This window comes from Orbicella franksi, chromosome 10 (genome assembly GCF_964199315.1).
Source record: "Orbicella franksi chromosome 10, jaOrbFran1.1, whole genome shotgun sequence".
In the NCBI taxonomy this organism is placed as follows: domain Eukaryota; kingdom Metazoa; phylum Cnidaria; class Anthozoa; order Scleractinia; family Merulinidae; genus Orbicella; species Orbicella franksi.
In genome coordinates this window covers 11,085,527-11,229,705 of record NC_138154.1, presented here as the reverse complement: position 1 = coordinate 11,229,705, position 144,179 = coordinate 11,085,527, and the positions used below count along the sequence as shown (strand labels likewise).

At 38.9% G+C, this 144,179-nt stretch overlaps 5 protein-coding genes and 1 pseudogene across 9 annotated transcripts in view; 4 read left to right on the top strand and 2 right to left on the bottom strand.

Annotated features, from left to right (window-relative positions):
* LOC145500463 (sodium-dependent glucose transporter 1A-like) overlaps positions 1 to 1,752 on the top strand; it is an 11,764-nt gene extending 10,012 nt beyond the window's left edge. Inside the window, exon 3 of the mRNA XM_081479976.1 lies at positions 38 to 1,752. Within this exon, the coding sequence (XP_081336102.1) occupies positions 38 to 1,191 (1,154 nt within the window). The 3' untranslated portion in view covers positions 1,192 to 1,752. The remainder of the gene's footprint in view (positions 1 to 37) is intronic.
* Positions 1,753 to 1,897: 145 nt separating this feature from the next.
* LOC145500459 (kinesin-II 95 kDa subunit-like) lies at positions 1,898 to 32,055 on the bottom strand. The gene is made up of 26 exons (XM_081479973.1): positions 31,815 to 32,055; positions 30,049 to 30,134; positions 29,086 to 29,190; positions 28,159 to 28,229; positions 26,498 to 26,551; positions 25,108 to 25,232; positions 24,472 to 24,555; positions 22,978 to 23,057; positions 22,455 to 22,524; positions 21,295 to 21,386; positions 20,983 to 21,055; positions 20,391 to 20,451; positions 20,153 to 20,196; positions 18,410 to 18,453; positions 15,990 to 16,085; positions 14,230 to 14,315; positions 12,001 to 12,137; positions 10,816 to 10,908; positions 10,543 to 10,647; positions 9,439 to 9,558; positions 8,955 to 9,073; positions 8,168 to 8,284; positions 7,367 to 7,472; positions 5,113 to 5,252; positions 4,831 to 4,905; positions 1,898 to 4,589 (listed from the first exon to the last, which is right to left on the bottom strand). The coding sequence occupies exons 1-26, from the start codon at positions 31,815 to 31,817 to the stop codon at positions 4,478 to 4,480; spliced, it is 2,298 nt and encodes a 765-aa protein (XP_081336099.1). The 5' UTR covers positions 31,818 to 32,055; the 3' UTR covers positions 1,898 to 4,477.
* Positions 32,056 to 40,221: 8,166 nt separating this feature from the next.
* Positions 40,222 to 79,409, top strand: LOC145500475 (uncharacterized). Of its 4 annotated transcripts, none has more exons than XM_081480003.1 (9): positions 40,222 to 40,605; positions 42,595 to 42,957; positions 44,103 to 44,251; positions 57,046 to 57,217; positions 57,700 to 57,788; positions 69,176 to 69,413; positions 71,742 to 71,856; positions 73,516 to 73,579; positions 76,237 to 79,408. In XM_081480003.1, exons 1-9 carry the CDS (start codon positions 40,518 to 40,520, stop codon positions 76,318 to 76,320), a joined length of 1,362 nt encoding a protein of 453 aa, XP_081336129.1. In that variant the 5' UTR covers positions 40,222 to 40,517; the 3' UTR covers positions 76,321 to 79,408. The 4 variants fall into 4 exon arrangements, with proteins under 4 accessions (XP_081336129.1, XP_081336128.1, XP_081336127.1 ...); XM_081480002.1 differs by lacking the exon at positions 40,222 to 40,605 and adding an exon at positions 41,947 to 42,319 and having other exon boundaries at positions 76,237 to 79,409; XM_081480001.1 differs by lacking the exon at positions 40,222 to 40,605 and adding an exon at positions 41,947 to 42,361.
* A 5,849-nt stretch (positions 79,410 to 85,258) lies between these two features.
* Positions 85,259 to 104,595, top strand: LOC145500487 (uncharacterized). Of its 2 annotated transcripts, XM_081480019.1 has the most exons (8): positions 85,259 to 86,108; positions 87,172 to 87,219; positions 88,122 to 88,204; positions 89,456 to 89,506; positions 90,898 to 90,992; positions 91,713 to 92,081; positions 95,907 to 96,140; positions 102,874 to 104,595. In XM_081480019.1, the coding sequence occupies exons 5-8, from the start codon at positions 90,932 to 90,934 to the stop codon at positions 103,002 to 103,004; spliced, it is 795 nt and encodes a 264-aa protein (XP_081336145.1). In that variant the 5' UTR covers positions 85,259 to 86,108; positions 87,172 to 87,219; positions 88,122 to 88,204; positions 89,456 to 89,506; positions 90,898 to 90,931; the 3' UTR covers positions 103,005 to 104,595. The 2 variants fall into 2 exon arrangements, 1 of the variants encoding a protein (XP_081336145.1); XR_014051075.1 differs by lacking the exons at positions 90,898 to 90,992; positions 91,713 to 92,081; positions 95,907 to 96,140; positions 102,874 to 104,595 and having other exon boundaries at positions 89,456 to 89,802.
* Positions 104,596 to 117,659: 13,064 nt separating this feature from the next.
* On the bottom strand, positions 117,660 to 122,175 carry LOC145500090 (uncharacterized; annotated as a pseudogene).
* Positions 122,176 to 143,159: 20,984 nt separating this feature from the next.
* LOC145500089 (uncharacterized) overlaps positions 143,160 to 144,179 on the top strand; it is a 9,659-nt gene continuing 8,639 nt past the window's right edge. The window contains exon 1 of the mRNA XM_081479579.1: positions 143,160 to 144,179. This exon is cut by the window's right edge and continues 1,273 nt beyond it. The gene's annotated coding sequence lies outside the window, so the exon portion shown is untranslated.

The following is a 144,179-nucleotide window of genomic DNA, read 5'->3' as shown; positions in this document are numbered from 1 at the left end:
ATTTTGGCTAATGAACAATATTCATCTTGTGTTTCAGGTGGGAATGTCCTTCTGCTGAACACCTGGGGTAAGAAATCAAGACCTTACATGCAGGCTCTTCACTTTGTGTTCGCCTTCGGCGCGTTTGTGGCCCCTCTTATAGTACAGCCCTTTCTTCAAGATATGGGCCCACTCAGGATAAATGTCTCAGACGCAACCACAAACGAAACAGAGTTCATAAACACAACAACTTACCACGTAGTGAATATTACTAATTGCAGTATTTATAATGCCAGTGAGAGTACGATGCCTGTCACGTGGGCGTATTGGATCAGCTCTCTCCCCCTGGCCATTACTGCTGTTGGATTCATTGCGTTCGTGTTAATAAAAGCTTGCAGTCTACAGGACGCTCAGAGTCAGCAGGAAGATGCTGCTAAAAGCAACCAAGGCAGCCTGGTATACAGGCTGGTGATTCTTTCGCTGTTTTCTATATTCCTTTTGCTCTATGTGGGTCTAGAGATTGCATATGGAGGATACATCTTTACATTCGGTGTGAAGAGCATTCCATCGATGAGCGAGGATGATGCAGCATTTCTCACTTCTGCCTTCTGGGGCAGCTTCGCCTTGGCGCGACTGGCATCTGTACCGTTGTCAAGGTATCTGAGACCTTCCAAGATGCTCTGGCTTGACATGGCTGGGTGCATGTTGGGATCAGCCATACTAGTGTCGCAAATTTCTAACTTAGAATGCAACAAATCCGACCATACCAAACTGTGGGCGGGCACCGTCATTTTGGGGATTTCAATGGCGTCCGTGTTCCCATCTGCCATCAACTTTGCGGAGTATTTTGTAACAGTGTCAGGAAAGACGGCATCTGTTCTTTTAGTGGCGGCAAGTTTTGGCGAGATGCTCATTCCCCTTGCTGTGGGAAACACGATTGTTGATACATCGGTGGGGCCGTGCTCGCTGATGGCTTGTGCGTTTGTCATCAGCATCTTAACGCTTCTGACTTACTTGTTGATCGTGGGAGTTAGTCGCTACTTTAAGCGGAGCACCGGCTTTGCTGGGATGTTGTACCAGCGGAATCAAGAAAAACATGAAGACGGGAGAAGTAAACGCCAGCCTGATGAGGTTCTACAGCTCTTGGAGCAGAATAACGAGGAATTCTTCAATGGCGATCAAGACCGGGCAGTGTATAGTCAAGTGGCTTAGATTTTTTTTTTTGGTAGTCTAGAAGAATGAAGTGTATTTAAAAAGAGAGTCAATCCCCAATGAGAGCCTGTAATATTTCCAAGGTCATATCTCAATTTAATTTGAGACATGGTAACCATTTCTTCACCGAGTCATTTTATTACGAGCGTTGCGTGGAAGTTTTCGTCGAAGATGCAAATGCGCGTTAATCCGCTTGGGCTGTTCACGTGACCAAAATCCGCGTCACTGGATTGGCTATTTCTGGGATTCCGGGATTTCTGACCCCAGGGAAGGATTACTACGGAATAAAGTCTATATGGGAAGTTAACCCTATCACCCTTCACCTTCTCTTGTTTTTGGCAATGCAAACCATGCATGAAAAAGTACAGAACGACAATGAAGATTCGTGGGACTGTCACTTGACCATGCATACAAAGTATCAAATGCTTCTGTTTGCCAAATTTCAGTCTTTTTTTTTTTTAAGAAAACGCGACCCTTTGATTGCACTGCGTGAACTACCCTTCCCTTCCCCCCTCACGTGGCATTCCGTCTAAATTTGTGTGTGTTTAAAAACAAACAAACGAGATAGTCAATTTTAAATTAGGTATTGAAATAAGAAAAAGGTGAAGTTCTTAGACCGACCGACACGGAGATACGAACTCTTGAACCCCTAGACAACGGTGAGCGAGCGTTTTGTCCACTGAGCTGGGGAGAGACTTTAAAAAAAAAAACAATTTTTGCAACAAATTTGGTGAAAATATAACTTCCTTTACGGACCTGGGGTCCGTTTCTGGATTAGGAAGGTCCCGAAAAGTTTTCGCACCCGGAAAGCCGTAGCAAAATCTCAAACCTTATGATTACAGAGCTGTTTTATTCACATATTCTTAATATAAACAGAGGTTCCATTCCGTACAAGAGGTTTCAGGCGTATACACCTCTCTGTCTTTAAATACCGATTAACTGAAAATGGCTTTTCGGGCCCCGAGATGTTTCCGGGGCTTTCGAGAAACGGACCCCTGGCCACTGGAGTTAATCCAAAACATGGCTGATTTTTGGTGAGTTCGCGATAGAAGACCGGTGATTAAAAGGTTTAGGTTCAGTTTTTTTTTTTTTTTTTTTTTTGCCACAGTATCTCTGATACACATATTTCACAGTAACAATTTTCTCAGTATATTTTATAATAACTAGTTAGAACATTTCATTACTGGTATTTGCAATACAATATTTTAAGTAATGATCCAGCTTAAAGAATTAAATTTACTTAAATTCAATGACAAATGCAGGGCTTTCACAGTTTGGTTCACTGACTGTTCAGTGTAGAAAAGCCGACGCTTTTCGGCAATCCTCCAATTTTTTTGTCCAATCAGGAAACAGTCTGAGCTCGTCCCGAGCAGTAAGAATATTCCCTCGTAAAACTGTCGCCACAAGCGCTACAGTGACGAAATTTGAGGGTTAGACTACTTCATGCAGACGGGAAAACACGTAATGAATTGCTTCCCACATGACTAACAGTGAAACATTTTACATACCCTTTATATAAATTTAACGGAGCTATGAGACAGAAGAAGCAAGGAAATGACAGTCACCATTTCATGAACTGTGTCTACGGCTCGTTTACACCAGAGGAAAGAAAAAAAACAACAAATTTTGGGAAGGGCACTGAAAGACGTTGCCTGTGAACTTCAGTCCGAGGTGTTTGCATTACATTTTGTGGACAACAAATCCAGAAAATAATCAGCCTGACTAAGATCGAGTCCGTACTGCTTTTTAAGAAGTTCTTTCTGTGGTATAAACTCGCCACTGTCCAACCCCCCCGGCCCCCCGGGGGGACTCCCATATAAAAAGGACGGGGGTTGCTCGTCGGAAATTTTGAAAAGAACCGCTAAGAGATACCAAGATCCTGTTTTGTGGACGTGGCTTGAAATTGTTTCCAGCCCTGAGAGACACTAATTCTAAAACAAAACATCTGTCATATTTACTGGGCTCAATACCCTAAAAGGTACCACAAAAGCTCCCGCTGAGGACCTTCTCAGACTGAACACCCTAACAGCTACCAAATCTGCTTTTTTAACCCGTGAAAGGTACGACAAACACCCCGTCCTTTGTATATGGAAGTCCCCCCCCCCCCCGGGTATCCAGCATCTATCATCGCCCAACAAAGTCAGTGAAAACGTCTTCAATAGTTTTTTTAGTCATAATCTCGTATTAACAAGGTTTTCTAGGGACTATCGGGACGATATCGGTCTTCCACTGCGCTACACTCGATCCGTATTGTGTTATGAAATGTGTGGCAATCCCAACCCAGCGAGACAGACATTTCCCTTTTCTGCACTGTCTCTGAAATATTTCACGGCATAACACGTAAACTGAAACATGAAGTAATGATCTCTAAACTAAAAACAAGTATATTATGATGATGTTAATGATATTCTTTTTACACCAAGAGAAGATTAAGATAAATACCTTGGTCTCCTCTTGTAGCACGTTAATGCGCCCGTCATTTTGCTACACAAAACGTTTCTCTCAAACAGACGGAAAATCTAAACAGAATAAGCTAGTAATCTAGAGGAAACAAAACAAAAAAAAATACTTGGAACTGAAAAGGACATAACAAACCAGCTAACTAGCCTCGTACACAGACCCTCGTGGCTAGTGACGTAATCTAGGACGTCTGCGTAGGAGGTTAGCTAGAAACTACAGTAGAGACGTTAAGTCCCGGCCAAACCATCGCAACATTGTTGGCCCAGTACTTGCAAGCCCCGGCCAAACCATCGCAACATTTGAACGCAAAATTGTTGGCCCAGTATTTGCAAGCCCCGGCCAAACCGTCGCAACATTTCAACGCAAAATTGTTGGCCCAGTATTTGCAAGCCCCGGCCAAACCATCGCAACATTGCAACGCAACATATCGCAACATCGTTGGCCCAGTATTTGCAAGCCCCGGCCAAACGATCGCAACATATCAACACAACATATCGCAACGTTGTTGGGCGCAACATGTTGGGTGCGTTTGGCCACCCTGTTGCGACGTGTTGCGACATGTTGGGTATTGAATATCGAACTAGTGCGCATGGCCGGGTGCAACATTGTTGCACGAACCTGGCCAAACGACCACAACATCAAAGAGCTATATTTAGCTCTTTGTTTTCTTTTCAGTGAAATATTTCTTGGTATCTTGCGAATTCAACTTGCACTCATTTTTGGAAAAAACCATACAAGCGCATTACCGTGCTACCCCCCCCCCCCCGTCCCCCCTTAAATACAGCGTACATCGACTAAAGCAATAATTTAATATCCACTGTTGTTACTATGGTAACACTCTCTTCTGTTGAGCTAACAAGCCTCTTGCAGTTGGATATTGCGCAGACTCCGATGAACCCTGCTGCTGACCTGATGGCTGTGGGCCTCGACTCCTCCGTCTGAGGAAATAAGGTTACAGAATTACGACACGCGATTCGTGCATTTTTCGATGTTGTAGAGCAAACTAGTAAATTTCACGCAGTGAAAAGCGCTGTGTTTTATATGGTTTATTAAACTCATTGTGAAGCGGTCCGTGCAAACCACGTGGAAATCAACCAATCAGAGACCGCGTTGAAGGGATCGGTAAGGTTTCAAATTCAAATCAGTGCAACGGAAAAGTAATTTTGATTTTCAGCTTACCCTGTTTTCGGTCGTTCACTGCGATCAGGCTTGTCTCTTCTTTTTGATTTCACTTTAGTTTTACTGAGAAGAACACTAAAAAAGAAAGAAATATACAACAAAGGTCAATACATCACTACTAACATGCACACAAAAAGCACTAATACAGATCGTTGGCTACTAGCTATATATTATTTTATTAACCTACAGTTGAGGTAAACCATAGCTCGAATCAAAATGTTTTGGTGTCTCTGAGCATTGACATCCCTTGATAGTAAAACAACCAAGTGTTCCGTAGCTTACTCGGCATCAAGGGTGAGGTCCTCTTCATCTTGAAGAGCAGCATCAAGAGCCGCTTGAACCTTGGGTGCCACAGCAGGACCTTCATAATCCCTGGTAGTCCTGTTAGGCATGTCTAGTTCGATCATGATGATATTCTCAGCCTTGGAAGGAACAAACAACAGGCATCGTTACCAAAACAACCACGACAACAACAGAAAACAACAACAATAGTTTATTTCTACCTCATCTAAAATATAGTATCTTTTTATATAGTATATTTCACGAAAAAAAAAAAAGGTAACAAGGTACCTGACTAACTATAAGAAACCAAACTAGTTAGGTGCCCATGTATTGCTAATATTGCTAAATATAAATATGTAACATCATTCACTGCTAATATCGTTTGAACGTGACTAAAAGAACAACAACAAACACAAACAACAACAGGAGTGAAGGGTCTTAAGCTGTCTTCACACGGCAATCTTAAGTTGGCTAACTCGTGTTGGCGAACTTCCAAAATTTAGCAAACTCGTTCCTTCACACGTCAAACTCGCGTCAAATCACAACACACGGTAATTTTCAACATGGCCGACTTAGTGCAGTGGCACTCACGTAGAACAATGGAACAGAAGAAGAGAAGAGAAGACACAGAAAGCGAGAAAGGTTAGGACGAAACTCAGTTTGTCTGCTAGCTCCTCCATTTTCTTTCGTTTGTTTTTACTATCTTTGTAGACTACAGATAAAACGTCCCAAACAGCCGGACAATTGTGAACCTCTTCCATAAATTTTGAAGTGGCCCCAAGTTCATCTTGACTTGCGTCCGCCATTTTGTGAAGTGTCACGCAAATGAATCACGTGAATAGAGCGCGTGTTTTGATTGGTTGACAGTTGTTTGCCAATCGTTCACACGTCAAATACGAGTTTACCAACACGAAAAAGTTAGTGAAATAGTTGGCGAGAATAGAGACAAGTTCTATTTGCCGCCAACAGTTTACAAACGTGTTTGGAGACTGTTTTAGAGCCGTTCACACACACCAACTTGAGTTTGCCAACACGAGTTTGCCAACCTTTGTTTGCGTGTGAAGGCCGCTTAACGTCATTCCCCAGTGTTGCATTGCGCATCCCTACTGCGCATAATTTCACGCGTGATTAGCGCGCGCGAATTAAAAAATGGCGGCTTTTTCTTTACAGCTGGACCTCGCCATAGAGGTAAATCGTCATTTTCTCGCAAACGAGTATGGTGACCTATCATTTTTTTCTGTAGTTTTGAATTGAGTAATAAATTTCTCTGTGTAAAATAAATATGGAACAATTCTCAGTGTAGAACAAAAAGCAATTGTCAGAAACGTGAATTTAGCAAGCAATCTTGAATACAATCATGGTGCTACTATTAGGATTTATATGGGTATAAACAAGGTGCTGTTGCTCCTAAACGAACATGGGGACCCCTCATTTTTATTTCAAAATTTAAGTTCCTATAATATAAACAATCAATAGGCAAAGTTTCACAAAAATCTCATTGCAGGTTAATCATAAATTCCCATCAACAGGATTTGAACGTGCTTCATAAGCTCTAGCCACATTGACATATTCTATGTTGTTATACCTCCCCACTCAAATACGTTTTCCAATTGGATGAGAATGTGTCACGTACCGTGGTCAAAACTAACTAACTCCCTAGGGAAAGAACAACTTGAACTTTCGACTCGCATGTGATCAGGTCGTGCTCCTTGAAACTGCGGCAAATTTGTGTGCCAGCCGGCCTCAAACAAATGATTTTTCACAGTTTTTTTTCCTCATTATTATTATTTTTGAGTTGGGAGGTATTACAAAACACTAAATGACTGGCTACCCGGGAAACAGTTAGTTTTGTTTCCCCAAGACCCTTAATGTTTCGCCTCTTTCGCCCCTCTATCGCTCGGTCAACACGGCAAGGTCTCGGTTGGAGATTTTCCCGTAAAGACCTCACTCTCGGTTAATAAGTAGTTATCAATCAGTTATGTTAAATATTGCCATCTTGTGATATTGAAGACTGAAGGCATTGAGCTGATGACTCACGTAACGTTTCTACGACTTTATTCACAGCGAAGACGTGCAAGATTAGAGAACAATCTTTTGCATTTCACAACGGTGTCCAATATGTGTTTGAGTTACTGAGTAACATTCCTGGATATAACCTCGCAATGAAGTCACGTTAAAGGGAATTAAGTTACATCACGAGGGTAATTTTTAACAAGACGAAATGACGGGCTGTTTGGCTGATAGGTGTAGGTACCTTGTATCTCATGTGTCCGCCCATAGCCGCCGCCATTTTGGCGTACTCGGTGATGGGTCGCCTGTTCCCAACAGCTGATACTGGTCTTTTGGCCATAGCTTGCTGGCTGCTCAATACAACGTGCAACATTAGAACTAGTCAACATAACAAGCCACAACAAAAAGCAATCAGTAGAACGTGAATCAAAAGGATAATATTGAACCGGGTAAACTTTATGTGATTTTTTAAAAAGGGGAAAGTCACAGGGGCATTAGAGTGCGAGCAGTCTCTCTGTTGCTTGAAAATCCGTGGGGAAGACCGCAACGAAGAACGCAACGCAGTCACGCTCGCACGTTCACTCGATTTGCGTTCTTCCCCACGGATTTTCGAGCAAAAGAGAGACTACTTGCAGTGTACAGGGACATTGGCCAAAGCGGCTGTTAACAAGAAACGACAAGGAGTACCGCTATTCACTCTTAAAGGACCCTAGTCAGCCACACCTTTGTTTTTGTTAACAAGCGAGAGTTTGGCTATTATATTTTATTCGGAGCAAGTCGAAACATAACCACTAAAGATGATTAAACGTACTTTTAGGAACACAAGTTACAGGAAAGCAATACGATTTCGCTTCACCATGTAATATCAATAATTTCGATGGCATCGAGACTGACTAAGGTTCTTTAAATGAAAATACAAAGCAATCAAAACAAAACCTTTCCCAGTATCACTCTACAACGTACTTTATTAAAAAAAAAAAAAAAAAAAAAAAAAAAAAAAAAAAGGAATAGGAATTTGTGTACGAGTCAACAAAGTGTCCATCACCTGCCATTCTGAGAAGAAGGTTTTAACTTCCACTCTTCGTTCTCTTCATCGTAACTCGCTCTGTTTGTTAATTTGACTTTCTCGTCTGGAGGAATGAAGTTCTCTATTATTAACGTTCTACAAAAGAAAGAAAGGAAATAATCACGTCAAATAGCTTGTGAAACAAGGATTCCATAAAAATTATCTTGGGAAGAATTGACAGGCTACTTTAACAAATATGTTTACCACAGACATCAGTTTTCAAAATTCCCTGATTTTCACCTGAATATAAATATCAAATTGTCCCTCATTAGGGAAAAACTTCAGTAACATCACAGTAACCCGAAATGTTTCTTCCAGCCTATAATGGAATTGAATCAGCCATGCTAAACTATTTCAGATTTTACTGACTTACCTTCAAAATGTAATTTTTTTCGTAACTCAAGATAAAACCCTTGACTTTTCCCCGACATTAAAGGTTTTTTTCCCCTGAACAATTCCTGACCTGTGGCAACTCTAAACAAAACCTCAGCTCATTTATTCTCAAGACCTGGAATCGGTTTCTTGAAAGCCCCGGAAATTTTTCGGGCCCGGAAAGCCATTTTAAAAATTAATCTGTATCTAAAAACTTCTTGTATGAACGGAATCTGTTCATATTAAGAATATGTGAATAAAACAGCTCTGTAATCATAAGGTTTAAGATTTTGCTATGGCTTTCCGAGTGCGAAGTCTTTTCGCGACCTTCAAGAAACGGACCCCTGGACTAACTAGACGTGTTATAAAACTGAAGCTTTAGTTTGTAACTCACTTTAGTTTCAGTTCCCTTGTCAGATCTTCCAGTGCTTGCTCTAACTCTTGCCTTTCTTGAATATGCGCTTCTTGCTGGTCAGAGATCTCTGACCGAATGGTTTGTAACTTTACAAACAACTGCAAGACAGATTTCAGACTAACAAGTTAGCTTTCTACGCTACTTTACTAGATTTTCCTTTCCTACGTATTCAACGCTCTTGAAATGCTCCCCTGTGCTCTTGCGCTGTCGAAGTGACTGCTACACAGACATTTTTCTCAGTGTGGTTTGCGATTTTCTGCTTGTTTTATTATTTTCCTCTAGTCCGCTGAGTACAAAATGTAATTCAAAGTCTTGCATCACCAGTGGATTCTTCGATGATAGTCATTGCATTCACTGACCGTCCCTATAGCTAATATCAAATGTATTGTGTGATATCTGAATCTTTGAAGCGATGGCCACTCGAGAAAGAGAGACTGTATTTTATTAACCTTTTTTTTTTCACCTTTTTCAGCTTCTTAGTTTTGCTATCCACTTCTTGTTGAAGCGATGTGAACGTTTCTTTTATTTCCAGGGTGTTTTCGTCCTTCTCCTCAAGCTTTTGTTGCATTTCTCTTTCACGGCGCTAAAAATGAAATAGAATTTAGAGACAAAGAGAGAATTTTGACAAATGTGAAAGGAATCTTAAGAGAATAGTTTGGTATCGCGGTAAACAAACGAGCAACATCGATACAACATTGAAACAATAAGAATCGTGGAAATATTAACCCTTTAACACCCAAATTTCACAAAAAATGCCGTTAACCCTTTGACTGCCAAGCACGCATATACACAGTCCTGAGTGGTCGTGCTCTTTGTATCACCTGAATTGAAATGTCACCAGATATTCTTGATAAGCAGATAGTGGAGCTAGGATAGATCTATCCGCACAACGGTCGACTTTGGATATCGACGGCATTTGACGTAGCAAATTGAAAAACAACGTTAACAGTTTTGGTGCAAAATGGTGGTAAAATGACCAAAAGTCCAAAATTCTGGCTTATGAGCATGCACCAAGTTACAATATTGTACACTTTTGTACCTAATCTTCGGGAAATCTACCTTTTTGGTTAAAAAAAAAAGCAGTTTTCAGCAAAACTAAGGCCCATTTAGCGTCATGGCAGCCACAATAACTGATTTCACGGTCAAAAACGGCATTTTTCGAGAAAATTTGGGCGTTGAAGGGTTAAAGAAAAGCACAACCTAATCCTCTGTATTTTTGGCAAAAATGCATAAGATCGTTTATCGGCCCAAAGTTTGCTCGTTATAGAGACTTAAATAGGTAAATTGGACAGAATTATAAAGAAAAAAGAAAGTTCTGGAAAAAATTGTACTTTTCTCTAAGGAAAACAGGGTTGGGTATTATTGGAGCGAAATAACTTAAAGCTCGAATTTGAGCCCCTTTTTGCTGGGGTTGATCGGGATTACAATTGATTCTTCTATTCAAAAGAAGGTTCTAATTTTAATAAAGCCATGCGTGATAATTATATAATTATGTAGAGGCATTTCAGTGTTATCCTGAAAGAGGAAAGCGAGATTAGCGAGCTCGGTAGCTAGTACATGTCATTACCTGTTGTTCAGCGATCTGTTTTCTTCGTTCCTCTAGCGCCCGTTCTTGTTCAGACGTTTTGTCGATAATGCTCTTCCCTCCAACCAGTAATTTGCTTTCCATCATCTTTTAAGAAAAAAAGACACAGAAACAAGTCTTTAACAAGATGCCTTAACCCTCGTGTACAGGCCTTATCTTGTAAGTTTAGTATATAATTAATATGACATTAACCAAAAGCTCAGAAGAAAACGATCCCATTCCACTTTTAGTTACCGTTGTTATAAATCAACTTACCTTGATTTTTGATTTTAAAGCAGATTGTGCTTCTTGTTGCTTTTTCAACAGCTGCGCCCTCTTCTGAATTTCACCCATGAGTTTCTCTTTTTCCTTAAAAAAAGAAAAGTAGAGAATAAGTAATAGTCAAAAGTGGTATCAACTGAAAAATTCTTGTGTTAAATAAACAATAGCCTCCATTTGGCGCGAAAATATGCTCCAAAATTTGTCCGCGGACATTATCTGTTTCGAGAAAGAAACAGTTTTCCGAGAACGTAGCTCGGGGAAAACTGAGCATATTTTCGCGCCAAATAGAGGCTATTGTGTTTATTATCCTTTGATTAATTTTTGCAAGACGCACAGTTTTAAAAAATGGGAAATATCACTCAGATATTCCTCAGTTTTAGCTGGGGATTATAGATAGAAATCGAGAGCGAAAATCTAATTGTTTTAGTATAAATCTACCCTTCGTTCAAAACTTTATCTCAATCCTCTTCACAGACACTTCGAAAACGCCAAGAAGCGGCCGTTATTTTGTTTACAAGGGCACACTGCTACGTTACTCACTATCTATTTAAACAATAGAGTGTTTCTGTTGAGGAACTATCGGCTGATAGTTGCCCCGCGGAAATTTGATGTTCTTAAAATAAATATACTAGTTTTAAGAACATCAAATTTCCAAGGGGCAACTCTCAGACCGATAGTTCCGAGACATAAACACTCTATTGTCTTTATTGTTTACCACTAAATTTTCTTCCGCGCGCCAGTTCAAAAATCATATTGAATCATTTTCAACTTTTTTAGATGCCAGCCGTGAAAGCCAAATATAAATTTGAAAAAGAAAGCAGTCAGAAATCCACTGAATACAATTTGAATTGTTTATTTTCTATTAGCGCGCTTATTTACAGAAACATTTTCACGGACGAGCACTATCCATCCGGGTATTTTCCTCGGACGGGCACTATGGGCTGATGGTGTCTCTCCGCGGATGAGCACTATCGCGTCACGTGATTAATTAAACCAATAAGAATCGGAGAAAATTTAGTGGTGAACTATAACACAGAATAGATAGAGAGTAGCGTAGCCAATCAGAGAACGGCATTGGTGATAGAACCGGCGAGAGTAGATTTATACTAAAACTCGATAGAAACACAGTGCATGTTCACAGGTGAACGAGAAATAAATCAGCGCGTGGTGGATGCACACCTCGGCCATCATTGTGTGGTTATCCTGCAGAGATTTCTTGTCTTCTTCAAGCTTGGCTTGTTCAAGCTTGATTTTATCTTCTGTACTCTTCGATTCTCCTTCCTCGCCTTCTTCGTCTTCTTCTTCGACGATAGAGCCTTAAAAGGCAAACAAAACAAAACAAGACAAGAATATAGAACCAAACAATAAAACACCTTCAATACAACACCCTTTTCAGGTTTTCAGATTCTCAGATACTGTAGTTGGTAAAAACGGTACAAAGCTTCCAGCAGCAGCAGCAGTAACAATAACAATAACAGAAACAAACGAACAAACACACAAACTACAAACGCGTTTCTGCTGCAGTTTTTTTTTTTTTTTTTTAAATGTGCGTTGAAAAAGCGCACGCTGTTATCGTTTCTCTGTACTGCACCGCGTGTACTGTAGTGAATGAATCTCGTATTTCTCATCACCTTTTGCATAACAATATATTACCATGGACAGCAAAATTAGATGCTGATCACATTTGGATTAAAAGACCAATGAGGGGATATTTTCAATCATTTCTCTGCCGCACAAAATTACTTCCTAATGGCAAATATCAATATTCCCTGTATTTGACTGGGACTAGCTTGCAACTAAGGCTGTAACATAGCGCGGACTAGTCCCACCTAATTTCTATTGAGCCATCATGAACGAAATCTCTTTATAACATAGCGCGCGGGCTAGTCCTACCTAATTCCTATTGAGCCATCATGAACGAAATCTCTATGTACGCACGGCCGTGCGTATATAACATGACGTGTGCATTTTCAATATAGCTGCAAAATTTCCGTCCAGTTTAGTGCAAGTTCCTTTCGTTTAAGTTTCGGCAATGTGAAAATAATATTATTTTGAACAATCCAAACTCTACTTCGTGCCTTTGACTTTTGCCAAGCTAAGAGGTTTACTTAAACTTGAGTATTTTGACTTTGTTTGTCTACATTTTCAACAAGTATTTTTGACTTTGTTTGCATACATTTTCATTATAATTAAATCGAAGCGAATTTTTCATTGACAATTTTAGAAACCAGGTTAAGCGTTTTCATTCCACTGACTGTGGCGTGTTAGGATCCTAATGACCATTGTTTTCCTTCACCGTGCATTGTGAGAACTTTGTAGTCAATCACAAATAAAACATGTTTTAGCGCCCAATATGTTGTCGCCATGTTTTAAAAGAATTGATTCATGCTTTTAGCTGTGCGTATATCGAGTTATGGATGCACTAATTGGGAAGTTGGGAGCGCACTCAAGAAGCTAGAGTTGATCTCGGTTATCGCCTCGAGCAACTCTTACGCTTCTTTCGTGCTCTCATAACTTCCCACGTGCATCCATAACTCGATATACGCACACTAAGCATGAACCAATTCTTTACTAATGCGGGGAGTCTTTTGAAGAAAGATATTCTCCCGCATGAGCCTCAATTGCAAGCTAGTTCCAGTCCAATACCGAAAATATGCTCCATTACAGGTAGGATCAAGATAATAGTTTTCTAAGGACCGATTTACACGGTACGACTTTGACGCATGCGACAAGCTTACGACAGGCCTACGACATGACTTAGGACCATTTACACGCGCACAACATTTTCACTTACAAAATTATATATGTGAAAATTTGCACCGGGATTCACGGAGCGAAAGTTCTAACAAATGGTAAACAAATATTTTAGCTGTCCTGCGCTTTGAAAAAACTCTCTAACGAGATGTTTTTCGCTTTAATCCGTTCAATACTTTTCGAGAAACGAATTCATGTGAATCAGTCAACAACAACTTCGTCCGCCATTTTGACGCAAAAAAAACGTCTCCTTCCTCCCCTACTCAGTAGCAATTTGTCACAAAATACGTCATTTTCTATCCATTTCGGCTACGATTCTCGCAGCGTTTTAAAACATGTTTTAAAATCCTACGACAATTTTTTTGACGTGCACAACAGTCGTAAGCGAGTTGTAGGTTTGATTTACACGAAACAATTCATGTCGTGGCCTGTCGTAAACTTGCCACATGCGACAAAGTCGTATCGTGTAAATCGGCCCTAAGGAGCAACGACACAAGAGGAGAAATAATTAAATCGAAACTGATAGACAAGGGCGTGAAGGACTGAGCAAGATGATTATGACCAATAACAAAATAGAAATTTTTCAAAATTTTGTCGCCGTGACGTTACTCCTTAAGTAGTACATCTTTCTCAAGATGCTCCTGCAATCCTCACCATTTTCCCTTTGTCTTCTTTTCTTTGCCTTCTTTGATCCTTCTCCTCCTCCACCGCCACCGCGCCTTTCCAGCTCTCTCTTTAACCTGTAAATAAAGTAATTGAGTCAGACCAGTTCAGTATCATATAGCAGTCAACCAATTAAAACTTGAAGCTAAGTGTGCGGGAGGCGCACCCCGGTCAAACGACGCTTGGGACAACGTCAAACTGTGGCTTCCAACCATTTTGCATGGATTTCTTAAGCCCCGTGCACACTGCACCGGAGAAATTTAAAAACGCAGCTTTATTGCCACGGTCAGGCCTACCGTCCACACTAATCCGTCACGAAAACGAAGTTTTTATTAAACCGGTGGAATTTGAAAACACCAGCTTTATGGAAGACACTTTGAAATGAGGCACCTTTTAAACATAATAGGGCACTTAATATTTGAGTACGAGAACAACTTTTCAATTCTAGTTTGCAGGCTTCACATCATAGCGTCACATAGGCATGTCATCCCATGAGCTGCCTTTGTATTAGGAACTTGTTTTGAGTTTAGGAACATTGTTTCTGTTGCAGTTTTCGCCGCGAAGAGCCCGCGCTGCGTGCGGTTTTCATATTGTTACCCATTAATCCCCGCGGGGGGAGTTTTGCCATGTGCTATCAAAAACGGCGCCGCCATGTTGTTGTTTCGGTGGTTAGCCGTAAACTGAGTCAAGTTTTAGCGTTCAGGACGGTATTAAGGACGTTCGCGGGAAAATTTTCCAACGTTGATTTTTTTCTGAGACTTTTACCATTATAAGACGATGAGTTAGCTATGCCAGAAATGTGAAAAAAAAAAAAAAAAAAATGGGGCGTCACCGACTTCGTTTTGGAGAGAACATGCCCGGAAGAACACGCTAAATCGCAAAAAATCGGGCTTCGTTAGCGAATAAGGCCACAATGTCTGTAAGCCCCAAAATATTCCAATTAGATCTTTGAAGTGAAATGTTCTCCGCCAAATAGTGTTTAAGTGGACCTATTAAGTGAACTTAGTCAACTGGTGAGGTTCCTTAAAGAACAAATTCGCATTTAGCGTCCACAGTTTCACGAGCCTTGCAGCCGCAAGATGGCAGGATTCGATGTCCCGTGGACAGAAATCTTGAAATTTTTTTAACTTCCCACATTGATTTTTCGTTCATTTTTGGACAATGTAGAGATAAATGTAAATAAAACTGTTTCTGGAAAGTAAAGTAGGGGTCACCTAACGTCCAACATCGTTAAATCCAGGCAAAGTTATAGCAATGGCCATCTGAACTATCATAATTGTTCATTTTATTACTTAGCGAGCGCTCTCATGCATGACGTGGCGTGTGAATTTGCGTGCGCAGTAAGGATACGCAGAACATGACAATTAGCGCGTACGTCCTTAATTTGGCAGTACGCATCAACAACGTTTTACCTACTGATTTATCTATCAATTTACCGATTGTCGATAAATCTGAGTTGGAACGACGTGTATGTTTGGAATTGATCCCGTCATAGCCTTCTCTTCCTAAAACCAACATGAAGAGAGAGAACTCTGGAAACGTCACTGGTTTGAAATTTGAAAATCGTATTCGCAGTCAATCTTGTACTCGTAGTACAATCTAAAGGTCCCGAATGTTCATTCTAATCTCTCGATCCGTAAATTGTCTCTTCAAGTAAAGCACTTACTCACTGACTCAGTGATGTCACTTGAAAATGCTATCAGATTTTAATCCAGATTTTAGTTGTGTATTACTGGGAACTTTTCTCTTACTTTGCAATCTCCTCTTGAAACTCTCTCAACAAGGCATCCTTAGGATCTTCGTTAATCTTGGGCTTGTTTTTGATGTTCTTGGCGCGGTTTGCATATCTGTATCAACAAAGAAAAACGGCTTGATTAATTAAGTTCAATCAATATAAATGACAATCATGAAAACTGCAGAAAGTACACAGTATTGCTCGCGAGTAACGGGACACTACAGCGCATAACCGTATCTAAGACAAAATTCTTGATCGTAATTGGTTCTCTGCGTGCCTATTTCTAATGGTGATAGGACCGAGAGGAGTCCAATTCGGACTGTAATTATACGAGTGATTAACAAACTCGGACGACCGTGAAGCGAGAGTCTGATTTGCTAATCCAGATTGAATTGGATGACGTGATGTTGTGTTACCAATATTAATAGGGACTTTAAGCAGCGGGAACGCGGACGGCAACGGGGACGCCGAAACCTGTGAGAAGGCTGGGGAGAGAAGGCCGTTGTGGCAGGAATTCACAAACATTAAGCAGCACCGTCCGAAACCGCGGTTTCCGCACTGTCAAGCTTATTGACATTATTCGTCCTCTGTTTATCAGGATGAACTAGGATGACTTCATTGAAAGAAGTTCGCAATCAACTCTTGATAATCACGATGAAGGTGTGTTAAACGATGACGAACTTCTACTCTTGTACGATTTAAACCGGTCGAATGATCTCGACCAACCTTATGATTGCCGGTCCGAATTTCGCTTCCACAAACGCAACTTGCCCCTTCTCGCTGAGCTGTACAATGAAGTAAATGAACTTATTATCAGCAGATGTTTAATCAGACTGGCGCGACAGATCAGTGTGCCGACTGATAAAGATCTAGGTAAACCACTGATCTTACGACTGAAAATGGAAACAGCTACGCAAGTTTTAATGGTGTCTACCCTTTTAAATGTGTTAGAATTTCACCATAATGAGCCATTTGACATTTGAGTACTTCTGGAAAGGAAAAATTTCGATTGAAATTCGTGTAAGTTGTCTTTATTTACATAAGCTTTCAAAAAGATATTTCACGGTACTCACATGTTCGCCGACCGGCTTGAGTTGAATTCAGATTTCGCAACGTTTCTTTAAAATGAAATATGTCACATAACAAGAGAAGACAAGCATTAAAGTTCCTCGAAATTAGTAACACGGGTTATTTAGCGTTGACACAGCAGAGGAAACGAAAGCGAAAACTCACGTTTTCAGACAACGCGAAATGTGCTTCACTCACGTCGGGCCCGAACGCAGAACGTCAACTTGTTTCCCGCCAGTCATGCGCAGTGGACCTTTTGGCTTTTCCCTGATCTCATGGCGTTCCCGTCGCCGTCCGCGTTGTCTTTGCTTAAAGTCCCTACTGATGGTAATAGGACTGAGTGGAGTCCAATTCGGTCTGTAATCATGCGACTGAAAATTATTAAAAGTCCGATTGTTAATCACAAGTATGATTACAGACAGAATTGGACGACACGATGTCCTGTTACCAATCAATCAAAACTATTACAGTTTCCCACAAAAGTGAAAGTTTCATTTGAAAAAGAGCTTTTAATAGTCGTTTTAAATATTGTAATAAAAATATGGAGAATAGCTTTCAAAATGGCAGTTTAGTTCCTTTCAAAACAGTCACCACTGGAGACTTCACCTGCACAATTTTACAAAGTCAGTTTCTTGAAATGGTTACTATAATAGTTGTAATCAATGTTGTGATAGGCGAATTTAGTGGAGAGGACTCAAAATGATTGGCTCATGTAACTGTCTGATTTACAGGTGTCCGATTACAACTTTGCAGATTAATTAGAGCAAAATACAGCCGTTTATGCACCAATCACATTTGAGGAAATTGTAATTGTTAATCATAAAAATCCCAATTTTCTCGATTGTGATTGGTTTAAAAAACTCCTATTTTCCACTAATTCACTTGCCAAGTTGTTATTGGACAGTTTGTTATTGGACAGTTCTATAAGCCAATCACATTCAAAGTTGTAGTTTAAATCAACCAATCACATTCAAAGTTATAGCTAAATTTCAGAGTGACATTCAGCAATTTACGCCTAATTTGTCAGTCTTTCAATGCAAATTTTCCCTTTCTTTCATAACTTGGCTATTCTTCTTTTCTCGGAAATTGTAATTTTTATGATTAATTGGTAATAACACTTCGTGTCGTCCAATTCGGTCTGTAATCATATACTCGTGATAAACAATATCGGACTCCCGCTGCGCGGTCGTCCGATTTTGTGATTCCAGACCGAATTGGACTTCACTCAGTCCTATTACCACTACGAAATGTACTCCACTCGGTCCAGTTACTCATGATTACTGATCGAGCTCGAGCTCGTTCGATTTTAAAATTAAAAGGTTTGAATTGAACTCCAATTTTTGCGTCCTTTTTATAAAGTACATGTACCTTAATGTCGTTATTGTCTCCTCAAAATTATAACTTGCCGGACCCTGCAAGAACAACATAAAAATAAACTTATCGACTGTCACGGAAAACACAGTTTTGCCGAATTCAGGAAACTAACACAGAAGATACCGCTCTTAAAGCTCAACCTCAGTGCTGAGCTGAAGTCTCAACTATCTATTGCCGGTTGTCATTCGCCTTTATCGCACAGCAGCCATCTTGGATGGACGTCATGTACTTTTCACACCAATGCGAGGCCACGCGTGTAAAGTCAACTTCCGGCGATCGAGGAGACAAGGCGATCATCTGCAATCATGCCCAACGGAGATCACTGTTGCGTGCCGCAATGTAAAAATAATCGCGCTAAAAATATTCCAAATCATACCTTTCACCAATTTCCCAGTGATGAAGCCATTCGAAAGCAGTGGGTTGTCAAAATACGGCGAGACGTGGGCAAAAGTGTCCAGGTAAGTTGGTTAGGTTATCGATGTCATTGTCGCGCACATGTATTTACATTAATTATTATGATCTGGTCCATCTACAGATAACAAACAGCACAAGAGTATGTTCTGTACACTTTAAGGAAGTGGATTTTCAGACAACTTTAACGGGGAAGCGTGTTCTGGAGAAGCATGCAGTTCCGAGTATTTTTTGCTGGTCAAGATCACCCAGGAAAAGAAAATCTCCGACAAAGCGAGAACCACCGCGTGCACGAGTACGATTGTTTGATGTAAGCGTGCCATCGTCCCCTGTCACTGTGACAGGTAAATATTGTTGTCGGTATCTCTTTAAACATTCCTTGGTTAAAATCGTAAAATAATCAGAAGTATTTTTATGTTTTTCATTTTAATCCATAGCATCAACTTTCGGCCAAGCTTCTGGTGAGGAAAGTTCTGTGGAGGTCCAACCGGAACTGTCATCCTCTCCTGCTGTTGTAGACTTCCCCGAGCCAATATACACTGTCACTGTCACAGGTAAATATTGTTGTCGGTATGTCCACCAAATTGCAGTACCAAAACTCTGAAGAAATCAAAGTACTCGCTGACTCAGCCATGATGTTTCGACACGCGTGGCCTCGCTTTCATGCGAAAAATGGTGACGTTGAATCCAACATGGCGGACTGTGATTAAGGCGAATGTGACGTCATCATTTTCCAAAATAAGAAATTACCAATCCTTGTGTAGTTTTCGTTTCATCAGATGTAGGACCCTCTAATAACTTGACGTTTTGCCACGTTTAAGTCCGACAGGGTTCCTCAGTATGTAATAGAGCACGTCTGAATTTCCAAGTTTATGCGTTGCGTGACATTAAAATGGCGGCCCGAGAAGACTCTTGACTAGGTCAAAAGATGAGTTATTGGTCAAGTTTTCAGTAACTAAACAGTTCTTGCTCTATAAGAAGTGTTAATTTCAATGTGTCAGAGCTCTAGAGTAATAACGTTTCATTTCATTGGCAAAACCCAAGGACCGATGTTTCTGTTACTTTACGGCCGCCATGTTTGTGTCTCTCCGAGGGGCACAAACATGGCGATTCCATATAAAGCTCCATAAACTTGAGTGAAACACTTTTCCGTATAACGCGCGAATGAAAAACTGCACGAACCTAAATCTTGGCGAGGTTGTTTATAAATCAGTCATCTATCATATCCCAGTTTCTTGACTTCATTTATTGAATGGTTACGATTTTTATCTTTGACGGAGTGACACTGCAAACCAGCCATTATGAGAAAAAGAACAGAACACTTACTATGTTGGCCACCATAACCGTCCTTGCGTTACCTCCCAGAGAATCTGCTCACAACAGAGAAAGACCAAATTTCGTCGGCAAAGAAAAAACAAACAAAACAATACGAAACAAAAACAAAACAAATATACACTATTGCCGCGACTGATAATACTTGTATATTTAGCAAACATCCCCGAATTTGGCAATTCTTGTTAATGACTTCTTTCATCGTTAAGAATGCATTTATCATTCAATTCACCTTGTAGCAATCTTGTTAGCTTGGAATCTCTGTAAGGAATATGAGTACTCTTGCCATCCACCTAAACAAGAAAGCAGTAAATTAAGTGATCGCTTAAGATAGACCATTTACTTTAAGCGTAGGGACAGACAATTTCAAAACAATATCTAACAGGCCTACTCCGACCAATCGTACAGAACCGAACATCCCTGACCATTCCCCAAAATATATTCAAAATACTAATTCATAATTCTTTCTCTCTTGTGCGTTTAAAAGTGGTGATCAAAACAGTAAGGACCGCTTATTTAAATGCTTTGCATAAAATTAACTTTTGACAGGATAAATAAAATTAACGGTTAACTGTCGCTTTCTAATAGAGACAACGTTCATCTATTACACTGAAGTTCACTCCATATTGAAAGCAGGTCCATTTTGTTTTGCTTGTTTGTTGTTTGTTAGTTTGGTTTGTTTGTCTTGATGCTGTTGCTGCTGTTATTATTATTGGTTTAAGTTTCTTCATGTTTGTTTGTTTGTTTGTTTTCTTTGACATCTGGAACTGACTCATATCCTTTACTTCAATCTACAAACAGAATTCACGCGGCGGTTTAATTACCAACGCAGATATCACGTTACCGAGTGCAGAAAGTGATAGGTTGATTTTAGTAGCTTCCTTGAGTCTCTCTCCCTACCATGAAAAGACAAGAAAACGCCAGCTACACAATAACAGCACAGAAGGAACTTAACACACTAACAGCAGTTGGTAGTAGAAAGATTTCATGCCTATGCCGTTGTTTTCTTAGCGTCGGGGAACAGTGGGATTCAACCATAACAGCACTTTTCTATTCGTTGACGAAACGTCGCCCAAAATGAAAATAAAAATGTTATAGTTTTGATGAATTAATTTATCACACCGTTGTAAGTAGGAGCAGCACCAGTCTTGGCCTGCCTTTCACTCCCAGCTAAGTCCACCATGTTCAGTTTACCAACCCGAATGTGACTCTCACCATCTGCACCAGGCTGCAACAGAATTCCGTAATATTCAACAGTTAACAGTCTCTGTTTTCCCTTTTATCACCTGTTCGGACATATCAAGCCATTTGCTCCCATTTTGTAATTATTGGTAGTGCGGTCGTCACTTATGATGAAAACACTTCTTACAGTTTACTTGGATCTCGTCCGCACTACTCTGGAAAAATCTGAAAATGGCATTTTCACTCTGAAAACCCATCAAATGTTTGCCGTCCACACTAGAAAACAGATAAAATGTTTTCTGTCTACACTTCGACGGAGAAATTTGAAAACACAACAATATCACCGGCGGCAGAAACGTTCAATTCAGTGCAACTTTGAGCACACGCTAATATGGGTCTAACTGGACCCACGTGGCCACCCACTTGTTGTTCCCGCCATTTCAGCCACAATTTTGGATTTGTGTTTGAGGAAGACTCGGGCAGAAAAATCACATGTATTGATTACCGTGACATCGTCGTTTCAAAAAGTTCCGTTTTCAATTAATTTTGTTTCAAACTTTTAGCTCTAAAAGTGGTCGCAGTCACTTACGAAAGGTGGTTGCTAACAAGAGGTTCCGAATATGGTGATTTGACTTGGAAACTTTTGGTATTTTGGAAGACTGGTTGCCGGGGAGAGGTGGTCGCAACCAGAGGTTCGACTGTAGTTGTAATGTTATATTTACGAAATAGAAAACATGTACCGTGTTTCTATCGAGTTTTAGTATAAATCTACTAGCGTTCTATCACGAATTCCGTTCTCTGATTGGCTACGCTACTCACTATCAATTCTGTGATAGATAGTCAGTAGCGTAGCAGTGTGCCCTTGCTAACAAAATAACGGCCGCTTCATGGCGTTTTCAAAGTGTCTGTCAAGAGGACTTAGATAAAGTTTTGAACGACTAATAGATTTATACTAAAACAATTAGATTACTCGCTCTCGATTTGTGTGCGTGATAGTTGACTCGAGTTCATTATCAAATAATTGTTTAATAGAAACACGATTTTTAATCAATCAGCGCGCGTGTTTTCTTAGCACTGTTTTCTAAAAGTTAATGTAGATGGAATTTTGAGTTACCTGACTGCATTCGATAGTGATGATGAAGATTGCATGGGACCTTGACGAGTGTTCGTTCATATTGGTTGCCCTTATGGGAAAAAAAAACCCGTTGTTGTATTCATACACAAACAACACAATCATAGACAAACAATACGTGCAAAAGAGTCGTAGTCATCTCCATTTCATACAATGTAGCACATTGCATGGATACACAAATCCTTTCACATGTATCATCAATAATGCTACATGTACTTTACCCAGTACATGACTTGATTCTAAAATCCTAGCCAACACTGTCTGGGGCACTGCCCCATTTCACACCTTTCACATGTGGAAATTGCAAGTAACTAATAACTTACACTCATAGGATCAGCCTACACAAAGGTTGAAATGCAGTCCTTAAACTGTAGAGGATTTATGAGACATTTTTGATCCCTGACACTCAACATTGTCCGGGGGGTGGGGGTGAAGGAGAAGAGAGTAGTAGGGCAGGATTGGTCAGAATTGTAAGCTGAGTTATAACATGTGTAACAACACTTACCCCACTGCTCGGTTCTGATTGCCAACATTCATGACATGTTCAATCTCTTTTACACTTTTACAAACAAAGGACTGAAGATCCTACAAGAAGCACAACACAAATAATAACATTTTTAAGTGTTTGTTCATTTATTTATTTATTTGTTTATTTATTTCTAAATTTTGCATCCATTTATAAAAAGTAAGAAATAAACTTGTCTATTTGTTGTCCTCTTGATAAAGTGGAATGGAGTTTGCTTTGAGATGCATTCTGCACTGTGATTCAATGTATTATTTTGTTCCCACATTCCTCAAGTCACTTCACTAGGACATTACAGAACTTTACAACATTGTTACATCACTGTCATGCTTCACCTATGTCTACAGTTAAACCTGTATTAAGCGGACACCCATGGGACTCTCACTAGTGTCTGCTTAATACAGGGTGTCTGCTCTAAGCAGGTTCTTATATATTGTGCAATAATAGTGAATTATTAACCCATTTGTAACTCAGTGTAACACAGTGTAAGATCAAAGACTGCTCATAGCACAATGTCCAGTCAGTCAATGTATCAATCTGGAATAATCACTTAGATCTAAAACGACATTGCTAAACAATGTTAAAGGAGTCTCAGCTAAACGTTCAGAGGTAAAATGCCCTCGAAGTGTGCGCTTATTACAGGTTTTGTGCAACAAAATGACTTAATATTGGTGTCCGCATCCGCTTAACAGGGGTGTCCCCTGAATGCAGGTTTATTTTACTATAAATGTGGGAAGAAAATTTTGGGACTCAAGCTGGTGTCTGCTTAATAGAGGGTGTCTGCTTAATATGGGGTCTGCTTAATACAGGTTTCACTGTATTCCAAATGCTGTCATACACATGGTGTTAACTGAACGTCTCAGGTTTAAATTGATTCCTTACTTGTTAATGTTACTCAATTAGGTCAGTTAAAAAGTTGATTAAAAGTATGCTTACAGTATATATTCAAACCCTGTAGTCAATCTGTGTGGCCCTTACCACTGGTTTCCGTAGCACAACAGTGAGTATTTCTGCTCCCAACCAGATCAGGGCTGTCATTAAGATTTGAGTCACCTGTCACCTTGATCTTCACACCCATAACAAACTTGTTGCTTTGTGGGTGAATTGCATCAATAGAAGTCAATTTCACCCGTAACATCAAGGGCCTATCAAACAAACTCAGTCGTAACCAGTGTTACAGGTTATGGCCCATAATGACAACCCGTGGTTGAGATGCTAGTCTATTACGTACACCCCCCACCCCCCACCCGTCTCCTTCCAACATGACACTCTGTTGTTACCATTTGCATGCATATATACACCTGGGTGGCGAGAGGCACTGTGAGAGTAATTCTAATGCCAAAGAACACAACACACTGTCCCCGGCCAGGGCTGACAAACCCGAGCCTTTTAATCAAGAGGCCATCAGATCTATTGAGGGAAGAACAGTAACATTTATTTAGCTAATAGCATTAACAACAATTATTTATTAATTACCTTGACATAAACACCAGTGTCTGGTCTTTCCTTAAGTTCCAGTCTTTTACTCTGATCTTTTGACAGTAAGTCTCTGATATCCTCCTGAAAATGCCAAAAATCATTGTACATCATTTATTGCCATGTACATGTTCACTTTGTTACTATGTAGTTTATTATAAGGAAAGTGAAAGAAGAAGAAGAAACTTACATGTATTAGATATAAAATGCATGTATTGTTTTCAAAAGTAGGGTAAAGGAAAGGTGCCAAGCGTAGTTGAAACCCGAAAGGATCTGGTAGGAGGTGTAGGGCTGTATTAAGCTATAAATTATGATGTTTAGTTCTTGGATTGTGCAGGATCTTAGACAGGACCCTACGGATAAAAAGAGGATCTTGCATAGGATCTTACATGGGATTGCACAGGAGGATCTCAACATACATGTACTAGTTATCTTATCAGGATCATGGGAAAAAAAGTTCCTTCTGGGGAGACATTTCAAAAGGATCAACAAGGCACATGTAATATAAGTTAGTTAGTCATACAATTAATTTGCAGTATCAGTTAGCATGTCAGCTGGTCAGGTTTTTTACCTTACACACACTTCTCTTTTACAATGTATTTGGAACAGCTACAAGATAGCTGTAGTACAGTGTACCTGATAAATTTCAAGATAAGAAGCTCTGACTAAATATTGCTGATTCTCTGTCCTAGCTATGTGTGTAAAGATATGTTCAAAGGAATTGGGTATCACTCCTCTTAAAACAGGGTCTGTCCGTACACCTGTGAAGCAACAAGAATAAAGAAACTAAAATTGTAAATTTTAATCATTAATAAGTTACCAGCTGTCAATTTTGTTTTTAAGGCAGAGTGTTTGACAACAAATTAGTGGAACTGGCTTTATATGTATAATTGTGAATCACACACAACTGCCTAGTGCTTTGTGCTTGCTTAGATTGTGGTCCTATGATAGTAACCCAAAAATGTGCAGTTATAAAATTGTGTAAAATAAGTACAGTGTAAGTCACACAGATGCACAATACATGTACATTTACCGACTTTTACTCTGACCTTGAAAGTGTTTTTGTTTGTTCTTTTTTTCAGGGTTAATCTTCTACTTGACATACCAGTAATTGAAGGTTCAACTGTGTTTCCCTTATCAAGATTTTATTTGCTTTTTCACATGGCAGAGAATGACCATTCAAATCTAGTAAAATATCCGCAACCTAGAGGGAAGACTTGTGTATCTTGCTTGTTTACAATGGCTTACCGCGCCTTTCAATTAACATGCGGACTTTAAAATTCAAAGCTCAATCGACAAATGCATTTTTCGCTACTGTCAATCAAATGTTCGGCAGCCCCTCCAGCTTACAACTACCACCGAGCGCGTGGTAATCAAATCCTTGAGCACAGTTCAGACAAATTATGAAACAGTGCTCAGCAGTAGTTGGAAGCAGGGAGGAGCCACTGAACATTTGAAAGGTGCAGTAAGCCAACCAAAAACAGGTGTTATTATTTAGTTGTAAGTGGTTTAACATGAAACGAGGCAAAAAGGTGAATTCTGCTCAAGACCTTGTTTGTTTGCCTTTTTAGACAAAACAATATTTGACCACAGACTTGACTGTAATTACAGCTATTGTTATACCTCCCAACTCAAATATGTTTTCTGATTTGAGGAGAATTTGTGTCACGTGTTGTGGGCCAAAACTCACCAACTCCCTAGGGAAACAACAACTTGAATGTTGGACTCACATATGATCAGGTCATGCTCCTTGAAACTGCAACAAACTTGTGAGCCAGCCAGCCTCAAGCAAACATCTTTCTTTACAGTTTTTTCAATTTTTGAGTTGGGAGGTATAACAAAACACTTAATGACTGGTCCCGCAGGAAACCTCAAAGCTCACTGAAGGGTCTCAGGGAAACAAAACTCACTGTTTCCCTTGGGGCCAGTCATTAAGTGCCTTTTGTACACATTTATTTTAACAAATGATGCTTTATATAATTATTGACAATACACTGTATGTAGAAATCATTCTAACTGACATTACCTTCCATGGTAAATGTTTTCCCTGTTCCTGTTTGTCCATAGGCAAATATTGTACCTAGCAAAGAATACACTGTACATTTAAATTCACAAAGTACCTTAAAACAGTCAAGTCTTGTTCCATATAATATTTATCACATACCATTCACATATGTACTAGGTCCAAGAAAAATTAAAGGTCTGTACCTTTTTATACACTTAGTCCACTCTCATAAGGGGACAGTCCCTCCAGAATTGGAAAAAGTGTCTGTTTATCAAGAGCCATCCGCTTACAAGAACAAGAAGGAATTTGGACCATGACAAACATGGCCACAATGTGACACTAAAAAAATTTCACCTCAGACTCTTGTTTTACTAAAGAGGTTAAGCATGACGTTTACGGCAAACGGCAAACACGAAACTTTTGCCGTCTGTATTTAGATATCTGTACAGTAGAGTGAAAATATTTGTATTTGTGGTGAATAGTAGAAGACATTTTTCTATTTTTGTGTGATTTATTTAGGGATCAGAAGAAAAGAATAAAAATCAGAGGTCATCTTTGCCATTTGTCGTCTGCCGTAAACGTCATGCTTAAACTCTCTAATGTCAATTGAACGAACAGCTTGCTTTGCCGCCAACAAATGAAGATTTGACATAACCGATCCCCACTACTGCTCTGTTGAGCACTGTCAAAGGTCATACTTAAGTTGATCTATTGTGAATTAGAGACAAATTTCATTGCCTTGAGAGTCACATATTCATGGGTTGTCTGCTTACAAGATGGCGTTACACTAAAGAAAAATCCAATTTACATTTTCAAAAATTGTTCACATCCGCTTACAAGAATGCGTAAATTACAGAGTTTGACTAGGAGGTAAAACAGGCAATTGATAAAATTGATAAAAGAAGTATCTGAAGGTAGAGCTGTCAGCTTACAAGAGTGGCCGCTAGTGGAGAGTTTCAAGACTGTAGATGTAATTTAACATTGAATTAAACAATAGAAAGAAAACCAAACAATGCTCACCTGGAAAAAGTATGACCAAGCCACTCAAAGAATTAATTGTTACTGATAAAAGTATGTGTGATTTTTTTTTTCTTTTTTAACGAATTAATTTATTAAAAAAAAAAAAATGGTCCTGTAACCAGGTGGTTGATTCATGATTGAAAAACATTACTCTGGTTTAAAACAAATGTAAAAATGTTAGTAAAAATTTTATCTGTAAAAGTCCCAATGTTTCGGCTAAAACTTCAGCCTTCATCAGGGGAAAGTGACAAGGAATTTGTAAAATGGCACGTTCTTATACTATGCAAATCGGCAAATTGAAGCTAATTATGTTCTGTCCCTTAGGGCTAAATTTAAAAATTTGTGCGGCAAATGCATGCCATCATCACGGTTCAGCAGATTCCTGTAAGTGTTAATTTCCCATGCTTCTAAAATACGTCTGTTGCACCAATTTGTGCTTGTACGTAGACTCTTTGAAGATTCCCAGGAGATGGTGTGGCCAGAGTGTAAACAATGTTCTGCCAAAGCTGACTTGCGCGAGTGTTTGTTTACAACCGCTTTTTGATGTTCTTTGAGCCAGGTGGAAAATTTTCGTTTCGTTTCACCGATGTAGCTTTTGTCACAACCTTGACAGGGTATTGAATAAATTGTGCCACAATCAAAATAAAGGAAAAAAAACCTACCATTATACCCTTCAAGAACAGAATCCACCAACTGTCTAAATGTCTCATCATAGAGATCAATCTGTTTTGAACTAAATAAATATCAGAAGCACAGCAACGTTAAAATGCAGATGACAGCAGGTAAATTATAGCAGGTTTTAGCAAACTTTTAAAATAACCTATTCAATGGAGAATTTCACCTAAACCATTCATGTATACAGAATTAAGACAAAATCATAACATTTTTAACCTACAGAAAAGTTACCTTCACTGTTAATGTTAATAATTATGGTAGGGTAATTTATGGTGACACTCAATACATTTCTTCTTATCTGAGTGCACACATTTGACAGTTTACATGGCATGACATGGCAATAAATTAAAGTTATTTGTTCAGTGAGGATGGGCAGCAACAATTAAGGATCAAATTCCTTTGTTAAGGAGTTATTTTCATTGGTATTGGGCTGCTGGAGGGCTGGGCTTTGTAGTGCAGAACCAATAAGTTATTTCAGGAATCGTATTTGAACAATGTATGCACAAAAATTAAATATGCCTGTCCGGCAATGAGACCACATCCTTTCATTGTCAGAGTACATGTGCTTAGTATCAAGCTATTAAACCTTGTGCTAAATGACATCAACTTAGGGTAGACTTCTCCCATCATCTCCTCTCAACCCTTAATCATACATGGACCTAGTGCCCTTAGAAGTCGGATCGTGGTCGTGTAGTCCTTGCTGCCTTAAATTGGGTTATATGTATGAATGAGATGATTGATTGATTGTTTACATATTGTATTTACCCATGTTCAAAAATCATTAACCGTATGAATTGTGACAAAAATAGGATAACTATTCTGGACGGAAACTGAAGAAACCCTCATGGGCTTTTACACGTACAAGGCTATCCACCTATTTCCAACACATAACTTTTAATTAATGACTAACTCACTTCCAGTCGTAAACTGAATCATAAGTGAACATGCGTGGCACTTCTTCTTTCTTAGCTGGGTTGCTGATTTCTATTGTCCCCTTTTTAACATTCATCTCAATTATCCTTAAAGCATAAAAAGAATAACATCACAATTTAGACATGTCAGAATCAATAAGTTAGTCGAATATGTATAGCTGTAGCAGTCTGAAAACATCACAATGTGTAGTTACAGTGTAACTGCAGGAATTTGTAAGTTAATATAAATGTAAATACAATTTTGAGACAACACTACCCCATTCTCTATGTATTGGCAGCTAGTTGAGAGAAAATATATGAATTCATATATTGGTCGGAGTGGCGTAGCGACAGAACCTACATGTAGCACCTAGCACCCATTATAATGCAGTAATTCCCTTTCAAAATCACATTTAGTTTGTATCACTATTTAACCATTCTTTGAGAATCCTAAATGAAAACAATTATAAAGTCCTACCAAGCAAAAAGAATTGCCATGGATACTGGCATACAGTGATGTTTTCCATTTGTAAGTGAGTTATTTGAAAATGCATTTCAACTTTTAAGCCGTAAATTCCATTCAGAAACTAAAGAAATTCATTCAGAAAATTAAATCCTGAATCTCTTCCCTCTTTTCCTGCAAAATCCTGAATCCCGGCCTTCAAATAAGCCAGATCCCAGATTCCGAAAACCTATTGGGACCCTCTAATTTATTTTACATTGCTGGCTTGTTCACAGTCTTCAGCAACATAGAAATTTAAGGACCTGCCTATCTCAATTTACTAGATTGAAACTAGTAAATTGAGACAGGTTTCCAAGTTTATATGTTGCTGGAGACTGTGAACAAGCCGGAAACGCAAAATAAATTAGAGGGTCCCAATATAGGTTTCTCAGAATCAGGGTTCTGGCTTATTGGAAGGCCTCTTAAATTACCTGCAAATTTATCACAGCTTAGAGCAGCCCTACCTTTGATGCCCTTGGGCTATTTCCTTTTCATTCATTGGACGGCATCTTACAACCACCTTCACAGACTCGCCTGGTTTTTTGCTAGACTGAAGTCAACATGACAAACGTCAACCAGTTTCAGTTGCGTAGTTAACTGAGCATAAACTTAATATGTATATGTCTTGCTTTTGAATTCTGCAGAAGTTTTTAATTCTCAGACCAAGAGTAATTACAGTAACAACAAATTTTAGAAGGGTGTTACATTTATAAATACCTGAAAAATCAACTTAAGACTAAAGCTAAATGAAGAATAATTGCCAAGAACACTAAAAGAATTGAAGGATTTCGTGCAAAAAGGGCGTATAAAAATTATTGCTTTTTGGGGGTGATTTTCATTTTTTTGCAGGATCGAGCCAATTTTTGGCAGACTGACTTGTTTTGACATGAAAAGCATCATTGCATAATTGTTTTTGTTGATCTGTGCTTCATTTTTGAGAAATAACGTAATACTATGCAGAAAAACTCAGTTTTCCAAGCGGCATCTTTTGGAGCGAATCCTTTTAGCAGCTTCAACAGCACAGGTTTTTTTTTTTAAATACAATGTTTTGATTTTTGAAAGAAGTAGAGAAATAGACCGGGGAAAAAAAATTGACCAACCTCGTATTGAGCCGGTGTCACGACAAAACAAACTCGAATCTGGCCCATTCAGTACCTTATTTGCTTGCGCTAACAAGGCGACAGCAAGAGATTAGCGTAATTATACGAATAATAAAACTTGTATCGCTTTGAACAACTAGCGACAAATGCCACATTTTGGTGACTTCATCATTTAGCGAAACAAAACGTTTCTTTTGTTTTTTGTTCAACAAAAGATCTCCAAAAGATGCCCTCAGAAAACTGAGTTTTTTTACCATACTTAAAATTACAAATAGTTATTTGAGAATGCTGGAAATAGCTGGAAATTTTCTGCTGGAAATTTTCTGAAGGTGCATGTCCCCAGACCCCCCTAGCGGCTTGCGTCTTCGGCACTCAATTCTGTGCCCTTAATTACCCACGCTGATTAATGGCTTCCTTCGTGATGTTTCCTGCAGTTTTCAAAATTTATGAAAAGCGCTACAGACATTTTCGCTCAAAAGAAGTTCTCAAAAGACATTATTAGTTCCTAAATTTGTTATAGATACGATTAATTAGTAATTGGACCTTGTGTTGTACAATTCAGGGAGTAATCGTGCTTGTGATTTCAAATCAGCCTCGCACTTCACTTGCGCGATTACTCCCTGAATTGCACTCCATTCGGTCCAATTATTATTACTTATCAACGTACCATAGCAACATAACACACGTAACCTTAAGCTTTACAGGTATATGTACATGTACGTTCAATGAGCCTAAGCCTGTACATAAAAAACTTTAAATGAAAAATAGATCACATTGACGTTGAAAGTAGAAAAAGGCTTTGTTAGAGTTAGTTTTTCTGATATCAAATTTATCATGCGTTTCGGTATTAATTATAGAAAATAATGATAATAACGTTAGACAAGTAGTTGAGATTATTAGCACTAGACTAAGTACTAAAAAAACAGCATATTTGAATTTCAACTGTCACTGACACAAAATGAAGGGTCATCTTTGAAAGATCTCACTCCATTTCAGCAGAAAAAAAAAGTACAAAGCAGCAAAACGAATCAAGAAAATGATAAAATGCCAATCAGCTCAACTTAAAATTTATAGACAAATACATATGTATGTCAGACTCCATTATCAACAGTTTCCGTTTGGTAACTCACCATGGCGACTAAACTCAAGCCCTCAGCACCGCCTTGTTCTCAAAACGTAGAGTCTAAACGTCAAGTTTACCGTCAAGGAGATGAATTTTTTCGCTTTTGAACATATCAATGTTAACACTGGGGTAGGAAGAATCGTCTTGTCTATTCCGTTTAGACATCCATTTAACGAACCAAGCCGGCCGCCATTTTTTCCCTTATATAGTTTCTAGTCCTTCTCATCCTAAACAATAACTATACCCAGTCTTCCACGGATAATAGCGCGCAAACGGAGTTCCAATGTTGCAAAATTCAACAACTTGGACCTTCATATTCAACAACTTATATTTATGTTCAACAACATATTTTTATATTCAACATTTTATATTTATATTCAACGATACGCATTTTCTTTCAACTTCAACCCAAATTATTTTCATTCAACAAAAATATTTGTTCAACTTCAACCAAAAATAATTTCATTCAACAAAAATATTTGTTCAACTTCAACCGAAAATAATTTCATTCAACAACAATATTTGTTCAACTTCAACCCAAATTGTTTTCATTCAACAAAAATATTTGTTCAACTTCAACCAAAAATAATTTCATTCAACAACAATATTTGTTCAACTTCAACCCAAATTGTTTTCATTCAACAAAAATATTTGTTCAACTTCAACCAAAAATAATTTCATTCAACAACAATATTTGTTCAACTTCAACCCAAATTGTTTTCATTCAACAAAAATATTTGTTCAACTTCAACCAAAAATAATTTCATTCAACAACAATATTTGTTCAACTTCAACCCAAATTGTTTTCATTCAACAAAAATATTTGTTCAACTTCAACCAAAAATAATTTCATTCAACAACAATATTTGTTCAACTTCAACCACAATTATTTTTATTCAACAATAAAGTTCCCGGACATTCAAAATATCGTCATTCAACAAAATTCCCCGTCCCTCCCCCCGAACTACCCCGAACGCTGTCACAAATCCCTAGTGTTTTGGGTACCCAAAACACTGAAAGCGTAAAACTGATGCAAGTGAAATCATCCACAATTCTGCTCAAAACCCATTTATCTTCTTACGACGCTTTGTCTCAATAAATTAAAGCGTTCATTAGCTTGATATAAACACAATACGTCACTGAAAATAGTCGCAATTCATAACAGACTGTCTGATCCGAGTCCGCAGTTATAACGACATATAAAACCGAATTCACGCGCCAAAGATCCTTGTATGAACATGCGCTTGGTGCCTATCGATAACCCTTGAAATGCACGTTATTTAAAACGAGAAAGCCGCTTTCTAAATCTCCGATAGTGTGGCGATTAAAATCAACGGACGAACGGCCGTCACGCAATATGCAGGTCTCAAGCTGTGACCGACCTCTGTATGTGTTGCCTGTCGGAAATAAACTCTGGCTTAGACTTGTTTGTCGCTCTTTCCTTGACCATCCCTCCTAGTATACGTAGATTTTGCCGGAATATATAAGATGAAGATATAAAAGATTTGCTTTGCCTTTTAATCCTCGGTCGATTTGGCTACCCTGAATTAAAGAAACGATAACAAACAAGTATATTGGAAAGGGATACCCATATATCACCAGGGATTTGGGTATCCCACTTTCCCAGTGTTCAAAAGGACTTAGCCTTGTCTACTTTATTTGCATTTTTTATAGAAATGTCTCCGAAGAAAAAAACTGCTTTAATGGCAAAATCTAATAGGAGGGATGGTTAAGGAAAGAGCGAGAAATAAACAAGTCTAAGACTTTCCCTGTATCCAAAGATTAGCCTTGTCAATATTTTATTTATATTTATTTTGGTTTTGTCTCCGAAACAAAAACTTATTTAATGGCACAGAGAACTGTTCGCCGGCAAAATCTACGTATACTAGGAGGGATGGTCAAGGAAAGAGCGACAAACAAGTCACATATTGCGTGACGGCTGTTCGTTCGTATATTGATTTTAATCGCCGCACTATCGGAGGTTTAGAAAGCGGCTTTCTCGTTTTAAATAACGTGCATTTCAAGGGTTATCGATAGGCACCAAGCGCATGTTCATACAATGATCTTTAGCGCGCGAATTCGGTTTTATATGTCGTTATAACTGCGGACTCGGATCAGACAGTCTGTTATGAATTGCGACTATTTTCAGTGACGTATTGTGTTTATATCAAGCTAATGAACGCTTTAATTTATTGAGACAAAGCGTCGTAAGAAGATAAATGGGTTTTGAGCAGAATTGTGGATGATTTCACTTGCATCAGTTTTACGCTTTCAGTGTTTTGGGTACCCAAAACACTAGGGATTTGTGACAGCGTTCGGGGTAGTTCGGGGGGAGGGACGGGGAATTTTGTTGAATGACGATATTTTGAATGTCCGGGAACTTTATTGTTGAATAAAAATAATTGTGGTTGAAGTTGAACAAATATTGTTGTTGAATGAAATTATTTTTGGTTGAAGTTGAACAAATATTTTTGTTGAATGAAAACAATTTGGGTTGAAGTTGAACAAATATTGTTGCTGAATGAAATTATTTTTGGTTGAAGTTGAACAAATATTTTTGTTGAATGAAAACAATTTGGGTTGAAGTTGAACAAATATTGTTGTTGAATGAAATTATTTTCGGTTGAAGTTGAACAAATATTTTTGTTGAATGAAAACAATTTGGGTTGAAGTTGAACGAATATTGTTGTTGAATGAAATTATTTTCGGTTGAAGTTGAACAAATATTTTTGTTGAATGAAATTATTTTTGGTTGAAGTTGAACAAATATTTTTGTTGAATGAAAATAATTTGGGTTGAAGTTGAAAGAAAATGCGTATCGTTGAATATAAATATAAAATGTTGAATATAAAAATATGTTGTTGAACATAAATATAAGTTGTTGAATATGAAGGTCCAAGTTGTTGAATTTTGCAACATTTGGCTAACCATATTCCATGGCAGTTATGTCTTCTATCAGGAGCCCATCACCGATGGGCTCCTGATCTTGTAAGTTTCTGTTTCGTTCTGTGCGATGAACTTAAGTTTTGACAGTTTGTTCTTGTTTTCAGTGCTTTTTACAGGTTTCCTCTGGAAATAAACTTATTTTGCAACAAACACAGTGGACAAATTATCTAGCGTCACTTGGCAGATGTTAAAATGTTCCGATTTTTGGCTGATTGCAATAATCACCAGTCAGTTTGGATTTGCATGTGTTTGAGTAAAACAAGGCCATGGAAATCACATGATTAGCGCCACGCCATCGTTTTCGAAAAGCTCCTTTTTCACATGTTTTCTGTTCACACGGAAACAAAAAGCCGGCGTGTTCAAATTCCTCCGGTTTCAAGAGCGATTTCAAAAAGCTCCGTTTGTGTGATGAATTAGTGTGGACGGTAGGCCTAACCGTAGAAATAAAGCTGCATTTTCAAATTTCTCCGGCGTATTGTGGACTGGGCCCAACTGAAAAAGCCACCATGTCCAGTGAAGGACCGAACAAAATAAACAAATGGGCGCTGAATTCGCCTCAGTCAAGGAGCTACAAAATCATTCACTATTTATATACAGTGAGTCCTATTTAAAATAGCAGTATATTATAACGGAAGATTTTTCTTTTGTAAACGAGCTAGAACTAGTGAACTCTGACTCTCAACGAGATAATTTCCGAGGGAAGGGACCCCATGTAAAGAACGGGGGGCTGCTCGTCGTACCTTTCAGGGGTTAAAAAACAGTTTTGGTGCCTCTTAAAGTGTTCAGCCTCAAGAGGTCCTCAGCACCATTAAGGTTTTGCGCCGAAAAAAGTCAGTGTCAGTTAAATTGTTGTTTTAGTTTTGTTACCTTTTAGGGGCAGAAAATATTTTAGCCAAGCCCACAAAACAGGATCGTGGAACCTCTTAGGGGTTCTTTTCAAACTTTCCGACGAGCATCCTGGTCCTTTTTATGTAGGAACCTGTCCTTTTCCTGGGAAATAGAGAGTTTTAGCAATGACGACGGCGATGGGGACGACGCCTTGTAAAAAATGAATTTATATTTTACCTTCGAATGTCACAACTCTGTATATCGGTTCAGTACGCCTATCGGCCTAAAAACTTGCTCAGGCTAAACATGCACCGACAGTGTTCAGTTCAAAAGAAAATACCCAAAATTAGCCGATGCGGTTCGCGTTCTCCAAAATACATAGAACTTAGTCATTTCACATTGTTGTTTTGCAGAAGACAGCAAAGAAATGTACCAAGGCGGATTCAAAACGCACGTGCAAAGCCATTGTTCTGCTCATTAAACCTTTTGTTTGGTGTCGCTCTCGTCGCCGTCGCCGTCGTGGTTTGCTAAAACTTCCTAATAACTACGACGAGGGAGCTTAAGCAAATCACCACGGCAACGGCAACGAGAAGTCCACCAAACAAAAGGGTATAATGAGCAAAACAATGGCTGTGCACGTGCGTTATAAATCTTTGTACATTTCTTTGCCGTCCTCTGCAAAACAACAGCGTGAAATGACTAACTTCTGCGTATTTTGGAGAACGCGCACGATGGCGGCTAATTTTTTGCATTTTCATTTGGAATTGAACGCTGGCGTTACATATTTAGCTTGAGCAAGTTCTGAGACCAATAGGCGCACTGAACAGATCTAGACAGTTGCGAAATTCGAAGGTAAACTATAAATTCATTTTTTTACTATGCGTTGTCCTCGGGGTCGCCGTCCTCATTGCTTAAGCTCCTAATAAGACACAAATCGGGGCACTCGCTTGTAAGGAAGAGCCGTTACACTCTTGGGTACTGGGATCTAGTACCGAACTTGACAACCAATTAACAGCAATAACTCCGACTGCTTGGTTCCAACAGCAGTGTTTGTTTTCTCGAAAAAGTGGATAAAATTTAATCGAAATGTTATCGAAAGAGCTTTGCAACTGCGATCGCTTATGTATGACTTTTACCAGCGTCTATTGCTCAACGATGTGAAGAGCAGATTGCAACGAAATACAAAGTCCAATAAGGATAGTGCAACTAATATACCAGTCAAATCGAAGTTTCAACATCCCCCCGGGCATACCCCGGGCATTTGACGCCTTTTCCTGCCCGTGGGGGGAGGGAATTTGATCATCTTAGTCTTCCCGGGGGCCGGGCATTTGATCACCACTCATAACGGGTGGGGAATTTGATCCTTAGCCTCGATATCATGTCACGTGTCCCGCTGAATCCATATGGGTTGATAAATCATGGCGGAGACAAACTTTGATGAATTCAAAGGAAAAGATTGCGAATTCGTGGCGGATTGGTTTAAAACCAAAGGCCTACACAAGCTTTGTTCCGTATTATAATTATTAAAGAGGCCTTAAAGACGGGGATTGATGCGGAAGACGGCCTTATCACATTGGCTAAAAAGTGTTGCCTTTCCTTCAATGAAGTGAAGATTTGGGTCAGCCATCTTCAGAAAAAGAAGGAAAACCGTGCAAAGCCAGTGCAGAAGGCAAAAGAAACAAGAGCAAGGAAGAAACAAAAATGATTTCGACAGAAACAAATATATTTTACACTCATATATTTTTTAAAAACTTTAAGTTCATTTTAGAAACTACGCAAATTTGAAAGTTCGCATTGACTGGCACTGACATTGCAGTAGTAGCATATAAATTAATAGTTATGTTCTACATCGACTGCGTGCTAATATGGTTACTTCAATTATACTAATAAAAGTTTATATAATTAAAGGTTTAATAATTTGACATCAAAATTTGGCAACTTTGTAATTGTTTCTCTTTTACTGATGTATCCAATATTTAACAAAATTGGCTTCAATCAAAACAGAGGTATTAAATCTACTTATTTTAAATTGAAATATTCTCTACGTCACGGTGTTTCTTTACGAGTAGAAAATTGGTCTAGTGTAATACTTACATGCAGTTGATCCACATCGACAAAACGCTACTTTTATATTAGGGGTTTATTGATAATAATTCGACTTAAAAATTTGTCAGCTTTGTTATTGGTTCTCTTTGGTTATTACCTGTTATCTGTCCTCCTCGTGCCTCGTGGCATGTCGGGCCTTGGTTCTCATTGGTGTTGTCTATTAAACCATGTTTACATTCACATCATCATAAGCATAATAGAAGCTACTGAAAAGTTAAGTCCAAATGCCCGGGGGGTTCCCGTTAAGGGATGTTGAAGCTTCGATTTGACTGGTACATAATAGAAAAATTCTAGTTTCAACTTAAGAACTTATTGTTACCAGCGTATGTTACTTGGACGGGAAAGTTCGAACTAAATTACTCTCAATTGAAAACGATCTAACGAAATCAAAAGTAATGAGTGGCTAATGATTTGTATGGCGTTAAGGAGCGGCTTCGTTCCACAAGTTCTCACTTAAAACAAAATATTTAAATATTAATAGCATTATCTAGACGAGACAGTTAAAGTATACATAACAACAAGTGTTGGAACTTTCAATGACTGAGATAAATTAGCAAATAACAGGTGGTTATATTAAATAAAGTCCTATTGGACAGAACGGACATCACAAACTCAGGCGGTCAGAACATGAACTTATTGGCAAAATAATCCACAAGTTTAATTAGAAACTGGCAAAATGTAATAACAGAGGAAATATCTTGTAATTAAACTCTGGCAAATAAAGCGAGTGCTGTTAGCTTTTGAAAATGCAGTGTTTAACAATTATGACAAGTAAACACAAATTTAAATATTGATGACAATTACTGCGGAAATTAAAAATTGTATTGAGGCAAAGACAAAGGCTAAATACGAATAGCCGGCAAGCAAATATTAAAAACGGATTCAAACGATTACCACGCTATTTTCCAAAGCTAAATACATATAACTATAATAAAAACTTGAACTTGAATGGCGATTATGAGCAAATAAAGCAAATTATCGAAAAGCTGAATATGCCTCTGATACACAAATTTAAGTAAATGCAGCGAGGTATTAAACTGAGCAGTCTACAAATTGCTTCTGACTGTACATTGCCTTTATTCTTAATGATACAATTTCTAGAACGTTACGTCACTAATTGCCGTCACTTTTAAAGCTTCTGTTTTATTTTCTTATTTCATATATATAAATACCGTAATAGGTGCAAAACACAGAAACTCAAGAATACAGTTATTTAGTTTAAATTACGATCAGACAGAAATCGAAGTCCAGTTTATGAGTTCGTTCATGTTTGTCCACTGACTAAGCCATCGTTCTTCCAGTTACAGCCAAGTGTCCTCGACATCCCTTGGCTGCTCACAATATAATATGCTTCCCTTCCTCTGGAGATGGGTTAACTTCTTGTTCTGTGAGTCCATGGGTAAACCGCCCTCCCTCATGAACATCAACGGTCAAGCTCTCCTGGCATATCAAGTATTCTTCGTTTTCCTCCCTGAGAGTAGCAGACATTTCATCAGGCTTCGCTGCCTTTGGAGTTTGGGTCAGCTGCTTGTTCTGTGAGGCCATGGGTAACCCGTCCTCCGTCATAAACATCAACGGTCAAGCTCTTCTGGCAAATCAATTTTTCTTCGTTTTCCTCCCTGAAAATAGCAACCACTCCATCAGGCTTCCCTGCCTTTGAAGTTGGGTCAGCTGCTTGTTCTTTTTAGCTTTGAGATCAAAGGTAACCCGGCCGCCATCATGAGGGCGGAAGGTTGCAAGAGTCAAGGAAGACAATATTCAGTTTTTACAAGATTTTGTATTATTGTCGAGAAATAAATCTAAAACGTAAATGGTAACACAGTCTCCTACACAAAATGTGATTTTGTGGGATTAGGCAACCGAAACTGTCATGTTTTGTAGGAGGTGGGTCATGTGACTTTCAATCTACATTTAGGGGTGGGTCAGTCAGTTTTGTGCCAAATGGGATGGGTGGGTCATGTGTTTTCTAACCAGCACTTTACCCCGCTTTGTAAATGTGACGTTCTGATTACATGTGGGAATCTCTTCCTCGACGAATTAACGACGATAATGGAAATTTTAGAAGTAATCGGAGCGTCACATTTATAAAGCAGCAGACTGAGATAGCTTGAGATAATATCCGAAATGTAAACTTCTTCGATTCTATTCAAAGCCCTTTTAAACGACTCAAAAAGATACAGAAACACTGGTAGATAACACTGCATTTATTTATTTATTTTTTATTTTTAATGCAGTGTTCGGGTCCCCTGTGGTCAGACAAGTCATTTAACGTTGTACCAGAACTGTCTCAAAGAGGAGCTTATATGATATGCTCCTGTCCCACAGTATTGTTTTAACCCCTCCCTCACCTACCCCCCCCCAAAAAAAAACAAACAAACAAACAAACAAACAAAAATACAAAAACAAACACAAAACAAAACAAAAACAAAAATCAAACAAACTAAAAACAAACGAAATAACCAAAGTGTGCAATGCTGAAGTTTTGTCGATCAGGAGTCGATGGAAGGCCGGGGGTAGTTCCCAGTCCTCCCCATGAAGTGGTTCAGGACAGTAGAATAATGCATACTTGACCCTTGTTCTAAGTAACCATGATCACGAGATTGAGGAAATAACTATGGTGGAACTAAATCAACTTTATAATCTTTTTTATTTAGTTGAGGCGGAAAAAAAAAAGAAAAATAGTCCAACATGTGACGAACCGGTGAAGATTTTTCTCAATCGAAGTGAAGAACATCTGCATTCATGGGTCTTCGTAAAAGACAGCGAAAGATTAAAAATTTATGCGTTCAGGCATGTAAATGTACTGTGCTGATTGTGCGTGCCGAATCAGATGATGAGGAAATCGTGTTTTCCTGTAGTTGTCCTGTTGGTAGTGTTTTCATCTCTTTTGGTTACTGTTGACGGATCGTTATTAAGTGGTAAGTTTCAATGTGAAGCTTTATTTAAGATTTTTGTTTCTATTTGACTGACCGCTTCAGTGATGGTTGTAACTCGAGTTTAACTTAAAAACTTAATCTTCATATCTTTTAACTACGTATGTCGTAAAATTCAGCTTACTAACAGGCTAGAATGTGCTGCGTCCACGTTTGAATGTTACGGAACTGAGCTTCCTTTTTTGTCTTAGTTTCCTAATAAGTTTTAGGAACTTGTGCTTCTCAAGTGAAACACAATATATAACACACAATACATAAGCTTTAGTTAATGATTTATTAACTACAGCTTATATATGTTTTGCCACCAAATTAACAGACCTTGTATTCAAACCCTCTCAAGCTCAGTGTAGTGCAAGTCTGGGATTAAATTGTCATTCCAGGATAAAATTAATAATAATTTTTTTTTGATACTGTGGTGGTAAAAAAACACACCATATAATCAGATAGGCAGAAGAGTGTCCCAGTTAACACTCCATTTGGCTTAGAGTTGCTATTAGGCTTGCAAAGAAAAATGTTAGTCTCACCTTCTCACCAAGTCTCGCATTTACCATTCACCTCCCCTCCCTATGCCCTCTCTTGTGTAAGGGTTTTTTTGGTTGTGTGGACTGCAGACAAAGAGATAAAGATTTAATAAATACAACTAGGCTAGAAAGGAAACATGGTCAGATAAGAAGTAAATAGATGATTGATATTCTGCATGAAAGACATTTTAGTCATTGCGAGGCCTGATTTTGATGTCAGGCAAGATCAGAATTACTTTAATGAAACATAATGAGTTATCTTTTTTTCATATGCTTGGACATACCCGAGAATGTGTTTTGACTCTTCAAAGAAAAAAAATGGTATGAGAAAACGTTTTGTGAGAATATCTTAAGCTGGTAATAGTGAGATGTTAAAAGCTCTCTTACCAGAGATTTTCAACTTCCTGTCAAGGCACAAGTAATATGAGAGGAGGGGGGGTGGGGGGAACACTCACATGAGTCCTTAATTGTTCCAGTCATGGCTTAGGGGAATTGTAAGATTTGTAACATTCAATATGTACAGTAAATGGCTACTTTCCCTATGACTGAGGACTGAGTCCTAAGGTGTGCTTCCAGAAAATATCCAATAACCCACTCCGAATAGGGTTTGTGGAAATTTCACAGGGGAGGGGGAGGTCTTAAAGGCCAAAGTTTCTAAAGGAATTCAAAGTAAACCAAAACTAGAATTTCCAGAGGCATTGGCTGTGGGCCAGGGGGGGGGGGGGGGTTAAACCATAAAGCTTTCTGTGGGAGGGGTGTGGATATTCAAACCCTCCAGAGAATGGGGTAGAGATATTTTCTGGAACAGTACAAGGTAAATATTATAAATAATGCTAAATACAATAAGTGCATTTGAAATATTCACAATTAAAGCGTAAGTAATAAATTATTATTTGATACCAAAAGAAGATTCTTTTCACTTTTAATTTTACTTTTGGATTTTAAACTTCAACCAGAAAGGCCTAACAATTTGTACTATTCATTGAGGGACTCTACATTTGTTTTAAACTGCACTGTTTCAGTGGGAAATTATATGCAGGCATTGAATTTAACATGGCAACATAACAAGAAATGGTTATTTGGTGAAGTACAGCATATTGATACTGCCACAATACAACTGACATTATCAAGTACAAGCAGCAAAAACAATGGAATTTACTGGTGTGCTCCGAAACTTGGTAATATGTCACAAGGAGTTAACATATCTCTTATAGTGGCAGGTAACTGAATTAAGAGTTACGATTTCAATTAAGTTTGGACCCTCCTGTGTGAAAAGCCTTAAGTACATTTACTTTCAAAAAATACCAGATGATTTAATTTAAACTGTGTGAAATATTTAAGCATTCAAAATATTTACTGTGCATCAATAAGACTTTTAGAGTAGCTTCAAATTAAAGCTCTTAGTTTCCTTTATGAAGCAAATCCTGGTAAATGTTTCCTTTTTTCTCTTCAGATTCACCCAGTCCTCCACGTAATTTAAGATACAGTGTTGTGGGTGCCATTAAGAGAGAGTATCGTGTGTTTTGGTCAGCATCAAGTGTTACTGGAGGTTTGCCTGTTAATTACTCTGTCAAGCTGTGTTTGAATGACTCCTTCGCTACAAATAATGGTGTCTGTAATTGGAGCAGTAACCCAGATTGCCGACCTACAAATGTTCTGAGTATAGATAAAGATTTCTTCTGTGTGCTACAGTATAGTGGAGATTTTGTTTCCCCATGTGAGACAAGCTGTAACTATACAGTGTCTGTGGTTGCTGAAAATGCTGTTGGAAGTGCGACAAGCTGGCGATATATGCCACTCATTCCACTGTATTCAGGTAATGCATCATGTGTTGGGTGTGGCACATGTACATATTGCCATTAGTGGTAATAATCAAGTTCTGAAAGTTATGATCCTTGATATTTTAGGACTGAATTCCTATCAGTACTTTTGAAGTGTCTTGACTTTCCAATTGTCTAAATGTAGTCATGCACAACATGCAGTACACACTGGGTCAATTCATCTTTAGTTAACAAAACAAAAATGTCCCCAATACATGGATCGTACATGTAGGGTGAAAGTGAGGGACATATCTTGTTGAAAAGGATTTATTTATTGCCTTAAATATATTGATTTCAGCACTAACCATGAAAATCATAGTCATGGTAAAATACATTCATTTGTATGTTTGTTGAAGGTATGAAACAATTAGTTGAAGGATTTGAGCTTGCATCTACTGATCATATCTTTGATTTGAAAAGTCTGCTTCTTAAATGGTCACTGAGGGCTGTTTACTTACAAGGGAAATTCAGTAAAGATAGAGTTTTTATTGACATGTACAAATTTCAAATGGATATTTGTGTTTTTTTTTTTCAATATAGCCTTTCTCTCCCAAGATGTTTCCTTTACGTCCCTTCCCATGTGCTCCTGTCCCACCCCTCCCTGTCGTCACCCATAGTTAAGGTAGAATTGACCACAAAAGGTTGCATGGTACATTTGTAGCTGACCAGCTTTAAATCCATTTGGTCTAATGGTAGTAATGCACCCTACCCTCCATTCTGCAGTGCATGTCCCCTCTCATCACCCCTCCCCCATGCTCAACACTTTGGTTGCTTTGTTGACTGTACGGGCCACTGGGTGAGGAAAACCCTTATGGATCCACAAATTTAGAACTACACGGCCTGTATACTCACTGCAGGCTGCTGCTTGAAAATGTGCCTGTCCAATTAAATGTATTCATGAACACTTGGATTACAAGTTGGATTACAAATAATAAATCTCAGACCGTGTAAAACACTAATAATTGTGACACAGCTTGCACTTTGTGTTGTTTCATGTGTTGCACTAATCTGTATTATGCTCTGTGCTCTCCTGGCTAATATTTCCCTGTCTGCCGGCTACATGTATTATAAAATTCATATTTTGTTGTTTTTGAATTAATTCAATCTAACGTTTTTGTTTTTGACTTTTTCTAACTTTAAGCTACCCCTTTGCCTCCTTTGAGTTTCAATGTTGTCACAACTGATAAGCAGAATGAATTAAGAGTCAGCTGGACTGCAAGGGCTGCATGGAGATACACAAAGATGGAATACAAAATACTGTACCATGCAAGAAATGAAATGGAAAACAAGGTTTGTTGGTATTGCATAGTGTAACTCTACTGCTGTTGTTTTTGTTTTAGTCGATTAGAAGTGAGACACTGAGTTCTAAGTTTTTAATAAAACTGAAAAACTATTCTTGGTTTACTGTGAAACTGATAAAACCATGAAGAGTTTAGTTTGATTTTGACAGGTCAGTTGTGTACTGACAAGTCACAGTAAAGTTCAATACATGTGAACAAACCTCAAACCAATAATTATTACTGTTGCTATTTCAGTTAGATGGGCGCAGTTAGCATTTCTCGAGGCTACATCAAGAACTTAAAGCCTAACGTTAATGAGGGGATCAAGGCCTTTAGAGAGTTACTAGATCTTTGATCTGTTTGATTACTGTTATGACCAGCCACGAGTGAATGCAAACATACACTAATTTATTCAGTAAAAAGCGAGTACATCACGTGATCATGGAGAAATGCCAGTCACAACATACCTCTCCTCTAGAATTACCGGTTATTCGTTCATAAACTCCTCATGTAAATTGGAACAACTAAATCACAAACTATTTGTCCTCTATGTCAACCACAGTCCCCGTGATAAAGTCACGATTCACACAGGTAGTCTTTCAAATACCCAGGTCTGGCCCTTTTCCACACAGGGCGTGTCCCCAGAGAACTTGCTTTAAAGGGTGTCTGGGTAGGTGCTGCCGGTGGAGACTTAGGAACCTCAAGATGGTCGCTAACACCAGGGGTGGGTGGTGCTGCATCACGTTCAGGCAAGACCACTGATATCATGCTGGGTGTCACACTTGTAACTGGCTCCCCCAGCCACATCATTCTCACGGCTTTGAACATGGTCTTGGTGCCGCCGGATGACTGTCTTGTTGTCCAGCTGAACTTGAATTGATAGTGGACCAGTTATCTCAACGACAGTCCCTGGCATCCAGGCCTTCTTGTTTCGGAAATCCTTAGCATAAACAGCCTGTCCCTCTAGAATGTCCCTCTCCTTAGCATGGTAATCATGTGCTGCCTTCTGCTGAAACTGTTTATTCCTAACGCGATTTGCTACGCTTGGAACAAGCTGATTCAGCTGTGTGTGCAATCTCCGTTTCATGAGTAATTCTGCTGGTGGAACTCCGGTCGTACCATGAGGGGTGGTGCGGTAACTAAGGAGGAATTGTGACAACTTTGTTTGGACACTTCCATCCTCTATCTTCTCATAGCCTTCTTTAAAGATTCGCACAGCCCTCCCTGCCAAGCCATTTGAGGCAGGGTGATAAGGTGCCACTTTGATGTGCTCGATTCCATTCCTTTTCATGAACTCCTGGAATTCCGAGCTGGTAAAATTGCTACCATTGTCGCTGGGAGGCCATGTGTAGCAAACATCTCTCTCAGCTTTTCAATTGTGGCAGTCGATGTGATAGACTTCATGCGATGCACTTCCAACCGCTTCGAGTACGAATCCATGACTACAAGGAACATTTCTCCTTTGTAAGGGCCCCTGCGTAGTCAAGGTGAATTCTTGACCAAGGGAGTCCCGGTCACTCCCAGGGGTGTAATGGTGCTTCTGCGGGTGCACTCTGGTTTGACTGACATTTGTCGCAGCCCTTCACGTTCTTCACAATCTCTTGATCCATGCCTGGCCTCCATACATAGCTTCGTGCCAACGCTTTCATGCGAGATTCTCCCGGGTGGGCTTCATGCAGCTCAGTGAGTATTTTTGATCTTCCTTGTTGGGGTACAGCCACGCTGGCACTCCAAAGTACACAGCCATCTTTTACGCTTAATTCACTCCGCTCGGTGAAGTAAGGGTTTACCTCTACAGAGTTGTTTTGGTTGGCTATCCTTCTAAGATGAAGCGCAGCACCTGTGAGAGGATTGGATCCCTCTTGGTCCACTCTTTGATGTGCCCACTATGTACAGGTGTGCCTTCCAAATGCTCCATTAACAAGATTGTTTCACCTGGAACTGGGTCTGACCAGCCTTGTACGATATCTTGTACTCGTAAGCAGACAAGGTCAGGGCCCATCGCTGGATTTGCGGTGCAGCAAGCGCTGGAATCCCTTTCTTCTCAGTCAATCAACCTCAAAAGGTTTATGATCTGTCTTGATAGTGAATAACTGTCCATAAAGAAATTGATGGAACTTTTTAACTCCGAAGATCATGGCTACCTCCTCCTTATCTAAGGTCGAGTAATTTCTTTCAGCCTCGTTTAGAGATCTGGACATGTATCCTATTGGACGTTCAGTTCCTCCTTCCATTTTGTGGGATAACACCGCTCCCACACCATAATCGGAAGCATCAGTGGCAAGTACAAGTTCCTTGGCTGGGTGAAAATGTACTAGTAGCTCAGCTCACTGCAACAGTTCCTTAGATTTCGCAAAGGCCTCCTGTTGTTCCTTTCGCCACTGCCATGTTGATCCTTTCCTTAAGAGCTGGTGTAAAGACTCCAGGATGGTTGCTACATCAGGTAAGAATCTATCGTAATAGTTTAGCGTGCCCAGTAAAGCTCATAACTGACTGACATCCTTTGGTTCCGGCGCATTCTTGATTGCATCCACTTTCGCCACCACAGGTTGAATGCCATCGCCACTGATTACCTACCCACAGTACGTGACTTCAGGTTGCATGAACAGACATTTTGCCAAACGTAGCTTTAATCCTGCTGTGAAGAGCTGGCTAAGCACTGCTTCTAGGTTGACTAGATGATCTGGGTCATCCTTGCAGCTGACTAAGATGTCATCAACTTTTAAGACAACATGGGGGATGCCTTGCAATAAATTCTCCATTGTATGTTGGAAACTTCCAGGTGCTGACGAAACCCCAAAGGGCAGTCTGTTATATTGATAGAGTCCCTTGTGAGTGTTGATTGTAGTGAATATTTTCGATTCCTCATCCAATAATAACTGTTAGTATGCCTGTGACATGTCCAGCTTGGTGAATTTAGTTCCTTTTCCTAGTGTGGCAAGCAAGTCCTCAGTCTTGGGGATTGGATAATTATCCAACTTTGAGACTTGGTTAACGGTGCACTTATAGTCGCCACAAATACCCACTGATCCGTCTTGTTTCACCACTGGATTATAGGTGCGGCCCACTCTATGAACACTACCGGAGATATTATGCCTTCACTCTGCAATCGATCCAGTTCCTTTTCGACTTTTGCTTTAAGTGCATACGTTACAGGAGGACCCTTCATGAACTTGGGTGGAGCACTTGGGTCGACATAGATTTTGGCTTCTGTGCCCATCAGTGCACCCAGTCCTTCGCCAAAAATGTTCTTGTGTGCATCTAGGATCTTCTGCAGCTGAGGGTACCCTCCTGGATGTTGAAAATACTGTTCCAGTTAAGCTTAATATTTGAAGTCAGTCCCTTCCAAGTAAATTGGGTCCAGAACTCTTCACCACCATGGCTGGTAAATTATGCTGTTGATTCTGGTACTTGACAGGAATCAGTACCACCTTAACACCTTCTTCCCTGGAAACTTCGTCCACTAAATGTGAAGGCTGCTTCTTCTTCCCCTTTGCTGGCTTGCTGTCTCGTGAACCGGTATGTTTACCTTCCCGCGTTCTGGAATCGGTTCCTTTGCCCGTCTTTTTCTTCTGCCTTTTCTCGCCACGACACTCTTTGGCTATGTACCCTCGTCGTCCGCATTTAAAACACTGAGCGTCTCTAAATCGACAGGCTGAAGCTTCATGTTTCTCCCATAACGGTAACACTCTGAATCTGGACGACTATCTTTAGTTCCGTTCATGTCTCGAGCGTCGACCTGATTAACGCTGCTGGGGGTCGTGTTGGACTGAATATCAGCCACATGCTTCGCTGCTAACTCTTCTCCCAACGCAATCTCCTCGGCCTTCTTGAGTGTCAACTCTCGTTCCGCCAGTAATTGCCGCTGGATTTTTTTAATTATTTATACCAAAGACCAACCGATCTCGTAGCATTTCTGGTAACGTGTCGCCAAAATTACAATGTTCGGTTAGCTTACGCAATTCTGCCACGTATGCCGCAACTCCTTCGTCTTCGTTTCGATTTCCGCTATGAAATTTATAACGCTCCACTATCTCACTTGGCTCCGGTGAAAAGTGCTTCTCAAGTGTGTCGACAATCTTCTTAAAAGTTGTTTCCACTGGCTTCGCTGGTTGAAGTAAATCCCTCGCAAGTGCGTACATTTTACTCCCGCAAACACTGAGTAGAATTGCTCGACATTTCGCCACACCTTCCACCTTTTTCGCTAGGAAATACTGTTCCAACCGCACCACATACTGGGTCCATGATTCTTCTGATTCTTTGAATTCGCATATTTTTCCGTAGGTCGCCATTCCTGTACGAATCTAGAATGAAATGCCTCGTCGCCAAATGCAATGACCAGCCACGAGTGAATCCAAACATACACTAATTTATTGAGTAAAGAGCGAATACATCACGTAATCATGGAGAAATGCCAATCACAACAATTACATCGTGTATTGTCATTGCTTCTGTATACATGCCTTATTAGCCTTGATAGCGGAGCTCCGGCGGCCCGAAGGGCCGCCAAGCGGAGCCCCATACCCATATAGGGAAGAAAAGGAAACCCATGAATTGATTTTCTCATGGTATCATGGCTAGCGGTATTGCTCGTGGGCGCGTACGCACGACGGCGACGACGACGACGACGGAGTCGCGCAAGATGGCGGCCATACTCCAGCTAATAGGTTGACAGAGACATGCACCCTCGGTTTGTAGCGGGAGAATGCCATTTTTCTTGGCGGGATTTTTAAAGAAAAACGATAGCGGAGGTTGATCTAATATTTTTAAGACAGGGTTGCACTGAAGCAAAAAACAGAAAGCAAGAATTAACAGGCAAAGAAGTAGCGAAGAAGATTGCGAAAAAGACTGAGCTGGCCAGCGCTGGGGAAGGAGGCGAGACAGTACTGAACAATGCCGTGAATTATAGTTAGTCAAGGGTTAGAGAAAGGAGGTGAAATAATACCGAACAATGTCGTGAACCAAAGCTAACGAGGGCTATAGAAAGGAGGCGAAAGTACCCGACAAATTGATTCAGAAGACTGCAGAACTCCCCATGGCCAAGTTCAAAATTCGCGCGAACGTGATGCTGTGCAGCCGTGCAAGAAAATTCAAAAGTCACCTGATTTGGTCAGGTGATGAACAAGAGAAATCAAACGTGCCCGAGTGTTTTAGGGAAATTACAAAACAGTAAAAGTAGCGGAAAGAAGTGGTTGGTTCGTTGATTTATCGAAAATATAACTTCAGTTCAGTCTTCACAACTTTTGCTGCAAGTTTCTGCCCGGAAGATTTACACTGGCCGAACTGAATTGCCAACTTGCGGTAAGTGACTTTTGTTGTTGCGTTTGCTATGAAAATTAACAAGTTGCCTCGGCGATATAAGCTTATTTTCAATTGGAATCCATTAAAAGTCTTCCTTATTTGAAGCCATGCTGTAAGAGATTTTAAAAATTGCATCGTTTTAATTTCGCTCGTCTCTAAACAATAACACGTGGGTCGCTTTGGAGGTTGCTGTAAGTTGTAAACAAATTAAGTTTTCTGTCGATTTTCGTCGTCAACTTAAGCTTATAACCTCACGTCTAAAAATAAGCTTAACCAAAACCGTACTTGTAAACACGGCCGGGCGAGTTTTGAAGTTTTCTCTGAGTTAGTTAGCACTGCCGCTTCGTAGACTGCTAAAATTTCTTCTTCTCTTGTTGAAAACCAAGGAAGGTCTACAAACCATTTTAAGCCGAAGCGAACAGGATTTGCTAAATTTAATTTTGTTCCTATGTGAATATTTGCATATTGTGATTACAAAGTATGGAGAGTTCCTCGTTTTGTTAGTTCAATTTATTCGGTTTGGCGAAATGCTTTTGTGAATTCCGAGTTTAATTTGGTTGAAGACTGGTAAAGCTACTGCCAATAAAATGACTGCAAAGCTAAATTAAGCCGTCGGCAAAAATACAGACTCTCAGTAATATTCGAATTTAAGCGTGAATAATTTTTAAACTTTAACACCGCAAGCTTAAACGAATTTTCTTTATCCTCTCTTTTATTCGGTCACCTTTCATTGAGAAGGGATTTGCTGTTGATACTCGAGCTCAGATGTAGTGATATGCATCTTGTGTTTATAATGTAGATTTCCTCGTTTTATTTTGTTGTCTGTCCAATTAGTTCGGTTTGGTGAAATGCTTATATGGTCCAAAATGTCGAGTAGACGATTATGCATGGAAATCCTGTCTGCAAATAAAGCTCTGCTTTGATTTTGATTGGCTATTTCATTTTATTTGTGCCATTGCTTTTGGTTGGGGGTACATGGACCCTATTTTCTTAATAAGAGGTTATTCCCCAATGCGGTATTTACACTTAATATGGAAATGTTCCTAAAAAGTGAGATTGTACTAATTAACTCGGTAAATTGAACAGTGTAATAGAAGTTCTTGCCCTGACCATTTCTCGGTAATAAGAAGAACTTTTACATACATATATACACAATTTAGTTGGAGAGAACATTGATCTCCTATCTCCACTCTCTCTCTCTCTCTGCTCTCTTCTTCACACTAATTTTTTATTAACTAACTTATTAAATGAATGTCACTGACTGTTTTCTTTGTTGTGCATGCATACTTTTTTGCTCGTCGAAGAAAGTTTCAGTTTCTTCCTGGCTGTACAGTTTCCTTTCTCCTGTCCTGTACCAATTCGATTGTGATATAACTTTGTGAATTCTCTATTCTCCTTAAATTTTATCTCATCAGGTTGATAGAATGCACTCTCAGAATGTTCCATCATTGTCTTCAGTCGCTACAATTTTCCGGAAAAAAGCAATAGTTTTCTTAATTTCCTTTTACTTTGTGTTAGGACTTTTTAGCATGCCTGTAATTGGCCCATGGGCATTACGGGAGAATAATTTTCAAGTAAAGAATTACATTCGTTTTAGTGTTGAGTATTTTAAATTGTTATGAATTAGGCATTTCTTTTTATTTTTCATTTTTTATATTTTTTATTTTAGTCACACGCAATGTTTTATGATTTTACTGAGGTATACCATGTAAATGTATCAATAATGCACTGGAATTGGCCAATCAGAGTGTGCATTATATCAGCTTTAAACACAAACCATATATAATAAATGACTTGTATGTAAATTATATTTTTATTACAGAGAACTGGACAGGGCAAGAATTTCTTTTGTGAATTTATAGATTGATTCCTCTCAGTGCTGTCAAAATGTCTCAGGAACCTTCATTTCTGATAATCTATTATTTTCCACCATACCTACAGCACAGAAGCTCACCAAATCCTAACTGATAACTAACATGTGTGTATCTCTAGCCTTTGCTGTGTGCTACATGTATGTTCTGTTATTCTGCCTTAACTGCTAGAAACAATTTTGACAGAGCTGTTGCAACAGTTTCACTTAAATTGAATTCCAGCAACAGCGCTACATGTAGCAGTGTTATTGAGTTTGAACTTTATGGAGGATTTTAAATTTTTATTTTTTTATGATTACAGACGACAACAAAATATACACGTGTATACATAACCTGATGTTGGTGTTGGTTACAAACCGTAGTTCATAATGGTCATCCTATTACAGGGAAGGGAGAAAAGTTCAGAGAGTTTAGAACATTTCTTCCCCCAGCACACCTTCTGTTTATAGGTGCAATAATTGAGAGGTTATATATATATACGAAGAGTAATGTAAAGTTACTGTATAAACTTAGCATTAAAATCTGACATTTGAACGCCTCCTTTGCTAAAATTAGTCACGATTTAATTATTATCACTCCCTGTGAATTCATAGAGATTCCAGAGGCAAATTATCACCTAATGTGGAAGTCCTGTCTTCAAGTGAGGGAAAATGACACAAAAGAGTTACAATGAGAGTAAAAAGAATTGTGAATGTTGATATGGTGTACATTATACATCATGTAAAGGTATTTGGTGAGTGCCAAAGGCATAACATTTCATGTATTGCTTTTTCAGGACAAAATATATAACGTTTTAAAAGGTGTGATCAGAAAAATAATGAGTACATTGTCCAGGCAGCACCAGTTTATGGACGGCATATGCAGACAGTGAGAGGAACTGTAAACACTATCATGTAAGTTAGTTTTATGCTTATGACTTCTTGTTCTTGGATTTTGTGTCATTTCATCACAAGAATAGGTAATGAAAGATGCAATAGTTGTTGCAATATATTTTTGAAGGAAAACTTATAAGTTTGCCTACGCTGGATAACAGCCATGTGTAAACTGAATGTGAAGCAAACACTCTGTTAAAGACGGGGCAACCCTAAAACCCAGAAACTGGAATCCGGAATCTGGAACCAAAAACCGGAATCCAGAAACTGGAACCGGAATCCGCAAATCAAAGAAAATAAGTTCTTCAAATACACGAAAATTGTTTCGCTTAGCTTTTCGACTGTAAAAAGTAAGCTGCCAAGTGAAAAGAACCTCAAACTTAACCATTTTTGAAACAAAAATTCCCCGTCAGTTGAAATCGTGCAACCGTTATTTTTAGTGAGGGCTATGATTATGAGAATCTCAGTAAAGTGCGTCTTAATTTTATTCCAAGCACCTCGAGAGTGTCTAAAATAAGCTTGCTGGTAATTGCCATTTTGTGTAATAAGTGATCTTCAATTTACCGGGAGTATAAGTTTATCCTTTATGTCTAGTAGATACTGAACAAGATAGAAAATGTCATAGAGAACAGGATATCCATCAGTGGCAGCCCCCTGTACATTGATGGTCACGCCCCCCACTTTCGAAGTCCAAGGGCTAACCCATCTGGTCTAAATATGAAATTTGATTTTTCCAACAGATGCGAGACCAATTCCAGATTAACACAATTTCCACACTGATACTGTGACAAATCAGCATTTCATATTCTTGGCGGCCATCATATTAAAACAATTTGTAAAAATGTTGCACACTTACTTCCGTCTGCTTCTCACTTGCTAACAGATCAGACCACATGTTGTTAAAAGATGCTAAAAGACTGCCAGAAACTCACTGCAATAGCCTATAATAGCTTGTTGTTAATGTGCTGCTCACCAGTCTTCTCAGAGCAATTTGATCTAGACAAGAAGCAGGCTCTCACCAGGGCCAGCTTGAACAAAAGATGTGTAACTTAGCCTATGAGCAGGCTGTTATGTTTGGGCTGGGGGCGTGAGTGGCAAAGCCGCATGAAGGCTCTTGGTGACATGCCAATGCAGAAAAACACTAGACACCTATTTAGCCTGCTCAGACACTAGAGACAGATACTAGAGCCTGCTCGCAGGCTATGAGTAACTCTATCCACCCAAAAAATCAGTAACCCTGACTGGATAGTGATGTACCCAATGGATAGCTTTATGCAGCTTTTGAACAACCGGGCCAGATATATAGCTAAGGGTTGTTCAGAACTAGTCAATAATTTTTTTAGCAATTAAAGTCTGTGGCTGAAGTAAAGCCAAGAAAATAAATAACAACAAAATAATTTTTGCTCACATTTATTTATTAGACATGCTGTTTTTAGTTGACCAGTGCTACTACATAGTAATGTGAAGTTGAAGGGCACAAATTTAAAAACACGCCCAGTGTCAACTTGTCAAATATATGAACTGGCCAGACAGTGTAGATTAAAAATTCTCTGAAAGGTAAGATGTTTCTTAAACATTATTTTGTAATTAATGATTTCTCAGACATTGTTTTCTTCAAGAAAAGATTCATACCCCACATGGAGGTTTTTTCTCTATTAGAGCTCTTGATTCCTGATACTTTAATTTGGAATTTCTAAAGACTGGCCATGAATGGGTGTTGGGTGTGAATATCTTCTGGAACTGCACATTCATTCATTGAGTAAGCAAGAACATCAGTATTTATCCTGACAAACTCTGATTTTCTTCTGGAAGCTGAACTCATATACAGTTGTGCAGTTATATGTACAACCAAACAGCCTGGATGACCCTGTGATTGGGACTGTGCACATTGTTGTAACCCTCAATGTTCCAGCTTCTTGTTTGAAGCAAATTGCATTTGCTCTTGAAAGCAAGTGGCGAAGTTCATAACAGTTATGTAAGTTTGCTTTGTATTTCAGGGCAGAGCCTGCCACAGTGAAAGTTGGAGTACCGACCCCTAGCATTTGATTCACTACTAACACTCAGTAAACAACTAACAATGAAGTACACTGTATATCAAAGAAAGGAATTACATGCCTGTTCCTGACAGTCAATATATGAACAGTTTACAGATGGGGAGCCTGTATTAAAACATCAAAGATTTTCAAAGCAACCATGTCCTGGTGAGATATTTCTGAGGAAATATAAATTTAAGGTCCTTAATGATTGCTTATAGGCAAGGATTTTTATTGTAAACAATATCTTACTGAGTGTATTTTTCTTGTGTACTAATTGTTGTAGAACACAGACATCACTGTTATGACAGAGATATTAATTTGTGAAAAGTTCTATAAACAAATGCATCTGGGAGCAAATTAATTTATCATGGATGCAGCTTCTGAGAGATCCCCAATATTAATGGAACATACACTGTTCATACATGTAAAAGAGTTCAGTAATTCATTACTTATGATTGTAATGCTTTGTTTGGTTTCTCTGTATTTACAGACAACTTGATGGGATTATAGATTCTGCACCAAGTTCATTGAATAAACTGACTTGGAGGTTCAGTTCTGCAACCCATCCTGTTTGTAGTAATATCATAGCTGCAACATTGTGACAGATACACTGCATTACAGTATTAAGAAACACATATTAACTAATTATTTTTAAGTTCCTTTTAAATTAATCAGTTTTTCTTAGAGATAATTTACTCATGGTTGAAATAATTGGCTTTTTGGCTTTAAAATGATATTTACTGAGCTTTTAAATCAATTTTGTGATGATCTGCATTGGATATGGCATAAATTGATATTTTGCCAACACGAAATGGAGAACTGGGTCTTAAGCAAAGTTGCAGGATTAGCATTTTTATAGAAAGAAAGGGTTGAGAAATTTGTGACATTCTACAGACAGCCTTGCCATTCGCAATGTCCGATAAGGTTAATTTGTTCCATTCTGTTGTAAAAATAGTGTTCTCTAATTTATAAATTATTTCAATCTGTTGTTTAAATGATTGCCTTATAACCCCATGTCTGGCTTGGTGCATGTAGGATATTGATGTATTTTTTAGCCATTTTGCTGTAAATTATCTTAATTGATGTGTCAATCAAAACATATCTTGGAAATGCTGGGCTCTTCTGACAAATGTACCTATGCCTGATAACCTTGGAGTGCATTTGGTTGTGTAGTGCAGACAAAATACATGTACATAATAACTTCCTCTTAGCTTACTGATAATTCTTGGTATAATTTAATCATAGCAAAATTAATTAATGGAACCCAATAACAGCTCTTGTAGTCCACAATGCCAGTCGAGAAAAAGAACAAATCACATTGAAATTGAATAATAAAATTATAATTAGAAGCCTATGCAAGTATTCATGATCAGCAAAAAAAAATATCGTAAGTACCATTCATGCGAGGGTGATTTTGCTTATTGCAAACCCTTCCAGCAGGAGGAGACTCCATACAATAGTGAAGATGGCTAAATGTATCTTTGGGGACAAGTTAGAAAACAAAACTTTCCAACTTTTCACCTATGTATACTGTTTTGGTATTTTTGTGAGATTTCATTTGGTAGAGATTCAGGGACTGAGTATATTGTAACCACTGCATTTCAATCAGTCCCCACAACAAAAAAATGTGTAAACTTCTTTTGTGTGGGAGTCCCCATGTTAACTAAGGAAGAATATAATGATTAATAACAATGCCTTGTCTTTCTGAATAAGGTAGGAAAGAACAAGAAATGCCACCAAAAAGCAGAGAGGACAGTTCTGTTCTGTGATCAAGATTTTTGGTGGCTTCCAAGAAATCCTTGAAATCATGGCTCTATATTTCATAATCACACCATCTTACACCTTGATCTGCTGATGTAATACTAGTTCCGGCTGAAACTATTAAATCATTCGCAATTTACCTCATACATGTTGGATTATTTTCATTAGAAACAACATTCCGAAAAACAACTGAGGAGCTCCGCTTTTAGGCTGGCCTAAATCTATATATTATAGCTGTTGACTCGTTTTGATCTAGCTACATAACTATGACCCTGAAGTTTAAGAGCTGAATTATTGTAAAAACCTTTCTGCAAATTTGTAATAGTAAAACTTGGTCTTCAATGACGTTAACAATCCTCAGACTCGTCTTGTTTAATATGCTATTTCTGGACTGTTCACGGTTTCCTGAGTTTCACAGTAATAGTTAAATACTCATAGAAAAATTATTCCGTTGATACTGATTCGCTAACATCAGTGCAGTTCTTGAAAGTGTTAGCTCAAGAGCAAGAAGTGTAACAAGGGACAGTGCAAATTAAGGGGGTAATACCCTGGCAAAAGGTGTATAATATTCACCGGCGCAAATTGTTTTCACAAGATGCTCAGAAGATAATTTACCGAAGTTAGTAGAAAGGCACTGAAAGTCTGCCAACTGTCATCCTTGGTGCATTGTTTATTGAAGGTGGCTGAAGCTCACCCTAAGTCTTCTGAGCAACCTTTCTGAAAAATTTACAGCGTGACTCAAAAAACCGTGAAAACTTTAGTTTGATTCTGACATGTCGTGTACTGACCAATCACAAAAAAGTTCAGGAAATTCGAGCAAACCTCTCAACCGCAAAATAATTACAGTTGCTGTTTGCAAATAATTTTATTTGGTTTCCTTGCGTCTAATTGGCTTTTTCATTGCTACACAATAAGATATTTCCATAAATATTTCTGTTCTTCTTCTGTTCTTTTCCCTTGTAGACCAAGGTTATATCTATTAAAAACAGCTCGACAGAGGTTACCTTGCTCAAGCGATTGAAGGCATTTATGGAGTATTACGTCTACATAATAGTCAGATTTGTTAATGAAGAAGGAAAGAAGAGTGCTCCAAGTGAAGTGCAAGGACCACGCATTGTGAAAACACCAGCTGGGGGTATGTCTTCTGTGCTAATACAGCTGTACAAGCATGTTAGATCAAAATAGTTTATTTTTTGTATGTGCAGTTTAAACTCTTGTAAATGTAAGTAGACCCCTTTCAGACAAAGGTGTTTTGCTTTAGAAAGCATATTTAATACCACTTTACTAACTCCGAATTCTGAACCGCTTGCTTGGCTTGCATTGTACATGTGTGTACATGTATAAAACCTCTTGCACTAGCACAAAGTTATTAATATTGCTAGTTAACTTGTCATATACATTTTGCATGGTCCAATAATTCAGCAACCGACCTTTAAAATACAGTCATGTGCTGATACAAGAAGGTTCACAAGATTTTCTTTTTGAGCAAGAAAATGACCATTTACATTGTAAATACTTTTTAAATAGTACAGTTAAAACATAGAAACTGCAATTACAATGTAGTTAATTTGATTTATTGTTAATATTTATGTAATTGTTTTGCAATTTAAATTTTAGAACCAGATACTCCATCGAAGGTGATAAGAGATCGGTCAGCGATCTTCCCTGGTAATACTGCTCTGAGGAATGTTACAGTAGAGTGGGAGGTGTGTATTAGCTTTTGAAATTACACTGCCTATATAGGAACACTGATAATGAAGCTACAGTTTAATAATTGTAATATATATTACATTTTTTATATAATGGTACTAGAAATGATTTCAACCGACGGCTTTTCATTGTTACTGAGTGGTCAGCTTCTTACTTTTCCACCTTCCTTCTCGTGCGCCTGCCTGCCTGTTTGGCAAACTCCCTGGTTAGCACCCTTCAGTCCTGTAGTGTATTGAGCCAGCGGTTGACATTATGAGCATGCGCACTTATGCGCATTCTGTTCCATGTGCTTCGATTGCAATAAACCAAATACATGACAGTGGCGACGAGGATGAAGTCGTAGGAAAACGTCGAAAATATGACTGCTATCGGGAAGATAGAGAGTTTTGATGAGACACAAGAGAAATGGGAAACTTATGCGGAACGTGTAGAACAGTTTTTCTTAGCAAACAACATCGATGCGGACCACCAAGTGCCAATCTTGTTAAGCTTGATCGGCAGCAAAACGTGCACATTGTTGAGGGACCTTCTTTCACCGGATAAACCAGCCACGAAGAGCTTCCAAGAGATCGTCACGACCCTTCAGCAACACTTAAGTCCTAAACCATTGGAAATAGCAGAACGCTTTCGTTTTTACAAACGAAATCAGCGAGGAGAAACCGTGTTGGCCTACGTAGCAGAACTGAAGAAACTAGCGACTCACTGCAATTTTGGCGCGAACCTTAACGAAGCTTTACGGGATAAATTGGTATGTGGCCTTCAAAATATGCAGATACAAAGGCGTTTGCTTTCAGAAGCAAAACTGAAATATTCCAAGGCTTTGGAGATAGCCGTAGCGATGGAAACTGCCGTTCGTGATGCTTCGGAATTGCACAGTGAGCTGTACGCAGAACCTCGAGTTGACAAGATCTCAGATAACAGTAAACCACCGCCACCGCCACCGCTGCCGCCGCCGCCGCCACCGAACCTCACGCCTAAAGGTTGCTATCGATGCGGAGGAGACTCGCACGCATCACACAATTGCAGATTCAAGGACCAGACATTTTATCATTGTGGGAAGGTGGGCCATATTTCCAGAGTTTGTAACTCGAGACGACAAGGTAAGCCGAAGCAACCACCCAAAACACCACAAAACACTCAAGTCCATACTGTTCAGTACAGTGAAAGTGATGAATTTGAAGATGTGTTAGGAAGCATGAAGATACACAATGTGAGGAAACCGAGCAGTAATGTTATCTGGGTAGATCTGAAAGTAGAAGGGAAACCGTTGAAAATGGAACTGGACACAGGCTCGGCTGTGTCGATCATTCCATATGATTTGTACAAGGAGAAATTTAACGACAAACCCTTGCATAAAACGGAACTAATGATGAAAACCTACATGGGGGAAAGCATTGTTCTACTGGGAGTGCTTAAGGCAAATGTTGAGTACAAAGGTCAGCAACCCTTACTGTTGGATCTGTATGTGGTTAAGAATATGGGCCCGGTGTTGATGGGAAGGGATTGGCTCTACAAGATACGGCTGGATTGGTATGCTATTAAATCTCTGAGAGCTTCACAAACCCCACCAATTGCTAACGAGCGTCTGCAGACCATGCTAGACAAATACTCTGATGTTTTTGAAGATAAACTTGGAACATTCAAATCAGCTAAGGCAAGGCTAACCCTCAAAGAAGATAGCCAAGCTCATTTCTGCAAAGCTCGTGCCGTACCTTACGCCTTGAGGCCCAAGGTTGAAGAAGAACTGAGAAGACTTCAGAATGAAGGTATTCTCACGAAAGTTGAGTGGAGCGACTGGGCAACGCCCATTGTACCTGTCCCAAAGAAAGATGGGTCTGTCAGAATTTGTGGTGATTACAAAGGCACAATGAACCCAGAACTACAAGCTGAGCAGTATCCTTTACCCCGCATTGAAGATATCTTTGCAAAGCTTAGTGGTGGGCAGAAAATCTCAAAGATTGACCTTCGTCAGGCATACCACCAACTAGAGATGGAGGAAGGTTCCAAGAAATACCTCACCATCAACACACACATGGGTCTGTTTCAGTACAACAGACTGGTGTTTGGCATCACATCAGCACCTGCAATCTGGCAGCGCACCATTGATCAAGTGCTGGAAGGAACATCTGGCACAAGCTGTATCCTTGATGATATGATCATTACTGGCAAGGATGATGCAGAACACCTGGCTAACTTAGAAGAAGTTCTACGACGGCTTCAGCTTCATGGGTTGAGAGCAAACAAGGCAAAATGTGAGTTTTTCAAGGAGAAGACAACTTATTCTGGACATGACATCGACAAAGATGGCCTACACAAGTCAGCAGAGAAGGTAGAAGCAGTGTTGAATGCGCCACGTCCAAACGATATAGTTGAAGTGAGATCTTTTCTCGGGCTAATCAATTACTATTACAGGTTCCTGCCTAACCTATCGACAGTAGTGCATCCCCTGACACAACTTTTGGAGAAGAATCATCAGTGGAAATGGACAGAACAGTGCGAGATAGCATTTCGCAAAGTGAAAGAAATGATCACGTCAGAGCAAGTTTTAACGCATTATGATCCCAGCCTACCACTAAGGCTTGCTTGTGATGCATCCCCTGTCGGCATTGGAGCGGTGCTGTCTCACGTGATGCACGACGGTACCGAGCGACCCCATAGCTTTTGCTTCAAGGACACTCACCAAAACTGAGCAAAGGTATGCACAGATTGACAAAGAAGCCCTGTCAATAATCTGGGGGGTAAAGAAGTTCCATATGTATTTGTTCGGCCGCTCTTTCACATTGTACACAGATCATCAGCCCCTAACGTCAATCTTTCATCCGCGGAAAAGCATCCCTGTGGTCACTGCAGCTCGACTGCAACGTTATGCCTTGTTCCTGGCGGGCTATGATTACACCATTGAATACAAGAACACTAAAGTTCACAGTAATGCCGATGGTCTTTCCCACCTTCCACTCTTAAAGGAATCCAGAGATGAAGAAGTTGTCGACCCTGTGGGTGTATTTAATTTGATGCAGTTTGATCCACTGCCAGTCACAGTGGATAACGTTAGGCGAGAAACACAGAGAGATCCTGTTTTGGCTCAAGTGTATGGGATGACCAGTAAAGGTTGGCCACACAACACTGCTCCTGCACTCAACCCCTATTTTGTTCGCAAAGATGAGATCACATCACAATCAGGCTGTCTGATGTGGGGAATAAGAGTCGTAGTACCTCCAAAGTTGCGCCCTCAAGTTCTCGAAGAACTGCATCAGTATCATATGGGGGTCGTGAAGATGAAGGCCCTCGCCCGAAGTTACATCTGGTGGCCTGGAATCGACAAGGGAATTGAACTGACGATTAAGTCCTGCTCAGGTTGCCAACTAACACAGAGAGAGCCCGGTACAGTACCGGTACACGCATGGGAGTGGCCTTCGTTCCCCTGGCAACGAATTCACATTGATTTTGCCGGTCCGTTCCTCAACAGCATGTTCTTGGTGGTAGTGGATGCACATTCAAGATGGCTAGAGATAGAGAGAATGACTAGTACAACCTCACAGAAGACCATTGAAGTCCTTCAGAAGTTATTTGCCAGATATGGAATACCAGCCAAGTTGGTAAGCGATAACGGGTCGCAATTCACATCAGAAGAGTTTCAGCAATTCCTTAAGAGAAACGGAATCAAACACATCAAGTCAACACCTTACCACCCTGCCACCAACGGGCTGGCGGAACGCTGTGTGGGGAGCTTCAAAAGTGCGATGAAGAGTGAAACTGAAATGAAATCCTTGAATCTTAAGTTGGCAAGATTTTTGCTGGCCTATCGGAACACTCCCCACTCAACCACTGGAGAGCCACCATCCCGGTTGTTCTTGGGAAGAAGATTACGCACTCGACTGGACCTTTTGAAACCAGATCTCAGCGTCCAGATAAACAACCGTCAGATAGACCAGTCTGTCGCCAAGGGTGGTTCTGTAACGCGGCATTTTACCATTGGCCAGAGAGTAATAGCACGAAATTACAATGGAAAATCAAAGTGGGTACCAGGTACTGTGCGTGCACAACTAGGACCCCTGTCTTATGAAGTGGAGATTGGGCCTAACCTAGTTTGGCGTCGACACACAGACCAAATCAAAGATTCCAATGTTCCTGTTGCAGACAACCGCACACCAGTTATCCAGCCGTTGCTGTTCCCGCCCCCAGTCGAGTACCATGGTGACCAGGTAGCTGAGCCGCCTGAGCAGACAGAAGCCGTCCCACGGGAAACGGGCTTCCAGCCATCCAATCCAGCGACTAAACCTTCAGTTAGCAGCCCGCCGAGCCAGATTGAACATGTTCCTGTTAGAAGATATCCTACCAGAGAGAGGAAGCCCCCAGCCCGACTGGACCTTTGAACATTGAACTGCCAATTTCTAGGGCTCTGACTTTATTTTTAAGAATAGCATGTTGTGTTGAACTTTTGGGGTATGAGACTGGCTTAAGGGGGAGGAGTTGTAGTGTATTGAGCCAGCGGTTGACATTATGAGCATGCGCACTTATGCGCATTCTGTTCCATGTGCTTCGATTGCAATAAACCAAATACATGACAAGTCCCGGAGTGGGTACTGCCAGAGAAATTGGGTAGGGGTGTGCGGCCCGCTTTCCCAAAACCCTAACGTAACGGCCCTGTTTATGACCGAAATCTGTGATATTTCCTACCATATTTATGACCTGACGAAAAACTTGATAGCCTTTTTATCACCTGGCCCTAAAATCGATACCCTGTTCAGACCTGCCTTATAATTAGTTCCCTAGTTTAGACCAATGTTAAATTGTTGTAAATATAATTTGTGAAGGGCTTTTGTTGATGGTCTTATCGATACTGCTGAGAAAGTAGCTTATAATCTTTTTAAAAGCATACCCAGTTCAAGACTAGAATGCATAAACCATACCCTATTTATGACCAAGTTGGCCGAAATTGATACCCTATTTCTGACAAAAATGCTGAAAACCTAGCCCTTTGGGGCCGCACATACCTATATTAAGGGATTCCCCCCCCCTCTCCCACCCCCCACCGTGCCTTCAGTTTCCTTTCCTCCCACCCTTCTTCTGTTCTGCCTGCCTGCCTGTCTGGTAAGCTACCTGTTTAACATCCTTTGGTGTCCCTTCCCCCCCCCCCCTGCCTGACTGTCTTGTAAGCTCTCTGTTTAACTTCCTTCTGTTTCCTTTTTTCCCACTTTCCTTCTCTTCTGCCTTCCCACAATCTCTCTAATCTCTACTCCTTGGTTCCACTTACGACTTAAAAAAGTTTGGTTAATATTTTCCTTACAAGCCAACATTGTATAATAACGATAAAAAATATTTGATTTGTTAATTTGTGTATCCAGAGTAGTGGCCAAATCTACACTAGGGACGATTTATTTGTCTGAGACTAATAATCCGTAATTATTTTTCTAGCATCGGTCCTAACTTGGCAAAAGCCATACCTGTGATAAACTCTTCTTGTTGTTGATTCCTTGGGGATAACAACAACACACCTGAATGAATTCAAAATAATTGGAAGTTATCTGCAGGAATTTGTCAACGAGTAAAGCCCCAGGATATGATAAGATCCCAATGGATGTGATTAAAAATTCATTTCACCTCATTGTGCATCTGATTTGTAAATATCATTAACCTTTCTTTACATAGAGATGTTTTCTCGAAAAAAATGAAAATTGCTTTTTTTTAATTAGCAGGATCCTCGGCTATGTAAACAGGGATCACTATTAAGAATGGCTGACTGTTAGGATCGAGAAACGCCGGTCAACGTCCCATTCGACAAATCGCTCATATTTTGCCCAAAGATACCCTTAGGTGACCTAATTCTAAAAATCATATTTAAAGGTTCCAGCGAATTTTTATTTTTCAGAAATTCGCGAAAATTTGAAAGCGCGGTCAAAGTGCGGTTTTTCGTGTAATAAAATGACCGAAATAAGGTGCGAGGACGAAGCGCTGCTAAAGTCTTAAAATAAACTCAATTGACTTCAAACTTCACGCAAATGTGGAACAACCACTCTAATTTATTCCTCGCTTTAAACTAATCTCAGATATGTTGATATAGTGGTTTTCCGAACCATTTTAAAAACAGCTATGAAGCGTGTGAAAAATAACGGCAAAATATAGGTCATGTTTAACAGCATAAAAATGCATCTGGTACCTCACTTTCCGATTATTTTACTTTACAGCCTTAAAATATCATTATTAAAGATATACCATGCCAAGTTTCATGCTCGAACTCGCAGTATTTCCCTCTGTGAAAAAAGAAAATCTATGTCGATGTGTTGGGCGCAAATAACACAATAATTATGCACGAACTAGAGACAAATCAATTTCAATGGCGAAAGTAAAAGGCTATCATTAATTAGAATCCCGTCAATTCACTGCTATCACTAGAAACATAATGTCCACTGCATAAAAACTGTTTTTAGACGTTTTCGAACCATTGCGCGTTAACTTTGTTTAATTTCGTGTCCGCCGTCATGTCTAGTTTGTCATCGCGTGTATTTCCTTAATGTTAACAACACGTGAATGGTTGTCATAACAAACGCAAGAGATTTCCGGGAACCTTAATGTTTTCGATTCACCAAAACGCTTTAAGTTCGTTAAGACACAATAATGTGTCAACTTGGTATGCTTTTTAGCATCAAGGACGTTAAAGGACTGTAACTTAATCGAGTTGAAATATCTTGAAGCAAATCAAAATCGCGCCCTTATTCTAATTTGCTAAACAGCCGATCTCCGCTCAAGTTCAAGAAGTCGAGAGGTTAATCCGGCAATGTATTACCGGTACAACAACAAAATCAAACCGAGGTCATCAAAAGTGTAAGTTTAAAAGTGTAGTGGCAAGTTCCAAATAAATTTCGCCTATATAAATTGGAAACAAGACGTGAAACGGTCTGACCCGAAACAAATAAACAAAATATTAATATGACTAATTTAACCCGAAAATGTTACAGAAAACATACCAAAAAGCCGTCGATTCCCCTCGATACCACTCCGCATTGCCTTAAAGAGCCCAAGCTTTCTGCTGTAAGAATCAGGGGCCTCATGAATCTGTATTTATTATATCGGCAACCATGCTGCGTGGCTGATATTCGAGACTCAGTAAAAGTTGTCACACAACCGTACGAGCAGCCCAGTCACGCTTTCACTGCTCTTGCACAAATGTTCAACATTTCGCAATTTACATAAACCGACTACAAGTTTAAAGTAGTGACAGTAGATTGAAATGCGCTTTTTAAAGCTGTCCTATCGAGGAACAATTATTTCTTGTTTTTGAATGGCTCTTAGTTGTAGCTACAGTCGGGGAGGGGGGGAGAGGGTATTCCCGGAAATTTCGGATATCTGTATGCCGTGGAAGATTAAGTGGTCTCCAGCTCTTAACGCCAACACTGAAACACTAGATGATTCTCGAAGTATCACAGGGGTCACTAAGCTAAATAATTTTGAGTGTAGCACCGCTGAGTCAATTAACCGTTGGCGCGCATATTGCATTGACCGTGGACAGGTGGAAAAACAGTTAAACCGGAAAAGCCTGTTGCACATTGTAATTTAGCGTTGTCCAACACGCAGTCGGTCTGGTTGTAATGTTAATCGTATTTGAGAGAATCTCAAGTTTTCTTTCGACACATACTGGGGTGACATATTACTAGATGGGCGTGACCGGGAGCCACGAGTCAAGTCAGTCAACTCGCCATGCTTAACCGAGAGGAGTGATAGTGAGACACTAGTGGAAGGACTGCAGATTGTCCCTACGCTTTACCCTAACAGGCCTCTGTGTTATTCTAATGAACTGATGCTGAGCTCGCTCCAGGGGGGTGGTGAAATGAGAGACCCTGGGAACGAGGTTGAGACGATTCGGCCGTTAGTTTTTCCTCTTAAGGGTCTTCCTCCTCTACTCCCTCCCCTTTTCTACAAAAATTTAACGATCCTCCCCCCTCCTCCCCCCCCCCCCCCGCTCCCGCAAGAGGTGTTTGCTAAATACCGAAGAAGCCAAACACCGGCAGTTCCTAAGAATACTTCCGCCAAGTGCAGTTGTTAGTAAAATACTTCAAAAGCGCCGAGTTTGGAGCCTTTCCGCGCACTAGTGGGAGAGGTCTATCTAGTCCCATGTCTTCGCACCCGCACGGTAGCATACACAGTTTCAGGTTCTTTAGGTCACCCTCCATCGCCAAGGCACAGGAGTCTCGCTGGTCGTGTACCAAAGGATGCTGGAGCTGGAGTATTTCTACAACTTCCTTTGCCTGACTAAAATTTCTCACCTCTTTAGATGCCTGAACATGCATCTCATCAGGATCACTTTGGCGCATTGCGGCACTTAGATGAAAGAAAAACTAGCACCTGAAAAAGACGAAAATTATAAGGATCCCGGGCACTGCGCATTCCCGCGCCACCAGTTCGGCGTCAACCTTTCGGCCTGTCGTTTGACCAACGCGCAATTTTGCCATAAGATACGATTGCTGCTTGTCACTGACTGCCCTGAGAGCCGAAACCTTTTTTAAAACAACGAGGGCTTCCTGGTGACCTATTGTGGCTTTTAGTTAAGCGCCAACGCCTGCTCCAAGCAAGGTTTGCACATTTTGGCTAAGTCCATAAGGGAATAGCTTTCCAGGGACTGAGTACATTTCTCCAGCGACAAGTGCCTCTCTAAAGTAGACAGCCTATAAAAGACACGAATGCAGCGGCCTTGAAGACATCAATACACCCCTACCGTGCATGGTTACTATCTATGGAAACCTCAGCAGACGCTTCCTCGGTCACACCCGTTGATAATGGCACTGATGTTAAGGTCGCAGTCACTCCTCTCGGTTAAGCATGGCGAGTTGACTGACTTGACTCGTGGCTCCCGGTCACGCCCATCTAGTAATATGTCACCCCAGTATGTGTCGAAAGAAAACTTGAGATTCTCTCAAATACGATTAACATTACAACCAGACCGACTGCGTGTTGGACAACGCTAAATTACAATGTGCAACAGGCTTTTCCGGTTTAACTGTTTTTCCATCTGTCCACGGTCAATGCAATATGCGCGCCAACGGTTAATTGACTCAGCGGTGCTACACTCAAAATTATTTAGCTTAGTGACCCCTGTGATACTTCGAGAATCATCTAGTGTTTCAGTGTTGGCGTTAAGAGCTGGAGACCACTTAATCTTCCACGGCATACAGATATCCGAAATTTCCGGGAATACCCTCTCCCCCCCCTCCCCGACTGTAGCTACAGCTAAGAGCCATTCAAAAACAAGAAATAATTGTTTCTCGATAGGACAGCTTTAAAAAGCGCATTTCAATCTACTGTCACTACTTTAAACTTGTAGTCGGTTTATGTAAATTGCGAAATGTTGAACATTTGTGCAAGAGCAGTGAAAGCGTGACTGGGCTGCTCGTACGGTTGTGTGACAACTTTTACTGAGTCTCGAATATCAGCCACGCAGCATGGTTGCCGATATAATAAATACAGATTCATGAGGCCCCTGATTCTTACAGCAGAAAGCTTGGGCTCTTTAAGGCAATGCGGAGTGGTATCGAGGGGAATCGACGGCTTTTTGGTATGTTTTCTGTAACATTTTCGGGTTAAATTAGTCATATTAATATTTTGTTTATTTGTTTCGGGTCAGACCGTTTCACGTCTTGTTTCCAATTTATATAGGCGAAATTTATTTGGAACTTGCCACTACACTTTTAAACTTACACTTTTGATGACCTCGGTTTGATTTTGTTGTTGTACCGGTAATACATTGCCGGATTAACCTCTCGACTTCTTGAACTTGAGCGGAGATCGGCTGTTTAGCAAATTAGAATAAGGGCGCGATTTTGATTTGCTTCAAGATATTTCAACTCGATTAAGTTACAGTCCTTTAACGTCCTTGATGCTAAAAAGCATACCAAGTTGACACATTATTGTGTCTTAACGAACTTAAAGCGTTTTGGTGAATCGAAAACATTAAGGTTCCCGGAAATCTCTTGCGTTTGTTATGACAACCATTCACGTGTTGTTAACATTAAGGAAATACACGCGATGACAAACTAGACATGACGGCGGACACGAAATTAAACAAAGTTAACGCGCAATGGTTCGAAAACGTCTAAAAACAGTTTTTATGCAGTGGACATTATGTTTCTAGTGATAGCAGTGAATTGACGGGATTCTAATTAATGATAGCCTTTTACTTTCGCCATTGAAATTGATTTGTCTCTAGTTCGTGCATAATTATTGTGTTATTTGCGCCCAACACATCGACATAGATTTTCTTTTTTCACAGAGGGAAATACTGCGAGTTCGAGCATGAAACTTGGCATGGTATATCTTTAATAATGATATTTTAAGGCTGTAAAGTAAAATAATCGGAAAGTGAGGTACCAGATGCATTTTTATGCTGTTAAACATGACCTATATTTTGCCGTTATTTTTCACACGCTTCATAGCTGTTTTTAAAATGGTTCGGAAAACCACTATATCAACATATCTGAGATTAGTTTAAAGCGAGGAATAAATTAGAGTGGTTGTTCCACATTTGCGTGAAGTTTGAAGTCAATTGAGTTTATTTTAAGACTTTAGCAGCGCTTCGTCCTCGCACCTTATTTCGGTCATTTTATTACACGAAAAACCGCACTTTGACCGCGCTTTCAAATTTTCGCGAATTTCTGAAAAATAAAAATTCGCTGGAACCTTTAAATATGATTTTTAGAATTAGGTCACCTAAGAGTATCTTTGGGCAAAATATGAGCGATTTGTCGAATGGGACGTTGACCGGCGTTTCTCGATCCTAACAGTCAGCCATTCTTAATATTCTGGTCTTTTTGTAATTTACAGACAATCTCTTCATTAATTTGTCTTGGACTGATCCGTCTCAGCATGTCTGCAAGACGTGCTGACAGATGAGTCAGTTCAAGATCAATTTTGCCACCTAATTCGTCCAGACACCGGATTTATACCTAGGCTATTTATCCATGTCAGACTGATAAGGCGTCTCAGTTGGATAAACCAATGTCTCCTTATGTAAATTCGGCATCGGATAATTCGTCTCTAGTATAAATTTGGGAATGAAGGTCTTGGTAAGTGTTTTCAACGTCATCTTTTGGCTTCAGCTGACAGCACCTACCCCACCCTTAATCAGTTTGGATATGATAAAGCACCTCATGGTTGGAAATCTTCAAAAACGTCGTTATGTATTGTGAGAATTGTATCTAATAAAAATGAAAATTTCATGGTCGCTTGGAAATACGAAATGTATCTACTCGTGTTGAAAAACATTTCAATCGTCCGCAGCGCTCACTCGTGAAATATTTTTCAACACTCGAAGAGAAATTTCTTATCTCCGTGCGGCCATGTAATATCCTCTATTGAACTCTTAACAGTACTTATGTCCTACTGTTTCTTCCAGTTGGCACGCAATTCCTCCTGGCATGGCACTCCTGGTAAACATGTGGTTTACTGCAATTATCATCATGTTAGCCAAGGTTCTGTTCCAGACTGTGAATATCATGTGGATGCCACATCAAATAGAGCAGTTTTACAAAGACTTGATTCTGCCAAAAGTTACAATGTCTTCATAAAGATGTGTAACAAAGAACAATTTTGTAGTGCAGGTGGTGAGCCGTACATAATTAAGGAACTTCAAGGTGGGTTAAGAAAGTAAAATATCAAATAGAAAGAAAACGTTTGACCGCATTTCTAATCACCGACAAGAGAGTTAACGATATGACACATAGCGTAGTATTTTTGCGAAACCTTGAGGTGTCTGGAAATGTGGTCAAACAGTATCTTGAGTGAAGTTTATATGAAATAATTCATATATGAACTGCGGTTGTAGATGAGAGTGAAGAATGATCATCGCAGTTAATTTTCCAATTTAAGCAATTGGAAAGAAGAAGCCTGAAAAAATCAGGGCTTCAACGGGATTCGAATCCGTGACCTCCGCGATACCGGTGCGATGCTCTACCAACTGAGCTATGAAGCCACACATTGGGAGCGAGGTCAATCAATTGAGTTCATATCTTCCCGTGAGGAGTGAAATGATGTGAAGTTTATATGAAATAATTCATATATGAACTGCGGTTGTAGATGAGAGTGAAGAATGATCATCGCACTTAATTTTCCAATTTAAGCATTTGGAAAGAAGAAGCCTGAAAAAATCAGGGCTTCAACGGGATTCGAACTCGTGACCTCCGCAATACCGGTGCAATGCTCTACCAACTGAGCTATGAAGCCACACATTGGGAGCGAGGTTATTAATTGAGTTCATATCTTCCCGTGAGGAGTGAAATGATGTGAAGTTTATATGAAATAATTCATATATGAACTGCGGTTGTAGATGAGAGTGAAGAATGATCATCGCAGTTAATTTTCCGATTTAAGCAATTGGAAAGAAGAAGCCTGAAAAAATCAGGGCTTCAACGGGATTCGAACTCGTGACCTCCGCGATACCGGTGCGATGCTCTACCAACTGAGCTATGAAGCCACACATTGGGAGCGAGGTCAATTAATTGAGTTCATATCTTCCCGTGAGGAGTGAAATGATGTGAAGTTTATATGAAATAATTCATATATGAACTGCGGTTGTAGATGAGAGTGAAGAATGATCATCGCAGTTAATTTTCCACTCTCATCTACAACCGCAGTTCATATATGAGTTCATATATTCTTTCCAATTGTTTAAATTGGAAAATTAACTGCGATGATCATTCTTCACTCTCATCTACAACCGCAGTTCATATATGAATTATTTCATATAAACTTCACATCATTTCACTCCTCACGGGAAGATATGAACTCAATTAATTGACCTCGCTCCCAATGTGTGGCTTCATAGCTCAGTTGGTAGAGCATCGCACCGGTATCGCGGAGGTCACGGGTTCGAATCCCGTTGAAGCCCTGATTTTTTCAGGCTTCTTCTTTCCAATTGCTTAAATTGGAAAATTAACTGCGATGATCATTCTTCACTCTAGTATCTTGAGTGTTTGATATATCTTTTCAATGGAAACTAGAGCTAAGGAGAAAACGGAGAAATAAAATCATAAAAATCTCTTCTGGTACAGGCTGCCTTGTCGTGGAAGTCCCACTGTGTAACTTGTGACCCAGCATGGCTGATTTTGTTCCGTGTTACCGGATCGTGTAAACACTGTCACGTTCATGATTTCTCTTCTTATGGCTGCCGCACAGTAGTCGATTTTTTGTCGGCCAACAAAAAATCTTCACTTGTCGGCTAGTGTGCGATCAATTCAGACAAGTCTGCGAGAAGATCGGGGCTTGTCGGGCGATACCTGACAGTGCTAGATCTGAAAACGTCTTGTCGGGCCTTGTCGGCTAGTGTGCGGTGGACCAAGACAATTTGTCGGGGCTCGCGCGCGCCTCAACTAATTAAGAAATGTCACGAGAGTCACGTCAGTGAATAGGCGCCATCTTGATTTTGGATGACTCGGCCCCAAGCCTGAACGCGGTTAGTCGCGACAAAAAAATTGGCTAGTGTGCGACAAGCAGATGGCCCGACAAATTTTTTCACCCGATTTGACCCCGACATAAAATCTGCAGTTCTACGACAGAAAATCGGCTAGTGTGCGGCAGCCTTTAAAATTTCATTAGTCATTAATGAGTTTGCGAACACAATGCAACATACCGTCATGTAGTTTAAATTTTATTCTAAGCAGTACATGATTAAAGGAGCAAAAAAGTGGACCCAAGCTTTTACTTATCATTTTAGGATAGGTGGCTCCATGGTGGGGGTGCTCTTGAAAGAGAGTACAGTTAAACTTATTCCGAGGGAGGTTTTTGTTTTTTTAAATGAACAAATATTCAATCTTCAGGTTTTTGTGGTATGTAAGATGATTACAATACATGGCGTTTTGAACACTGGGCCAGGGTTTGTTTTCGTGTTTCCATTTTGTTTTAAAATGAATCCCTGGTAAGAAACTCATATGTAACTGCTAGGGATGCATGTATTTTTCATGTAGATAACTCAACACCACAAAAGGACGGAGGAAACCTGAGCAGCAAACAAATCGCTTTGATCACAGTGTCAGTTGTGGTGGCATCTATAACAGCTTCGGTTGCGGTATACTTGCTTAGGTACGAAGGTATTTTTGTCAGTGTACTGCTGCTAGTCACGAGTGGCTTTTTTTTTACTAACAGAGGAATTTCTTTTAAGTGACCACCTTGGGAAATCCAAGGAGGGGTCTTTGGACATAAAGAGAGATCTTGTCGCTTGTGGGAATGGGTTCTTGTAAGCGATCATGTTCTAAAGCAATATAGGCTTTGCTCTTTTTAGAACTGTTAACATAAAACTTGGAATGTGTTAATGGTTGTGAGTAATATTTTGAGTTTAATCGATGGGGTTTTCTATAGACAGTTGATTTAAAGAGTGGAGACCTAGGGTGCTTACCATTTGTTAGAATAAAGCGGTTGGAATGACCGTTGAATAATGGTTAGGGTTTTTCCAAAATCAGCAAACCAACCGAACGAGATGGCGCATACCATTTGAAATTAGATTTCTCCTAATTGTTTTCGGCTGATGAGACACTGGAAACTGGAAAATTTACAAAATTGCAAGGAAATTTCTGTCGTTCCTTTCCGAACAAAAAACGTGGACTACTTCTGGAGGTAGTCTACAATTACCGAACGGATTTTCTGGAAAATTACTGTTCCATTTAACTTGCAACTGAAATTTCCGGATTTTTTTTGCTAAATGGTAAGCTCCCCTATTCAATCAACATCTCAAGACAGTTCTTCATTACACGGCAATCCAACAATCTGTTAACCTCAGCAGTGTTAGAACTGGAGCAAACGTCGAACCTTAATCGAACTTAATTCGTCGAACCTATTAATTTTGAAATAGGAGCATGAATGGTGCGACGTTTGCCGCAATTAAGTTCGACTCAAATTAATTGGTTCGACTCTAGCATAAGCTCGACTTGCCAAGTCGGATAATCCGACAGTGGTTCGGCGTTTCAGCAAACGTCGTTCTAAACACGCGCTGAACTTTATCCATAAATCATGCAAATTAAAAAATAATTGATGGGATGGGCTTGGCAAACGTAATAAACACAAAAATACATACTCCCTTATCTGCCGAACGCTATTTCCCCCTTCTTCCCCTGGTGAGCATGCGCTGTACAAAGACAATTTCGCGACCGGGGAGTGGCGAGCTATCGAAAGTCATTGCTGACATCAAGACAGCTGCCCAAGACTGCTGCTCCTTTGTTGTTCGCCAACAAAAGCATGCCACTTGGAGCAATAGCTGTCGTCCCTAACGCACTGTCCTCAGAGCTGTATGTAATGCGAGTCGTCTCTTTCTTTTTTCGCAATTAATTGCCAAAGTAAGGCCCGACGAGTACTGTAGTTCGGCATTTCGCTAGCAAGTCCTAGCATTAAGTAGCTGCACATCGAGTGAATAGCACGGGGACACGTGCTTATTCCCGTGTTTTAATGAAGTGCAACTTGTGAAAGAGGATCGAAGCAGGTTCGACGTTTGTTACCACGCTGGAATTAAGTCGACTCTTTGTCGCACCTATTTTTAATTTATTCGACGCGACTTGGATTCGACGCATGCCCTCGGCCTTATTTTATTACAGTGGCTGCGCCCTCGTCAACTGTCACGTGATAGATATCGAGAGTTAATAATGTTATTGTTAAATATAATTCACTAGCCTCTCAGCTAGTGTATCACAGTAAATCTGTTGATCAAGGATTAGGCATGCATCCAAACTGTGTGTGTAATCTTCTCCTCAGACAATGGCTTCATAGGCGTGGTGTATTACCAAGAATACGCTTAAGGAACCGTTTAATACTTCAGGTAAGTAGATATTGTCTGATAATATTACAATATATCATTTTGCTAATGCTAGCTCCAGTCCCTTGTAGGGGCAAAATTTGATCTATTTAATGAATTAATGAAGCCATTTTTGGCCTAGTGATCACCTCTTGCCCCCACAAGGGAAGGGAACTAGGAAATATTTGCATAGCAAAATGGCCTGTCGATCTTTATTCGTCCCAACTTTTGTGCTTTATGATACATTTTTTTTAATTCTTAAGTATTATAAGCCCGAGTACACATATTGACAGGAAGGCTCTTTTTATCAGAGAAATATAGGTTTTCCATGTTTGCTAACCACAATTTATTTGGAAAACTCGCTGGCTGTACAGCAGTAGAAGAAAGTGGATTCCAGCAATAATATTTCAAAGCAAAATAGTTTGATCAGTTGCGAGTATTTAAGGACGGTGCCTACTAAATACAAAGGTTTTTGCGCCAGGTTAGAACCACGCGGAAAAATTAGATCTTTCCAAGGGCTATTGGAATCCACAAAGAAAATAGGGGGTAGCCACGCATTTTTTCGAGATAATTAGCCTTGAATCTCAACAAAAATGCTGACATCAGCATTTTCCTGAAAAAAGAAGGAAAGGAAATTTCATTACAGATTTCCTTAGAATTCTCCTTTACATACAGAAAAGCAAACATATTTAAAAAGATCTTTAAACTACATGGCAAATGGTAACATAAAAACCATTTTTGATATGTTTTTAATAACAAATTCGTTGCAACAGCGCTTGTAGCGTCTCTGACAGCCTTCCTCTGGTTCAGCTAAAATACAGTCTAAATACCTTTTGCTCACAACCAAAAACTAATCACAAGTTGAATAGGCTTGCCACTTCATTTCATAACATAAAATGTAGGGGAACCACGCGTTTTTTAAAGTTATTCATCTTTTTTTGAAAACTTTTACGGTGCGCGTTACATTTATTGCTGTCACCTTCCCAGTAAGTAAAACATTTGCGTATCTCGCACTTGTTTTGCGCACGCACTACGCCATCTGCAGGTACATGTTTACAGTTGGATTTCAATGTAATTTTTGACAGATAACAGCTAGGTTTTCAGCTGGTAGTCGTTAACAGTTAGTGGTTAGCGATATGCTGCTATTCTGGTGTTCCTGGTTTAAGTACAGATTCATTAAACTTGATTTGATCACAGTGGGAAAATTTTCCTTTCATTTTAGTCGTGTACTTGGTGGCGTAGTAGTTGATTGCGTCAATGCCAACCCAGCGTGGCGCTTAAACCATGCGAGAAAATTGCGAAATACATACGGACTGCAGGCTATGAGCTGCTCTGAAACTGACCACATAGCTAGGCTAACTCAAAAAAAAAACAACAACAACAAAAACAGCAATCGTCGACATAGTACCAGTACAGTGGAACCTCAGACATTCAGACGCCTCTCTATTAGAGAAAGTTCATTTTTTCCCAACCGAGTTGGAATTCAGATAATCTCTACCTCTGTAATGCAGTAAGTCAATATTAGGGACACATGGAGAGGTTTGATGGTATTGAGGTACTTCTGTTTTATGGCAACTTTGTATTGTAAGTATAGAGTTCTAGAGAGGTTACTTATTTCTTGTTTATTTTCCTTATATGGTATTCCTGGTGATTCCTACAAAATCACACACCACACTCAGCTTGTAGCCAGTGCATTCCATAATATTTCCATAAAATTAGATTTTGTGTCCTTGCCACGTTCGTTCTTTATATTACTGCTTTAAAATGTTTACCATTGCTCTTGACAAATCCGAGATTCGCAAAAAGAGGTTTTCTTTTCTTTTCTTTTTTTTTTTTTTTAAAGTGACCTACTACAGTTTTGATGGATTATAACAGCCCAACTTCTAACTCTTTTGAAAAATGTTCCAACATGTTTTTTCTTTCTCTATTTACTGTTTACTTAAGTCTTTTACCATTCTATGTGAAACTTGAACAATTAAACGTCAACAAATGGCTAAAATGAACGACCGAGTACCTAAGGAGAGACTGGGCTCTAGTAGGTTAAATCGCGTTTTTCTCAAAATCTATCTGTATGACCCCACCTCAAAATTTCAGGAATAAGAAATTGGCTCTGATTTACATTCATGCAAAGTAAAATATAAATCTGTAAGACAGATTTTTTGCAAACTAAGAAAATGTGAAATCAAAAATAGCTCAAAATTTGACTTACAGATTTTTATTTTACTTTGCATGAATGTTAAATCAGAACCAATTTCTTATTCCTGAATTTTGAGGGGGGGTCATACGGGTAGATTTTGAGAAAAACGTGGTTTTACCTACTAGTGCTCAGTCTCCCCTTAGATACTCGGTCGTTCATTTTGGCCATTTGTTGACGTTTAATTGTTCAGGTTTCACATAGAATGGTAAGAGACTTAAATAAACAGTAAATAGAGAAAGGAAAAACATGTTGGAACATTTTACCAAAGAGTTAGAAGTTGAGCTGTTTTATTCCACCAAAACTGTAGTAAGCCACCTTAATGTGGTCGTTTTTAGAAATTCCGAGGAATTCGCAGATTTCCGACAATTGGTTTCACTGGGATTTATGGTTGTAACTTCTCTGGATCCTAATCAATTTTATTACAAGAAGCGATCGGTCAGCTTCAGGTTAGCAAAATGACATGTTATTCTCTTTTCCTTTGCAGCCCCCTGTACCACCTTATGACTATGTGGAGCCATCAGCGACAAATGACTATGATCAACTTAATTTGAACGAAAGCCAACTTTGATGTCACATTGGACAACATGATAAATGCCCAAGTAAAGTAGTCGCATGGGTGCTGAGTCAGGCAATTGCTAGTTTATATTTAAATTAATAACTTAACAGTCGAACCTCTCCACAACGGCTGCCTTGGGACAGAGAAAAGTGGCCATTAATGATAGAGGTGGCCGTTATGGGGCAGTAAGGGTGAAATATTACACCTGATTGTGTGTGTGTATAAATACATAACACAAATATATATCTATTAAAAGAGCTTCCTCAAGGTTTGCCTATGTTGAAGATTTGAGCCTGAATTTTTATCGCTGGTCGTTTGTAGTCCGTGTCAATCTTCTCCATCCTTAACCACTCTTGTTCCTTTATGGTTTATTATTATCGTTTTGCTGTTTTTCTATCGTAGTAAAATATCATTTTCAGGTTTCCTTTAATTTGGAGGTAATTTTGCACGTGGCCAAAATAACAAAATGCCATGACTGAGCTCCTTTAAATAAAACAGAAACAGACACCAACGAGGCACTGTACGGATTAAGTTTCGTTGACCTTTTGCTATAAAAAATGGAGTTTTGCATACACCGTTCGTGAATTATTGTTAAACTGGCCGTTGTTGAGAGGTTATTTAGGCAGTCGGGACGCACTTTAGTGGCCGTTGCTGTTGTGGAGAGGTGGTCCTGGTAGAATTGTTGTACTGAGATATGGACCGTCAGCGGAAGAAAAAAAAAAGGGGGGGGGGCGTTGTGTAGAAGTGGCCTTTGGGTAGAGGTGGCTGTTGTGTAGAGGTGACCGTTGTGGAGAGGTGGCTGTTCTATAGAAGTGTTCATTAGTAGAGGTTGGACCTTAATTAAAAGGCAAGCGTATGTTAGGAAAATTATGATGAAAAAAAGGACAAAAGAGAAGAAATCGACAGTAATGTTTACAAATTACATGCAAACAAAAGTAATTGTAAACCTAGATAAGTTAGGAATTTCCAAACCAATTACATTTAAACATTATTTTGAATTAAATGTGAAAATCTCTTATTTAAAAGTGACCAAAGTTTAAATTGTAAATAAACAATGGCCTACATTTGGCGTGAAAAGATGTTCAGATATTTGTCTGCGGACATTTTCTGTTTCTGGAAGCGAGCTGTTAGCTTCGAGGAACAGATAATGTCAAAGGACAAATATCCGAGCCTAATTGTAAAGTCAGCTGGAGGCTATTGTGACTTTTAAGTATTTTTGCAACTCGCGAGATCTTTTTTAAAATTGGGGAATGTTCCCCGTTGGTTTATATTCAGTCACGTGACTCATTTAGATCAATCTCGTGCGAGCAAAAATATTTGATGAATTATAATTACATATATTTAATTACTTTAAGATATTTGAGCTGCACTCTGATTTTTTAATCCAATCCACCTCAAAATAATAACCATCATGACTGAGCCCGTGTGATGAGTATAATTTATTTTATTTACAATGTACTCTTTGTAATAATTTTGGATGCTTTTCCATATCATCTTCATCTGTCTGCTTGTCATTGTATATAGTAGGTATTGTGACAGGAAATTAGGCTTTTCAAGCTCATTAAGAAAAAAATTCATCAACATAGTACATCAACATAGGTTCAAAAACCGGTCGACTACTTAATCAACGTGAGCGAATCAGCGACTTCAACCAGTTAGTCATGCTCAGAATATGCATTAGGCAGTTTTGGGTTTGATCCATTTTGGACCAATCTGGGGTGAAGATAGCCTAAATTGCACGGCCGCTGCCAAAATGAACTGGTCTAGGTATTCACACAGAGCGGGTTCAATTTGAACGGTTCCAAAACTGAAACTTTGTTGTGAAAGGCAAAAATTGGGAGAGGAACAGCACAGGTAGCGGGTCGGTGACTCTATCCGGTTTAAGTGTTGGACCTGATCCATTTGCAATTGTTCCCTCGTCACCATAACCTTAGTTAAATTGAATTTTCTAGGCATTTGAAAATTGGGAGCATGCACTCTTTTTTAGAATTGCATGCCCAGACTTTTTATACCAATTTCTCATCCACATACAACTTTGTTCAATGGAATTATTTGTACTATGCAAATAATGTTTTTTCTTATTGCGATCAAAACTTACTCTCAGACGAGAAAGTACAAGCGTTGAGGTTTCTTATTACTTTCTTCGCTGCTACTACTATTATATTTAAGACGATCTTGTTAAATAATTTTGTATTTCATGTTTTATACTTTGATTTTGTAGTTAGTTAGTTAGTTTAGCTGTTGCAGATGCTGCTGCTGTTGTTGTTGACTTTAGATGGCTGTTCAATAACCTATAAGTAGCCTTATGAAGGCGTGGTGAATAAATATTTACAAAACATAAACTTGTTAAAATTGTTTTTAGCTTCTCTGATTATCATAATATTTGATTTAGTTGTTATCAGAGTGATGTTCCAACTCAGATTCTAGCTTTCCGTCAATAATACTTTAATGGATCAATGCTACCGCTCTTTATTACCTGATGCTGCAATAATAGTATCACATAAATGTCTAATCGCTGATAAAAAGCTGATGTTAGTATTTTTGTGGAAACAAGGCTTTGTATGTCAGATAAAGATGATACGTATATCCCAAGTGGATTTACTCTACACAGAAATGACTTTTAAAACTTCAAAATCAGAACTTGCTATGCACTGCCGTATACATTTAAAAAATGATTTAAACTATACGGGAATTCCATGCAGGTTCAATATTAATAATGTAGAAATTACATACATACATACATACATACATACATACATACATACATACATACATACATACATACATACATACATACATACATACATACATACATACATACATATATTTTTGATGAGGCAGGTCTGCGTCTGGCAACCCAGGGGGCTGGTGTGGACCTGCCATAAAATATAATACTGTAACAGTTCTAAGCAGTTCTAAGCAGTCCAATTCCAAATATCTATGTGGTAGGTAGCTACCGTTCAAATCTAATGTTCCAGTTTTAGAGTTGATAAAAGCCCTCGTACATACATACGTACATACGTACATACATACGTACATACATACGTACATACATACGTACGTACATACCTACGTACATACCTACGTACATACCTACGTACATACCTACGTACATACCTACGTACATACCTACGTACATACCTACGTACATACCTACGTACATACCTACGTACATACCTACGTACATACCTACGTACATACCTACGTACATACCTACGTACATACCTACGTACATACCTACGTACATACCTACGTACATACCTACGTACATACCTACGTACATACCTACGTACATACCTACGTACATACCTACGTACATACCTACGTACATACCTACGTACATACCTACGTACATACGACGTACGTACGTACGTACATACCTACGTACATACGTACGTACATACGTACATACATACGTACATACATACATACATACATACATACATACATACATACATACATACATACATACATACATATATTTTTGATGAGGCAGGTCTGCGTCTGGCAACCCAGGGGGCTGGTGTGGACCTGCCATAAAATATAATACTGTAACAGTTCTAAGCAGTTCTAAGCAGTCCAATTCCAAATATCTATGTGGTAGGTAGCTACCGTTCAAATCTAATGTTCCAGTTTTAGAGTTGATAAAAGCCCTCGTTCATCTTCGTAACTCAGAAATAACAGATACTAGAATACCCACCATGCTTATTGGAGATTTCAATATTAATATAATGCAAGACACAACAGACGAAAGGTCTCTCAAAAAAATCACTGATAAAAAACAGAGGATACATACAATTAGTTAACCATTATACTACTGACTACTGTACACAAATGGATCACATTTATATCACTGTACCACAACTTGAGCAATTTTCATGTACCCTTGAGTCATACTGAGGCAACTCGGAATTGGCCTCTTGGGTGCAAACATGTCTTTTTGGGGGTTGTCAAATATTTGAAGTTTTACAGCCGATAAGCAAACTTTCGGGCCAACGTTTGCAAGTATTAGAGGTTTTTGATATATTTTCGATTAATATTTACTTGTACAACTTCAAACCTAGGCTCGATTTGCAGCCGTTTTGGGAGTCCGTTTGTTGATAGTCCTCCCAACAGACGGCTGGATCACTGGTCCGTATCGGTTTTGTCCGTGACGTCATATCCGCTTTTTATGCAAACTAACATTCGAGCAGCGCGGGGGAAAATATGGCGGAGGTTGTCACTCCGTGAAAATTAAACCTGTTGCCAAAAATGTGTTCTACTTAGAAATATTTTGGGTTATCCAAGGAAAAGCGTAAAACTAAAACAGGAACTTGTTTCAAAGCTGCACGAAATCTTAGCCAGCAGGAATCTAGACCCCAAGGGTATTTTTGCATCGATAAACTTATTTATGGTAAATCGGTAAACAAATATTCTGAGTTGAGTCGAAATCGTCATCACTGAGCCCGAGTGGTCCAATGCAAGAGAACTATCCAGTGATACCAAGGATCATAAGCCAATGTTGCTTCTTCGGCCTGCCTCTGTTATAAGACCTCTGCAGCAAACTAGACCTTTTCCTTTTTACCATACAGGTTCTACCACTCTTGGTAACATCACCGAATGGCACTAGTTCTGAAGGATTTCCAAAGCGAAAAAGCTCATATGTGTAGAGTGCAGGTAAGAATAAAGAATTAGTTCATATTTAGCGTGCGTATATATAACATGGCGACATCTATATAACATGGCGACAACATATTTGGCCCTAAACCTGTTTTATTTGTGATAAACTACAAATTTCTCACAATGCACGGTGAAGGAAAACAAAGGTCATTAGGGTCCTAACACGCCACAATCAGTTGAACGAAAACGCTTAACCTGGTTTCTAAAACTGTCGACGAAAAATTCGCTTCTTCGATTTAATTAGTATATTAGGTAATTATACGGTTTCGAGTTCAATTTCAGCTTTTTGAAAAACTCACAAGTGAAAAATTAATTTCAAATTGAACCAGAAAAATTGTATGATTTCTTATTAACAATATAAAAAACTTTGCGTGGAGGAAGTGCTGGAAGATCTTTCTTGAAGCCTTTTTTTCTCATTCGAGAAAACTTTTGAAAGTTTCCGCACAAAATTTTCATCATCATTTCATGTGATTTCATTGGATTAGAAAATTTCCTTTTGTCTTTCAGCCAATCATGACTCAGAATTATGATGTGTCATTTGCACTGGTGTTACACTTTTTGCACCGGTGTTACACGTTTTGCACTGATGTTACTCTTGAACTGCACTGCTCTCAGCCAATCAGAATCGAGTAATTTTTTTCATGTATGTTATTATAATGAAATTGTAGGCAAACAAGGTCAAAAATACTCAACGAAAATGTAGACAAAGTCAAAATACTCAAGTTTAAGTAAAAATCTTAGCTCGGCAAAAGTCAAAGGCTCGAAGTAGGGTTTGGATTGTTCAGAATAATCTTCACAGTGCCGAAACTTAAACAAAAGGAACTCGCACTAAACTCGACGGAAATTTTGCAGCTGAAATGAAACTGCACACGTCATTTTATTGAGCACGGCCGTGCGTACATAAAAATTTTGTTCATGATGACTCGATAGGAATTAGATAGGACTAGCGCGCACGCTATGTTGTAACTCCTTTTCTTTCCTTGGAATAAAAGATACCAGGAGTATAAAGTAAAGTACTGCTCCTATCCCGATTGCATGATACGTTTGGGTAAACACACGGGCGTAATAAAAATCGTATCCAAGCACATGTTTAGTTAGCCCTACCTTTTTGAGACTATGGAAAATAACTATAAAAAAATAACCAACACAAAATCAAATTGATTTGCTGATACAAATCGCCGAAAAAGAACCTTTTTACCAGCAAAATTAGACAGTGAGAGGATAGGCGTTTCCTCGGTGGTCCGGATGCTGTAGGTAATGCCAAGTTTTGTAGCCAAGGCTATAAACACGTGCGGTAAAGCGATCATACATGCATTCAAAACTTATTTCCTTTTGTTTTGGGTGCACTCACAAGAGCTGATGGTTCACTGAATAATAATTGCTAAAACGCACAGATACTTTAGGTTTGTTGATTACAAGTAACCTCCCTTCCTTGTAAGACAGATTAATAGAAAATATTTACAGAATAACATGTGTTTCCTTTACAATTGCATTACAAAATTGCAACTGAAAGTGTTTTCAAAATCCCCTAGGTCTGCATCAAAATGCAGAGGTAAGGCCGTCCTATTATGTGCTAAATGTCCATGTGACGATGCATCAACAGAACATTTGGAATAGACCTCTTTAGCTTAGGTGGTTTGTTGCACCAATTAGACCATGTGATGATACTCTCGAGAATTCTCGCTTTCAAATTTATAGTCGCGTGTATATGAATAGATGAGTTGCACATATCATATTTATATGGATAACCATACCGGGGACCCTAGCACGACCTAAAATAATCCACCCTCTTTCGCTCGTCCCCGATATTAATTGCTTTTACACCGATTGAAGTAAGGAACCTGGCTTGGTCCTGCATAAACGAGTTGAGCAGAGAGATATAATATAACCAAACAACAACCAGCACAACTAGTAAATCGGACTGGTTTCCGAATCTCTTCAGGTATATTAAGGGCTGGGTGGTCAATCTTGGAAACGGTTAGTACAATTGTGGACAAAACTTGTCTGCAGGTTACATCTCCAATTAATAGATGACTTAACGTTGTTGTTTTACTTGAAATGTGTCACGTGACCACATAACAGGCCACTTCCGGTTTAATTTTGAAAGCTTCTGCAGGCAGGGAAAAACGTTCCTTTATCAACGTTTTGTTCTGTAGTTTTACTACCTACCCAAGAACCGTACTCAATGTAATTAGAACGGTTGTCAAACCTTGCTGAAAGTCTCTTTAAAGTAGTTTGTATAAAGTTACATTAGTGACAGTCCTTTGGTCACGTGACTTGGACATGCATTCCAGTTACATTGGGTGTGGTTCTTGGGTAAGCAGTCATACTATGCAATAAAATCTTGAATAACTACTGCTCTTCCATGTCTGCAGCGGCCTTAAAATATAAACCGGAAGTGAGCTGTTATTTGGTCACGTGAATGGTTGCCATGGCAACAACACCATTAACTAAACTTGTTTTGGCAGTCGTTTACCATACCTAGGTTAGAAGCCTTTGTACGCATGGTTCTCCAGATGGACCACCCCTGAAATAACAAATAACAACTGACCCACTCCTTAATATGCCTGAGTGATCAACGCAGCATCGAAGATGTGCTAGAAAGACTTAAAAATCACAGAATTTCCTGACGCCATTGGCTGTAAAGCTAAGGCTTAGGGCACACGTCGAATCCAAGTCGCGTCGAATAAATTAAAAATAGGTGCGACAAAGAGTCGCCTTAATTCCAGAGTGATAGCAAGCGTCGAACCTACGTCGATCCTATTTCACAAATTGCACTTCATTAAAACACGGGAATAAGCACGTGTCCCCGTGGTATTCACTCGATGCGCGACTAGTTACTGCTAGGACTTGCTAGCGAAATGCCGATACTCTTCTCTTCAGACAACGGTAGACCCGGCGCGGCTCTCTTTAGGTCCCTGTCACAAGCCTCGCAGTATGTAACGACAGATGGAGGAGTATGTATTTTTGTAACGTTTGCCCAGTCCATCACATTTGAATCAATTATTTTGTAATTTGCATGATTTATGAATTGAGTTCAGCGCGTGTTTAGAGCGGCGTTTGCTGAATCGCCGAACCACTGTCGCATTATCCGAGCTAGCAAGTCGAACCTATGCTAGAGTCGAGCCAATTAATTTGAGTCGATTTTAATTGCAGCAAACGTCGCACCATTCATGCGCCTATTTCAAAATTAATAGGTTCGACGAATTAAATTCGAGTAAGATTCGACGTTTACCCTAGGCCTAAGACATCTTTTCCCAAAGTTTGCCTATAAGAAAAGCGCTCTAAAACACACTTTACAGCAAAAGAAAACTCGTCAGTACTGTTTTCCGCCATGTTGGAAAAACGAGTGACAGAATTGACCAATCACAGCCAAGCCTGCTCGATTCTATTAGGCTTGGCGGTGATTGGTCCAAAAATACAATGGCTAGACCAGTGATCCAGCCGTGGTGTGGGGAAAGAAACGCAGGCTCACAAAACGAATGGAAATCGAGCCTACTTCAAACCAGGAGTTCTTCTGTCTTAGGATTTGAGAAACGAGGTCTCGCATGCTTCCAATTAGTACAATAAGTCGCAGGTTTCGTCTTCAAAGTCCAACTGCACACAAGTACGCTAAGCAACATCACGAGACAGGCAACACGACTCGCTTTCAGGAAACCACATCAGAACACCGAGCAAACTGTCGCTCACTTATTCAAAGTTGTTGAAATCGATTGTCCAAACTAAGGGGTCATTTTCTCGAAGAAGTCTTGGATATCCATTTTTTTCCCACCATTTTAGCACAACATAGCATGCACGAACGCCCTTCAAACCTCAAATATTTGGAGGTAAACATGTCATGTTTTCACCAATTAGAACATGTTTTACGTCATGTGTCCACGCTGAGATGAAAAACTCGGTATTAACATTTCAAACACGCATTTTTTTTACCTAATTTGAACATGATATTCCAGATATGACCGACCGAGCCTCTCTTCTTCAAAGAATATTCCCCGCCATGAACCAATTCTCAGTGATGGCCCACTTTACTGGTCTTCTTGCAGTATGAAAGCAATCAGTAGAAAACGAATTTCGGATTAAAAAAGCGAATCAAATCAACTGGAGGGAATGTTAAGCGTAAAATGATAAGCGGAAAATTCGCCTATCATGCCAAGTATATTCAATTTCATATTCAAAGACGTGGTAGTCAAAAAAAAAAATATATATATATATTAAACTTGAATTGGCTTTTTCGTCATTATGTCGTAAAGAAATATTTTCGTTGTCAAACGGAAGTTAAAACCAGACACGATAATTATAAAGACAACTGTCCATGTTAATGATTTAGACTACAGAAATTGTAAGTTGCGCACAAACACCTTGATGAGAATTTAAAAGCTAAGTATTCACTTTATTAAAAGCAGCTGAAAGGAAGTCCCAACGAAATTAGCGTTTTCCAAATTGCTTGCCTTATTTGTCAAGTAATCAATAGCCTGACAAGTTAATTAAAAGGTTGTTTACAGACTTTCAAGATGAACGGGTCTTTTGGGGGAAATGTCAGAAAGCAGCAAATATTAGGTCAGAGATACATGGTGACTAGTTAAGTCCTAAAACGTAAAACTGATTGATATTTTGAGATATCATAAAATTTTAACCTTATTAATAAAGATAATCTAATGACCTTTATTAATACACGATAAATTTTTAAAGCATGGAGCTTCTGGAGCCGTGGATAAAATTTACAAGGAAAAAAACGGAATGCAATTTCACCTGGACTACTGAGAGTATGTGGGCAGACCTCATTTATATTGAAAAATAATTTATTTTTGGAGAGAAAAAAAACCGTTCAGCAAATGTTCAAACCGATCGTGAATATTGCATTTAATTGCATATTATAAATTATTAGTTCGGTTAGAAATGTATTGTTTGTTTCTTCGTGGAAAGTTGGATTAGAAGCGTGATATTTAGTTTTTTGATCTCAGACAGATGGAAATCGAAACCGAAAAATATTCAACTAATTAGTATTGAACACCAGAGCATTTTGACATATTATTTACATTAAACTCCTCTTCTAAAAGCAACATGAAATTGATATCTACAGAATGACTGTTCTTCATTATCAGTGAGACCACTCACTTGGAGCTAAGTCTTCTATTGACGAGGTAGGTTGAGTGACTTTTAAACTTCTTGAATGATCCTACTTACTGCTGTCGATTTATTGCCTCGTTACAAATTAAGAACATGTTTTTGCCGGTCAGTCAGCCCTTCGTTTTTCCCATTGTTGGGATTGTTGTTGTTTGACAGGATGGTATTCAAATTCAAACTCAGTTTAACATTTAAAATTTAAAGCGAGTTTTTCTGTCAGCCCTGAGTTAATTTCGTCTCAACTTTTCATCCTTCCTGAGGAGATGAAGTTTTCCAGTACTAGGCAGACAGTGGTTATGTATGAATAAAAACATTCTTGCGATTTAAAAGCGGCACAGGTTATATTGTCATATTCGGACCCTTGTCTTTTGCGTCACAGTTATATTTAGTGTTTTAGAGAAACTTTGGAGCTTATGTCTCTCTTAACTAAATTAAAGCTAAATTAAAATGTCGAATGTCGTGTGTTCTGTTGTTAAGGGTAATTATTTTATGTAGTTCTTTACAAAAATTGGGAAAAAGCTGCAAAGTTAGAACTTTACCGATCTCGAATTCGTTAATAGAGGTCTTTGAAGCCATAAAGTTTAGTCTACTTGAATAGAATTAACTGAAGCGTTGTCAACCTGCGTATATGCATACTATGGTTTTAATGAAACATTTAGCTTGGCGTTGAGATCAGGACGCTTTTGTGAAACCGAGTGTAAAACGTATTCCCGTTAGCTTTTGATCATTCAATCGTCGTGAGAGTTTTGAGCATTTCGTTTTCCTAGGTCGAACTCTAAAGCGGAACTCTTAATTAGCATCAAAAGATGTTTCATGGAAAGATTCGAACGCTTCTGTATTTCAATATTCTCAGGTTAGCTGAAGTAAGTGGTATTGAACTTAATACAAAAATGGCCGAGTTATTTACGTGTCGACCTCAAGTGTGCAATTTGTAGTTTTATTTACAGCAGGGTAATTGCAGTATCCTTAACGGTGCGAAACGAAAGAGCGACAGTATTTAATTTACAATTATTTAACATCATAATAATTGAAGTGAAATTTTTTATTGTTTTGAATTAAACCAACCTTATCTCTTTACAGTGTGACTATTTTCCCTTCCCTTTAAACCTAAAGTTTCCTGTTAACAAGGTAAGTTGAAGACTCTCTAAACTTTTTGTCAGATAATTTTTACTGTGCGTATATCCTATGTGTTGGGAGAAACACGTTCAGTGCTATAATCGGATAGCTGTTCGCAATCATTATGTATATTAAAAAAAAAACAAAGTCAGTTAAACATTTGAAAGCCAGGGGAAGTGTTATTCACAATCCTGAGTGAATTTAGTTGACAGTTTTAAACTCGATTAACACTTTTCAGCGACGGTTTTAGCTCGTGCAGCGAATTAACTTGACATAATATTCGGCTGTCAGTATTTTTTTGACCCAAAAGCAAGTCTTCGAGGCAGCAGACTTTTAGCTTTCTGAATACGAGCTCAATTTTATTTGAACGCAGAATAATAATTAGTTTCTCGCTTTTCGAAGACTTCAATTTGATGTTGTTTTAAAATGTGCGATGTCCGAACATGGAACAGGAGTAAAATAAGCTGATAACTCGCTTTTTCTCGTTGATAATAAAAAAACATAAATTATTCATTTCTTAAGAAAGGGTAGGTAGGAAACGCGAGGTTGTGATCCCGTTTCAAGCACAGATTTTATGTTTTGTCAGTAGATATACTTCTTAGGTACAGTTTACGGTACCTTTTTCGTAAAAATAATTCACTCATTACGTATGTCTTTTGGTTGCTTTTCACGCTTCACACGATAACTTTTGCCCCTATCGCGTATTTGGAATAAACTCTGTCTACCCTCATAAGAATGAAATGACATTGTAAAGCAGCTGAAAGGAGGTCTTGGGGAAATAAAAAGTTCCGAACCAGTTGCGTTGTTGGTGAAAATAATCTATCGGTAAAGCAGTACTCACCGAGAGCCGCCTTGGGCGCCTGACATCTTGTTTGCTTCTTGTTTACACCGAACATTTGTTATTTTTGCATTAGACCAACATTGTACTTTTCTTCGAAGTGTGACTGGGTTAGTTTACTCAGAGACCACTCACCAGGATGTAAAGTTTGATATCAAGGTGAGTTGAAGTCTTTGTCAACATTTTTCTTGATAATGTCTACTGTAGATATCATCCTTTTGTTTTAAAGAACAATGTTTTGCCGCTGAGATCTACTATGTTTTTATATTCATTACTATTAAAAATTGCTCGTTTGAGGAGTCTCACAATCCTAGGAATTTTCAAAACCTTGTGGAAAGTTTTTTTCGACCTTACATTAAAATTATAGTCAATTATTTAGGCGCTTTCAAACAATAATGATAATATGTTCCAAAAGTTCTTTTCGCACTGCGCCGATTTTTTTTTTGTTATTTTTGAAAGTATTCAATCGAGCTATTGTATAGATTCTGCGCCTGTCTAGAGCTGTTGAGGAATGCACTACAAGACATTGCGACAAAGAAATTTCTGCTGAACGGAGAATCATTCTTTACAAAAATACACTTGCGCGTCAATAACTGCGTATTCACTTCTACACTTATCATTTTAGCTGTTTTTAGATGTATTATATGCTTTTCTAAAACATATTTAAGTTTAAATTATTGATTTCACAAAAAATAATAATAAATAAACAAACAAACAAACGAGAGCATCTAGTTTGAGGTAAGCTGAAGACTTTTTCAATTGTTTTTTGTTGTTGTTCTTTTTGTTTTGTTTTGTTTTGTTTTGTTTTCAGTGGTCCGGTTTAGGCCATATTCGTATTCTCGGTATTGGACTGGAACTAGCATGGAACTGAGGCTAATGCGGGGAGTCTTTTGAAATGTAAATGACATTTATCTCTTTTTAATGATATTCCCCCGCACAAGCCTCCATTTCAAGCTAGTTCCAGTCCAATACCGAGAATACAAATATGGCCTATTTTTTCGGTTGAAGATGTGAGTAGAACATTGTTTCCCGCTAATTTTTTACTTCCAATGCTGATAATCTTTCTTCCAGAAAGCTTCAGAATTAAATGCGAAGTCAATTTGAATGCTTCAATACCAAGTTAAGCGCTATTTAGTTCTTATGCGTGGTTACCTTAGTGTGTTGAGACAACACTCTTATGTTTGCAACATCAGGCTAATTTTATCTGGAATCACAACAAGACCATTTTAGACTCGATCTTCGTCTCACAGAAAAAAATGCCTTTGAGAAGTGAATAAATTTTTCAAAGTTAACTTCGTTTTTCCACAGTGAGGATTTCGCCGTGATTAAATGCTATTGACGTTTCGAAGAAACAAAAGTGTGCTAGACATATGTTGGTTTAAACTATTAAATTCGTCTTTCTCTTTGCAGTTAAGTTTCTGTTGTCTTGGAAAGAAATTTCACTGGGGATCGAGAATAAGTGTAAGTTTAGGTTAGGTTAGTTTCCATGAACGTCTTTTACTGTTGTTAGCGCTATTATCCTCCCAGCTAGAGTACTGTCGCTCTTTTCTTGTTTCTAAACGATATTCATCGGTCCAATATTGTAAGAACATATTTGATCTGAAACTGCTCATAAACAAAAGACATCAATAGTTAACGGAAAGTTTGCTTTTCAAATCACCTTACCGCTGTTTAATTTCTGCAAGATGAGCTTACTTTCCTATCCTACTGAAGAAGCAAGTATTGAAATAAAGAGAACAGTAGCTCAGTGGATAGAGCGCCCGCCCGGTGTTCGGAAGGTCATGGGTTCGATTCCTGTCGGGGACTCAGAATTTTTCTTTGTCCCACGCTCCTGTCATGTTGATTAATTCACCTTCACATTTCATTACCGAGCTTAAAATTCACCATCTTTATTAACTTATTGACTCAATCAATCAGAATTTTATGTATCAATCATGACGTCATATCATCTGCGAGTAATGCCACATTTAAAAATGTCTGTCATCTGGGATCTGCCGGTTTGCTAATCACACAGGCTTCCTTTCAATATGGTTTATTCTTGGGTTAAAAAGCCGCTCAAATTTGCTTTATTTCTTACTCCACTTGAAGCCAGCTATTTGTATTAATTGTAAGCCAGTATTCAAAAATTGATAGTTATTTTAGGCCTGTGTAGCAAGCCCTCAAGGTGCACGATGTTGATCGTTTATCAAGAAAAACGGATCGAGTTTGAACACAATTGGCTTTGTTATACGATTTCAAAATAACCTTATATGGCCATTTTAGAATAATAGCACCGGGAGCTTCGAAATGCGCTTGGGATTTTTCGAAATCTGCGATGACCATACGGGCGAGAAGTTCAAACCATCGGCAAGACCGAAAAAATACAATTCCCCCCACCGCCCCACCGCACTCCCGAGGGAGGTGGTACCAGTACTAATCGATTTTTTTGTAATTATCACACTGGGGTGGCTGATAGGGCTGTTATCATAAGGCTGCAGCTTAAACGAGGAGCTCCGTTGTTACCTTAAAAACTTAAAATACAGTTAAGGTCCCAGCTGGCAAAACACATATTTCGTCCCTTTACCAAGATCAGCATTCTCTATGGTTAGCAAGAAAGTCAACTTTTCAATGAAATAATTTTACCTAAGGCCCGTTCTTAACAAGGACGAAAGTTTATAAGACTGAAAAAAGAATATAAATAATATGACTATATCTATGAAAACTGCCGCTCTCGTTTGGAGCGGGATTAACCCTCAGAGGTACATGGATTAAGGCATGATTTGAAGTGGAAAGCGTTTATATATATCTCCTCACTACTAGGTTTGGCCTTTCAGATTTATCAGTCACATTTGAGAGCATTCATATCATTTCAGTTCATATCATTGGAGTTGTTCCACTGAGTTAAAGATGCAACGCTGGGTTTCTACAGCACCAGTCTTGATTGCAATTTTACTGTGCAATCCGCAAGGTAAGTCATTTGTGGACAGTACTATCAAAGTATTACGCAAGATTGACTAATTTTTAGTTATATATAGGTAAAAACTAAAGATGAGGACTATAGAAATCCTTTGAAATTATCCGTGCAAACAAATGCGCACACACGGAGGATTTGCTGCAAGGCTAATGAGATCAAGACTAAATTTGGATTTATTTTGCATAAACTCAAGGGAGTGACAAATATAGAACAATTAAATTATTCTAAATCGACAGCAAGGTTTCAAACATATAAGGTGACAAGATATTAAAGTTTGTTTTAAAAGAGCCATAGTTGTTTTAGAATACCTGTTCATAATATTACGGGGGTGAATACTCCGTATGAAAAAGGATGGTGGCTGTACATTTTTCCACAATACCTTGTAAGGTTTACACAGCCCGTAAAGTACAAGCAAAGCCATATTTTTGCAGTATTTGTCACTGTGGTAACGGCATTGTGTCTACTAGGTTTGACGGTTTTAGAACTTTTCTGTACGTTTTTATGAGGATCATCAAAGTTTTCTTGTGCTAAGAATTATGGGTAAAGGTACTAGTCGCCATCTTTTTTTTTCCTATGGAGGATTGTGCGCACCCTCTAATTGGCTAAAATGACTCGCAAGAAATTAAGAAATAATTTATTTCGACAGTAAAATACAATGTTTCAAATTGGATTTTGTTTTACAATAATCTGATACTGAGGCATCTACCTTTATAGATGTGTTTTCCACATGCAACTTTGTCGTTAATGGACCTTCTGGCGAGTCCATCAGTTCCGAATTCAAATCATCTTGGCTCTGGTACCGTTCCAGCTGGGTCATCACGGCACCACTAAACCACACTATTAGATTGAAATTTGAGACATTTCAGTTATCTGATTCACAAAAGCTTGGGCAGAATTTGATCCGAATCTATGATGGACGAAAAACAACTAACACCTCTTTAGGGGTTTTTACCGGAGCAAGGCGACCTTTCATCATACAGTCAAGTGGCCGTTTTATGTTGGTGGAGCTAACGGAGAACCGTTATGGGTGGGAAGATAACCTTTGCAACTTGAAGGGTGTTTACACATTTAACTCATCTAAAGGTAAACTTGTTACCTACGAATTGTTCAGAGAAATTTAAATTTGAGGAAGAATACTTGATTTCCTTTTCTTTTTGTAGGAATTCTATTACTGGAGAAACATAATTATAGAACACGCCCCTAAGGTTAAGAAATGTTGTCTCTAAATACCCTACTACAGAGAAAAAAAAAAAAAGAAAAGAAAAGAAAACTAAAAATGTTAAGGCGTCGGCTCCTTATGCATAATGTACGTGGTTTATGGGAATTTTCAACGAACAACGACTTCGTGAAAGAATTATAGATGATATAAAACAAATGAAACAACGCACTCCATTAAATTAGGGAGAAGTAATCCCTCGAGTTTGGACTCGAGTTCGAGTTCGAGTTCGAGTTCGAGTACGAGTTCGAGTTCGAGTTCGAGTTCGAGTTCGAGTTCGAGTTCGAGTTCGAGTACGAGTTCGAGTTCGAGTTCGAGTTCGAGTTCGAGTTCGAGTACGAGTTCGAGTTCGAGTTCGAGTTCGAGTTCGAGTACGAGTACGAGTTCGAGTTCGAGTTCGAGTACGAGTTCGAGTTCGAGTTCGAGTTCGAGTTCGACTTCCAGTTGGACTTCGAGTTGGTTTTCGAGTTGAAGATCGAGTTAGACTTCGAGTGGAAATAGATTTGACAACAGATAAAGGCGAAGATAGGCAAAGACCAAACAAATGGAACCAAACCAACCAAATTAGCTTTTCCGGCTTTGTAGCCCGGCAGCAGTCAATTGTTTTTTGTTTTTGCTTTTTTGTTTGTTTGTTTGTTTTTTTTTCCACTTTACTTAAGTTAAAAAAAACGTTATAAGAAATATATTGGAACAATATATTTATTCTTCTTTATTTACCAAAAAATAGTTAGATACAGGTACAGTGTGACAAACAACCTGCCGTCCACTTCAACTAAAAGCTTAAAAATTAATTGTAACTATTAACATTGTTAATGTTTTTAAAGTCATTAAATCACTTAATCTTGCAGTCTCGAGTACTGTCATTAAATGTAAACGAAAAAACAACTAGTGTTAAGTAAACTGAAATAGAAAACATTTGCATTTGTTGAATCGTTTTAAATTAAATTGGATTGAACTGATCGGAGCTATTGAAAGTGTATGGATGTATGAATGAGAGAACATATCCCTGGCCAGCTAGTACCCGCGCGGGCTGGAAAAGAAAATTCCAAATTTTTCATTACTTGCTTAAGATAATGTACAGAAGAAGGTAACCTCCAGGCCAAATCTTTGGGGTAATAGAGGAGTTCATGTTCTAAGGGGCATTATAGGAAAAGTTGTTTGCCATCGGATTCTCATACAAACACAGTAAATCCTAAAGAGTATAAAAGCAGGAAGCGACACAACGTAGGATGATTGTTTTGAAGGTGTACTATTTCGGTTGGCCAAACCAGCCTTCCCCAGGTACAGTGAGAAGTTTCCTATACGGCGGTGTTGATTAAATAGGTCTTTTAAACGTCGTTTCGTCTCTCCCATGTACTGTAAACGACGTTTAAAAGACCGATTTAACGAACACCACCTCACCATAGATAACCCTAACAACAAATCTAAACTTAATACAGCCGCAGAACATTTCCTGTCATCTCCTGACCACACTGCCACGACATGCAATTAATCCCCATCAAAAAATTCTTTTCCAACCGATACTCCATCCGTAAGGCCAGAGAAGCTTTTTTTAAATCCAAAAAGGCAGAACAATTGATCCCGATGGTCTGAACATTTTATTTTGTTTTACTTTATGCTTATCTTTAATTCACACTGTCAATTAGTTTTACGTGTTTCCCGTATGACGAAAATATGCTACATAAAAACACGTCCTCATGTTAAATTCTCATTGTACCTGAAGAAGGCTGGTTTGGCCAGCCGAAATATCGTATACCTTCAAAAAATCATCTTACGTTGTGTTGGATTCTGCTTTTATATTCTCCATTTTATATGTGAAGCCGATTAGATCACTATTGTTTTAACGTATACCAGCAGGATCATCGTTCCGGTTGCTCACTGTAATTTCTGACCGCTTTGCCCACCCGTCAAGATGGCAGGTCTGTGCTGTGCCACTCGGACGGACGCATAAGCAATAAAGCCACGTACAGAAAAATAAAATCCCAAAACGGCAATTCTTCCTTCAGTCTCTTCTGAAATACCGTTTTGATCCATGATGAAAAGGAAGACTTACATTGTATCACCACGTGTATCTTTCTGATGATCATCTTTCTCTAGCGATGAAGTTATCTCTATGCCGGGTCTCTATGATTGTTTCCTCGCTGAAAACAGGGGCATGTTTCAGCGTTAATTTGCATTCTAAAATAAATCTTTCAACTGCAAGTCTTCATAAAGTAAATTAAACCTACCTTTCCATTGCCAATTCCACGATGGCCAGCAAGCAGGCTGATGACAGGACCTCAGATCATACCACGTTATGCAGGTCTGTTAGTTTAACACAAGATGAGTCACGCATCACGCGTCACGCCACTCGACTTTCTTAACAGAGATCGTTGGCTCATGGTTAGAATATGACCATGTAATTAGCATATAATTCCCTCCTCCATTTTTTTTTTTTTTATTTTGTTATTTATATTTGTTATTTGCATTTTTATATTTTTTATCAGATGTCAAACTCGATCTCCAACTCGAAGTCCAACTCGAAGTCTAACTCGAACTCGAACTCGAGCTTGAACTCGAATGCAAACTCGATGGTTCGGATTCCCATTAAATTATACTGTGAAGTTCTATTACGTTTTGCCGATTTACAGTGCGATTACTCGAACTGATCCTTTTGGAACAAAGCTGATCTAATAGAACTTTAAGGAAAAAAGGGCCAAACTTTTTTCGTAAATAAGCGAGTGAAATTAAAAAGACAAGACCGAAGAAAAGACATATCCGGTCCTCCCCGGGGGAGGTGGCACCAGTACGAAAGGAAACGCCTGGAAATGGAATCTTTTTTTATCGGCAAGTTTTAATCCATTAAATTTTTTAAGCATTAGTATTTTCCTTTTTTTTTTTTTTGTTGTTACACTGTTTCCGGTAATAAAATCTTGCAGATCACCCGTGCTCCCTGAGCTGATCGCAGCTCGTTAAAAAGTTGTCAGCACCTGCGAAGTGTTTTGAAGGATTCTGATCAGAACAGTTCCTCTCAGTGTCTTCGTGAACTGAATTTTAATTTCACGTTTTCGATCAAAAACAGTTATGACAGATGTTTAGAAAAAAAAAAAAAAATGTGTACACCGAGTATCAAAGAGCTCCGCTCGACAGGGTTTTTCGTCTTGTTGCTTGTTTGTGAGACAGTTCTTGCATTTAGGATCGAAAATAAACAAAAAAAAATTACCAAGATTACTAAGAGATCCATAGCTTCCCGCTACCTTCTTGGTCTGTTTTAAATATTGAGTTGGACGATTCTTTGTATTCTTGAACTTCACAACATCATAACAAGAAAAGAATGACATCCTCTGCCCTCAGATAACGTTCGGATTGGTCAACTCTGTTCCAAGTGGCCCGGTTTGAGTAGTCGCACTGTAGTGAAACGTTAGATTCTGGGTCCAAATCACATGTGATAGTCAAACAAGTCTGATAACATACTGTCGCTGTCAGTGTACCTAACAATCCTGACTTCACATAGATCTTTGGCAAGAGCTAATAAGTAATGCTCGGTACCTTGTCTGTTGCATGACGTATTACCGTTTGGACTACAGTGCAAGCTAAACATCTAGAAATAAATAAAAAGCTACTATTAATGAGAGAGTTTTTCATAAAGGGCTTTGTAGTCTAATAGATAAAATTAAGTTTGCTCTCTTTGTGCATTGCCTTTGCATATGCAGATAAACCGAAAATATTGATCTCAGTCCCAGTTGTGCGGGCGGCACCAGGTCACTTTGTTTGGTGTTCTGCCGAAGGATCACCACCTATCAGCATATCCATCTTTAAGAACTCCACGTTATTGGCTAAAGAAACTGGTTTGGTAATGACTCGCTTAAATGAAACTGGAAACTACTCATGTGTGGCCAATAATGAAGCTGGTACCGACACCAAAGACTTACCGGTTACTATTGTAGGTAAGATATATTTTCCTGTAGGGACTACAATGAAATTCTTTGGTTTTTGAAAGCCATCATTATCATTTTCCCTTCGTAAAATAAACAAGATAAGTGCAATTAAAAGCATGCCCAAGAAAGAACCAGACAAGGGCTGCGGTGATACAGCTCAAATCACTGATTTCACTCAAACTTGGCATAACTGTTGGGCTTGGTGAATAAATGATTATGGCGAAAATAGTATAGGCCAAAATATTTTCATCTCTCTAAGTAAGGGAGAACCCCTACAGGTGAAGATGGCCATTTAACACTTATTTACGCACATTTAATTAGTTATCTTTGGTTTAGTATTTCTATAGCAAGAAAAGCCGGCCTTGTGAAAGTGAAATTAAGTGCATTATGTTTTACAATTATCAGTCTCAAAGCTGATGGTTAAATTCTTCTCATGAGTCTTGATGAACTGATTTGCCGCTTTAGCTACACTGTGGGCAACAGCCTTACGTAATATGTAGCTATCCAGACTGTTTAAGACGCTGGAGATTCTGATCATCAAGTTGTTTCTCTTGCAAAGTAGCTTACGATGCTCCTTAAATCGTCTGTTGATGGCGCTTTTCAAAAGATGTTTCTTAATTGCCAAAACGTCTTGTCGGGCGGTGTTTGAAGGTCGGTGAAAACAAAGAAATTTCGGGTACGCAAAATAGTGAACAAATTCTGAATATCATTGTGAAAACCCAACCACGTGTTGTTGATCTTAAAGGTCCTGTCAATGAGCATTTTAACCAGCCCCATTTTGTAGCAAAGGGGTGTAAAGCTTAAAAAATTTGTAAGCAAGCTGTTGCCCACAGTGTAGCTAAAGCGGCAAATCAGTTCATCAAGACTCATGAGAAGAAGCTAAAAAACCTCACAAGGAATGATGGTTAAATGCTCTTAGATATTAGCTCCATAAGCTACTCTGAAATCCGTGAGTAAATAAAGTAATTTATGTAATGTATGTATTAAAACTAGGCGTTTGATTTATCTCCGTGGCTCCGTCCTAAGTAAGGTTCATATTTCATAGTGTTCTGCATACAGTTTAGTTGATGACAAAAATTAAAAACAAAAAACGAGCAACAATAAATTCAGATCATTTTAACATGGATAGTAAGCGCCATCCGTAAAGTTCTCAAAAAAGCCATAAAATGTTTGGGAAACTCACTGTTTGGGAATATTCATAAATTGGGTCATTTCGCAGTTGAAACACAACAGATATTTTAAGTGTTAACGTAATTCGAAATCATGCAGCAAGGAATATCTAGCTAAGCGTTTTGCCATCGATTATGAGTTAAAATTTTCAGAGATATATTTTGTGGTAGCGATATCGATATAAATACAGCAGTAGAAGATTAAAGTCGCAAGTTCAGGTGTAAAATACAGCAGAAATAGGAAATGACCACTACGTACATTTATGTCACTTATGACGCGATTTTGTGCTCTCTTACATTCTTGATGTAAATCTCCACGTTTTATTTGCAGACCTTTCGCTTCTGAGAGTTTCATAGCGAAGTATCGTAAGCCTCAATATGCGCTTCTACGCACCACGTCTCTACGTCTCGCCTCACAATTCTCTGAACTTACGAGCTTTATCCGCGAACTTCACGAACGAACTTTCATTCTGAACTAAAAGAAAACAGCAAAGTTAAACATACCTGTGAAAAATAATTTCCCGGGCACGCGAAACTTGCTACATCTGTCGAATTCTATTGGAGTGATGTGCACTTGACTTCAACTTCAACCTCAACTTCACTTTATTTTGCACTTACATTTTGAACTTACAATATTAGCATAAAGAAAAAGAAAAGAAAAATACATATATAACAATTAAAGGTAACAATGGTAGAAGGACAGATTACTAAAGGAAAGAGCTAAAAGAATTGTGGAAACTTACGTTTGATATTGTTGAGATAGAACATAGTTTTTAACACTTTTGGAGAAAGCAAATTGATTTAGATCTTTACACTTGTATGGTATTTCTTGCCAAAAGATCAATGGCCATAAACGAGATCATTTGTTTGCCAGTACTTGTTTTTACTCGGAATTTGTGAAGATTTTGACTGGCCCCATACCTCCGCTCCGGCGAATAAACCCCACAAATTCTGTAGGTATTCCCTGGAACCTCGTGCTGAGGAGTATTGTTTCAGGTTGCATTTTAATATATCGAAACTGGTCAATTTGTTCAATTGTTCGAATTCACGTGCTAACAAGCGCTTTTAACATTACCGGTTGGCACGCACACAAAAGAGACAATAATTAGATTTAGGTGCCTCCTCAAAATGTCCAGTTTTGTGTCATCTGTTCGGCTGCCTCGATGCGCGTTTTAAACAAAAGAATATCTGCGGCCTTCCCGCTTTTATCATCAGAGATAAAGACAGGCTGTTAGGAAAGCTACTCAAAATGCCGTTCAACATCCATGGAGAGCCATCACTGCTGCTATAAACATACAGACTTGTTTCAAAACCAACAATAATAATGATAATGATAATGATAATGATAATGATAATAATAATAAAACATTGCGTCATCATTGAGGATTTTTAATTATGCGCGGTTTATATGCCAATTTTTTTAAATTTTTGGACCGTCTGAAATATTTCGTTCGGCTCAACCGAACGTGATCAGCCACTTTATAAACGTGTATGTAAGGAAGAGTTTAATCATTTTCATTTGGGTCTTTGAGGGGGACGAGAGGAGGGGGGAGGGGTGGGGTGGTGTTGGCTTATTCGAAGTCATTGCCTTTATTCAAAGAGAGCTTAGTTACACTGCTCCTCACTTTTTTGAGGTTTTCTGTTTTTTTTTTCCTCAACATGTGCTAATTGGGATCTGAACAGAGAATTAAAAAAACTTGTGGGACTTCGGACGAGTGGGACTTCGTGTAATTTAAATGCTCTTTGATGTATGACACTATAATATATTCTCCTGTTAAGATAATCGTAATAATAATAATAATAATGATAATAATAATAATAATAATAATAATAATAATAATAATAATAATAATAATATGACTGCCCTAGGCTCACCGATTGAACTCGGCACCATAAGTTAAAAGCGGCAAGGCTTTACGGACTTATAATAATAATAATGATAATAATAATAATAATAATAATAATAATAATGTATTTTTCTCCCTCCTCTTTTCTTTATTTTTCCTACAACCGATTTAAAGCATAATAATTTTGTAACTACTCAGCTCGTTTAGTTCTTGCTATTTTGAGTAGTTTTTTTTTGCTCATTTACGTTTAATTATTTTTTTTTTGCTATATGATATTCTATGTATTAAGCAAAATAAAATGGTCGTTGTTGTTGTTGTTGACTTTATTGGATAAGACAATTCTTCGGACTCTCTTGTACCAGCTCTGTCAAGTGTCAACTGCAGCTCTTTTTTGTTGTAGACAATGGTTAGAATGGAAATTCAGGTTTGAACAGAATGAGTCGTTTTCCGGTACATAGACATTCCATGAGTCATCTTAGTTCACATGTAGGCAGGTGTCAAGGAATGGAATTCTTCCATGGAGTTCTTTTTTCCTGCAAAGTGAACTGAATGTTTGCATCAGTGACATCAAGATAATCGAAGTTGAGATCACTGCACATTCATGAATTTTGGTTCTCGAATCATCAACATATCGATACACTCTTTGTATTAATAACTATGAATGTATACTTTTTATACCCAGATTGGATATCCTTATGTTTATACCCACTTTATGCTGAAAATATTGCTATGAACATTCTTAGATTACAGACTTATCATAGTCAGTGTCTTTCAGTTAAACAAAACGGATGTGACCAGCCCGATATAACTGTGTGTCTAGTATTAGTTTTTATCAGTTTGCTAGCTAGTTTTGTTAGAAAAAGGAAGGAATGCACCATACTTTTCAAAGGCAAATTAAAATACAATTCGTTTGAAAACGTTATATGATTTTATTGCATTTTATTTTCCATCAGCATCCAGAAAACGCTCGTGACAAAATCTGAGCTGTAGGCCTCTCTTAAGGCGACTTTGGGGAATGCTTTTCCAATTTGCAAAGTTGCTCAGTCATTTTCAGGGACTCAATCGATTTATTACTCTCTTGCCTCAGTCAGACAAAACATCCCAATACCACAATGAGTGACCACATGCTAAGGTCCATCGTAAGAACACTAACATAAATAAATAAATTAACTTTGTTTGACGAGGGTAACACACAACAGTCTTACGACTGACAAACCCGTGGCCCTTGAATTCCCGATCGAATTGGAATTTAGAAATGTTGATGTTTGTGGAGCTTCCAGAAGACTTTGATGTCCCAGTTAGAGTGAACCGAATTATTTTTTAGAAATATATATTTTTTTTACCACTGTTGATCAAATAACAAAAAAATTCGAGCTCTCCCGCCAAGTGTTTCCACAAAATGCCAAATTGAAAAATTTTCTTTATTTTTTCCTCGAACTGTGTCGCCGGGATAAGTTTCATGACAAGCGGGTACAGCTGTACCAAGGTGTTTTAAGGAGAGCAACACAATACAGCTTCATTCATTTTATGACGTCAGTTCAATGGAAACCAAGGATTTCTTGTACGTTTATTTCAAATCACCCAATTTAACTTTCGGAGAGAATCAGTTTAGCGATTTGTTTCCTTTCTGCGCAGATTAATTAGTTATTTCTCTGTTACGGTTTGTAAACGCATCTCGGAGTAATCACACTTGCGCGCGTGTTGTGCTCGCGTGTACTACTATGATTACTCTCATGATTTATGATCACTGTCATGGGGCCAAATTCTGTCACGTGATCAAAATATTGTGCTGGCGGCATGTTAGCTGAGAGTTGATCACAAAATATTTTCTGTACCTTGTGAAAGTAAGAGTAGCACAGTCCACGCAAAGTATATAAGATGATGTGAATACCTGGCTTTATCAAACTGACGACGATGAAATGTGGGAAAAGAATTTAACGGTCAAGATAGGAAAACATTTATGCTGCAAGTTGGTTCGTCCAGTTACGAAGTTCAAACTTTTACAGCTGTCGAATGTGGAAACAATGCAAACAATGATTTTTGCTGGAGAAATGACCCACTTTTGTTACTCTTTTACAGTGGGTAAGCAAAGTATTTTAAAGTGTAGCCTCAGTTCGGCTCAATTGACTTTGGACGATCATATTTTAACTGCCCAACGTAAAAGAGAAAAATGAGCTTTACTCCAGAATACTTTAATTTCCTTTTTTTCTTTTTACCTTGATGACCCAGAACACCTCTCATTGTTGTTGTTTATACACTGTAGGCCTTTGAAGAGTTTGATTCAGTAGTATCCCAACAAAAGTAATAAATGAAATTATTGCAATACAGTAAAATTTTATCTCTTTCTATATGTAATATATTTCCTGATGATACAACAGTGTCATCTTTTTTTCTTTATTAACTCTTTTACATTGAAAATACAAGAGAAAAAAAAGAACTGAGCCAAAATAGAAAGCTGTCTCTGTTAGGGAAAATAAAGAGTGTTCATCAGATTGTCATTCCTATTTAAGTATTGTCTACATGAAGAAATAATTCACGCTAAAATGGAGGCTAGACAAGCGCAGGACTGTTATAATATGAGGTTTTTTCCATGCAGGGTAGCCATGTTCACGTAATTGCCAGATTCTCAGCTTCTTAAGAGGAGTATTAGATGGTTCCAATGCATTGAAAACGGCTGTAAAAAAATATAGAAAGCACACTTATTAAACTGATTGCCCACCTCAAATCAACTAATGATCTCTTGAAGTTACCTCTGCTGCACCTCCCCCCACCCCTTCCCTTACCAGAACTCAGTTATAGATCTGCGCGAGGAGACACTGTGAGAATACGAGCACAATGTAATGATCCCCAAAAGGGGTCCATTGCACCAATCATTTGGCCACCGTGCCCCTCCTCTTTAAGGTTGGAGTGGAGTTTACCTTAACATGAAGCTTATTAAGTGTAATGTCCTTCTACAGGGGCAATTTGAGGGTGTGAAAACCTTTCTTACATTGCGTAACGAATAGCTACTTTAGGCGTCTTAAGGGGACATGAGGCGACTCTAGGCGACTTTAGGCGGCTATAGGCGACCTAAGGCGACATGAGGCCCCAGAGTAGGCCTCAGCCGTGGGTATATTCTTAACATATTCTTACAATTTCGCCAATTTCATTCTCAATGTTCTAATTAACAATTATACCAGTAGCCTGCAAGGGCTACGGGTCAATAGCCGATGAGGCGTAGCCGAATGGGCTATTGACCCGTGGTCCTTAAGGGCGAAGAGTCTAATTGTTTTAGTATCACCCAGCTAGTCCAATAACAAAGCGAGCAAATGCAAGTTGAAGAAATATTTATTTGGGAATAAAACTAAAGAAAGCGTCACGTTCGATTTCGCCAATTTCGCTACTCGCGTAGCCAATTAAAATGCAGGATTTCCATTAGTCCACTAGTTGGGTGATACTAATAGAAATGATTCATCACATAGCTAGAGGAGTGGGAACGGTGTCCACGGCTCAGCTCTGTCTGTTCCATAAAACGATTGGCAACTACTGGTGAAATTGCGCGTGTATATATGACGTCAGGGTGGTGCACTTTGTTCTCCCCCCCCCCCCCAAAAAAAAATGTCCCAAATCATAGGTGCGCACGGATCCCAAGACTTACAGTCTCCGTCCGCGATTATGGCTCCTGTCCAAACCAAACATTTGTGTTTTGGCATCGGACACGCTCTGAATTCCTTCATTTGCATTCAGATTGCAGAAATCTGTGTGTCAGCCATGGTGAGAAATGGAACGGCCAAGTTGAAAACAAAGTTAATTGCAGGAAGTCAAATTCATCATTTTACATCTTTAAGTGTCTTCCAACGACAACAACAAATCTGTAAGTGTACTCTCTTATTAGATTATGGTTATGTGTATCGACCATGATGTTGCTGACCTATGTGACTTAAGGACGGTCGTGCGGAAAATTTCCAGTCGATAGATTTTTGTTTAATTTTTACTGCAGTCAGATAATGAGTCACTTGTGTCAAAGATGCAAAATAAAAAAAAAGTAAGTAAAAAAAAAAAAAAAAGATTGGGGGTCACGGACTTCGCTTCAGAGATAAGACGTGTGGAAAACTACCCTGATTTTGAAAAATTGGCGCTCGTAATTCAGCATGGTCTGCAGGGGTTTATAGTTAAAAATGTTGAAGGTGAGTCAACGGAAGCAAACGATCTTAGTCATATTTTGTAGAAGAGGATCTGTTGCGTAAATAATTCCAAAACCCTTCAAGAAGCATTTGAACCCCCCGCACAGGTAAACGAAGAACTAACAAGAACGGAATTCGATGGTGCATTTTGCAAAAAATTAAAACTTCTAATCGATAGATTTTCTTCATTTTTTTCGCTAACCGTAGAACATGATCCATCAAATGAAAAATAGGAGTCACCGAACGTCCAAGGTCGTTAAATCCAGGCAAAGCTATAGCAATGGCCATCTGCTCTATGATTGTTCATTTGATTACTTAGCGCGCGCTCGATGCATGACGTGGCGTGTGAATTTGCGTGCGAAGTAAGGATGCGCAGAAACAATTATCGCGAACGTCCTTAAAAATAGTTTACTTGAAATTTCCTTTCGACCTTTTAGAGGACAGATAGAAGACATATTAGATTTCCCACCGAGATTAAATAGACTGGCTGCGGCCGCACTAACCTGGTTAAAATTTCCAAATAACTTAACTCGGTTAGAAGTTGGTTATGATGAAATAATGGGGCTATACTTTGTGATTGAGCGGCCGCACTGAAATGTCTTATAAAAACAACAAACTGACAGCCTTCGAGGACCTTGTTCTTATTTTCTCGATTCTTCTCTTTCTCTTTTGTTTCGTTTATCTATACTCACAATTAAGGCAGTTCTTCTTCCTTCCTGTAAACACTATGCAAATTTCCAAGGGTGAGTTCTTTCAAACAAGATGCTGATTTTTGCGTAGACGTCAAAATGTTCTCCATCGCGGTCAAATGAACTGTCCTTGAATCAGTGATGGTTTCATTCAGGAAATCACGAGAAATCCTGCCATGCCGATAACTTTTATAGAGAGCACTTCCGAATGAGCATTGAGGCCTTTCAAGCGCTTTTCCGTATTCTTTCACCAGTTATAACAAAAAAGAAACCCTCTATTCCTGGCAGCGGTACCGATAGAGAAGCTTGCGACAGTTGGCTTGTGGTTTCTAGGGACTAGGGAAGGCTATCGCTTCGCATCTGTTACGTCCGGGTGTTGGGAAATGCACTGCAGTAACATTGTTCACGAATTCCTGGGAGAAATGCTTCACGTCAGAGAAGATTACATCTCTTTGCGATTAAACGGAAGGGCATAAGAAAACGTAATAAGCAGATTCAAATTAAAATATGGCCTACTTTAAGTTGCATGTGTTAAACTCATAACAGTTGTGTTGTAAATCTCCTGGATGTAAGCAACTTCAACTCCTTTTTTTACTGCGACTGTGAGCCCTTATTTAATTATAAATATAAGATCTTTTATAACTTGCATGTTCATTCATTATCTGAGTGAGCTTTTTCTCTGACGTTTAGAGTTGCATACCAACCAGTTTGTAATTTATTAGTCTTAAACTGCAAGTTACCGGCAACTGGGAGTGTTTACATGTATATCCGCAACGTTATACGAGACCATTTTGCGTCACTACAACAGTTTTAACATCTCCCGATTATATACATCAAGTTTTTAATGTCTTTCATAAAAATATATATTTAAGTGTCTATTTTTACTTCTTTGTTTGCAGGGATCTGTCTCAGAATGCCATTCGTCGTCTTCCTCCAAGGATATTCACCGGACTATCTCAATTACGCCTCTTGTACGTTTATCTTTATTTTTCTTTTAACAAATATGATAAAAAGTCACTCTTTCCTGCTGTAGATATAGTGTTGAATTGATAGTAAAGAACGGCAAGGCTTTTATGAATAAAGAATACAATATTAACAGATTAACACCTCGTGGAAGAATTAGCAGAATAGCTGTTGACGTAACTGTTTACATTTCGCCTTATAATTGGAATACGACTTTGCGTACAGAAAGCATCATGACTTCTGGAGCATTTTTTAGCTCTTTTTTTTTAATGTAATGTTAAAAAAAAAAAGCTTTAATGTTCTCATGCAATTTTTTGTTATTACAAAAAGTTTGGGTTTTGACACCTTTGTCACACATAAAGGTTTTCAATATTTCAAGGTCAAATGTCTTCAGAATTTTAATCCTGCCGTGCCCTTTCCTTGCCCAGAACTGATGTTATTTGTTCCTCGATCTGAACTCAAAGGCTTATACTAATGGAAACTATTGCTAGCAAAAATTCTGCTGCCAAAAAAAACTAACAAAATTATTTCCTTTATTATACTGTTAAGCATTCAGTCAAGTATCTTTATCTATCTTTTAGGAAAACAAAAACAAAATCAAACAAACAAACAAACAAACAAACAAAAACACTGTTAAGGTACAAGGAGTTAGTTGTCTTGCTACGAAAGATAAACCCACTTATTTGTTGTTGTTGTATTTTTTTTAAATCCCTCATATTATTTGCATTGCTTTAAATGTAAACAGGATAAAAAAACCTAAATAAGCCAAACTAATTATGTAAGTAAGCACAATAGATAAACAACATTCTACCTAATTTCAGGAAGCTGGATGACAACGAAATTAAAAAACTACCCGAGGGTTTGTTTTCCAATCTTTCAAAGTTGAGGATACTGTAACCATTTGACCCCCAAGGACGTTTATACACGTCCTGGGTGGTCGTGCTCTTAGTACCACTTGTGACGTCATCAATTTAAACGTCACCAGATATTCTTAATAAGCAGATTGTAGAGCTAGGATAGATCTATACGCACAACGGTCGGCTTTGGATATTGACGGCATTGTGACGTAGCAAACTGAAAAACAACGTTATCAGTTTTGGTGCAAAAGTGGTGGTAAAATGGCCCACTTGACCTATAATTGATCACGGTGCGATTTCTAGGCTTTGCCCATAATCAACACCCAACTTTTTACGGCAGCCAGAAAGAATATGCAACGCAAAAGGTCGCGAACGTCAAAGGGCCGAGAAAAAGGAAAGGAAAGGGGAATCACACCAAATTGAAACTTGCAGATTTTTGTGCCTAATCCTCGAGAAATCTTTCTTTTTGATAAAAATTAGCTTTTTCAGCAAAACTTTGGCCCATTTAGCGTCATGGCAGCCAAAGACGAGTCTGGGGAATGCATCCATAGAGAGCGTAGTTGCGTTTCGAGTCTCCGAAGAGGTCTTGCCATACGCATTGTTTGTTAAAACAACAAATAAGGAGTACATTTTTTCCGTCAATCTTCTCAGCATTCTCCGAAATATCGAATCCTAGAATTCGATTAGCTTTTTTACGCCGGGCAGTTTTCGACGATAGGGACCTCAAGTTACGAACGCTCACATCCCCTCACAAGAAAATTAAGCGGGTTATAGTTCACTTTTAACCATGTAGGCTATGTAAACGTAAAAAAAAAAAATGAAATAAAATAAATAAACTTAATGAAATAAAAGTGTTGTATATTCTTGTCATTTCCTCGATCTTACTCTGATCTAAACAAAGTCTGCTAAGATCTGGAGGACTGTCCTTTCTAACGTAGTGATAAACAACCAACGCACCTAAAAACACATCAAAACTATTTGCCAGTTAGATGGTGGGACTGAACTTGCTGCAGAGTATAACACGGTTGGAACACTGTTAAACAATAGCGTATGATTTAAATAAATAGTTTAATATCAGTTAACTTTACTACTCATGATCAGTAATAATATTTTAGTGTGTACTGTTAAGCTCCATATTGATGCTACATTTCTTTTTTTGTTTCTCTATCTATCTCAGAGACCTACAAGGAAACAATATTCAGAATTTAACAGAAAATGCTTTCTCCGGTATACCGCGCTTGTCGTACCTGTAAGTTTATCGATCAACGTACATGTTTTAAATATTAATTCCTGAATTTAATTCACATAGTTTTAGCTCCTACTCCTACCTTTTCCAAACTAGGAAAAGTGAAGCTTTAGTAAGGTCTCGATGCCTGTTAGGTAAATGGATCGACGCCTTAAATACTAAATAGGCCAACTGAGATATCTTGAAATTCTAAATTGACGCCAAGACCTAGGCTTATTGTAAGTAAACATAGCAAAAAACCAAATTTTGGAGTTGAGGTGAGATCACTCTTTCTTTTAATTAATCAATTGTTTGCTCAATAGTTTGTTGAGTAACCAAACTTAAAATATACAAAAAGTTTTATCTCAAAATAAGATGTATTTTATATCCATTATTGAAAAATAGTATTTGTTTTGGAAAATTTGTGGCTGCGCCTAGTCACACGATCTTTAAATGCTGTCTATTGCCTAATTTCATATCGCGTGGGAGACTGGCACTAACGAATTTTTGCGGACTTTCTAAAATTCCGTATTCAAAATGGCTTCGGAAACAAAAGTTGAAGAAACGATCACTTCATTAGGAGCCAGATTACTCCAGCAAAGTTACCTTTCTATGGCATAGAACAGTTGCTTTATTACATATCAAAATTTTTACAGAGAACGAAGGAACAGCTACTGAAAGTTTCAGCCCCCTCGGTAAATCGTGTTTTCAAAACTTTGAAAAAACCTTATAGGGGGTGACATCCACCTCCTCCCTCCCGCCGTGTACGTACGAAGGTTAAGACATGCATGATATGAGTACAGTGATTAAATATCAAATGGGAATGGCTAATGAGAACCTTATTGTTGAGCTGCCTGTTTTGGACCGATCGGGGCAAACAACATGTTTACAATATGGGCAAAAACCTTGTAAACACAACCAAGAATGTCACATCTCTTTGGTCAACATGCCAGTATAGAACAGTCCCTCATTCTACCTATGTAATTCTCATTACAAATTCCTAGAGTTGCCACATCAAAGTTTCTGCTCATGTCACTCTCCTCATACTGGGCATCACATTTGAGTACTGGGCGATTGTGTAGAGGTCACTTTGAGTGACAGAGATCCTCAATTTCAATTCCCTTGTCGGTCAAAACTGTGGTGCCTTTTTCCTTTATCATGTCAAGAACACCACAGTCTGAGGTTAAATCTCTATTCGTAACCGACCCTGGGTATGGATCAATACACATGACCAAGCAACCATATGGTGTGATCCACATGCCAGTTTTGCCAGTGTCATGGTTCTTTAAAGAACTAAGTGTTGCACTGCTGATGTCACAATTCTCTTAGGAAGAGATCCAGTTTTCACCCACAAGTCAAAAGTACAGTATCCTGAAAATCTGAAGCCCATAAATGAGGACACCTCTCCAGGTAAAGGGCTGAGGTCTATTGCATCGAAAACAGTGCAAAAAAAAAACTGCCCAGCACTAAAAATTCTGGACTGAGTAGAGTCACTTGTATTTGTCATAAATCCCAATATTCCTAGATGGAGGGTGTGTTGTTTATTTTTAGAAAGCACATAAGTTCTGATAAATTTATAAAGATGGTGAATTTTAAGCTCGGTAATGAAATGTGGTGAATTAATCAACATGACACGAGTGTGGGACAAAGAAAAATTCTGAGCCCCCAACAGGAATCGAACCCATGACCTCCCGAACACCGGGCGGTAGCTCTATCCACTGAGCTTTTCTTTGTCCCACGCTCGTGTCATGTTGATTAATTCACCTTCACTTTTCATTACCGAGATTAAAATTCACCATCTTTATAAATTTATCACTACTGACGATGACTTCGATAGCGTTGATCCTAGCAGTATGCAGGACACCTGTCATATATGAACTCAGTTAAATGACCTCGCCCTCCATGAGTTCTCGTAGCTCAGTGGATAGAGCGCCCGCCCCGTGTTCGAGAGGTCATGGGTTCGATTCCTGTCGGGGACTCAGAATTTTTCTTTGCCCCACGCTCGTGTCATGTTGATTAATTCACCTTCACCCATAAGTTCTGTCCCCTTTAATCGCTTTCTTTGGCCATGTTCATAATCAGGATAGACAATTATAGAAATACAGGGCAGGACACACTCAAAAAGGACAGTCAAAGTCATTTGTCAGTTAATGATAATCCAATCATTTACAGAACTTGTTGTGGATACAATTTCAAACATGCATAGAAGAATGCAGACTTTGGCTTTGTCTCAATTGGCATAGGCTTCTTTCTCGGCTTTAAGTGAGCTCAATTCATCATGTAAACATTTTATTTACCAGTTCTATTTTCACTTTCAGTTTCTCTTTTAGATCCTCAATTTCCTCTCTTAACACTTCAAATTCAGAGGGGTTATCTTCCTTTTTATAAACTAGTCTCCTCCTTTTTATTTTCTCATTTAGCTGCTTTGTAAGAGCACGTTTGGCCCACTCCATGTTTTCACTTGGTGTTGTTTTCTTAGTAATTTTCTTGTCAAGATAACGTATTGTTACTGCATGGCAAATCTGGAAGTTCATTTATATCCCTTCTTGGTGTATTAGTCCAGTAGGCAGAACAAATGAGATCTCGTTTGAAATGCCCGCCTTTATTCAGAATTTTGCTGTATGCATGGCGTTTCTCTGGACAATCAGCGACTTCACTGAAACGGTAGTAAGTCAACTTACTATTGGCTCTCAACGAATTCGTACAAAGTGTTGCATCACAGTTCCAGTGCTCGACTCCACACGTGGTTAATTTTATAGTCGGCAGGTCTTCGATATCTTTTCTGCTTCCTGCTGCCCAGTGTTTCGTGCAAATAACATGGCCATTAGAATTAACTTCATGTTTTGCTTGGTCAAGAACATACAAATAAGCATCGACAACCTTTTTTCTTTCTGAGGCTAGTTTTGTTAACGTATAGTATTCACCACCGCTTTTCCAGGAACTCTTACAATATCTCCTTGAGCACTATCACTGCCAAAAACGGAAACTCTTTACTTTCTGCGATGTGCTTAATTCGTCTACCACAGTGGACGCCATTGTCATTTCGTCCGCACAAATCCGTTAGTGCCAGTCTCCCGGGCGACATGAAATTAGGCAATGTGTACGACGTATAAAACAGTCTTATTATACGTCTCAGATGTATAATGCGTCCAGGTAGTAAAACAGATGAACTAAACGTGAAAAAACTGTGTAAAGGACATGGCTGCGCACGTTTTAAGTGCAATTTTTCGCTGGTTTTACTTGTGTAGCTGAAAAGATGTTCGGGTTCTCGTAGATGGTCTGCAGAGTATTACTTCACCCATACAATATTTTGCTCTACATTTGCTTCGCAAATGTATCGCGATGGAGTTTACTAAGCTTCCTTTCTGCACGGATCGGTAATTTTGTACAGTCCAGCCAGTACGGTCACCCTCACGAAAAGTTCATTCGTCAACACGTGAGCTTTATGGACTTTCGTGCCTCTCGTACCTACCTATAGCTAAAACTAGTTGGACGTATAACACCTTCTTCTAAGTAAACACGGCCATTTGCGATCTGCTTAATAACGATGTGCACCAAAGTACCTTGTAAATCAAGTGGAAATGAGCATGTAATAGTCATTAAGATGGTAACTATCAAGGCCACAATTAGTTGCTTTCATCTTAGAAATACCACTAGCATTGGCATGCGGGCTTCATTGATTTTCGAACGCCGTATCGAAATCGAGACGATAAACACAAATGCTGACGGTCCCTTGGATAAAGCCACAAATGATTCTCTTCTCTTCTAAAACGCGTGATCATCAAAAATTGAAGATCCTGTAACACATGCTAGGGTAGAATTGTTAATGATTACTTAACGTGCAAATGAATACATGCAAGATTTTATATTTGGACTACGGAGAAAGATATGAAGACATTGATGAGCATCACAGTTATATACACAACTTACCCAGCTGTGAAATTAAAGTCTGAAAAAATGTTAGGTTTGAACGGGATTCGAACCAATGACCTCTGCGATATATTTGTATTGTATTGGCATTATCGGACAATCTAGTCCATAATTTTAGCGTGTGTTAGTAATTGTACATTTCCTTAAACATTTTCTGAGATGGATTTGGAGTCCGATTCGTGATCGGCAGATGCGGTGACAAGAACCACAGACATAAGTGGAATCAGTGGATGGAGCAAGGGCCCTGGCCTTCTGACGTTCTCTCCTGGTATCCACTGTGATGTGCAGAAGCTTTTCTCCCTCTCGTAGGGCTTCGGTGCAATTTGTTTTCCACGCACTCCTGTCACTGGCAAGAGTCTCCCACGAATCGATTGGAAGACCAATGGCCTGCATGTCCCTCTTCACCACGTCCTTGAAACGGAGCTTCGGTCGTCCTACCGGCCTTTTTCCTTGTACTAGTTCTCCGTACAAGAGTTGCTTGGGAATGGGGCCCTCATCCATTCGATGTACATGGCCAATCCACCGCAGACGTCTCTGGCGAAGAAGGGTGTATACGGAGGGGATGCCTGCTCTCTCTAAGACAGCACTGTTCGTAATGCGGTCCTGCCAGGAGATGGAGAGGATGCGCCGCAAGCAGCGCAGGTGGAACACATTCAGGCGTTTTTCTTGTGCTGCATACATTGTCCAGGACTCGCTACCATAGAGGAGCGTGCTGATGATGCAGGCTCTGTAGACAGCCATTTTGGTGGGAGCAGTGAGCTTCTGATTTTCCCAGACACGTTGTCAAAGCTTTGACATGTTGGTTGCAGCGTGCCCAATCCTCTTTCCTATTTCGGTGTCAAGGGAGGTGGTGCTAGTAACAGTAGAACCAAGGTAGATGAAGCTGTTCACCGTTTCAAGTGCATAGTCCTTGATGAAGAGAGAGGAGGAAACCTCTGTATCCTGAGTCATGATTTTGGTTTTTTGGAGGCTGATGGTTAGGCCGAAGTCATCACAGGCGTTCGAAAAGCCATTGAGGAAGTTCTGGAGATCGTCGTCACTATGAGCAACCAGAGCTGCGTCGTCGGCAAACAAAAAGTCTCTGAGGAGAACTTGGCTGACTTTGGTTTTCGATCTGAGTATTTACATTTGTACATATACCGTTGCAGTGCGCAACTGAGCTATCAAGCCAACTGGGAGCTGGTAACATTGTAAGTTTGTAAGATACCCGTAGATGGTGAAGAATGCGGATGAATATATGAAATGACATATATTTGAGCTGCGGAGAAGATTCAGATGTTAATTTTACAGCTGCTTAACTTATGTATATAAATGCGATGGGCATTGATGTCTTCAGATCATTTAACGTATTCGCAAAACTGCAGAGTGATTAGTGGTCAACAAATTTATAATTATTTACCGAAAAGTTTTTGTAATGGGTTTAAAAAGAATCATAAGGTCCAACGCTCTTAGTCATTTGTGAGTAAAGCCTACTACTCTTCAAATGCCAGTGTTATGCTTTCTTAGGCTATTAGTCAGATGTCAGTTACGAATTTCGCCTGTTATGAATTCTCTTGCGCATTAGTTCAAGCAGTTTTTGCTTTTGCTGGTTATGTCCAGCATAGGCTAATTGGACGAATTTTTCTTCCAGACCTTAATTGTTCATTAAACTTGTATGTTCGTCGGTTGTTAAAAGCGACGGGCTTGTTGAAGCCATCCTAGTAGATTAGTAAAACTTTTGTATATTTTGCTGGTTGGTGGCGGAGTAGTTTAGTTAGCGGTATTTGTACATTCGGTCAGTGGCTTCGCATGGATCAATTTTGCAACATATTGTTTTAAACTACTCGAGCAATGAACTTATCGCCTTCTCAATTAGTGAATAATGGGCAGTTTGGATAGCTTATAAAACGAACCGGAAGTCTAGTCGTGAAAGGACTTCTCTCGCAGGAAAGGATATGCGATTGGGCTGTGGAAGGGGAAGAGGGTAAAATTTTCGTCGTCGAGCCGTCACAATTCGACACCTTTCGACTCAGAGATCGAGTCTACTAATATTACGTTTTAAGTGCAACGCGTATGCAGAGAAAATAACATTACACATTATGCAAACAAATCATAAAGAGCCGAAGCAATGTATACTCGTTCTATTAAAGAGTGTGGAAAAGCGATACGTTTCGTGCAATCAAGGGACTCAAGAATATCAAAGCTGAAATTTTCGAAAGTTTAAGAATGCTATGCGAATAAACCCGAGCTTAAGATATTGAAAACTTAATTTTATGTTGAAAATTTGTAATTAACCAAGCGTGAGAGCCGTGGTGGGAGAATATCGGCCGGAGGTCTTGATGGTACCGATTGCTTTAATGGTTCTTGGTCCAAAACGTTAGCTTTTACGATACATTTATTATAAGGTTATTTCATAACAGAGAAGGCAAAATTACTGAATGGTAATTGGACAAGGAGCCTCGATTTCCATCCCTAGTTTGATTGGTTGACAGACAAAATCTACGCCCTCACTTGTCATAGACCATATGAAATGACTAATGACGTTTTGCATTCTGTGCTGGAAACAACATCTAAGTGTTTATATCAGTAGTTTGCATGGTCACGAAAGGAGACAGGCACTCGCTCACATGCTAATGTTACGTGACCTCCTACGTTAGTTCCTGTTCGGTGAAGTTGTCCAGCAGCAATCGCTTAGTTATTTGTCTTAGTAGAATTGTGATTATGCGTTACGTAACGGTTTTGAATATGCTGTAGTTTGCAAGTTCAAGAGAGAAGACAGGGACTCACTCACGCGTACATCTCACGTGAGCTCCTAAGTGCTTAATGTAGTTGTTGTTTAGCCAGTCCAGTCCCAACATCGTGATCTTACATTGTTCGCGCAGTTTACAAACGGTTAAATGCTTAGAGAAAAATAAAGTCCTCGACCTTTGCGTTATAAAAAAGGAATTTTGTTTATTTTGTTTATTTATAACATATATATAACCATATGAGGAAGTAGCAGATCCCATTAAAATAGTGCTCAATACACATATAGTGTAGAGCTGAGTATATGAGTAATAACGAAGAGGCAAGATTTGCTGTTACTCCGAGTTTCGTGCTTACGCACTCATCAGACAGTATTTAAATACTGTCTGATGAGTGCGTAAGCACGAAACTCGGAGTAACAGCAAATCTTGCCTCTTCGTTATTACTCATATATAACATATATATATATATATATATATATATATATATATATATATATATATATATATATATTTTTTTTTTTTTTTTTTTTTTTTTGGCAGGAATTTGGCGTCAAATGAGATTCAATATCTACCCAGAGGAGTATTCACCAGCCTCTTGGATCTTGAATACCTGTAGGTTAAAAAGAAAAAAAAAATCAGTAATATTGCTACACAAAACATTTAGAACCTAGCAATCACAGATTTTGATTTCTATTCCGTTTTGTTTGTGATTTTGATGTCTGTATTCTTTCTAAACTGATTGCTTTTAGTAATTAACGTTTAGTAGTTTAGTGGTTAACGTTAACTCTTATCAAGCGTACAAAGGTGGAACTGAGGGATCAGACGATGTATCCGAGATGTACTTTGTGATTTCGGAAGTTTCAGTAGCGCCAGCTGTTTCTACCTGTCATTTAACATGCGGGTTAGGTTAAATTTGTCCTCTTTTCCGGCCCTTCTTTTCCGGCTAGATGGAAAACGCGGGGCCGGGGTACAAGGTACGGGGGCTCCGTGGGTCATTCGTCCATTCAATTTTCGTTTAAAATCAAAAATTGAAAATTGATGTCAATTTTTGATTTTCATGATTTTTTATCATAAAAAGTAAGAAAGTGCCAAATTGAAAATGTTTGACTATTTTCCTTTCGGTAGAACATTGAAACAGAGCTTATATTTTATTTAAGTTCTGTCTACAAGGAAGAGAAAAATGAACTAAGCGGCAATTTTCTTTCTCCGACAATGTTGCAGTCTGTGGCATGGCTTAGTTTTTCTGTTTTCGATGGAAGTCTAAGAATGGAAAATTGAAAATTGAAATCAATTTTCAATTTTTGTTTTTGGGCAAAGACGTTGCGCACTCCAAGTGACAAAAGTACCTCAGGGGGAGCTGGGGGAGGGAACGTTTCGTCCTGTTCCTCAGTCCCTCGCGGCCTTGACGTAACGTCTCGAGCCCTTCGTTCTCGTGGAGTGTTTGACGCGTTTTCTGTGGTTGTGAGTTTATCGTTATGGCAAGCAGCAAGATACAGGACCTTTCACGCCAGGAAAAGAATCTTCGACTTCGCATCGCAGCGTCTGACTTATCGGTATCGAGACTTTCTCGAGCGTTTCAGGCAAGTAAATGCATAATTTCGTACCTCATAATTTTTCAGTGTCCCGGCTTCACGCCACAATGTGCATGTGCATTGGTAGCGTTCATGTCTAAACTATTACAGTTTAAATCTTAACTTTGAGCTTAAAGCCCGTGCAGAGATGTGTGAATGAAAGGAACGATAGTTTCTATTGAGAGCGAAAGCAGTTCAGAGTTCGTGTGGGTGACAGGTGTACCCAGCATGCTTTGCAATGGTAGCTAGACAGTGCCCATGAATAAACAAATGAATGCATGAATAAATAAATACCTTAATTTAATTGTCTATGGACTGAAGTAGCAGTAAAAGGAGCACTAAAATACCGGGAGTCCAGTATTTATTATAATACCTGCTTGAAAGTACTTTATTTCGAGATGATTTTATATTTTCTGAGCATTCTGATTACAAGAGTAGATAACCAGTGTCTGTGACGTACACTCTGATATTAAATACTATGTATGCCAACTCTGCCAAAGTTTGCATGGAATAAAGTAAGCACAATATACAATGAAATGGCCAACATATAAAGGGTATTAAGTTTAGGAATGCAAGCAGTAAACAAAGAACTTTTTCACAGGTTGAAGCAAATTCACTTTATTAAAGGACGAATTTGGTGACATGTCATTTTGGCCAAATGAGTCTGGATGATTTAATGTGCTGCACCTGGATGATGAACATCCCCTTCAAGTTATGGGAGAGGATCTGCAGACCTCTTCAAATGTCCCACAAATTGCAGAGCAGCACTCTGGGCATCTTAGCCAAGTATTCACATATGGGGGCAATCCTGGCAGCTCTTCAGGCCAGCACCATTTGGGGGAAATAAACGGAAAGGTGGTGCCATTGCAAAAATTATACATGCAGAAATGACCCAGAAGAATGAGAAGGGACCCCCATCTTTCCAAGAGCTTGGGCAGACATACATTAACATTAGTGAAGATACAGCTAATGTTCACTATGTTCTGTCCAAGGCAAGGGATTCCTTCAATGATCCCTCTCTGGAGTTGGTGACTGGCAATGGTCTGAAGATAATGGACAACGAAGGCACTAAAGGTCACTGTTAATTTTTGCATTGTTTTGCAAATGCTAAACTTGGATTTATATAGCACATGGAGTCTTAAATCTCTATACATGCATTATCATTAAATATGAAGTAAAATGTGTAATGGAAAGTAAAGTAGGTGAGCACGGGATGACCACGTGTTTGCCTTGTATAAAGAACAGAAATGTTTCATTGTAATGATAGAGTGAGAACCTCTGGCAAGTGATGGGCATAGACTGAAGATAAGTATAGTGAGATGTCTTCCTTGTATTTAGTCTGGTTACAGCTGCTTACTTAACTTGAGATAATGTTTTTTGCAGGTTTGGCCTTATGGAAATGTGGAAGCAGAAAAATTTGTGCTGTCGGGGTCATTAGCAACACTCGGGCTTCTTTAAAGAGATCAGCCAAGTCAAAGGCAAAGGCAACTTCTATTTCATATTATGACATTTCTGATGATAGTGATGAGGACTTTACTCCTAAGAGGTCTAGAGGTGTTAATCATGGAGATATTCAGATGATAAATTCTCAAATCAGCGAAGTCAAATCAATGGTTTGTGGCATATTGAAAGTAAAACGAACTTTGTCCTTGCCGCTTGGAGTTGTCAAACTTTTAAGAGGCGCATTCATGTGTAAAATATGTCATGCCACACCTATGACGCCGCCAGTAATTGCAACAAAATGTTGCAATACCTTGCTTGGTTGTGAGGAATGTGTTAACTAATGCTTGGTTTGATGGGGCTGATGGTCTAAATAAGAAGTGTCCGCATTGCAATGAACCTAGAGGATATGCCTCTACATTTCAATTTAAAGGCGTAGATGAGTTTTTAGTTGGGGTAAGGGGATTGATCAAATGTGATGAAAATAATTCCAGTAATTAAAAGAAAAAAGAAAACAAAGTCCAGTGTTGAATTTACTGGCTTTTCAGTGCACTTGTATTTCATTCAGAATTGAAACTGTTTTCAGTGTTGCTGTTTCAAGATAAATTACTTCATGTGTCCCTGTATAAAGGCAGATATTGGTTTATTCAGGTTGATATTGTTAAAGTAGAAACAGTATTAAAAATTGTAACATTTTTTTTCATGATCAGTTGCCTATGGATGGCTCTCTTCACAGTCACTTTAAGTATTTTACCATTGTAGTAATTATTTCACATTTTAATGTAAGTAGATATTAATATTGCACGGGAAGACATGATTGTGTCAAAAGTCAACATCAGCTGGTTCTACATAGTTTTGTTACATTTCTACTGATGTGATGAGTATTGAATGGCCATAAATATAAACATTTATATTGATATCATTATGGTACAAATGTAGTTGTAACGGTCAGTTAGGATTTAATGTTGTTCTTAGGTCAATGAAATACTGTAGACCATCTTTAAAAGGGTAATGATTACCATTCGCAGGGCAGTGGAAAATGACATTAAAACTAGGATAAGCAGCATTAAAGTTTTCAAAATGCAAGTTCTGGAGCTGTTGGTTCCCATAAAGGAGATCAGTGCCAAACACTTCTGGGAGACTAAGGTGACCATCTTCCCTTTCATAAGCAAGTACAGTTTCTTCACTAGTGGGAAGCATGTCTATAGATGGAAGAATAAATGTCTTTTTATTTTCCTCCATTCTCTTGTCTGGAACTCCCTTCCCAGTAAGAGTAAAGGCAAGCACAAAAAGAAACATGATCCAGTTAATACTGGTAATGAAGTACAATTTTTGAAACTTTAATTAGTCAGTAATATGACCCAAATGCTTCCTTTCCTGATGCTAAAGTGGAAATTTGTTCATATACAATTTTGTGTATATGAGGGGTATGGGATGGGGGAGGGGAATACTTAAATTGGTAGACTACCAAAACTGGGATGTATTGACTTTCTACTCCCTTGGTTTGAACACCAAACCATCACAACAAACACTTACCAGGGATAGGATGGTTGTTCCAACTGGAAATCACTTGTTTGATTCCATTGCCTGCTGTCCTGGAGATAAACCATGACACACAGAACTTGTTCATGTCATCATCCATATTTATGAGGTCTTTATTCACCATGACATTGAGAGCTCGTTTTATAGGGCAGTTGACACGCCTTTTTAAAACTCTACCCAATTTCTCTCCGCAGGATGATTCTTGAATAAAAATGAAAAAACATTATGCGGTTAACAGAAGACATCACTTACCGGTACACTACTGCACAAACTACATGAAGTTTGAGAAAAAAATTGTTTGTCAAGAAAGTAAAAATTGAGTCTGTCAAGTGACAGACAGTTACATATGTTGACTAAGGATACACCTGCTTGGATGTAGTTTGAATGAAAGGCACTCTTCTTCTATTGGTCCTATGAGGCGTCAATTTTTCTTTTACAAATAAGGAGAGATAGAACTCTGTCCAAAAACAAAAATTGCAAATTGATTTCAAGTTTCAATTTTCCATTTTTAGACTTCCATCGAAAACAGAAAAACTAAGCTATGCCACAGACTGCAACATTGTCGTAGAAACAAAATTGCCGGTTAGTTCCATTTTTCTCTTCATTGTTGACAGGACTAAAATGAAAATACAAGTTTTGTTTCAATGTTCTACCGAAAGGAAAATAGTCAAACATTTTCAATTTGGCACTGTCTTATTTTTTATGATAAAAAGTCATGAAAATCACAAATTGACATCAATTTTCAATTTTTGATTTTAAACAAAAATTGAATGGACGAATGACCCACGGACCACGGGGTACGGGCTCTCGGGGTCTGTAGAAAACACGGGGTGTGGAAAACACCGAGTTGGTGTAAAACACACGGAGTCTCAGTGGAAAAGGTGGGGTCTAAGTAGAAAACAAGGGGTACATTTTTTTTCGCCAAAATATGAATTTTCCTGCCTAAAATGAGAAGTCCAAATTTTGTTAGTTTAAATTGCAGTGAAAATCAATTCAGCATCTCGAGGTGAAACGCGTTTCTCGATCAAAAAACCAAATTAAACGTTTCTTGAGAAAGAAAACCATTCAAGAGCCAACGTGTCGTGCATTGGTTTTCTTTTGGGGCGTTTATTTCGTTTTTTAGCAGCAACTTGCGTGTGGATAACATAGGATCTAATAATAAAAGCACAAAGCAACATAACGCACCTCTGCACGGTATTCTGTAAAGAAAATATAAACTAAGGAAATTTAATTACATGCAATTATACTTTTTTTTTGAAAAAAAAGTATATATATATATATAAAAAAGTATTTGTTCGAGCAGTGAGCGCTATAAATTTTTATGCCATGACAAATGTGAATATCAAGTTTCCACAGTTGCCGTATTTGCTCGATTAAGCGCCGGTTATACCTTGTAATTACAACCTCAAGAAATGGCTACAAAAATTACCGTAGAATATAAGGAATAAACATCGAGCTAAACTAAAATGTAGAAATAAAATATGTCTAGACAAGCCAGGCCAAATTTGAAACAAAAGCTAGGAGAGTTTAAAGGGTTATTAATCGAGAAAATACAATAACCTTCTCTTAAATGCCAGTTCCAAAATAAATTCTGGTGTTCAAAATAAATTCTGGTGATGAAACAGAAGTCTGCGCAGTATTGTAGTTGCTTGGGTTAGTTTCAGTGCGAATAATCTCCACTCTTACGTATATGGATTTCGTTTTTGGTGTCTCCATACACATGAGTTTACAAAAAATGTCGCTCTAGTGAAGTTACAAGATTATTCTCCTTGCGTCAACTACCGACTGGGACGTCATTAGCGATATGCCACTGTCGTTTAATAAATGATCGGACTCCAGGTTTATAATTACTTTTGTATTATTTCATGTAGCTGTTGTGTTCATTAGTCGCGCGGTGAACGTAGGTCTGCAGTCGGAAGTGGTTATTAGCAATTGTATGGAAAGACTTTTTCATTGTTTAAGATACTACGCAAAACAATCTTTTCATTATTTCATTATTCACAATACGATACGATACGACACGGCATGACACGACACGACACGACACGACAGGACATGACACTACAGGACACGACACGACACGACACGACACGACACGACACGACACGACACGACACGACACGACATGATACAATACAATACGATACGACACGACACGACACGACACGAAACGATACAATACAATACGATACGATACGATACGATAGCATGCATACCATACCATATCATACAATACAAGACAATACAATACAATACAGTACAAGACAAGACAAGACAAGACAAGACAAGACAAAACAAGACAAGACAATACAATACAATACAATACAATACAAAATTATTGTGTTATACCCTTTGCTGTTCAGGTGTGACATCACATTAAGACCTTTTTCAAACGTAATCATAAAAATTACAATTTCCTCGATTGTGATTGGTTTAAAAAACTCCTATTTTCCACTAATTCACTTGCCAAGTTGTTATCGGACAGTTTGTTATTGGACAGTTTGTTATTGGACAGTTTGTTATTGGACAGTTTGTTATCGGACAGTTCAATAAGCCAATCAAATTCAAAGTTATAGTTTAAATCAACCAATCACATTCAAAATTGTACTTACGTGCGTGCGTGCGCGAGCGCGCTCGCTTTTGTGTTTTTTGGCGCGGTGACCTTAGAATGTTTCATCTCCTTTGTAGGTTTTTTAATGCCAATTTTCCCTTTCTTTCATAACTTGGCTATTCTTCTTTTCTCGGAAATTGTAATTTTTATGATTAATTGGTAATAAGACCTTGTGTCGTCCAATTCGGTCTGTAATCCGATTTTGTTATCACTCTTATGATAACCGACCGAATTGGATTCAACCCAGTCCTACTACCATTACTTATTAAAAATACACGCACAGTTACTGCTAAATAAAATAGATGTCTCAAAAGGAAACCAGTGCAGGACACGTTGGCTTTTGGATGGTTTTCTGTCTCACCAAATGTTAACTTTCCCCCTTCTTTTTTTTTTTTTTTTAATCGAGAAAAGCGTTTCTCGCCAAGATGCTGAATTGATTTTCATTGCAATTTAAACTAACAAAATTACGTCTTCTCATTTGAGGGAGGAAAGTTCATATTTTGGCGAAAACAAATGGTACCCCGTGTTTTCCACAAGACTTCGTGTTTTCCATTCCCCGTGTTTTATACAGACTCCGGGACTCCGTACCCCGGCCCCGCTTTTTTCATTTTTTTTTTTTTTTTTTTTTTTTTTTTTTTTTTTATGTAGCCCCCCTTTTTACCAGTTTGATTTAGCAGCGTTGCAGAATTAGCACCCTTTTACTGGATTAAATTTCATCGACTTACGTTATTTTCTAAATTTATGAGAAAATGATAAAATCCAAAATTTCGGATCTAATAAATACGATCCAAGCTAGTGGACTTCAAGACACTTTGGAATGTTCTATTACGTCATAGCTAAAAAAACTCGCGTAATAACCTTGATATGTCTTATTGAAACGAAACCCATGGCTGGGTTTCATCCTCATCTCGCCCCACACCACCCCCACGCTACCCCTTCCTTCTCCTCGGTGGGGTACGAGTTTGCTTGTTACTCTCGAGGATTAAACCTACTGACATACTTTTTGCGTAACTTTTCTCAGATTTCTGCACGACAATCTCATAAGCACCATATCAAATGAAACATTTTTCAACCTTAAATATCTTCAATATTTGTAAGTATGCATATTAAAAACATTAAAATTACCTCCCCCATTATGGACACTGTAGCCAGGGGTTTCAGTTGCCCATTAGAGACACATTGCGTCTTGGACAGTGAAATAATTTTATGATCTTGATGAATAGCTTACTGCGCCTTTCAATAACATGCGAAGATTAACCGACAAATGCGTTTTTCACTACCGTCAATCAAATGTTCGGCGGCCTCTCCCATCTTCCGGCTACTGCCGAGCGCGCGCTAATCAAATCATTGAGCACAGTTCAGACAGTACAATGAAACAGTGCTCGGCAGTAGTCGGAAGCTGGGAGGAGCCACCGAACACTTGATTGACGGTAGCGGAAAACGCATTTGTCCGTTTGGCATTGAATTTTAGAGTCCGCATGTTATTGAAAGGCGCAGTAATACAACTTTCTCCAGCCTCATGCAAGTAATATTCAAGCTTATGCCTTCAAAACAAAACAAGACTTCAAAATCTATAGTGAAGTCATTCAGTCATTCTGTACTGTCATAGCCCCTTAAAATTCCACAAGACCTTTATGTTTCAAGAGCTTTTATTTACAATTACTCTACCATCACAGTTGATATCGTAACATGCTTTCTGTGTGGTAGTGATTACTTCTTTGGTATCGCAGGCAGTTTTGTAAATCCGACATACTGAATGCTGCAATATAGCTGTGGAACCGATTTGAAATTGATAACGAAATGTTTGGGTTTCAATTTTATTAGATTACTCAGTGAGAATCGTCTCCAGGAAATCCCTGATCAAGCATTCAAGACCCTGACAAATCTGAACATACTGTACGTCAAAATTGAATCATGCTCAACTGAATTAACAAAACATACATTATAAACTGTAGAGACTTAGTTTGCATAATGTAGGAAATCGCTTGATTTTCAGTGTCTTCTGGAACAAAGAGAACAAGAAAAGTTATGAGATCATCTTCTGAAATCTCCAGAAGAATAAAATTTCGCATGATCTTTGGATTACCATCAACATTCTTTCACCGGCTGTTTTCGAGTGATTTTCGATGACTTTTCTTCTTCTTTTTTTTTTTTCTTCTTTTTTGTCATATGTAGTACGATGAAGTTAGTTTAAATAATAACCTTACTTACAATACTAACATTACCTACAGCAGCAACATTGTTTACAATATTAACATCGCACGAGAGAAGCAAGTCAGGAAAGAGAGCGATGGCCTCAACGTTTTAGGGGGTTGGGTAGTAAATATGAAATAGTGCGACTTATGTCAGTATTGCCAACCTAGTTAGAGTTACGGATGTAGATTAAAGGATCCATTTCTAAAAATTGTCTCGCTAAAAGATTAAAAGAAGGTTACTTCTTGAAGGATAAACTTCTAAGTATCCGACTTCAGCACGGCGTTATCCATGGGATAGTTTCCTAGTAACAATCGATCGTTTTCTACACTGTAAGTTGCTGACCGAGTGCTAACCCCCTCGGCTTTTGGACCAAGGTTGGGCCAAAAATACAATAGCAAAATCGATAATCCGTGAACTTGACAATATGGACCAAGAAGATAAGGTTAGTAACATATCACTCTGGCGCAGGAGGCCATTTTAAGTCGCGGAGTGCCGTCTGCCAAAATCATAAACTAGTAAACAAACTTAGTGAGTTATGGCAACTGAGAATGATATGATATAGCTTATCGTCTCTCTCGGTTATGGACGTTTTTGTCTTTATTTAATTTTTTTTTTTCCTGTCACTTTAAATCAGGTTAGTCTGATTTGTTTATAATTTCATAATTCTAAAATGTCTTTTTTATGTATTTTCTAGATTGCTTTCAGATAACCCTATCGAGACTATTGGATCACAGGCCTTTGCCATCAATCCAAATGGAAAAATGTAAGAAAGCCTACTAATTGTTATTATAGTTTAAAATTAAAGTTTTCGTTGTCCTCATTGACCAAAACTGATCACGTGGTACGGTCTTGTGAGAGCAGATTCGATCAGGCGATGGAAAAGGCCATAGGCATACTATTAAACGATTGTGGTCGCTCAGGAAAGTGGCTCAGGAAACACAGATTTGTCCTACAACGTTTTGCGTCAAGATAAAACACAAGTAACCCTCTAAAATTCCAAAGGAAAATTCATTATATGACGACGGAATGCCTTGTTAGATTTCATGCGAAAACCCAGTGATGTCGCAGGTGGAATTCACGAGTCAGGGTTATGAATTTTCCTTGAATCGCATACCTTTCTTTTAAACCCTCATCCTACAACATATTTTACATACATATCATACCAACTGGGGTTTAGTCGGACCCCGTAACAAAATGTGCTAAAAACAACACCGGAATATCACCTTTAAGAAATTTTTCTGTTTCATTTTTTTTTATTGTTAATTTAACAAATAACATACCACGTTGGTGTATTAATAACCCAATTATTAACTTTTTCCCACACAACATACACCTCAATAATTTCCTTTAAATCCCACTCAATAATAATTTTTAGAAAACTAATGGAAATTATACTTCCATTTGGTTATACAAATATTAACATAGCTCCTTGAAATTTAAGGAACGTGTTTACTTGTCAATTGGACAAACATGCTTAGGCAATTCAATTGTCCAGTAGTTCAAGTAGTACACTTGAATTTTCCTTGTGCTTCGCTGGGGTCATTTTGCACCCCAATAGGCAAATGAGCGTCAAGTTAACGTAGTCCTCTGCAATCTAGAAGTAATATTTGCATTTAACACAGTAAATGGTTTGAACCCAGGAGTATCAGTAGTTCGTATAGTGTGATCGTCCAGGTGAGTGTAGTTCTGAAAAGAACTGTTGTTGGTGACTGACGTTTCGACAACCTGAGCGGAAGTCATCTTCAGAGTCAAGTGAATAGTGTTTGTCAGTCGATGATCTTATAAGTCTGGTCCGTTGAACGTGATTGGTCAGTATAGCCATGATGGTATTGGCTGGAAGACTCGTGTAAAGTTTGTCATCAGTCATTGGTGGGTTTCGATCCGTCTATTGTTAGTCAAGTAGGTCGGTTTTGGTCCGTGTATTGTTAAGTCGGTCTGTTAGAAGTCCGTTTGTCGGTTTCGTTTCTGTCGTGGATAAGTCGTTTGTAAGGCGCCGGTAGTTGTTGACATCTGTTAAGAGGTGTTTGTTCTAGGTTAGTGTACCAGCTTTCCAGAGTCAGTCGTTGAAAATAGTTTGTACTGTAGGTTAAGCACTGAGCAGAGTCCCAGTCAATGTTGTGGTTTGTCAGTTGATGATGTACAGCAATGTGATTGTTGGCATCACCATTTCTCGTGGCTCGTTTGTGTTCAGTCAGTCTCGTGTTAAGGTTTCTGCCAGTCTCACCAATGTAGGAAGCCTGGCAGTCGGAGCATTTGATCTTGTAAACTGCTCCCTGTCTGTCGTTAGGTTCGTCTCTGTCTTTCACGTTGGTCAGTAAGTGTAGTAACGTAGTTGTAGGTTTGTGGGCTACACGAATGTTGTAGGGCTGTAGGATCCGCGAGATGGTCTCAGAAGTGCCCTTAATGTAAGGTATAGTCACTGTAGTAACAGGCGTATGGTTCCTGTTCGTAGCGTCAGCTTCAGTAGGTCGGTAAATGTTTCGTCTAATAAAGTCAGCGTTGTAGTTGTTTTTGTGAAAAACACGTTCAAGGTATCTGTTTTCGTCACGTAAGCTGTCCGGTGTGTCACAAACTAGTTGAGCTCGTCTCGTCAAAGTCTTTATAGTCGTGGCTTTGTGTGAAGTCGGGTTGTAGGATGATTCGTCAAGTAATCTGTCGGTATGCCTCGGTTTTCTGTACACTGTCGTTCGTAGTTCGTTGTTGTCGCGGCTTACCAAACAGTCTAGAAAAGGAAGTTTTCCATTTTCTTCGATCTCTTTAGTAAACTGGATGTCGGCGTTCTGTTCGTTTAGGTGGTCGTGAAAATCGTCAATTTCGTCTTTGTGAACGGCGGTAAAGGTGTCGTCAACGTAGCGTAACCAAAGCGGTATCGTTTGTCGGCAAGTTGCAAGGGCGCGTTCCTCCACGTGTTGCATCACAATTTCTGCGACAACAACAGAAACAGGCGACCCCATTGCTGTTCCATGCAACTGTTTGTAGTGTTTATCGTTGTACTGAAAGTAAGTCGATGTAAGGCAAAGGTTCAGTAAGTCCATGATGTCTTCTGTAGGTAACGGTAGTTCAACAGTAGATTGTTGTATAGCGGTCTCGGTACACTGTAATGCCAATTGAGGTGGAATACTGGTGAACAGTGATTTCACAGTGAAAACACTGTTCACCAGTATTCCACCTTACTGACCAACGTGAAAGACAGAGACGAACCTAACGACAGACAGGGAGCAGTTTACAAGATCAAATGCTCCGACTGCCAGGCTTCCTACATTGGTGAGACTGGCAGAAACCTTAACACGAGACTGACTGAACACAAACGAGCCACGAGAAATGGTGATGCCAACAATCACATTGCTGTACATCATCAACTGACAAACCACAACATTGACTGGGACTCTGCTCAGTGCTTAACCTACAGTACAAACTATTTTCAACGACTGACTCTGGAAAGCTGGTACACTAACCTAGAACAAACACCTCTTAACAGATGTCAACAACTACCGGCGCCTTACAAACGACTTATCCACGACAGAAACGAAACCGACAAACGGACTTCTAACAGACCGACTTAACAATACACGGACCAAAACCGACCTACTTGACTAACAATAGACGGATCGAAACCCACCAATGACTGATGACAAACTTTACACGAATCTTCCAGCCAATACCATCATGGCTATACTGACCAATCACGTTCAACGGACCAGACTTATAAGATCATCGACTGACAAACACTATTCACTTGACTCTGAAGATGACTTCCGCTCAGGTTGTCGAAACGTCAGTCACCAACAACAGTTCTTTTCAGAACTACACTCACCTGGACGATCACACTATACGAACTATTTGCATTTAAGTCAGCTAACAGATGGAGACAAATTCTTGAAATCTCGAAAATTATGTTTTACCATGTGATCTATTGTGAATGTTTATTATCACCTGGGATCTCTTTGGACCCCACTTGATAGGACGAGAGTTAAATTAAGTGAAGGAAAACCCCGTTTCATTTACGTATGTGTAAATGTTGCAATATTCAACGCGCCTCACTTTCAAGAGTCGCAGTTGCAATTGTACGCTGAATACCTCGCCTAGGTAACCAACAGCGTACAAGAATTCTCTGGGTTATGCGATCCTGATGTAAACGGATGATTAAATTACTAAGAAGACTAAAAGAAAGACATTAACGGTTTCTTGACGTTAGATTTCTTGAAATAATTGAGAAATGATGAGCGCGTGCACACAACTGCAATTTCAAATTCAATCAGAGGGATCTTTCTAAAAGTGAGGTGACTTAGGGTGATTTTAAGACGTGATGTTTACAGAGTGGAAGAAAGTAAGAAATTTGGACAAAGAATCTTGTTGGTGTAAGAAACAAATTTAGCCTGGGTGCCACGTGTGCCAATGATCCGGGGGGAGAAGGCAGAGATTTCAATTCTCGACAATCTTCATTGGCAGAAAAACGAGGCTGATGAATAAAACAATGGTTCTCAACTGTTTTGACCACTAAATTAAGCCAAAATACATCAACAGCTTATAAATTACCGTGAATGCCTGGGTGTCACGTGTGTCAATGATCCAGGAGGAGAAAACGTGCTATTTCAATTCTCGACGATCTTCATCGCATGAAAATAAGGCTACTAAATGAAACCATGGTTCTTAGCAGTTTTGATCACCAAATTAAACCAAAAGACATCAACAGCTTATAAATTGAATGTGTGATTCATTTAAATAGACTTTAGGTAATAGCGTCTTCTGAAAATAGCGTATTTCTTTGCTTTTTTCATTTACGTTCAATGATCCGACTTCAGAGCATGCAGTTGAATTTGAACTCGTTTTTTTGTTAGTTTTACCTTGGTTATTCACTAAACGAATGAGAAACTGAGGAGTTAGAAAAATATACAATCGCTGCCAGGTATGCAAAGGATACGAGCGTTGCCATGCACAGAAAAGTTTGCAAAAGGTGCCAAATAAGGGAATCCTGTAGAAGATCAGTTTTGGTTTGACGTCAAAAGTGTGATCTGTAAACAAGTTTTGCTGTTGTATCAGTAATTGTTTTAGCTCCCAAGAAGCTCCAAGAGAGTTTTTTCTCCACAGTTTTGGTGAATGCATAGAGTTTTTTTTGAATGAAGGAAGTCCTCCACAGGTGAAAAGCGCCCGGCCGTTTTCCATTTTTGGAACATAGTTCTCTGGTTGGAAGTCCTCATATACCCATATTTTCATCAGATCTCTTCGTAAATTATATTTTCATTCTATGGTAAAACACATGAAACCTTTGTTCCATGGTACTCCTTGGACCAAACTGATAATGCATGATGGCTTCCATTGTGCAAATCAGGGGCATGATGAACAGTCAAAGAAGACGAGCAGAATTACTGGATTGTTAAGAAGACAGAGAAGACATTTTCCTGCATAGCAATTGAGCAGGCACATGGGCAAAATAATGCCATCGTCAAAGGTTCTAGTGGTGCACTGGGCTAAATCGCACGCCCAACGGTTTTTAAAGACGGATGGTCTCTGGCGCAGGGTTTTTGTTTGTTTGTTTGTTTGTTTGTTTAAGCACAGTACCTCGCTGAAAATGACCCCATGCTGACAAGTCGTTAAAACACCATTAAAGTGGCATTTCTGCACTGAAGATATTCCAGATGCAGGTGCTTAAAATGGCAGACACGTGATGAAAACGTTAGGAATCTTTTATCGAGGGGACAACGTAGAAGAGCTTGTGAAGATTGGAAATGGAGATTGTGCATCAGGTGTTGTAACCGCGCATTGAAGTCCATCTAGAGTACGGGGCAGAATCGGGACAAGAATTTTGTGATTATAAATACAATGATCGAAAATAGAATTGTGTCTATTAATAATACCATTACCTTTTTACGTAAAAAAAAACGTAATGTGTGTGTGTAATTTGTTGTTGTTAATTTGTGTAATGTATGTTACGTTGTAAGTAATGCATTGTAAAATCTAATAATAATAAAAAAAAATTGTAAATAAGCCAACTGTAATTTAATTAGGTGATTGTATTTTGTAATATATGTATTGTAAGTAGTGCATGTATAAATAGTGTAAGTATATAAGAAGTGTAAGTAGCAAGTACAGTGTAAATTAAATGTAAGTATAATATTAGTATATTAAGTAGTGTACGTGTTTGTCCTGTAAATAAAATTCCAGTTCAAACAAAAAATTAATAATACCATCAAGAAAAATCCGTCTGTACGTAGATAGCCACCCAGCATATCGAAGTGGAAACCTTGGCGAATTTTTCATGCCCAAAAGCTAACCCTAGTACCTACCATATCTATCCGAGTTTGGGAAGCTACGATTCAAGAAGAAGTCGACCTCTTGACATACGTTAAACGTGCCAGTACAAAGCAGCCTGACGCGCCTCCACTCTATGATTGTAGGATCTTTGATGGCTCAGTTGCATCCACAACTGTTCGATAGCTAAGCTGAAAAGCCCTTTATTTCGTTCATTATAAATAATCGACAATCAAGTAATCGAGTAGTCATTGTTTGGGATACATACAAGGTGAACATCATCCGGCAAAGATGGTTAGGTGGAAAACGCGGGGCCAGGGTTTCGGGGTACGGGGTACGAGGTACGGGGTCCTGGGGTACGAGGTCCCGGGCTGTGGAAAACACGGTGTGTAGAAAACGCGGGGTGTGGAAAACAGGCGGTCCTGGTGGAAAACACGTGGTCTGGTGGAAAACACGGGGTGTAATTGGAAATCACGGGGGAAACGTTTTGTCGCTAAAATATGAATTTTCCTCACTAAAATAAGAAGTCATGGTAATTTTAAATTGCAATGAAAATCAATTCAGCTTCTCGGCATGAAACGCGTTTTTCGATCAAAAAAGCAAATTAAACATTTCGTGACAAAGAAAACCATTCAAGAGCCAACGTGCCGTGCAGTGGTTTTCTTTTGCATGGGGCTTCTATGTTAGTTTTTGTAGTAACCTGCGCGTTGTTTTGTTTTTTGTTTTTTATATACCTTTGAAAGAGAATAATGAAACAATAAAGATTGTTCTGCCTATTATCTTAAATCATGAAAAAGCCTTTCTATACAAATAATCACATTTCGACCGGTCATTATTTATCGCCTGGGGGTGGCTAACGACAGTAACATTTAGCTGATCCCCCATTTAAATGTTATTTTATTAAAGTATCCCCCTCATAGCTATTAATAAATTTCATGATACCCCTCAATGTCTTCGCACACATATCTTTCGACATGTATATTTAGTGCTTTTAGCGGTCATATGACAGTAATATTTCTAATCATGATGCTGACTTACAGGTTAATGAAGCCGCTATGGTGCAGTCTCTTGACCCGTGTCTTCCTGATATCTGATCAGGGTTCTAACAGAAGTTAGAGGCGTCAGAGGCGTCTAATAAAGCATAACAGGCGACATAAATTAAAGTGAGGCCCGATTCGCCCGAAGGGGCAAGCCAACGTACGGGCTCCGGAGTATGATCCCCCAGGAAATTTTGAACTTTTAGGTAGTCAAAGATGCGATTTCATGGATTTTGGGGCCAAAGTGTTACGGAAAATTAGTTGTTCATGATCATAAAATTAGACGTAACAAGTAGCGCTGTTTCACCTTTTTAATTAAAATATTATTTTCTTCTTGAAACATCTCAATCTGTAAGTTTTCATTTATTGTTATATGTATACAAATTTCAATGACCGGAACAGGTGGCTACATTCGATTTTACAGTCGGTAGAATTTCGCCGTTCCACTGAGAGCCCTATGACTGATGCCAGTTGACATACCAGCAACTAACCATCCCAAGTGTTTGGAAACTGCAAAGTTACATTTTAGAGTGCCAAATAGCCGTCCACCAAGTCTTTATGGGCATGTGACATGTAGTGATCCTCTCTTTTGGGCTCTCAGTTATGACTGATCCCCCCCTGCCATCCTAAAAATCCAATGATCCCCCAAAAATCCTTCGCGCGTCCCCCAATATCCCCCCCCCCCCCCCCATCCAGGAGTCTGATCATTTATGAATCGCTAGTGAGGTCCCAGCCGATAGTTAATGTAAAGGGAGTAACATTTTGATTTCACCAGAACAACAGCTACATGAAATAAGCGCAAGCAACTACAGTAAGGGGCCGACTTCTGTTTTACTTAAAAGCACACCAGAATTTATTTTGGAACTGGCATTTCAAGAAGGTTACTGTATTTTCTCGATTAATAACTCTTTAAGCCCCTTTAGCTTTTTTTTGGCTGGGCCACGCATATTTTATTTTGTTTATTCTTTATATTCTATGGTAATTTTTGTTGCCATTTCTTGAGGCAGGTAACCGGCATTTAATCGAGCAAATACGGCAACTGTCGCTTTTCATGGTTAAAGGTACTAAGCAAAAAAATCTTTATTATTTCAATATTTTTTTAAAAGTTAAAACAAAAATCCACGCAAGTTACTGCGAAAAATAAAATAGACGCCCCATTCAAAAGAAAACCACTGCACGGCACGTTGGCTCTTGAATGGTTTTCTTTCTCACGAAATGTTTGAGAAACGCGTTTCACGCAAAGATTTTGATTGCAATTTAAACTAACAAAATTCCGACTTCCCATTTTTACTATTTTTGGCGAATAAGAATGGCTCTTCGTTGTTTTTCACTAAGACCCCGTACCTCGTACCCCGGGGCCCCGGTCCTGCGTTTTCCACCTACCCCGGCAAAGATTCAGCCAGAGAGAAGAGGACTAAAGCTCAGAAAAAGGTGACAGCTGACACCTTTGGATTCCTCCAAACTGGAAAGTATTTTCCTTAGCTAGATAATACCAGCCATAAAGATCTCTTTTCCCCGCTGACAAGCAGAGTTGCAAACTTCAAGTTTCCAGAGATCAAGGAAGTAAACTTTGCATCCGACGAATCCGTTGTTGAAAGTAGGGGCTCTACTTTTATACAGAAATGCGTCCACTAGGGAGCTGACACGAGGATAGCTGTTCATCTTCAACAGGTGCTAAACAATGTACACAGTCAGGTTCTCGTGCGCACAGTGGATACAGGTGTTCTTGTCATAATGATAGGGCTTTTTTCATTATACAGTATTCATCTGCAGTGCAATCTAAATTAGTTCGGACGTGGAGAAATATGTCCAGTACATCAGTGTGGGTTTCACTTACGAATGTCTTGGCCCTAAAACGTATCGGGCATATTTCCCGATAGTGCCGACATATCGGCCACTATTTTATTGATTGATTAAACGCAACAACCTCCTGTTTCATGGCAAGGGTAAGAAGTCTGCTTGCGACACATAAAGTTGTTCACTGACATGACGGAGGCATTTAATTTCCTGTAAGATCACCCTTAATATGAACTGACCAAGCATGATTCCATTTGCAAGCTTCTGGACCGAGTTACTGATCATAGTAGGTCTTTACAACAAGACCAGCAATGGGTTATAAATGTTAATGAATCCCACAAAGAAATCTTCAGGAACAAAACCAGACCCCAATGGGAACACAGCTCGTAAACGAGTAAATTGCGTGTGCGAAAATTTTTTAAAAAGTGAAATTCAGACTTTAATTTCGACTTATTCTACTTTTTTTATACTAATAAATGTGTAACGAAAGGGACAGAAGTAACAAACTTGAAGTTGATTTCTAATTAACAATTAGATTATTCGCTCTCGATTTCTATGAGGTGATAGTTGATGAGGCCGAAGGTAAATCGGTCCAGAAGCTTGAAAATGGAATCATGCTTGATGAGGCCGAAGGCCGAATCAACTATCACTTCAAAGAAATCGAGAGCGAATAATCTAATTGTTTTAGTAGGACTCTAACTTAAATTTCCTTCAAATAGCGATTTCAATTATTCCTGGTCTTAGTAAACTTCAAGCTTTCGAGAATTCGCGCGGACTGAATTAATTGTCAATTTGACATTTGCAGTTGTGTACGCGCGTTTATCAGTTTCTTTCAAAAATTTGGAGCTTTTTTAATTCAAGAAGCCGTAAATGCTCATCTTCTAGTCTTCTCAGGAATTTTGTTTATTCATTTTTTTGTAAATGTTCTTTCAAAACTACGGAGAAACAAGGAAACGTTGCAATTTTGTCGACCAAACCAAGCCACTGCACACTAATGGCTATTGATAGAATTCTACTGGTATACTAATGCAAATGCTGCAATCTGATTGACTGAGCTACTCGTATACTATCAGCCATTAGAGTGCAGTGGCTGTCGGTGATCAACAAAATGCGACGTTTTATCGTTTTTTCCGACGTTTTGGAAGAAAGTTTACATGTAAATGGATAATTAAATTCCTGAGAAGACTAAAAGAAGGACATTAGTGGTTTCTTGACTTTAAAAACTTGAAATTATTGAAAACATGGGTGCGCGCGCGTAAATAACTGCAAATTTACCAAATTTACCATTCAATGCGTGCGATTTTGCGTAAAGTTCAGTAATGCGTAGAAAAATCATTAGAAACCGTTATTTGCGTTTATTTCAGTTAGAATTCTACTGGAACAATTAGATTATTCGCTCTCGATTTCTATGAGGCGATAGTTGATTCGGCCTACGGTCTCATCAACTATCACCTCTTAGAAATCTCGAGTTCATAATCTAATTGTTAAATAGTGTGCAATGGCTCAGCCAATCAGATTACAGCATCTGCGTTAGTATACTAGTAGAATTCTACTAATTTTGCTTATGTAGGATTTACTATTACAGCACGCTTTGAAATCGGAGAAGTTTACCAAGGTAGCATCTCGGTACACAAGCCTGTAGGTGGTTTCTTCACCAGAGGGATGGGCTACAGTGTCATGAATGGCAGGTGGAAACCTGTGTGGATGGCCCTTCCTATTGCTGGTTTGCACAGTCACACCATCAAAAATAAAAATCCTAACCATTCAATAAATCAGGAAGTCAAGAACCTGGGATATGATTGAAATATAAACGGCCTCGCTAAGACTTAGGTCTGTGTGGTCTTTCATTTGCGTGTTATTCGGAAAGGTGTCTCATTCAAATTTATAGAGCTTTGTATGGAGACGCCAGGTTAGTGTATCTCGGAGGGGCACCAACATGGCGGCTTGAAGTAACAGAAACATCTGTCATTGAGTTTTGCCATTGAAACAAAAGGTTATTGCTCTAGAACTCCAACGCGTTGAAGTCAATACTCATTCTATTGAAACAGCTGTTCAGTGAGCATAAACTTGAGCGATAACTCATTTTTTGACCTACGCGAGGGCCTTCTTGGGCCGTCATTTTAATGTCAGGGAACGCATAAACTTGGAAATTTAAATGTGCTCTATAACAAAATTTGAAACCCTGTCGAACTTAAACGTTCGAAAACGTCAAGTTATTAAAGGGTCTTAGATCTGATTAATTTTAAGGTTACCGCATACCTTCAGATCGGCAATTTTCTTCAAATTTGGATTTTTGGCTCAAAGAAATGGTCGAAGAGTAATCTCTAATTTCTAAAAAAAAAATTGAAAAAAAAAATATTGACGGAGAAATGGAGGTTTTACGTTATGGCCGGAAGTAAAAGCTCCCTCTTGATTGACAGCCCTATAACGCGTATGCAATCAACCGAGACGACTTCCGCGGGAATATGGATACCACGAATTGACTGGCTACTCACCTCTCAGTACTCAGTTGATCAGCATTGTTAATCCAAGCATTTTTCGTATTAGGTGTAATTCTATTAAGTTATAAGTAAACATGGACCACGGAAAAACTCCGTGGACCAGTTCCAAAAAGCGAAAACAACGAAGAACGAATGAAAATACGTCTCTGAGTGAAGAAGCGAAAATTGGTCTCGCGGATGAAGTTATGGCTATCGTATCAAGCGGGCAAAAAGATCGACTCAAGAGAAGAGAAAGGTTCTGTAAAAATTTGGGAACTTGACAGCGATAACAGCGATTTTTACAGTGACTCTTCTGTTGAGTCCGACACCGATGAATCGTCGGACTCATTGAGATCCACTGGAATATTATCCATGCACATTCGCTCCGCTTCGCTTTCTTTTGTTTGCTTTCTTCGCCCAGCCACTCTAGCGTTCGTATCCTTTTTCGTCTTCCCCATTTTGCCAGACCAGCTCCAAGAAAAAAATCTCTCCGCCTTGAGCGCATTGCGAAACGCAAGGGTGTTTTGGAGATTCGCGCGTAAATTTTTGCAAACGCTGCTCAGTGATCTGAGAACCCAGTTGAAGGGGTTTGTGGGCGGAGTTGGTTTGCGAAGTAAGAGATTTTTCTTATCGCTGTTTCCTCGAATAAATTTTTTCGCTTGAAGCAGACACTTTAAAGAGTTACAACTCAAAGGGAATTTCTTCGATTGCCCTCAAATTTGGACAGTAGCTAGATTAACATATAATAAACATTCATGTGTCTGCGAATTGTTTATTTCGAAATATTTTTTTCTCCGAGAGCGATTTTTGTAAAATGTTCTGTAACTTTGTACTGCAATTGAATATGACAAAGCGCAGACAAGCTTTTTTAGCGCTTTTTGTCCTTAAACCGGGGAAAAAACTAAATTGGCGAAAAACAAAATTCGCTTTGACTTGTAGCTTCGAAAAGGTGATTAGGGCGCTCGCATTTAGTGGTCCTGAAAAAATCGGTAATTCATTTCATTTCAAAATTCTTGGTATAGTTTGATAGCCAGCTCTATAAGCTTTAATTTGATATATGGTTTTAGGTATCTACCGCTTAAACCGGACGCGCTACATCGCTTGGACGCGAGACACCCCTGAAGGTATACGGTAACCTTAAACTTCAGAAGGATTGGTAATTATTAGTTTTGGATAATGGTGACGTCACCTGAAAACCGGCAATAGGAGCCAAAGCCTGCTTTGAACTCCTTACATGTGGCTGCAAATAAGGATGTGCTGGCAGATGCAAATATTCCAAAGCTAATCTCCTTCTATTAAGATCGTTAACCTGGTCTTAATAGAATATGTTCAAAACTCCATGTTATCTGTCAGTTTTCAAAGTTGTTTTTGATAATTGAAAACACCAAGACGCCCACCCCCCGAATACTTGATTTGATTTCAGTCAAGCTTGCCGTAAATCTATTTTCATGGTACGACTTTCAGTTTTCAAAATAAATATATCAACACAGGATGTATGTGCTCTTCTTTACTCTATTCTGTAATGACATTGTTGGTCCACATTTAGTGTGTGCAAGAAATATCGGCACGTGATTGTCACTGACTACATCATAGGTACAGGTACTATCTTTTTGTGAAATGAAAAGAGTACCCAAATAATTATTTCTGTTTATGAGCAAATTGTTACCGATTATAAACATCTGACTGTTTTTCCAAAAACATGCCCGCAGATATGAACTCCTTCGTTCATGTAACCTCTGATTTTGTCGTTGTTCTTGTTGTTGTTGGCTTTCCTAATGGCAGCACCTTGTAAGGCTTAGCTAGCATGAAATGTAGAGAACTTATTTCTGTACGTTTCACTCATTCATTTATTTCTTTTTAATCATTTATCGCTACCCCCTCCCCCCTGCTTTATTCAATTGGCGTTAAGTTTAGCCCAGGCTACACTCGTCTGAATTTCAGTTCGCGCCGCGACTCGGAGAAGGCGCTCATCTATTAACGTTCTACTACTGCTGTCTAAAGGAAGTCTGCCCGAAGACGCTGTATCAATTAGGGCTTAGAAGTGCAATGGACTAGACATTTCTAGCTGCTGTTGGCGTTACCTGGGTTGAACTTTGACGCGGCTTAAGACTTTCCCACTGCATGAAATTCAAGTACATCCGGGACATTAATATTTCCGAGCAAAACATGGCCACAAACCGAGTGAATAAAATCTCGTCAAAGGCCGATCGTGGGTAGAATTTCCTTGGTTCATCAATTTTAGGCGTTTTCCGCCTAGGTAACTATCAGAACTGTCTTTGATGCAGAAGTGCGGAAGAGATTTACTTCTGTGACTTCCGGTCGATAATTGAAGTTCCGACAACACACGGAGTGTTCGTTTACTCATAATTATGGCCTAGTTTGTTTCACGTTCAATCGATTCTCGACGTAGGAAGCTCTTTTTCAGTCCATTTAGGACGATGCAGGCCTTTAGAAAGCTGTAGATCAACTCTCCGCCGAGGTTTGATACGTGTACTTTTGTGTTGATTTAGACGCTAATTTCATGTTGGAAGCTCTCTTAATTGTACAATTCATGACTCAATGAAAAGACGGTGAATTTAGTCTTCCTGGCCTCAAAAGGCATAAAGGAGAGATATCTCTTTTTATTTGAGCTACGATACGCCTTGTGGAAAGCTATCTTTAGAACATAATTGTATCAAGACAGGAGCCATAATCGGGGACGGAGACCGTAAGCGCGCGCCATTTCTAGTATTGGGGTAGTCCCCATGATATGGGACAATAATTCTATTTTTAGAACAAATTGCGCCATCACCTCAGGTACACGCGCGTACATGCTGCGAGGATTTTTGCGGATGTCGCGCGGGGGAAATGGCGTCCGAAATTCCCGAAATTTTTCATGTTTTTCAGTTGGCCCACAACTCAACGCGTTTACGTCTGTTGGAATTTTGCTTAAGTATTTTCGTCGTAAGCTGCTCCAGTTTGAGTGAAGTAAGACAGTGTCGAATTTAGGTATGTTCCGCTGTAAGCTTATATATATCGTTGACCAAGTTGTGTTCCGACGGATGCTTCTTTTACATGAACTGTACATCATTCCACTTTAAATTTCACATATGTTGAAGATTAACAGCTTTTCCATTACACAGCAAAAAACTAGCTGGATATATTTAGATATAGCAGAGCTTCAGGACTTCATAGTTTCCTAGGTCCTCTTGCCACACGCTTGCGAGGAATTTGCCAGTCTATCGCGACCGAAAAGTAAAACAAAATAATTGCTAGTTTGAGTTTCGCTTGAATTGTAAGCAACACTTGATGTTTCACTGGCATCAAGGTCCAATAACTTTACGTCCGTAGATACTGCTCAGTTTTATTTGTGTAAAAATCCAGTAAATTCTGTGTTGTCGATGAATGAGAGCGCCCGCCGATGCGTGTTTTGTACAGTCAGTAAACATGACTGATGACAAATTGTACTTCCGCCGCACTTTCGTGCGAAAGCGTACATCGAACTCAAACAATAACTCTATAGTTTTTAAATATGTTTAAGATTGATAAATGTTTGAGAACATATTAAAAGCTAAGCTGAAAATATGTGAATAAAGCAGAAATAATCAGCGAAGTTTCGATGACGCTTTCTTTAATCAACTTCGAATAACGATTTCGATTTCATTGATCGAGTTATCAAAACTCGTTGTCTATTTTCATTTTTCGCTGTATAAAACTTCACTATGCTTATGTTGAAGAACACACATGATGTTAGTAGCCTTTTTTGCGTTCGTGAAATTTGTCGAAGCATGTCAGCACAAAAGATAACGAAAGAAATCTTTGTCAAGATTTGTTGACAACTGAAAACACCGACTCGGACTTGAAAGTGCACGAGCTGCACTACGCAAATGAGCTAATTGTACGCGTCAGACTTTCCTTTCAAAAACTTTTGCAAACTCACCAAACAAGCAGAAGTTAAACAATAAGAAACCATCAAAACAGGTTTTGGTTATGATTAACCATTGTCTGAGAAACTCACAAATTAACTCGATACCAGAGTAGAGAGTTTTCTTGCTATATTCTTAAGTCAAAACAAACGCAAAAGCATACGCGTAAGCTTACAACTAGCAGATAACTAGCAGATCTTTATTATTGATTCCCAGCGCGAGATTGAAGTCTTGTTTTCGACCCTGAAAAACCCACCTTTTCCGTTAGCTCAGAGCATAAAACTACATATAAGCGCCCTGGTTCGTATTCGCTGCCTTATCCCCTGCCATCGCTGTGAAAAATACGTAAGATAATCTCTCAAGGTCTCTCAACTCTCACCATTTGATCACGCAACGTGACAGCATCCACACGAGAGCCCCCGACATGTGCGTGGATCCGCGCGGATATATGACGTCAGGATGGCGCAATTTGTTCTAAAAATAGAAAAATTGTCCCATATCATAGGTACGCGCGAATCCCGAGACTTACGGTCTCCGTCCCCGATTATGGCTCCTGATCAAGATTATCAGTGACAAGTCAAATTCTGTGGCTATGTTTTTGCAAATACAGACAGACATATTTTAAAACATTTAAATGTACATGCACCGTTTTCACGCTAGCAAAGAGTGACACAAATGAATTGCTGTCATGCCCCCACCCCCCAGATGATCAGATCATGTGGCACCATGCCTAAATTTGCTTCCAGTATCGTAACGAGTTTGTGTGCCAAATAGGGTTAAAGATGTGCTTTCTTCCAGTCGGTAACGATTTTTTTCCCTCAACCACCTCACTATAAAGCGTGAAGTTTAATAATACTTCGAGAAAGAATTGAAAATCGTTATTTGGAGTAAATTTCAGTTAAAATTCTACTAAAACGATTAGATTCTTCGCTCTTAATTTCTTTTAGGTGATAGTTGATGAGCCTGAAGATCTCACCATGCAACTATCACCCCATAGAAATCGACAGCGAATAATCTAATCCTTAAATAGTTTACAGTTAATACTTTGGGATTTGCAAACCCTATTTTAGACCCTCTTTAGAAAGCTAAAGATACGCTCCGCCGGGGTTTTGATATGTGTAGGTTATATGTAGGTTATTGTATTAATCTAGACTTACAATTGAATGTTGAAAACACTGCTAGTTAAAGTGGTACTATGATCAAATTTTTCCCCCTTGATTCTTTAAGTGTATCACCTAGAATTCCATGAAAGAATAAAAATGCCGTTTACCATTTGTAAATATTTGCATTAGTTCCGGAGATATTTAAGTTTGAAAAATGTGTAATAAGATATGCAAATGGTGACTGATGACGTCATACACTCAAACCACTATTATATCAGACAGACAGACAGACAGACAGACAAATTATTTCAACACGGTATCTCTTCGATTAAAAAGAATTAGTTTGCAAGAAAGCCGTGCCAAGAAATTACTAAAAACAATACAATTACAAATTTTCATGATATATCACGTATATAAATGGAGCTATCTCGGTCAATTTGCAGCACAGACCATTGGTACTTGGTAGGCTATTGGTTCTACAAGAAACACACCTATGGCCTACGGCTGTAAAAAAATTATGTTTCCATGGCAACTCGCTCTTTTCCAGTCCCCACCCACTTGATTTCGATATCTTAGTAATTTTCAGCTCAAAGAACATTAATCGAGGCCGAGAACTCGAGTTAACATATTTATAACACCAAATGGGCCAGAAAAGTCTTTAATATTGGAGAGGTCTGGAAACCAGTACGTTGCCATGGTAACAAAACTGTTAACCTGGTATTGTGGAGCACATTTAGTAGAGTCTTACTGCAAAGAATCAAACATTTCTGATACAGATTGACTGAGATATCTTTCTTTATCATATTTGATCAAAATTTGGTTGATTGTATGACGTCATCACTTAGCTAATTTGCATATTTTAAAAACTTGAATATCTCTGGAACGAAAAGAGATACTTGAAAATAGAAAACAGCATTATCTTCTTATACAGACCACTTGTTTATGTTTTAAAATGGCTTAGATTTTCGTCCTAGCACCCCTTTAAATATGCCCAACACATGATTGAATGTAAAGACCGTGAAATAATTCATTGTTTCTGGCCTCAAAAAGACATTAGCATTGTCGGAAGCTAGCTCTAGGACGCAAATGTATCAAGATTACCAGGGAGTTGTCAAATTCTGTTTTTGCATATCGTAGAATTCCGAATGTAACGCCCCCCCCCCCCTGAAAATAACGCCTCTCGAAAGTAACGTTATTTCTTTACCTTCCTATTGAATTCCGAAAGTAACAGGCCACCCGAAAATAGCGGCCCTTTGAAGAAGTCACTAAAAGATAAACTTTTTGTTCTCAAGCACCATGCGGATGGAACAGCCTGACTGCAGGACTGAACAACTTGGAGAGCTATTTGGAATTTTATTTCGAACTAAACTGAATGTTTCTTGAATCTATGATTTATGAGTTGTATTCTTCTAACAAGAGAGCCTTATGTCTTCTAACAAAAGAGCCAAATGATAATACTACAGTAGTGTATCGAGGTGTAATGAGTTACGCTGCGATATAATGCAACGTTAACCATTATACTTACGCCCATAAGCACGAACGATTAGGGCCTTTTTTGGTTTATACCGTCTGTTTCGTTTATGTGGGTCATTAGGAATATACAAAATACGAAACTTTTAATTCCATGTGTTACGTGTGCGCTTTGTCTGAAACGAATGTTGCCGTACAAACGTTTTTTAACCTTCCGAAAGTAACGGCTATTCCAAGTAGCGGCCCCTTTTGCCTGCTAATTCCGACAGTAACAAGGGTCGTTACCTTCAGAATTCTACGGTAATCTTAAAATGTAGCCAATCTCAATCTCACTATTCCTTCAAAAAGGGTTTTACATATATGAAAAACCGTATCCATTTTAACACCGTAAGGAAGAACGGGACATAAGCAGATGTAGAAGCTGAAGTGATACTTGTTGTAACATCAATATTTACATGATCCTGAAAACATTGGTCAGTTGACCATTTGCCATTACCACCGCTCATCCTTGGGTACTTGATGGCGCTACTCGGGCATAATACCACGGCTTTAATCACTCACCATACCTGCATGCCCCCTGAGCTACACCCAACAACCTGTTGTTACTTTTTGCTGATGTTTTCGTTAAACCTTATTTCAGTAGCGCTGCGCTCTCGTAGATTAACCCAAGCGGATTTTAAAATAAAAGGGTTCCGATGGCGTAGTTGAAACAAATTTGTCATCATGGCACACGTCGAAAAACATCTCTCCATTTCATTCCTAAATCGGGAATTTCACCGATTTCCCAAGATATTTTTTCGACATTTAAAATCTTTGCCCGAATCAGCTCTCAAGTCAAGTTAGCACCTGTTTTTGAAAGCTGAATATTTTGTCTTTAAGATAAAGTATCGGAGCATTTTTAAATACCAGTTATACCGAATGCTTCAGACCCACAGTTCTAACGTATATCCAAGGTGTGCGAAGTATTTATTTATTTATTTTACATTTTTTTTGTGTGTGTGTGTATTTATTTGCATGCCTCGTATTTTGCCTTTATGTAGATATATGATGCGGACAAATTTAACACTTTTAAGCCTTCACTCTACTTACGACGTCAATAACCTGTCTACTATTTTGTAAGTATTAAACAAGGATTTTCCTGTTCAACATCACTGTTGATATAGTAGTCTAAATTTTAGATCGAGTCCTCGACTGTGTAGAACATCATTAATTATGCGGAGTTACGAACGACACTGTTTACTTCAAGATAGAGAGAACAACTCAAAATACAGTCGTAAGCGTAAACAAGTTGTCAAGAATTTCTAGTTAAATATCGTGAGATTTTTTTTTATTTTAGTAGCAATACCTTGCCAATGAGTTTCTTTCAGGATGTACTTTTTGACTTAGACGAGTTTTTAATTGATTGTCATAAAGCCAGAACCAACGTTCTCACTCCGGCCAATCACAGAGAATACGGGTAACTGGCATTAAAAAGCGGCGCTGGAAAGTAAATGCGAACAAGTCACGATTGGTTCTGATTTGGTTTAGAAAGTGGCACGAGCCTTTTAAACTTGCAAGCACTAGCTGCAGAAATTAAACAAACAAACAAACAGAAATGAAACAACGCAAACGAGAACTTTTTTAGAGAGAACCACAAAAGTAAATACGCTTTTTTTCTATAACAATATTGTTTTCCGGACGAGACTACGTATTCTCGTTATTTTTTCTATTTTCTTTCCAATTTTAGGCTCAAATATTCTTGTGCATATTCTTAGATCATAGCCTATGACATTTCTGTTTCGAGTGCATTTGGTGTCTGGATGGTGAATTTTGGAGCCATCCTGCAGGCACTAATGCCTGATGTGACGCACATAACTTCTTGCAGAAATGTTCTTAACGTCGACCATACGGCGGCTAGTACTGTTTTTGTTGCTTTTTGGCTAGTTTTACCGTTTAGGGAAATGAAGAATTTTATACGGTTTAATTAACAAAACAATTTCGAAAACAGTATTAAGAAAATACGCGCGCTAATTGATGGCGCGGGCAAAGAGAATTCACATTTTGATAATCAAAGTTAAGAGGCCCTGCGCCTAAGAAACGACCGATGATTTCCGGCTAAAAAATAAAATCGGCCGATTTTTATCTCTCAAGTAGAGGTTACCGAATACTATTTAAAAATGAATTTCTTTTGTTTCAGTTTCGCTTTAAACCAAAAATATCGAGCCGCAAAGTTTTTCCGTCTGAAAGCAGCAAAATCAGGCCGAAAATAAGCTCCCGCAAAAAAACTGTTTAGAAATTACTATCGCAACGCAAAATAATGAGAAAACTACACAGTGTTGAAGAAAAAGGCCTTTTAATGCAATATCATTCGATAAACATCAAAAAACTGCCGAAGCGATTAACAAATAAAGTTTCAAATATTGCATACTAAATTAGATGGAGCGTTGGAGCTGATTTTAAAATAATTATTTCTCAAAAGTTCAACGCTTTTGAAAGCAATCACAGTGATGAATGAGACATTGGAGGGACACAAATCACGTTTCTGGAAAAACATTTTTCGGCCAAAGTATATTGACCTTGTACAAAGCGTTCAAAGTTACCGTTTTTACCGTTATCCTGCTACTTCGGCGAAACACTTCTCTTTTGCCAATACGGCCGTGGATAGCGTGTTAAACGCCACTTTAAACCTTGCTAGGCATTCAAAGACCGTCCTAAGTAGAAGGAAGTAGAATTAAGAGAGTAAGGAAGATGAAAAATACACAGAAAAAGAAAATAACTCGAAATTACCATCTGCTAACGAAAGTTGAATCTGGAAAATGTCGTCGCGTGACAGCGGCCATTGACGTTATTTGTATCAATAGCGGTGGAATCCAAACGAATGCACAAATAGGAAAACAATTTTTCCCGGCCAGAAAACGTTTAGTGGAACAATGTTATGTTATTTTTCACAAATGATGGTCACTCAAAAAGAAAAACTTCCCCAACCGCCACGCCGTTTTGGTCGCAGCGTGATCTGAGTTATGGGGTCACGACTGGATCTCTAGCCGCTGACCGCCCGAAGGACATTGCAGACTCGTTTTCCCACGCTCTTGCGACCTT

Bases quoted from the DNA above. Each gene is read 5' to 3' on its own strand.
- LOC145500487 (XM_081480019.1), top strand. From the start codon at position 90,932: ATGCAACGCTGGGTTTCTACAGCACCAGTCTTGATTGCAATTTTACTG. The intron at 90,993-91,712 runs GTAAGTCATTTG...CTACCTTTATAG, and splicing joins TTTACTGTGCAATCCGCAAG to ATGTGTTTTCCACATGCAAC. The intron at 96,141-102,873 runs GTAAGATATATT...ATTTGCATTCAG, and splicing joins CTTACCGGTTACTATTGTAG to ATTGCAGAAATCTGTGTGTC.
- LOC145500459 (XM_081479973.1), bottom strand. The intron at 20,452-20,982 runs GTAATTAAACCG...TTTCTTGTTTAG, and splicing joins GTAACGTGATATCTGCGTTG to GTGGATGGCAAGAGTACTCA. The intron at 9,559-10,542 runs GTAATGACATGT...TTTCATTTTTAG, and splicing joins AACAGATCGCTGAACAACAG to CGCCGTGAAAGAGAAATGCA.
- LOC145500475 (XM_081480001.1), top strand. From the start codon at position 42,175: ATGCAGGCATTGAATTTAACATGGCAACATAACAAGAAATGGTTATTT. The intron at 42,362-42,594 runs GTAACTGAATTA...TTTTCTCTTCAG, and splicing joins CATATCTCTTATAGTGGCAG to ATTCACCCAGTCCTCCACGT. The intron at 57,218-57,699 runs GTATGTCTTCTG...TTTAAATTTTAG, and splicing joins TGTGAAAACACCAGCTGGGG to AACCAGATACTCCATCGAAG.